At 37.9% G+C, this 144,179-nt stretch overlaps 3 protein-coding genes, 1 long non-coding RNA gene and 1 other non-coding gene across 5 annotated transcripts; 3 read left to right on the top strand and 2 right to left on the bottom strand.

The window, feature by feature from the left end:
- Positions 1 to 14,040: 14,040 nt before the first annotated feature.
- Positions 14,041 to 79,210, bottom strand: LOC142538686 (uncharacterized). The gene is made up of 10 exons (XM_075643988.1): positions 79,069 to 79,210; positions 77,466 to 77,720; positions 77,011 to 77,372; positions 76,413 to 76,766; positions 76,125 to 76,238; positions 75,870 to 75,959; positions 68,835 to 69,094; positions 68,211 to 68,264; positions 67,206 to 67,832; positions 14,041 to 14,209 (listed from the first exon to the last, which is right to left on the bottom strand). Exons 1-10 carry the CDS (start codon positions 79,208 to 79,210, stop codon positions 14,041 to 14,043), a joined length of 2,427 nt encoding a protein of 808 aa, XP_075500103.1.
- LOC142541219 (small nucleolar RNA R71) lies at positions 77,771 to 77,879 on the top strand. Its single transcript, XR_012819285.1, has one exon. It is a non-coding gene; the product is annotated as a small nucleolar RNA R71 (small nucleolar RNA).
- A 14,616-nt stretch (positions 79,211 to 93,826) lies between the features above and the next one.
- LOC142538687 (uncharacterized) lies at positions 93,827 to 104,835 on the bottom strand. Its single transcript, XM_075643990.1, has 4 exons — positions 104,743 to 104,835; positions 103,454 to 104,049; positions 94,461 to 94,846; positions 93,827 to 94,353 (listed from the first exon to the last, which is right to left on the bottom strand). Exons 1-4 carry the CDS (start codon positions 104,833 to 104,835, stop codon positions 93,827 to 93,829), a joined length of 1,602 nt encoding a protein of 533 aa, XP_075500105.1.
- Positions 104,836 to 129,273: 24,438 nt separating this feature from the next.
- LOC142541065 (uncharacterized) lies at positions 129,274 to 132,338 on the top strand. The gene is made up of 4 exons (XM_075647605.1): positions 129,274 to 129,399; positions 129,686 to 131,070; positions 131,165 to 131,335; positions 131,970 to 132,338. The coding sequence occupies exons 2-4, from the start codon at positions 129,700 to 129,702 to the stop codon at positions 132,132 to 132,134; spliced, it is 1,707 nt and encodes a 568-aa protein (XP_075503720.1). The 5' UTR covers positions 129,274 to 129,399; positions 129,686 to 129,699; the 3' UTR covers positions 132,135 to 132,338.
- Positions 132,339 to 133,257: 919 nt separating this feature from the next.
- On the top strand, positions 133,258 to 133,970 carry LOC142539123 (uncharacterized). Its single transcript, XR_012818825.1, has 2 exons — positions 133,258 to 133,323; positions 133,408 to 133,970. It is a non-coding gene; the product is annotated as an uncharacterized LOC142539123 (long non-coding RNA).
- The last annotated feature ends 10,209 nt before the right edge of the window (positions 133,971 to 144,179 follow it).

Genomic DNA, 144,179 nt, shown 5'->3' on the forward strand with positions numbered 1-144,179 from the left:
TTATAATCGAAGTCAGATTTAGAAACGGAATGATTATGGAATTGTTATGATTTTCTGAAGTTAATTGACTAAGATATGATATCAGATTGTATTGGTCTCGATTATTAGTTGATGGAATTATTATCTGGTGATGTTATGTTGACCGGGATATCGAGATTGTGCGGTTATACCGTTGATTTTGAATTATTGATCAGATTGGTATCGATTTAAACGGTATATTGATATGATATCATTGATATTGCCATTGCCAGATTGAAGAATTGACAGAGTTTGAATTCCTGAGCGAAACTACGAACGAAAGGTATAACTCAATGTGGAATTGGGACATCGACTCAAGTAGGATGTACTTGAGTTTCCCTAAATCACATACTTATTATTATGCTTTATTATTGTGATTATTGATTTGATTACATGCCTGTTCTATGGAGTTATAGGAGCATGCATTAGACGACTAATCTTGTGACAGAAGTACCCGATAGTGGCGGGATAGCCACGGGTACATTGCACGATGTCACAAGATAGTGTATTGGCGATAGGACCACAGTCCATGACGGTTAGGTCAGGACACTAGATGTTTGGTTATATCGACTTGGATAGAACTAGAGTCTTTTCTATTACTGTTGGTCGATATAGGAATACCGACATCTTTACATCTGGGTGCTTTGGTTATATCGACGTGGATAGAACTGGAGTCTTTTCTATTAATGTTGGTCGATATAGGAATACCACATCTAGAAACCGGGATCCCTAGGCTAGGATTGAGTCTAGTCTGAGTCGTGGAGTCACGAGCATTGTCGACAGTTTGATATTGATTATGTTTCAGCTTTTGATATATATTGTTGTTATCTATCCATGCTTTTATGTTTATCATATGTTTGCATGTTTCGTTGATTTATACTGGGATTATATTCTCACCGGAATTATCCGGCTGTTGTCTTGTTTGTATGTGTACATGACAACAGGTGGGACAGGATCAGGGTCCAGGAGATGAGAAGAGATCGTGATAGAGTGGAGACCTCGGACTTCGATGTATCTAGGGTTGTGACATTTGATAGATGTTGAACCTTAGTTTTATTTAGTTGTAGACGATACAGGACATGTACTATATTATATACTGTGTTGTATATTAGTTTGATTTCACTACATTCCGCACTAAAAAGAAAAAAAATAATTTATGACCCTAATTACTTGATTAGTAAATTGATCCTGATGACGATTGAGAATTGATTAGCGTCCGAGTCCCCACAACAGGTGGTATCAGAGCGATAGATCATTGAGACTGAGATAGGAGCTAGTGAGCGGGGTAGATTGAGGTTTTCTTTCCTGCTTTTGATTGCTAGCATGAATTCCTCTTTTAATACATGTTTGCCTGAATATCTGATTTCTATATGGTATTGTGTATTATTTGGAATGGATCAGCTGTAAGATGATCCGAGGAAGATTGAAACTGATATGTGGTAGTTGGAATTACTAACCTCTTTAATTATCAGATATGCCTCCGAGAAGAGTACCGGAACAGGGTAGTACATCGAATCCTCCAATGGATGTGACCGCGACACCCATGGAGACTTTACTAAAAAGATTCCAGTCTTTCCATCCACCGACCTTGAAGGTTACGGAGAATTCCGTGGATTGTGAGAATTGGCTGGATGATATTGAAATGTTGTTTGAGTCCTTGGAGTACACTGATGAGAGGAAGGTGAAACTGATAGGGCACCAGTTACATGACGTTGCAAAGAACTGGTGGATCACGACGAAGAGGGCATTGGAACACCGATGTACGATTATTACCTGGAATGTGTTTAGAACTGAATTCTATCAGAGGTTCTTTCCAGTGTCATATAGGAAGGACAAGGGAGCCGAATTCGCCAACTTGAGACAGGGCCAGCTAAACATTGAAGAATATGTGACCAAGTTCTCTTCACTGTTGCGCTTTGCTCTACATGTGGCGGAACATGACGAGGCCGTGGCGGATCAGTTCATTAACGGCTTGATCCCGGAAATATTTACATTAGTGAACACAGGGCGATCGAATAATTTTACTGATGCCCTTGAACAGAGCTAAGGGAGCCGAAGCCGGCCTGATGAGACAGCGAGGAGCTTCGTTTGTACCTTCAGCACCGGGACCACAACAACCACCTCCTCGATTCGAAGGTGGCAGCAGCAGTGGCGGAAAGAAGGATTTCTTGAAGGCTAGAGGGAAGCAGTTCAAGAATTTCGGAAGCAGTTCTTCTAGTTCTGGGAGTCCTCGACAGAGCCAGAGCTATACTGGGCCTATTTGCAATACTTGTGGAGGGAAGCATCCCACTGAACAGTGCCGAGGAGTGTTTGGCAGCTGCCGTATCTGCAAACAACAGGGACACTTTGCCCGAGTGTGTCCCCAGAGAGGTGCCCCGGAATCCCAGACAGCTGAGTCATCTGGATCAGCGGCTCAGACAGGTAGATGACCATCTGTTGTTCATTCATTTCAGCCAGCACCGTCTACTCAGTCACAGCAGAGGCCAGGAGGAAGCCAGACAGTGGGCCAGCCTCCTAGGCAGCAGGCCCGAGTTTTTGCTTTGACCGAGGAGCAGGCACATGATGCACCTGATGATGTTGTGGCAGGTAACTGTTTTATTTCTGGTTATCCTGCATACGTACTGATTGATACTGGTGCATCGCATACTTTTATTTCTGAAAGGTTTGCATTGAGTCATGCGTTACCTATTGAGTCATTGTCTGCGGTAGTGTCTGTCTCTTCTCCGTTAGGGACAGGTTTGATATCGGTGAAGTCTGTGAAATCTTGTACACTGCAGTACAATGGGAATACGATTGAGTTAGACTGTATTGTGCTTGGTTTATCTGATTTTGATTGTATTATCGGTATCGATATGTTGACCAAGTACCGAGCTACAGTTGATTGTTTCCACAAGATAGTGAGATTCAGACCTGAGATGGCTGAGGAGTGGAAATTTTACGGTAAGGTTTCTCGAGCTAGAATTCTTTTGATATCTGCGATAAATATGACTCGATTATTGCAGAAAGGAGCGGATGGATTCCTGGTATATTCAGTGGATTTACTGAAGTCGAGCCCATCATTGGCGGACTTGCCAGTGGTGTGTGAGTTTGCTGATGTCTTTCCAGATGAGATTCCTGGATTGCCTCCGATTCGAGAGATAGACTTCAGCATTGAGTTGATGCCGGAAACAGTTCCGATTTCGAGGGCTCCGTACCGGATGGCACCTATCGAGTTGAAAGAATTGAAAGAACAGCTGGAGGATTTACTGGCCAAGGGATATATCAGACCGAGTGTTTCTCCTTGGGGCGCTCCAGTACTGTTCGTGAGGAATAAGGATGGGTCGATGAGACTTTGTATCGACTACCGGCAACTGAACAAGGCAACGATAAAGAATAAATATCCATTGCCTCGTATTGATGATTTATTTGATCAGTTGCAGGGTTCTTCGGTGTATTCTAAGATCGATCTGAGATCTGGATACCATCAACTGAGAGTCAGGGATTCCGATATCTCAAAGACAGCATTCAAAACAAGGTATGGACACTATGAATTTATTGTCATGCCATTTGGTTTGACGAATGCACTAGCGGTATTCATGGGATTAATGAACCGTATCTTTCAGAAATATCTCGATGATTTCGTGATTATCTTCATCGATGATATTTTGATTTATTCAAAGAATGTGATGGAGCATGCTGAACATTTAAGAACTGTGTTGCGAATTTTGAGGGGGGAGAAATTGTATGCTAAACTGTCGAAATGCGAGTTCTGGTTGAAACAGGTGGTATTTCTGGGGCATTTATATCCGGAGACGGTATATCAGTTGATCCCAGTAAGGTTGAGGCAGTAATTTCTTGGCCGAGATCGACATCTGTACCAGAGATACGCAGCTTTATGGGTTTGGCAGGGTATTATCGCCGATTTATTAAAGATTTTTCGAGTATTGCCAAACCGATTACACAGTTGACTCAGAAGAATGCTCCATTTGTTTGGTCTGAGGAATGTGAGACCAGTTTTCTCGAATTGAAGAAAAGATTGACCAGTGCTCCTGTGCTGACGATTCCTTCAGGCACTGGTGGATTTGTTGTTTATTGTGATGCTTCTCACCGAGGATTGGGCTGTGTGTTGATGCAGCGAGGACATGTTATCGCTTATGCCTCGAGACAGCTGAAACCCCATGAATCTCGTTACCCAATTCATGATCTTGAATTGGCAGCCATAGTTTTTGCTTTGAAGATATGGCGACATTACCTCTACGGTAAGAAATTTGAAATCTATTCTGATCAAAAAGCTTGAAATATCTGTTTTCACAGTCAGAGTTGAATATGAGACAGCGAAGATGGCTTGATTTATTGAAAGATTTTGATTGTGAAATCAAATACTACCCAGGAAAATCCAATGCAGCAGCTGATGCACTGAGTTGAAAGGTATGTTCTCTATCCTTATCGACTATGGGTGTTTCAAATTTGATTGAAGACTGCTGTTTGTCTGGATTAGTATTTTAGACAGATCGGAGACCTATGAGATTATATACTATTCAAGCTGAACCAGAGCTGATTTTGAAAATTAAAGCAGCTCAGAAAGTTGATCAAAATATACAGAAGTCAATTGCTATGGTCAGTGCTGGACATCGATCAGAATATAAGGTTCAAAATGGTATTTTTTATGTGAATAATCGTCTTGTTGTGCCAAATTTTTCTGGAATTGAGACAGCAAATACTGACAGAAGCGCACAACAGTCGTTTTAGCATTCATCCTGGTGGCAGGAAAATGTATAATGATCTGAAGACACAGTATTGGTGGAAACAAATGAAATCTGATGTTACTGAGTTTGTAGCCAAGTGTCTGAACTGCCAACAGGTGAAAGCTGAGAGGAAGAAACCTGGAGGACTGTTACAGAGTTTGTCTATTCCTGAATGGAAATGGGATCACATTTCCATGGATTTTGTGACACAGTTGCCCCGTTCCTCCCGAGGTTGTGATGCGATTTGGGTCGTGATTGATCGATTGACCAAATCCGCATGCTTCATTCCATACAAGATGACGTACCGATATGATCAGATGACCGATATCTATGTCAAAGAAGTGGTTAGACTGCACGGAGTGCCGAAGTTGATTGTTTCAGATCGTGATCCTCGGTTCACTTCGCACTTCTGGCAGAGTTTGCAGCAAGCTCTCGGTACGAAGTTACATCTGAGTACCGCATATCATCCTCAGACTGACGGACAGTCAAAACGGATGATTCAGACATTGGAAGATATGCTGAGAGCTGTAGTGCTTGATTTTAGCACTAATTGGCAAGATGCATTGCCACTTTGCTAGTTTTCGTACAACAATAGCTATCAAACGAGTATTGAAACGGCTCCTTTTGAAGCGTTGTACGGAAAGAAGTGTCGATCCCCTCTGTATTGGGATGATATCTCTGAAGTTCCTGAGACTGGACCTGATATGATAAGAGATATGACAGAAAAAGTGAAGTTGATCCAGAAGAAAATGAAGGCAGCTTAGGACAGACAAGCCAAATATGCCAACCTTCGACGACGACCGTTGGTATTTGAGGCATGAGACTGAGTGTTCCTGAAGATTTCTCCTTTCAAGGGTGTTGTCCGATTTGGGAAGAAAGGGAAGTTGTCTCCACGATACGTCGGTCCTTATGAGATTCTTGAAAAGATATGAGATCGTGCCTATCGACTAGCATTGCCGCCTTCATTACCTGGAATACATGATGTCTTTCATGTATTAATGCTGCGGAAGTATCTCCCCGATGATTCACATGTTATTCAACCCGACGAGACCGAGCTGGATGAGACATTGAGTTATGTCGAGAAACCGATTCGGATTATCGATCGTAAGGAAAAACAGCTCAGAACGAAGATGATTCCGTTGGTGAAAGTACAATGGACTCGTCATGGCGTTGAAGAAGCCACTTGGGAGACTGAATCCGATATGAGACAAGAATTCCCAACATTATTTCATTGATGTAAATTTCTATTCAGTTTTATTACATACCTTCTTATTGATATGATGGATTGTCTGTGATTTCGGGGACGAAATCATATCTTAGGGGGGGAGAAATGTAATGCCCGAGAATTAATCACTGTAATTAACGATGATTTATTTATAATTTTATGTGATTATGAAAGGATTAATCGGGACACGATTTTAGGCGGCGTGAAACGAATGATGTGCGAGGACAGTACCTCTCGCGCACATGCGCGACATGAGATGCGCACATGCGCGAAATGGACAGAGGGACTCGCGCATATGCGCGGTGGGTGTGCGCGCATATGCGCGAGCTGTGCATGCCATGTCCAGAGAGCCTCGCGCATATGCGCGACGTGTATCCGCGCATATGCGCGAGACAACCCGAGAGTTGGCAAAACTGAATAATAGCCTCGCGCATATGAGCCGAGTAAGGGCGCGCATATGCGCGAGCTACCGTGAGATTGACGCGCTGAGACATTAGGTCTCGCGCATATGCGCTAGACGTGCAGCACAAAGACATGAGCCACGTTTTACGGAAGCATGAATGGTATATATATATATATATATATATATATATATATATACGAAGGAAATTCGAAATCAGAGAGAAAAGGAAAAAATCGAAGCCACTTTTCCATTTTGATTTTAGAATTCGATTCGTGAGAAATCCGTCCGTCTGATTTTGAATCTGACTTCGGTACTGTGTTCATATCAACGCAGGCTACAACTGGACGTAAGTTTTACTACGTTTTGACATGTTTTGAAATTATGATGTTGTTGGAATTGAATACACGTCATATATGATGTTCTTGGCATGTTAGACATCCTATAATCGAAGTCAGATTTAGAAACGGAATGATTATGAAATTGTTATGATTTTCTGAAGTTAATTGACTGAGATATGATATCAGATTGTATTGGTATCGATTATTAGTTGATGGAATTATTATCTGGTGATGTTATGTTGACCGGGATATCGGGATTGTGCGGTTATACCGTTGATTTTGAATTATTGATCAGATTGGTATCGATTTAAACGGTATATTGATATGATATCATTGATATTGCCATTGCCAGATTGAAGAATTGACAGAGTTTGAATGCCTGACCGAAACTACGAACGAAAGGTATAAGTCAATGTGGAATTGGGACATCGACTCAAGTAGGATGTACTTGAGTTTCCCTAAATCACATACTTATTATTATGCTTTATTATTGTGATTATTGATTTGATTACATGCCTGTTCTATGGAGTTATAGGAGCATGCATTAGACGAGTAATCTTGTGACAGAAGTACCCGATAGTGGCGGGATAGCCACGGGTACATTGCACGATGTCACAAGATAGTGTATTGGCGATAGGACCACAGTACATGACGGTTAGGTCAGGACACTAGATGTTTGATTATATCGACTTGGATAGAACTGGAGTCTTTTCTATTACTGTTGGTCGATATAGGAATACCGACATCTTTACATCTGGGTGTTTTGGTTTTATCGACGTGGATAGAACTGGAGTCTTTTCTATTACTGTTTGTCGATATAGGAATACCACATCTGGAAACCGGGATCCCTAGGCTAGGATTGAGTCTAGTCTGAGTCGTGGAGTCACGAGCATTGTCGACAGTTTGATATTGAATATGTTTCAGCTTTTGATATATATTGCTGTAATCTATCCATGCTTTTATGTTTATCATATGATTGCATGTTTCGTTGATTTATACTGGGATTATATTCTCACCGGAATTATCCGGCTGTTGTCTTGTTTGTATGTGTACATGACAACAGGTGGGACAGGATCAGGGTCCAGGAGATGAGAGAAGATCGTGATAGAGTGGAGACCTCGGACTTCGATGTATCTAGGGTTGTGACATTTGATAGATGTTGAACCTTAGTTTTATTTAGTTGTAGACGGTACAGGACATGTACTATATTATATACTGTGTTGTAGATTAGTTTGATTTCACTACATTCCGCACTAAAAAGAAAAAAAAAATTTATGACCCTAATTACTTGATTAGTAAATTGATCCTGATGACGATTGAGAATTGATTAGCGTCCGGGTTCCCACAAGCCCTGTCATGTAATAGCATATAATAATTTTCTGTTGAGAATATGTTATACGCAAGTGGCCCATAACGTGAAATGAATCGTCTGATCATGCTAAACCACAGTATACTTGGCGGTAGAGACCATCACAGCCCTTGGACTAGATATCCGTACCAATACATGAACATCAACCGGTCAGTGACCACCGGATGAGGTAACAATCCCATGATAAGCTGCAATCCCATGAACGTGAGGTGGCCACAAGCAATATCGCATATATCTCAAAAATGAACATTTTATATTTTTATGCACATAATATAATTAAATATCCTGATTTATTTTACCGAATTGCTTGGGTCGTACGCAGGCTCGCTGCGACCTAATTCTTACACAGTCATTGAACCCAAAAACGGGGCCAACTAGACCAACAACTAAATTTCTAACCATGACGCCATACCAACCGAACCGACATCGAACCATCATTTAGTCCTGATTAAAATATACCTAAAATGATGAAATAAAGCTCCTAAAATTGTGCAAGTCAAAATTTGGTGAATGGAGGCCAAAAACAAGAAACGCTCTTTCGAGAGTCCTTTTGGCACATTGCACCGTAAATTCTCGTACGACCTCTAAACTTAACCGAATCACAAACGGCCAAAAATATGACCTTTCTAACTCAATGAGATACTGTCCAGTCCAAGTCCATAGGCTAAAAGCCAACTAAGAACTCAGACGAGCCTCTGAACCGAAGCGCCAAGTTGCTGTCCAGAATTACAGCAGCAGCGCTTGCGCTTGCATCGCTTCGTTTGCGTGGCAATTGGCCATTGCGGCTTGAACCACTAACCAGAGCCTCTTACCAACATCATAAGGTATGGTTTGAACCATGGCTAAGGGCCCTAGGCAACCACAATTCCAGCCAACACCTACGACGATACAAGCTTCACCCGAGAACACACACATGGCACGCGTGGGGGTGTTGCTTGTTTTGCTGTCAAATGAAGGATCCAATGGATATGAGGTTAACCATGGTCCATGCTAGACATGCTAAGGTGTTGTATGAGTCATGGCTAAGGGCTAGAAGACAACCACAACCCACTTGACACCTCAAAACCGAAACTCAACACACTCAACAAAAACCAGAATTTTAAAACCGAAGGGGGCTGTTGCTGTCAAAACGTGTTGCAAGAGGGCAAAGGGGCTGCAACTAATGGAATACCACCTTCCTAGCACACCCTATAACATGACCATAAGCAGCCTTGAGCCCCTGGAAATCGATCCAACCGTGAAACCACAAAAACATCAAAACCGTGAAGAACAAGTGGGGACCGAAATTCTGTGCAGATTTTTCTTTGAAAGTTGCTGTCCAAATTCGGTTTTTCCATGGAAATCATGATCATGTAATGTTTTAAAATACTTATATAACTTGATTTAAGAGCACAGAAATAATATAAACATGCCTTGGATTTGTTTGAAACGAAAACAAATCGATTACGACGACACAGCGCGGAGGAGACGGAGTTGCTTTGCTTTTCTCCTTTTCTCTCTTGATTTTCCTTGGACTCTCACGATTTATCTCTACTGAAATGCTTTGAAATTTTCGAAATTATGGAGAGGGAAAATGGCTAGGAGAAATGAAGGGAAGTCTACTAATTAAATGGGGATAGAATGGCAAGGTCAAATCTTTCTATCCTAGAGTTTGAGAGATAAGGAATTGGTTTGATTTGAGGGAGATACGATGAGGTGGTGACCGATTTCTTGCTTACAAATATGGGTAGGAAAATTGCTTAATTAATAATTATTGAAGATTAAATGGTTAGAGAATTATCTCACAAGAAAAGATAAGGAAATGAATTAAAGATGGAGGATTGCCAAATATTTTAAATTCTATCCAAGGAGTGGCCGATTTCTACAAAAAAATGAAGGGGAAATATTACTTAAATCATTAATTATTGTTGATTAAAAATGAAGGGATTATCTACCAATGATGGATAAGGAAAGAATCAAAGTTTGTGAGTTGTCAACTAAATTTAAATCTTCTACAAAGGGGTGACCGAAAATCTTTTAAATAAATGAGGTGAAATATTACTTAAATCTTGTATTTAAAATATTTAAAGTTTTGTCTATCTATTAGGTATTTTAGCGTATTAATAAATTAGTTTAGGATGGTAATTATCTTGCATGCATGGCTAATTCTTTAAGTTAAATTACTAACATGTTAAGTTGAAATTCCTTAATTAAAATAAGCCTAGATTAACTTATCTCAATTGGTCACATATTTTAATTTAGGTTTTAAATTAAATTATTGGACATAAAGGAACTTATTTACTACTTATCTCAAATTTAATTAAATAAATCTTTAAACATTCTTTTATTTTAAAATGACTTACTATTTATCTTAAATTAATTTAGGAATGTTTTCTTGATATTAAATTTTATCTCAATACTCCAACTCCAGTCCGGCCTCGCTTATTTAACTGAAAATATAAAACTAAACTTATGCGATTTAAAATAAATAATCCTGACTAACAATTTTAAAAATGCTTTAAATAATAAAGAAATTATTTTTAATTTAAATACTAGAAATTATGCATGGCTTATACGTAGTCTGATTTAACGGGTTCTACAAGTTGTGTATCTAAAACAATGAAATCGAAAAGATATAAAAGTTATCAACTTGGACCAACACGTATTCTACCATACCTCTTTGCACTTTAACAGATCTATCGGCAAGTAAAAGTGTTACCGAAGTAGGTTATAACTCGCCTAGATTGAGTTCTTGATAAACTGAATATGAGAGTAAATTCACACTAGCTCCAAGATCAAGCAAGGATTTTTTAATTTTTCGTTCTCCAATTTTAGATGAAATAGTAGGACAACCAGGAACTTTGTATTTCAAAGTATTATTATCTTGAATGATTGCACTTACTTGTTCGGCTAAAAATGCTTTCTTTTTCACATTCAATTTTCTTTTAACAGTACACAAGTCTTTCAAAAATTTGGCATATGATGGTACCTGTTTTATTGCATCTAATAAAGGAATATTAACTTTTACTTGTTTAAAAATATCATATATATCAGAATTCAAATTTGATTTTTTTGTATTTTTCAATGCATGAGGGAATGGTGGTGGCACTGTCTGTTGATCCTCCTCTTCGCAAGTTATGGGTTCCACTTCCTTACCCTTTGGAGTTGATTTATCATCATCTTCACCAGGTTCAAGAATGGATTTTTCCACAATCTTACCACTGCGAAGGGTAATAACATATTTTACCTGATCCATTGGTTGAATTCCAGAAGTTCCAGTTTATAAATGATGATCCTTGTGATTAGGCTGTGGTTGTGAAGAAAATTCACCTTTTTCATGAACATTAAGTGCAGATGCTGTGGGACCCTCAACTCTCAATGGTAATTATCATTCATTAGTTAATTTAATTACAGTTTTAACTCTACAGCGAAAATGTTTTTTTTTTTATATACACATGACAACGCGAGCTCAAATAAAATTTCGTTTCCAAAGATACTCAGTATTATATTATAAAATATAATTATTAGTCGAGACACCACAATTAACACATTGTTTACTAACTTCATTTATGTGGGGACCCGGACGCTAATTCAATTCTTAATCATCATTAGGATCAATTTATTAATTCAAGTAATTTGGGTCATAAAAAAAAATTTTCTTTAATTGCGGAACGTAATGGAATCTAACTAATATACAGATTTGTATAATTAAAGTACAAGTCCTGTACAATCTACATTCAATAAAAACTAAGGTTTAACAACTAATTATCAAGTGTTCAACCCTATCTTTAATCCAAGTCCGTAGTCTCTACTCTAATCATGATCTCTCTCTCTTCTTGTCTTGACCCTGATCCTGCCCCACTTGTTGTCATGCACACATACAAACAAGACAACAGCCGGATAACTCCGGTGAGAATTATATTCCCACTATAAATCATGTATATATGCCTTTCATATAAATAATATAAAAGCATGAATTAAACATTCATAACATATATCAAAATCAGAACATGAATCAAATATTCATCACATGTATTATAATCCTAAACATGAATCAATATCAAGAATAAATTATATTCTAAACATATACCATCATCAGGAACATAATTCCATATCAAGCAATGAATCACTCTCCGTGATTCTCAGACTCAGACTCGACTCAGTCCTAATTTAGGGATCTCGATCGGAATAAAAACATACACCCACCTACACTCCCGATCGGGGTGGTGGTATGTTCTTATTCACGGACTTTGGCTCTTTCCATATCGAACACCAGTAATAGAAGAAACTCCAATTCTATCCACTTCGATATAGCTAAACGTCCGATGTCTTGACCTAACTGTCACAAACTTTGGCATTTTCACCAATATCCTATCCTGTGACAATGTGCAATGTGCCGGTGACGATTCCATAACTATCCGGCACTACTGTCACAAGATTAATCATTCACAATTAAGCGTATCCGCTTAATGACTCAGTACATAAATCAATAAATCAAAGGTATCAACCTCATACAATTGCAAATATCGATGCAATAAAGTAAAGTATGTGATTTTGGGAAACTCAAGCCAATCGGACTCGAGTTGTGCGATCCCACATCAACATAAATTTATACCTTTGTCTTCGCGGTCTGACGAAGTCGAAGTCTCGAAGTCAAATCTGTCCATATCAATCTGAAATACAATATCGCATAGGCACAATCTCAATATGCAACTCAATTCAAAATCTATTCTGATCAATACTCAAATCAAACATAATCTGATCAATATCGAATCAAGATACAATCTAATCCATATCGACGATATCACGATATAATCGAAGTCACTACTGAATCTGATCAATATCAATCCACTGGTGTTTCGACGGTATAACAATACAGTCTCGATATCCCCGTCAATCTCAACATCACAGATATAATACCAGAACTCATCATCAGTATCAGTACAACTTATAATCTGAATAACAATACAACTCTGATATTGAATCTCAATCAAATCAACTCTGAAAATCATAACAATTACATAAAGAGTCTGTTCTTCAATCTGACTTCAAATATACGATGTCCACTGTATCAGAAATACCATATATGATTCCTATTCAATTATGACAATATCATAATTTCAAATCATATTTAAACGTAACAAAACTTACGTTCAGTTGTAGCTGTCGTCGCTAGGAACTCGGTGCTGTACTCGAATTCAAATTCTGATAAACGAATTGTACCAAATCACAAGTTTACCGTACGAAGAAGCTTGAGGAATTTCTTCAGAGGATTTCTCGATTTCTTCTTGTTAAAAACGTCGGGGAAGACAAAGTGTATATATATATATACCTACACGTTGCATGTTGAGGACAAGTGGCGCATCTCTTCACAACACACGTCTCGCGCATATGCGCGACATCATTCGGCGCATATGCGTGAGACACAATTTTTCAGGGCGTAACATCACGACAGCTCGCGCATATGCGCGACTTCACCCCGCGCATGTGCGCCCAACTCTCTGCCTACCTCGCGCACACGTCGCGCATGTGCGTGCAACTCTCTGCCTACCTCGCGCATGTGCGCGGCTCACGTCGCGCATGTGCGCGCATTGTTCTGTTCCAGCCCCTTGGCTACTGGACACCTCGCGCATATGCGCGCCCTCACGCCGCGCATATGCGCGGGGTCTTCTGCCAAATCCGCGCATGGCTCGCGCATCACGTCGCGCATGTGCGCGAATGGCACACCTTCGCACATAATTTTGCATCTTTTCACGTCTTTCTCGGTCTAATCCGTTTCGTCTATAATCACATCAATTAATCACTAACTCATTTCAGATTAGCTTCAGATTACGGTAATAAAATCTCGGGCATTACATTTCTCCCCCTCTAAGATACGATTTCGTCCCCGAAATCATAGGCAATCAAATCAGATAAAGAAAGAAATGTATAATAGAGGTTAATCAGAAAACTCATTGTAATGCAACAATTCTGAAATTTCAGTCTCATACCAGATTTTGTTTCCCAAATAGTTTCTTCAGTATCATAACGCCTCCATTGAACTTTAACAAACGGAATAGTCTTCTTAGATACCCTGATGACTTTACTGTATATTCAATAGCAGAATAGTCTTTATTCTGGATTATTCTTCTTTCCTGAATCTCTAACTCCAATCTGGAATATTAATGCAAGAAGTATAATTTCGTAATACAACCTGAAGTAATTTTGATAGAATCGATCTCAGAACATTGGCTATATAACATCCGTATATACCAATTACCGACTCATAACAAATCAATATTATCCTCGATTATCAAATCCGGTATTCCCAGTCAAGGTTACATTCAATTTTCCAGTTTTAAATATCAATAGTCATCATCCGACGTTGACATATTCAGTCTATTTATTCTGAGCTGTCTTCATTTTCTTCTGAATCAGTTTCAATTTCTTTTTCATATCTCTGATTCTATCCGATCCAATCTCAGGTATCTCGGAGATCTAATCCCCATACGAAGACAATCTGCAGTTTTCACTGTACAATGCCTCGAATAATGCTATCTCCATACTCATTCGATAACTATCGTTATACAATAATATACAAGTGACAATAAATCATGTCAACCAGTGCTAGCATCTAGCACTATAGTTCCTGGATATTCTCCAGTATCAGGATAGTTCGCTCCGACTATCTGTTGATCTATAAATGATAGGTGAAAGATCTTGTTGTATATTCAGTCAAAAGTACAAAATAATCAGAAAATCGGGGATATGATAAAATCAACTTTGGCATTCAGTGCAATTTGTCTACTTTTCTGACATACAACTCAGTCTTCTGATCATGTCTGTACATCTTCCTGTACTGAATAACATATACAGGTTTGAGTAATCTGTCAATCACAATCATATCACATCAAAATCTTGGAAATATTGCGATAATTCCATCACAAAATCCATAGAAATGTACTCCTTCTCTATTCAGGAATCAATAATTTATATAACCAATCTCCTGGTTCCTCTCCTATTGATGGACAATATAGATATTTCAGTAAATTCTGTCACAATTGATCTCATTTGTTTTCTCTAACATCAATCACTTCAAGTCATTATACCTTTTTCTATCATCAGAATAAATGGTGAATCAAAGATGGCGTACTTCTGATCATACCTGTTGTTTCCAAATCCAACACATCTGACACCACAAATCAGTTATTCATATGCCATACAGTATCACATACCTGATATTCTGATCGACCATCTACTCTGATCATTGAAATCAAGGTCTAAACATTCTGATCAAACTTCTGGACTGCTTTAATTTTCAAAATCAGCTCTGATTCGGCTGGAACTGTATATACTCTCAACGGTTCCCAATAATCTGTATCACATCTTCGACTTTGTTTAAATCAACTGCTATATCATCTTCGGATGTAATGTCCCCCAAACAATATAATCTGTCTTAAATACTGTTTTAGAACAATAACAATTCGCAAGCAATTTCAAAACAACAGTCATATACAATAATCTGTTAAAATCAGGCAAGAAAATAAAGAAGTTTCTGACATCGGCATCATTCTCAGCCACTGATCACTGCCTCAGCTGTGCTAATATCAATCGGTATACCATATTCGGATATCACATACTCGGAATACAATCTGTTTCAATCAAGATTCATATCTGAACAATTTCTGTATACAACAATTTCAGTTCTCAGATCCTTCAATACAAGATATTCGATTTAGTCAGTCATATGCCACGAGTATATCACAAAATATCATAGATAAACGGCATAAAATCATCAGAATACCTCTGAATACCGGATTCATCAACCCATAATCAGAACTGAAGTATTTTACAGAGAAACACACAATCAGATGTAACCTTCGGTCACTAAATCTTCTAACTGATATTTCAATCCTTTCAAATCAATCAGTATCATTCTGTACGGACTTCTAAAATAAAACCAGTACCTGGTATCAAATCAAGGCGGAAATCACTCTCCCTGATATAAGGCAAATCTGGAATTTCATCTAGAAAGACTTTAGCATTTCTCCTGCTACTCACAAATCAGCTCATGGTATGTAATGCCCGAGATTTTATATCGTGTTAAATTACAATTATTGATTTTAATCGAGACGATTATGAAAGGGCAAATCGAGACACGAATTGAAATTTTGCATGTAAAATTGTTGATGCGAGAGCCGAAGGTCTCGCGCATATGCGCGAAGAGTAAGCGCGCATATGCGCGAGTAGTGCGGAAGCCCATGATGCGGGACAAAACACTAGGCGCACATGCGCGACTTGTATACGCGCACATGCGCGAGAGGTCCAGAGAGTTGGGCGCACATGCGCGACTTGGATTCGCGCACATGCGCGAGGGTACCCGAGAGTTGTGAAGAATTCCTCGTGCATATGCGCGGAAGAGGTGCGCGCATATGCGCGAGCTGCCGTGCTGACACGCGCTGAGACTTAGGGTCTCGCGCATATGCGCCGGTTGATGTCGCGCATATGCGCGAGACGTGCAGTATGCACATTGAGCCACTCGTCCGTTTGCATGTGCGTGGGTGTATATATATATATATACTTTGCAATTCTTCAAAAACAAGGAAACGAAGAAAAAGAATCTTAAAGAAAGATTCAGAGAAGCTCCGAAAATCCCTACGCCTTTCGTAAGAAATCCGCTCGTCCGATTTTGAATCCGACTTCGGTATTGAGTTCCTATCGACGTAGGCTACAACTGGACGTAAGTTTTACTACTGTTTTGATATGATTGGAAATTATGGTATTGTCAAAATCTGATATGATTCATATATGATGTTCTCGTCATGTTAGACATTGTATAAGCGAAATCGGACTGGAGAACAAATACCATATGAAATTGTTATGATTTTCGGAGTAGTTTTGGAGTCGATTTGATATCAGAATTGAATTTTTATCGATTATGAGGTGTTGGAATTTATATCTGACTGATATGGTAGTGCTGGATATATTGAAATTATGACATTATATTGTTGAAACAGAATTTGATTGAATTCTGATTATATCCAGTATTGATTGAGTGGTGTATTGATGTCGTACCCTCAATATTGTTATTGTCAGATTGAGTATTGACAGGCTTTGAGTTCGAGACTTCGACAGAGTCAGAGTATCAGAAAGAAAGGTATAAATTAATGTTGAGTTGGGATTGCACAACTCGAGTGAGGTTTGACTCGAGTTTCCCTAAATCACATACTTAGTTTATTGCATTGATAGTTGTAATTGATGACATTGATGTTTGTAGTCTATTGATTTATAGCCACTGCATGTATTGACTACTGATTGTTTAGTCATTGGCTGATTCGCCTAGTCACCGACTGATTCGTCTGGTTATTGACTGATTCGTCTAGTTATCGACTGATTCGTCTAAACTTTGGCTGATTCGCTTAATTACTGGCTGATTCGTCTAGTTATTGGCTGATTCGCTTAATTTTTGACTGATTCGTCAATTCTGCGGCTGTTTCGCCCAGACACTTGATATATGAATTATATCGATGCCAGTTTAGGGTTGATTCATTCCTATCGACTGAGATTCGATATAATTATCAATATCCAGACATTGGGATCCCTAGGTTAGAGTTGAGTCGAGTCTGAGACGACGCGTTGTTTGAGTCGAGTCTGTGATGACTAGTTGATTTACAGTTTTATATCATTCATGTTTGTTGATTTGCTACATGTCAATGATAACTGTTATATGCTTTTGTATATGTTTTTATATGATTGCATGTTTACATTGTTTATACTGGGATTTATTCTCACCGGAGTTATCCGGTTGTTGTCTTGTTTTGTATGTGTGCATGACAACAGGTGGGGATGGATCAGGGTCAAGAAGAGGATGAGAGAAGACAGTTAGCGTGGAGATCCGGACTTAGGAGTATATCTGTTATATCACCTAAGATGTAGTGAAGAAACAGTAGTTATTATGATTTATGATTGTACAGGACTTGTACTTAGATCTGAATAGTGATCTTGTAAATGAGATAGGACTTATTTCATATGCTGCGTACTCTCAGTATTTTAATAAAAATTTTAGACCCTGTTTATTTTAATTGATTAATTATTCCCAGAAAGTGATTAATAACTGAATTAAGTTCGGATCCCCACAACAGGTGGTATCAGAGCGATAGATCCTTTAGACTGAGATAGAAGCTAGTGAGCGGGGTGGATTGAGTTTTCCTTCTTTGCTTTTGATTGCTAGCATGCTTTACTGTTTTATATAATACATGTTACTTGACTTATCTGATTTGATTGTGTAATATGTATTATTGGGAACAAATTTGAACCGATTCTCGATCAGCAGTAAGATGATCGGATGAGGGAACTGAAGTGAAACAGGTTGATTGGATTGGGGTACTAATCCATTTGATTATCAGATATGCCTCCTCGAAGAATACCAGAACAGGGTAGCACATCGAATCCTCCAATGGATGTGACATCAACTCCGATGGAAACGTTATTGAAAAGGTTTCAATTATTCAAACCACCGACTCTGAAGGGTACTGAGACATCAGTTGAATGTGAGAGTTGGTTAGATAACATTGAGATGCTGTTTGATTCACTGGATTACAGTGATGAGCGCCGAATTAAATTGATTGGGCACCAGTTGCTTGATGTTGCAAAGAACTGGTGGATTACGATGAAGAGGGCCTTGGAGCATCGAGGTACGACTATTACTTGGGATGTATTTAAAACTGAGTTTTATCAAATATTTTTCCCAGTATCGTACAGGAAAGACAAGGGGGCGGAGTTTGCCAATTTGAGACAGGGTCGGCTGAACATTGAAGAATATGTGACCAAGTTCTCTACCTTGTTGAAGTTTGCTCCCCATGTGGCTGGAAATGACGAAGCCGTTGCTGATCAGTTCATCAATGGCTTGAATCCCGATATATTTACATTGGTGAACACAGGACGACCGAATAACTTTGCTGATGCTATGAATAGAGCAAAGGGCACTGAAGCGGGCCTGATAAGGCAGAGAGGAGCTGCAGATGTTCCTCCCTGCACCGAGACCACAGCAACCATCTCCCTGATTCGAGAGTGATAGTAGCAGTGGTGGAAAGAAAGATTTTCTGAAGGCTAGAGGAAAGCAGTTTAAGAAGTTTGGCGGCAGTTCTTCTAGCTCCAGTGGTTCCAAACTGAGTTACACCGGAGCTTACTGCGGAAATTGTGGAGGGAGACATTCCACTGAGCAATGCCAAGGAGTACTTGGTAGTTGCCACCTTCTGCAAACAACAGGGACATTTTGCCAGAGTGTGTCCACAGAAGGGTTCTCAAATATCCCAGGGAGCCGAATCATCTGGATCAGCGGCACAGTGTAGTAGACGATCAGCTGCTGTTCATTCATTTTAGCCAGCACCATCTCAGTCACAGCAGAGGCCAGGAGGAAGTCAGACAGTTGGCCAACCTCCTAGACAGCAGGCCAGAGTATTTGCTTTGACTGAGGAGCAGGCTCAGGAAGCACCAGATGATGATGTGCAGGTAACTGTTCTTGATGTAGTTATCCTGCTTTTGTATTGATGAATAGGGATGCTTCCCATACGTTATTTTGAACGATTTGCATTGAGTCATGCATTACCTGTTGAGTTTTTATCTACTGTAGTATATCTCCTTACTGGTTGGGGAGAGTTTTTATAGCAGTGAATTCTGTAAAATATCGTATACTACAATAGGATGAGAATGAGATTGAGTTAGATCGTCTGGTAGCTGGTATTGTACTAGTGTTGCCTGATTTTGGGACTGCATTACTGATATTGATATGCTGATCAAGTACAGAGCTACCCTAGATTAGTTCCAGAAGATAGTGAGAATCGGACCTGAGATGGCCAAAGGATGAATATTATACGATAAGGATTCTAGATTGAGAATTCCTTTGATAATTCGTACTATCTATGATTTGATTATTACAGAAAAAGAGCAGAGAGACTCCTTATGTATTCAGTAGATTTACTGAAATTTAGTCTATCATTGGCTGATTTACCAATGATATGAAAGTTATTGATGTTTTCCCCAGATAAGACTTTAAATTTTATTTCAGTCAGAGAAATTGATTTTAACCTTGACTTGATATCAGAAATTGTGAAATGGTGAATCCTGGTGGAGACAGATTTCATTCAGGATGTGTTATATCTAAGATGATGTATATGTTGATTTTAGCAGAATTAAACCGTAATTAGTTGGCCGAGGTGGATATTAATGTCAGATATTTGCGGTTTTATGAGTTTAGCAAATCAGTACTGATGAGTGATGTGTTGAATCGGGTTGAATATTGCTGAATTTGTAGCCAAATGTCGGAATTGCCAACAGGTGAAGGCTAAGATAAAGAAACCCGGAGGACTATTACAGAGTTTGTCCATTCCTGAAGGGAAATGGGATCACATTCCCATGGATTTTATAATGAAGTTACCAAGATCCTCCCGAGATTGTGATGCGATTTGGGTTGTGATTGACAGATTGACCAAATCTGCATGCTTTATTCTGTACAAGATGACGTACAGACATGACTAGATGGCTGAGATTTATGTCAGAGAGGTAAGTAGACTGCATAGCGTGCCGAAGTCGATTGTAGCAGACCATGATCCTCAGTTTACATCGTACTTATTGCAGAATTTACAGCAGATTTTGGATAGGAAGTTATATTTTAGTACTGCATATCATCCATAGACCGATGGATAATCTGAGCAGACGATCCAAACATTGGAAGATATGCTGAGAGCAGCAGTGCTTGATTTTAGCACTAGCTGGCAAGATATATTGCCACTTGGTGAGTTTCGTACAACAATAGCTATCAAACGAGTATTGAGATGGCTCCTTTCGAAGCGTTGTACGGAAAAAGGTGTTGATCCCCTCTTTATTTGAATGATATCTCTGAGGTTCCTGAGATCGGACGTAGCATGACTAGAGATATGATTGAAAAAGTGAAGCTAATTCAAAAGAGAATGAAGGCAGCCCAAGACAGACAAGCCAATTATGCCAATGTCCGACGACGACCGTTGGTATTTGAGGCTGGTGACCGAGTATTTCTGAAAATTTCACCTTTCAGAGGAATTATTTACCTTTCAGAGGAGTTGTCAGATTTGGCAAGAAAGGGAAACTATCTCCATGATATATTGGGCCGTACGAGATTTTTGAGAAGATAGGAGATTGTGCCTATCGACTCGCTTTAATCTCCTTCATTATATGGGATACATGACGTTTTTCATGTTTGTTCTTGCGAAAATACCTGTCTGATGCTTCACATGTCATCCAACCAAATGAGGCCGAGTTGGATGAGACATTGAGTTATTGCGAAAAGCCGATTCAGATTCTTGATCGGAAGGAAAAGTAGCTCAGAACGAAGATTATTCCACTTGTGAAAGTTCAGTTGGGTCATCGTGGCGTTGAAAAAGCTACTTGGGAAACTGAGTCTGATATGAAACAGAGGTTCCCAGTTTTATTTCACTAAGGTGAGTTGTTTACTTAGCTTCTTCCATATACCTCCTTATTGACATGATTTAACTGCCTGTGATTTCGGGGACGAAATCGTATCTTAGGGGGGGAGAAATGTAATGCCCGAGATTTTATATCGTGTTAAATTACGATTATTGATTTTAATCGAGACGATTATGAAAGGGCTAATCAAGACACGAATTGAAATTTTGCATGTAAGATTGTTGATGCGAGAGCCGAAGGTCTCGCGCATATGCGCGAAGAGTAAGCACGTATATGCGCGAGTTGTGCGGAAGCCCATGATGCGGGACAGAACACTGGGCGCACATGCGCGACTTGTATACGCGCACATGCGCGAGAGGTCGAGAGAGTTGGACGCACATGCGCGACTTGTATACGCGCACATGCGCGAGAGGTCCAGAGAGTTGGGCGCACATGCGCGACTTGGATTCGCGCACATGCGCGAGGGTACCCGAGAGTTGTGAAGAATTCCTCGCGCATATGCGCGGAAGAGGTGCGCGCATATGCGCAAGCTGCCGTGCTGACACGCGCCGAGACTTAGGGTCTCGCGCATATGCGCCGGTTGATGTCGCGCATATGCGCGAGACGTGCAGTATGCACATTGAGTCACTCGTCCGTTTGCATGTGCATGGGTGTATATATATATATATACTTTGCAATTCTTCAAAAACAAGGAAACGAAGAAAAAGAATCTAGAAGAAAGATTCAGAGAAGCTCTGAAAATCCCTACGCCTTTCGTAAGAAATCCGCTCGTCCGATTTTGAATCCGACTTCGGTATTGAGTTCCCATCGACGTAGGCTACAACTGGACGTAAGTTTTGCTACGTTTTGATATGATTGGAAATTATGGTATTGTCAAAATCTGATATGATTCATATATGATGTTCTCGTCATGTTAGACATCGTATAATTGAAATCGGACTGGAGAACAAATACCATATGAAATTGTTATGATTTTCGGAGTAGTTTTGGAGTCGATTTGATATCAGAATTGAATTGTTATCGATTATGAGGTCTTGGAATTGATATCTGACTTATATGGTAGTGCTGGATATATTGAAATTATGACATTATATTGTTGAAACAGAATTTGATTGAATTCTGATTATATCCAGTATTGAATGAGTGGTGTATTGATGCCGTACTCTCAATATTTTTATTGTCAGATTGAGTATTGACAGGCTTTGAGTTCGAGACTTCGACAGAGTCAGAGTATCAGAAAAAAAGGTATAAATTAATGTTGAGTTGGGATTGCACAACTCGAGTGAGGTTTGACTCGAGTTTCCCTAAATCACATACTTAGTTTATTGCATTGATAGTTGTAATTGATGACATTGATGTTTGTAGTCTATTGATTTATAGCCACTGCATGTATTGACTACTGATTGTTTAGTCATTGGCTGATTCGCCTAGTCACTGGCTGATTCGTCTCGTTATCGACTGATTCGTCTAGTTAACGACTGATTCGTCCTAAACTTTGGCTGATTCGCTTAATTACTGGCTGATTCGTCTAGTTATTGGCTGATTCGCTTAATTCTTGACTGATTCGCTTAATTCTTGACTGATTCGTCAATTCTGCGGCTGTTTCGCCCAGACACTTGATATATGAATTATATCGATGTCGTTTAGGGTTGATTCATTCCTATCGACTGAGATTCGATATAATTATCAATATCCAGACATTGGGATCCCTAGGTTAGAGTTGAGTCGAGTCTGAGACGACGCGTTGTTTGAGTCAAGTCTGTGATGACTAGTTGATTTACAGTTTTATATCATTCATGTTTGTTGATTTGCTACATGTCAATGATAACTGTTATATGCTTTTGTATATGTTTTTATATGATTGCATGTTTACATTGTTTATACTGGGATTTATTCTCACCGGAGTTATCCGTCTGTTGTCTTGTTTTGTATGTGTGCATGACAACAGGTGGGGCTGGATCAGGGTCAAGAAGAGGATGAGAGAAGACAGTTAGTGTGGAGATCCGGACTTAGGAGTATATCTGTTATATCACCTGAGATGTAATGAAGAAACAGTAGTTATTATGATTTATGATTGTACAGGACTTGTACTTAGATCTGAATAATGATCTTGTAAATGAGATAGGACTTATTTCATATGCTGCGTACTCTCGTATTTTAAAAAAAAAATTTAGACCCTATTTATTTTAATTGATTAATTATTCCCAGAAAGTGATTAAGAACTGAATTAAGTTCGGGTCCCCACATGGTATATTCATTTTCAGTAATCAACTGAATGCATAAGGAATAACTTCATTCCTTTCGATAATCATCGAATCATAATTAATACGGAAATCAAAGGAATTCAAAATTGAAAATCCTTACCGTACATTATACATTCTTCGGCCATTTCAAGTCCGAATCTTACCATCTCCTGGTAAGAATCTACAATAGTTCTGTACTTGTCAACACATCAATATCAATAATGCAGTCAAAATCAGACCACACAGGTACAACACAGTATAACTAAATCTCATTCTCACTTCACTGCAGTATATGATATTTACAGAATTCACTAGTATCAATCTTTCCCCCAAAAGATAAAGAAATAAATACTACAGTACATACAGACCCAACAGAATAAAGCATATGTCAATGCAATTCATACAGAATCATGTATAAGATGTACGAGAATCTCCCAATACATATGGGACAAAATCATAAAAGAACAGATACCTGTCACTACATCATCAAGTGCATCATGGATCTGTTCCTCGGTCACTACCACCAGACGCCTCTGCTCCCTGGAATCTTCGGGAACCTCTCTGTGGACATACTCTAGCAAAATGTCCTAACTGTCGGCAGATACGGCAACTACCAAATACTCCTTGGCATTGCTCAGTGGGATGTCTTCCTCCGCAAGTCCTGCAATAAACTCCAGTATAACTCGGGCTAGAACCACTGGAGCTAGATGAACCGCTCGGTCCGCTCCCTAATTTCTTAAACTGTTTCTTTCGAGCTTTCAACAAATCTGGCTTCCCACTTGTACTGCCACCATCAAATCAGAGAGGGGATTGCTGTGTCTGGGGTCGGATCACATCCAACCTCCCTCGTTATCGACTCAAACTTGCCTCAGCTCTCTTTGCTTTATTCAAAGCATCACCAAAATGCTGGGGTCGCTCTACCTTTACCAAGGAAGATATCTCAGCATTCAATCCGTTGATGAACTGATCCGCTACAGCTTCATCATTCCCAGCTATAAGAGGAGCAAAACGTAATAAAGTAGAGAATTTAGCAACATATTCTTCAATATTCAGTTGGCTCTGTTTCAAATTCTCAAACTCTGCTTTCTTGTCCTCTAGGTACGAAACTGAGAAAAATCTTCGATAGAATTCCGTTCTAAAGATTTTCCACGTAATTACCGTACCACGCTGTTCTAATACTCTTAGGGTTGTAATCCACCAACTCCTTGCGATGTCGTGTAACTGGTTGGGCACTAGTTTAATTCTCCGTTCGTCTGAATACTCAAGTGAATCAAACAATATCTCTATATCATCTAACCAATTCTCACTATCATCAGATGTCTCAGTATCTCTCAGAATTGGCGGTTGAAATGACTGAAACTGTTTCAACTTGTATTTCCATCGGAGTTTCTAACACATCTATCTGATCAGTCGAAGTACTACCTCTTTCTGGAATTCTTATCTGATTACCACAAGAGTTAGTATCACATGAGATAAATCAATCTCAGTCCCTTTCTGATCAGCTTACCTTCTGATCAAGAATTGGTTCTGATTCATTTTCAAATCAGACATATTACCAAATCAACTCAGATATTCAGGTAACATGTATCTTCCAAAACAGTAAAACATACTGCAATATTAACATATACAATGTAATTCAACATTATAATAAATCACATGCTAGCAATCACATGCAAGGAAATAAAACACATTATACCACGTCACTAGCTTATATCTCAGTCTCAAGAACCTACAGTTCTAGAACCTACTGTTCTGGAACCTAAAGCTCTGATACCACCTGTTGTGGGGACACGGACGCTAATTCAATTTTTAATCATCATTAGGATCAATTTATTAATTCAAGTAATTTGGGTCATAAAAAAAATTTCTTTAATTGCGGAACGTAATGGAATCTAACTAATATACAGATTTGTATAATTAAAGTACAAGTCCTGTACAATCTACATTCAATAAAAACTAAGGTTTAACAACTAATTATCAAGTGTTCAACCATATCTTTAATCCAAGTCCGTAGTCTTCACTCTAATCATGATCTCTCTCTCTTCTTGTCTTGACCCTGATCCTGTCCCACCTGTTGTCATGCACACATACAAACAAGACAACAGCCGGATAACTTCGGTGAGAATTATATTCCCAGTATAAATCATGTATACATGCCTTTCATATAAATAATATAAAAGCATGAATTAAACATTCATAACATGTATCAAAATCAGAACATGAATCAAATATTCATCACATGTATTATAATCCTAAACATGAATCGATATCAAGAATAAATTATATTCTAAACATATACCATCATCAGGAACATAATTCCATATCAAGCAATGAATCACTCTCCGTGATTCTCAGACTCAGACTCGACTCAGTCCTAATCTAGGGATCCCGATCGGAATAAAAACATACACCCACCTACACTCCCGATCGGGGTGGTGGTATGTTCTTATTCACGGACTTTGGCTCTTTCCATATCGAACACCAGTAATAGAAGAAACTCCAATTCTATCCACTCCGATATAGCCAAACGTACGGTGTCTTGACCTAACTGTCACAAACTTTGGCATTTTCACCAATATCCTATCCTGTGACAATGTGCAATGTGCCGGTGACGATTCCATCACTATCCGGCACTACTGTCACAAGATTACTCATTCACAATTAAGCGTATCCACTTAATGACTCAGTACATAAATCAATAAATCAAAGGTATCAACCTCATACAATTGCAAATATCGATGCAATAAAGTAAAGTATGTGATTTTGGGAAACTCAAGTCAATCGAACTCGAGTTGTGCAATCCCACATCAACATAAATTTATACCTTTGTCTTCGCAGTCTGACGAAGTCGAAGTCTCGAAGTCAAATCTGTCCATATCAATCTGAAATACAATATCGCATAGGCACAATCTCAATATGCAACTCAATTCAAAATCTATTCTGATCAATACTCAAATCAAACATAATCTGATCAATATCGAATCAAGATACAATCTAATCCATATTGACGATATCACGATATAATCGAAGTCACCACTGAATCTTATCAATATCAATCCACTGGTGTTTCGACGGTATAACAATACAGTCTCGATATCCCTGTCAATCTCAACATCACAGATATAATACCAGAACTCATCATCAGTATCAGTACAACTTATAATCTGAATAACAATACAACTCTGATATTGAATCTCAATCAAATCAACTCTGAAAATCATAACAATTACATAAAGAGTCTGTTCTTCAATCTGACTTCAAATATACGATGTCCACTATATCAGAAATATCATATATGATTCCTATTCAATTCTGACAATATCATAATTTCAAATCATATTTAAACGTAACAAAACTTACGTTCAGTTGTAGCTGTCGTCGCTAGGAACTCGGTGCTGTACTCGAATTCAAATTCTGATAAACGAATTGTACCAAATCACAAGTTTACCGTACGAAGAAGCTTGAGGAATTTCTTCAAAGGATTTCTCGATTTCTTCTTGTTAAAAACGTCGGGGAAGACAAAGTGTATATATATATATACCTACACGTTGCATGTTGAGGACAAGTGGCGCATCTCTTCACAACACACGTCTCGCGCATATGCGCGAGACACTATTTTTCAACGCGTAACATCACGGCAGCTCGCGCATATGCGCGACTTCACCCCGCGTATGTGCGCCCAACTCTCTGCCTACCTCGCGCATGTGCGCGGCTGTGCGCGACGCAACTCGCTGCCTACCTCGCGCATGTGCGCGGCTCACGTCGCGCATGTGCGCGCAATGTTCTGTTCCAGCCCCTTGGCTACTGGACACCTCGCGCATATGCGCGCCCTCACGCCGCGCATATGCGCGGGGTATTCTGCCAAATCCGCGAATGGCTCGCGCATCACGTCGCGCATGTGCGCGAATGGCACACCTTCGCACATAATTTTGCGTCTTTTCTTGTCTTTCTCGGTCTAATCCGTTCCGTCTATAATCACATCAATTAATCACTAACTCATTTCAGGCTCTGTCCCCAACTCAACTAGTAAACCAGGACAGTCATAAAATACTTCCTCTACCAATGTCAACAATCCATCTACGAGCATCACTCCATACGAGCTCTCCTGAGACCAGTCATCTCCCAATAGAACTATGTATGACATCTTTCCCTGATTACCAACCACACATAGAAGATAACCGCCCCCGAGGGGGTGAGTAATAACCCAGTATATTAAAACCGAAATAAAAACAACATGCACTGTAATAAATGATATGTGGATGCAATGCGTGATCAGGGAAAATCCACATGCAGGGTAAACAGAATAACGGAAACTGCACAATTGGTAAATGCAGCGTAACAATAGCTCGAGCAACAGGCAAGGCTCGGCTACACTGCCGTAGTGACCACTCCTCCGCCAGTCTACTACCCTGTGCCGGTCAGCTCGCCATGGAATACAGACATACTGCACCTTATCAGCCTACAACATCTCTCGGGCTAGTTGCAGCTCCGTATCATCCCAAATATATCTCCTCGATCATACACACAAAATATCAAAAAGGACATCAATAGGATCGAGGTTCAAAATGAAATGCAATGTCGTGTCATGCATCGATGCTACATATATATACATAAAATACATGTGTGTAAACTATATTTTATTTTCGCACATCGATGTTTATGTAATACACAAATAATTCATGTAGACAAATAATTGAAATTCAAAAAAAATATCAAATTTTACGGGTACCTGTTGTATATTACCCGGTAGTAATATACCTTGTTATGAATTTATTTCAACGCGTGAAATTTAGCTTCGTAAAATCCTTGATCTATTATATAGAAAATAATAGATAAATTTTTAACTCCATCTACTTGGTTAACTCTAGACACGTTAAATAATTTGATACAATTTCAATTCAAACAACTTTAACCATAACTCTTTTGATTCATCTAATTAAACTTGAGATTCAGTAAATTTTTGTAATTCATAATTCCAAATTGTATTTACTATATACTTTTATAGCCTTGCAAAATAGTCATGAAATTCAATTTATTAAATCACATAAATTAAATAAATGTTCATGATTATTATTATTCATTCTCAACTCAATTGAAATCTATTCGTATTTATTATAGACTTACTATTTTCAATCCTCAATATAGAGATCTTTTAACATGTTATATTATATCTATTTTACCATTGTACTTTTGGGGATTTCTTACTTACGGCATATATATAAGTAACATTCTAAACTTTAATGGAATGAAAACAATACTAATATATTTGCGACGTAGAGTTTAGAAATAAATTTTTTCTTAATTACTTCATATAAAAAAATTGATCTTGTGCTACTACTTAAATAATAATTCACATAAGTGTAGGTTGTCTGCAAGTAATATATTTCGTAAGTACGAGATCGATCCTTAGAGAGGTTATTTTGAGTTTAAATTTATTAATTTATAGATTATCAAATGCAAGAATGAAGTTTACAAATTATAAATTTTGTCAAGGCTTGAGGATTTATTCTTGGTTTATGTAATATTGTTTAACTAAAAGTAAAACAAAAGCAACCACCATAAATAATAGTTCCAAGAAAATTAAACACACACATAATATAATATAGTTCCCACTATAGAAAATACCAAATTAACCGATATTTTATATATGGTACCTATGATTATAATTATAACTATATAAATAAATAATTGCATAAAGTAAATGTTAAATTAAATCATTATATTTCATTTAGAACAACCGGCAGAGCCACGCTATTGCCTAAATGAAATATATTGATTTAATAAGTTAGTTGCAGAAAAGTAAAAGTTAGTTGCGAGAAAGTAAAAGTTAGATGCGAAAAATAAAAGTTAGTTGCGATAAAGTAAATGTTAGATTGTTAGATGTTAGTATTAAATCATAATATTTCATTTAGAACAACCGGCATAGCCACGCTATCGTCTAATAAAATATTATGATATTATTATATAAATATATATATATATATATATATATCTATATATATATAATAATAAGTGATGAAATATTTATTGTATCAAAATTAAACAACAAATCAAGATAACCACTTTAATGGTATCAAGCATTTGATGTAAATTGATAATAACAAATAATTCATTTTTATACCTACAATAAAATAAGTTAGCTAAATGAAAAGAAATAAAGAAAGAATATACAAAATATAAACAATCTTACTTTACCAAGAATGCATCCTCTTCACCTTAACATAATAGATTTAGCTTGCCATAAGCTTACTTTTGATCAACACTAAAATATCACTCATAGTTGAGAACATGAAAGAAAATATATTGGAACTTAGAATTTTGATACACACTCACACTATATTTTACAATGAGATAGAATGATTCTCAAGCTAGCACAAGGCCTCTATTTATAGGCCAAATGAGAGAAAGGGTCAAAATTTTTATTAATGCCATGTAGTTGCAATAGTATTCTTTATCTCCTCCAAGTTCAATTCCATGTCCCTTCTTTCAATGCTTTGTTCCACAACTTTAATCACCGAATTTGACTCTGCTCATCATGGCAAACATGTGGGGAATTGTCTGTAGATGAATTTGGTCACTTGGTTCACCTCATTTGGTTAAATATTAAAATAATTATGATTTTTTTACTATATGCTGGTCATAGTAAAAGTAAATTTGTCCTCCTTTCGATATTTGCACAATTTGATCATCTTAATGAACTTTTTAGGAAATCATGTCTTCTGCAAAGTTGTAGATAATTTCTCAAGGATTTTCAAACATGTCTGAGTCACCTCCATTTGAATTTTCTAGCTTGAGTTATCATTATTTTACCAACACGTAGAAAACCTGTAAATAAAACATATTTAGTAAGACAATTAAATATAAACAAACAATACTAAAATAACATAATTTTATAATTTTAATGAAACTTAAATTTTAAAATACAGGTTTTAACATATATTAAATTATTAATTTTAAGTTTCATCACACCCCCACACTATCTTAGTACTAGTCCCTTAGTAATAAAATTTATCGGAAAATCACAACCTAGATTTTTTATTCCTTTTATATATTCAAATACAAACATATTCATTAAAAACAAAATCATATATCGATTTATATATATATATATATTTTCGTTTAATATAATAATATATAATTAGATGTGTTTTTATTATTATTCTTATTTTCACATAATATATAAAGTAACAATATATATATATATATATATTTTTTTTAATTTATAAATTTTTTATAATAATATAGTCAAAAAGATAATTCACACCACCCATCATAACATGTATAATATCAAGAATATTATTGTAAAAGCCTCAACTCCATATATTCTTTCAGGTCAAAATGTTTAAGGAATAGCTAGTTTTCACTCATGGAGTTGGAATGAATATTAACTCTCATTGAAAAAGGCTAAGTATTAAAGCAGACAATTAATTAAACTAATATTGAAAACAAAATAGGAAAATTTACAAAGAATAAAATCCCCTTTTTTTCTTTTTTTTTCTTTTTTTATTGTTTTTTTTAAATAACGTGACTGCAAAATTTTACAATAACATAAAATTTTTTATCCAAACATTCTACCATAAATATATAAATATATTTATATATATATATATATATAAACATTTATATAACGGATACATCCGACTATCTTTGAAACTTATCTAGCACAAACAAATCTTTTTGTTTGTTTGTTTGTTTGTTTTTTGTTTTTTTGTTTTTTTGTTTTTTTTTACACAATATTTATGTTTTTAGAACACATTGATAGTACATCAATCAAATCTAAATAAAAATTACGAATGAATAAAGTATTTTGCAGTCCGTTATATATTTACTTCTTTTTTTTTTCTTTTTTCAATAAATATTTTTTTTAGGGGAGTTATATTCTTGTAATTAACCATTTTTTAATAATCAATAAAAGTTTATTAATTGTTTTCTCATTTCTCACCACTCACTTAAAAAGATGTGTGAGTGTATATTATACTTTTACAAAAGAATTCTTTCAATTATACATGTTAACAACCATACAAACCATATCTTTTAACTATATTCTCATAAAAATTTTAGAAATAATTTATTTGAAAACACATACAATTATATATATATATATAAATATATATGAACACATCTATTATATATTTTATATTAATTGATCAAAAAATATATATAAATTGGTACATATGAAAAAGTAATTTTTCTTTTAGTCTGTATTTTGAGTATAATGAATATTAAAATCTAGTGTATTGTGATTTTCCAATAATTATTAACTAATGCTCTCAGGTGCATTCTACTGACACCTTGCTCGACATTGAACTAAAAATTATTATTACTATTACTATATATAAGTATATATTTTAATTTTTATATAAAAAAAACTAAGAGGAGAAGAAGAAGAAATTATTCATACCTTAAAGAAAAACATTAAAACATACCGTTGAATCACAAGTTTAGCATCACATGAATTTTCTTTTCTTACTTTTGGATGTTGGCCAATTAAGTTGAGATAAGGATGGATCTGGTTCATGACTAAATCCTGGCAGTAAATCAATAAGTTCACCTTCACTTGTAGCAGAAACTAACATCCTTCGCGAAGCTAATGAAATAAATCCTTGTTCCACAACATCATCAAGAAACGATAACACTTTATCATAATAATTGTTAACATTTAACAAACCAATTGGCTTATTGTGGATATTTAATTGTGCCCAACAAACAGTATGAAATATTTCTTCCAAAGTAGCGGAACCTCCTGGCAAAGCAATGAAAGCATCTGAATGTTCAATCATTTGAGTAATTCGTTCATACATGTTGTCCACTTTCATTTCTTCTCCTATTGTTGGTCCTGTAAGATTGGCTAAGGTAATCGGAATAATGCCTAAAACTTCACTTCCACCTGCATGCGTAGCTTTTGCAACTTTTCCCATGAGGCCAACTTCACCACCACCATATACCAAATGAATCTTTTTTTTAGCAAGTGTTATTCCAAGATTTTCTGCTACTTCTTCATAAATTGAATCTTTTCCTGCACTAGATCCATAAAATACACAAATATTTTTTATTTTACTTACCGTGGACGTTGACATGTTGAGAAATATTTTTTTTTTAATTGTTAGATCACAGCATATGAATTTATAAGTGTAACATGCCAAAAGTCAATATTTGAACAGGAAATTATTATTATTAAAAGAAAATAAAAATGACAAAATTAAAACAAATATATACAGCGTAGTTGTGATTGTGGCTCACATCTTCCTCTGATTTAACGTTATTTTCTTATAAATTGGCAAACATGATCTTTTAACGTCAGATTCCCAAGACGAAACTGTGTATATATATTTACTTATCTAAATAGATATGCGTTACTACAGTAGGATCTTTGTAAGGCTGATTCCACCGTCCATATTGATATTCCTCCTGTTGAAATTACCACCATAGTTTAAGAAGTTCATTTTGCACGTACCCACTAGCATGTGTATCAAGAACCTCTAGAAAATTATCCAAAGGCTCTTTACTCAGATCATTCTTAATGAATAAAATTTTATCTTCTCTATTCATTGATGTCATTCCAACATTTTTGCATTTTCCCTTACAAGTCCACTGTAAAGGCCCGTATTTCGTATTCATAATTTTGCGGAATTATTAAAATTTTTTTCTAAATAAATAAATAACTTGCCTCATTTATAAAATAAACATGTAAATAATTTAAACTTTAAAAATAACAGCGGAAGTCAACGTAATATTTCAAACAACAATTTAAAAATAATCCAACATATTAAATCGAGTTTGAAAGATAACAGGTGCATAAACTGAAACATGAGGTCCTCGGGTTTACTACTGCTGCCACAAGATTGCTCACTTGTCTAGGCCCTCCGTCTCGACCTCATCAGTACCTACAACAATCAAGTCTAGTGAGTCTAAAGACTCAACATGTATATATCGTAAATAACAAATAAATATATCATAAAATCGCATGCAACTTAAAAATAAAGTATCGTAAAGCATATGGTGAAAATCGTATCATGAATAATTATATCTACGTGCATATCTGAAAATCATACGTAAAAGCTTTGCTCAATAGAGCTATGTCATGTCATATCAAAATTTTCTGGTAGAGATAATGTTTCCAAGCAAGTGGCCCATAACATAACGTAAGCGCCTGATCAGACTAAACCACAGTATACTGGGCGGTAGAGATCACCACAGCCCTTGGACTGGGTGTCCGTACCCATACATAATCATAAACCGGTCGTAAGTCACCGAGCGGAGAGGTCCTCGGTTGTTCCTACCGACTTCCAAACCCATAAGCATAAGATGGCCACAAGACATATCGCATATATCTCAAAAATAAACATTTTATATTTTTATACACGTAATATAATTATAACCTTATTTTTTTATTTTTTTTTTCGGATGAGTTGGATCGTTCCCAGGCTTGCTGCGACTTACTACTAATGTGTGACACATGAAATAAATCTTAACTTGACAAAAGCTTAACCATAGAACCAAAAACGAGACGATTCGGACCAACAACTTGATTTTTAACCATGGCTTCGTACCAATCCGAACCAACATTAAATCGACGTTTAACCATGATTAAAAATACCCCAAACATACTGAAAAATATGCATAATAACTGTAAAACACGAAAATAGGTGAAAGGAATCCAAAAACATAAAACACTCTTTTGAGAGTCATTTTGGCACCTTTCGCCGTAAATTCTCGTATGACCTCTAAACTTAACCAAATCACAAACGGCCAAAAACATGACCTTACTAACTCATTAAGGTACTGTCCAGTCCAAGGCCATGGGCTAAAAGCCAACCAAGAACTCAAACAAGCACCAAAACCGAAGCTCAAAGCTGCTGGAAAAGTGCAGCAGTAACAGTTTACTTGTTTGTGGTGAAAATCCTGAAATAAATGACTATGGGCTTGAACCACCGCCCAAGGACTCTTACCAACATCCTAAGGCATGGCTTGGACCATGGCTAAGGGCTAAAAGCCAGGCATAAACCGAGCTAACACCTTGGACAATCACAGCTCAAAACCGAGGGAGCCAATTTCTGTATAGTGTGATGTATTGCATTGTTTTGTTGTCTTGTATCGTTCTGATGGTCATTTGAGCAACCATGACTCGATTTAGACATGATGGAGAGTTGTATGAACCATGGCCACAGGCTAGGAGCCAACCATAATTCATCCAACACACAAAAACCGAAATCACACTCACACAGAATCTGAAAAGGGAAAAACCGAATGACTCTTGCATTGTTGATGTAAAAATCTGATGGCTCCTTGAACCAAGCTTGTAAACACCGATTTGGTCACACCCTAGACATGTTAAGGGAGGGTTCTAACCATGGCTACAGTCCCTAGGACAGCCAAGGTTCGAACACTCCACTTAAACATCTCAATGGCAGAAACTGTGTCTCATTCTGCACTCAAATAAAAAGTTGCTGTCATTTCTGCATTTGTGTGTGTATGGATGGAAACCAATGACCCAATAACTTCCTAAGACACTCTAAATCACGCCTAGAAGCAGCCCTGTGTGCCTGGACCGAAGCAACCACCTAGATTCATGAAAACAACTCACCCGTAAGGCAGAACACCAAGGGCCGAGAAGGCTGTGTTAAATTTTCAGAATGTTTGCTGTCAAATTTCGAATTGCTGCTTATATCATGAATATATAATGGTTTCAAATATCTAATATAGCTTGATTGAAGAGCAAATAAATAATATATACATGTCTGGAATTTGTTTTGAAGAAAACAAATCAAAACGACTAATACTGAGCGGCGGAACGGAGTTGAGTTTTCTTCTTGTGTTACTGCTGCTGTGCACGATTCCTAGCTGCTGTTTTGCTGATGTATTTTGAAGGTAAGGGGGTATAGGAAGTGTAGATGATGAAGGTGAATGTTAAATGAGATGTTAAAGGTGCTATAATATGCATTTAGTTTGGGAGTTACAAGTCAAGGAGTGAAATGGATTTTGAAATGCTTTTGATTCCCCTTGCTAGCGATTACTTGTTCTTATTCTTGTTGTTATTCACGTTTATTTGTTAGCATAAAGGGGTTGAAGAGCTTCAAAGAGAATTATGATGCATGTATTACCCCTAATTATGGAGTTTAAAAGTGGGAAATGAATGCACTATAAAAAAACATTTAGTGGTAAATTTGAATGGGTTTGAATTGCTTCTCCTTCACTCCTTATTGCCGTTGGTTTTTCTCATTTCTTTGCTGCATGGTCTCATTCACTTGCTAGGTAATTAGTTGGGGAGAAATGAGGTGCTTTATTGCATTTAAATTTCCTACTAATTAGAGAATTAGAATAGGACATGAATACACCATGAAGTGTAATTAGAGATAGTTTGAATGGAGAGTTATCAACCTTTGAAATATTTTAAATGTTGGTCATTATTATTAATTTGCATTGTATATTTTAATTTAAACCTTGCATTTTAATTGTTTAAGATTTTAAACCTTCATTATATTTATTTTAATGCATTAACAAATTAATTTAGTTTAGCATCTTGCTTAGAACTTTTGCATGGCATACATGACCTCAATTTAAATGTTTAAATGCTATGTTTAATTTCTTGAATATATTTACCCTATATTAGTTCATCCCCAATTGTTTACACATTTTACTTAAACTTTAATTAAATATTGAACCTAATAGAATTTATTTACTACTTTGACTCCCATTAATTTAATAAATCCTAAACATTCTTTTTCTTCAAATTAATTTATTTCTTGACTTAAATTAAATTTAGGAATATTTGTCTTATTATTAATCTAATCTCAAATCTCCAAACTCCGGTCCGGCTTCGCGTATTTATCCTGATAAGATGAAACTAAACGTCTACCTTTTAAAATAAATAAAACACTTCATATTTTCATAAAAATTCATTTTTTATTTAAATAATATAAATTATGCATGGCTTATACGTAATCTGATTTTCGGGTTCTACAACTCTACCTCCCTTAGAGGAATTTCGTCCCCGAAATTAAAACTTACCGAATAACTCGGGATAACGACTCCTCATTTCTGGCTCAGGTTCCCACGTAGCTTCTTTCCTCCGAATGATTGAGCCATTTGACTTTCACTAGCTTGACCATTTTGTTCCGAAGCTTTTTCTCCTGCCTGTCTAAAATTTGCACTGGTGTTTCCTCATAAGACAAGTTCGGAGTGAGCTGCAACGGCTTAAAATTCAAGATATGCGATGGATTCGCCATATACTTTCTCAACATAGAGACGAGGAACACGTTGTGTACTCCGGCCAGATTCGGCGGAAGAGCAACACGATATGCTAATGTCCCAACTCTGTCGAGGATCTCAAATGGTCCAATGAATCTCGGATTGAGCTTTCCTTTCTTTCCGAACCGCATGACGCCTTTCATCGGTGCTATCTTCACGAAAACATGGTCACCAACAGCAAATTCTAGATCTCTCCTCCTCTGATCCGCATAACTCTTCTGTCTGCTCTGAGCAGTCCTCATCTTGTCACGGATCTTGACTACTACATCGGCGGCCTGCTGCACAATCTCCGGACCCAACTCTGATCTCTCCCCTACTTCATCCCATTGAATAGGATATCTATACTTACGACCGTACAGTGCTTCGTATGGAGCCATCCGTATAGACGATTGAAAACTGTTGTTATAGGTAAACTCCAACAATGGTGTGGGGACCCGGACGCTAATTCATTCCTTAATCGTCTTTAGGAATAATTCAAATAATTATAATAAACAGGGTCTAAATTTTTTTTTTTTAAATACAAAGCGGAAACGTAATGTAATTCAATTCAAATTACATATTAAACATAAACATACAAATCTTGTATTATCTACAAGAATTCAACTAGGTTCAACTATATATCAGTGCTGAATCCTAAGTTGCTTCGAAGCCCGGATCTCCACGCTATCTAGTCCAGCCTCGTTCTTTCCTTGACTCTGATCCTATCTCACCTGTTGCCATGCACACATACAAACAAGACAACAGCCGGATAACTCCGGTGAGAATTACATTCTCAGTATAAATCATGTATACATGCAATCATAAAAACAATATAAAAAGCATATAACAGATATGTCTAACATGTATTCAAATCAGAATATAAATTCACATCAAGAATAAATCCTATTCTAAACATGTACCATCATCAGGAACATAAATCAATGTGTGCCATATTCAGGAACATAATCAGCATGAATCAATATAACTGTCAATTAGACTTATGACCTGACATTTAAGACTAGACTCAATCCTAGCCTAGGGATCCCGGTTTCCAGAAGTTAGCATTCCCATATCGACCAACAGTAATAGAAAAGACTCCAGTTCTATCCACATCGATAGCGTATCGATCACCAGTAATAGAAGAAATACCAATTCTATCCACATCGATATGGTATCAATCACCAGTAATAGAAGAAGCTCGTATTCTATCCACATCGGTATAGTATCGATCACCAGTAATAGAAAGAACTCCGATTCTATCCACATCGATATAATATCGGTCACCAGTAATAGAAGAAGTTATGATTCAATCCACATCGATACGGTACCGATCACCAGTAATAGAAGAAGAAGCTCCAATTCTATCCACATCGATATAATATCGACCATCAGTAATAGAAGAAGTTATAATTCTATCCACATCGATAGCCAAACATCCGGTGACAGACTTTGGCACTATCGCCAATACACTATCTTGTGACATCGTGCAATGTGCCCGTGGCGATCCCACCACTATCGGGCACTTCTGTCACAAGATTACTCGTCTAATACCTGCTGTCTATAAATCAAGAGAATAAGTACATCAATCAAATCAATACAATAAGGTAAAGTACGTGATTTAGGGAAACTCGAGCCAAACCTCACTCGAGTTGTGCAATCCCAACTCAACATTAATTTATACCTTTATCTTCTCGGTCCGACGAAGACGAAGTCCTGCATTCAATCCTGTCCATTCTCAATCTGGTAATAACAATACCGAACAGACTCAATATCAGTATATAACTCAATTCAACTACCTGTTCTAATCAATACTCAAATCAAAACATAATCTGATCAATGCAAATCGACATATGGTATCACAATACCATCTCAATCAATACCGAATCTGATCAATAGCAATTTACTGATGTTTTGACGGCATAAAAATACAGTCTCAATAACCCCGTCAATTCCAACACCACAGAAATAATACCCGAACTCATAATCAATATCGGTGCAATTCATAATTTCACTAACGACACCAATCTGATATCGAATCTTAATCAAATCACCTCCGAAAATCATAATAATTCCATAATCAGTCCGTTTCTTAATCTGACTTCGATTCTATGATGTCTAACATGTCAAGAACATCATATATGAATCCCATTCAATTCTGACAACATCATAATTTCAAAACATATCAAAACATAGTAAAACTTACGTCCAGTTGTAGCCTACGTCGATAGGAACACAGTACTATACTCGGATTCGAAGACAGACGGACGAATTGCTCGTAACTTGAATTTCTCCCGAAGCTTCCCTCGTCTTTCCTTTTTCAATTCTGATAATTCACATTTGAATGTATATACATATATATATATATATATATATATCTCGCGCATGCATCAGGGCAAGTGGCCCGCTCCTTTGCAATCCACGTCTCACGCATATGCGCGACATCACTCGGCGCATATGCGCGAGACACTAAGTCTCCGCGCGTGTCTTCACAGTGGCTCTCGCGCATATGCGCGTACTATCTCGGCGAATATGCGCCCAACATTCTGGACACCCCGCGCATGTGCGCGCCTTCAAGTCGCGCATGTGCGCGCAATGTTCTGCCTACCTCGCGCATATGCGCCCATCCACGTCGCGCATATGCGCCGAACTCTCTGGAGTTCTCCCTCGGCTTCTCACATGACTCGCGCATGTGCGCCGAACTCTCTGCCCTGCTCGCGCATATGCGCCCGTTCACGTCGCGCATATGCGCTGAGCATTTCCTTGGCTACTGGACACCTCGCGCATATGCGCGCCCTCACGCCGCGCATATGCGCGGAGTCTTCTGTCAAAACCGCGCATGTGTGCGTACCAACTCGCGCATGTGCGCGCATGACATTTCCTTCGCACATATTTCGCGTCTGTTCTCGTATTTCCCGGTCCACTCCATTCCGTCTATAATCACTTCAATTAATCAAGAAATCATCTCAGATTAATATCAGATTACAGTAAATACGCCCAAATCAGTTCAGATTACGGTAATCAAATTCACGGGCAATCAATTCAGATAAGGAAGAAATGTATACTAAAGGTTACTTCAGAAAATTCATTCTATCAAACCATTCTGATAAAATTACTTGCAAATATTGGCTATACAACACTCGTATATATCAATTAAGAGCTCATACCAAATCAATATCATCAGCTGTTATCAAATGCAATCTCAAATATCACCGTAATATCATTCCCATTCAGAGGAAATCCGCGGTACTCATTGTCCAATACCTCGACTAGAGCTATCTCGATACTCATCTAATAGCTATTAGTGTACAATAATTCATAAAGTGACAAGACATCAGGTCACTAGTGCTAAAATCCAGCACTACAGTTCCTGGATATCCTCCAGTATCTAGATAGTTTACTCCAACTATCCGTCAATCTATAATCCATAGATAAAACATCATGCTATACATTCTGCCAAAAGTTTAAAATCAATCAAAAATCACGGTATAATATAATTAACTTTGGCATTCAATACTATTTGACCCCTTTTCTGACATACCTCTCAGTCGTCTTGTCATATCTGTACGTCATCCAGTACGATATACATATACAGATTTGAACAATCGTTCAATCATAACCACATCCTGGTACTTTTTTGGCACGATTTCGGTAAGTCTATCACCAGATCCATATAATTATACTCCTATTTTTATTCAGGGATCTATAATCTGTATAACCAATCTCCTGGTTTCTATCTTCCTGTCTTCATCTGTCACCGATTTAGACATTTCAATACAAATTCTGACAAAACTGATTTCATTTGTTTACATCAAAACTGTCCGTTCGAATTATCACACATCACGTGTTATCAGAATAGTACTGACTCTACTACTGTGTGCTTCTGACAATACCTGTAGAACCCGTAAATCAGTAGACGTATAAGCCATGCATAATTCTAGATTTTTAAATTTAATTGACTTCATTGCATGATTATTTTAAATGCATTTATTTGAAGTTAATTATTCATTATTTCAGTTCAGTAGTTTGATTTTAGCGTTTCAGTTATTTCAATGAGGCCGGACCGGAGTTGGAGTTTTGAGATAGAATTTAAGATCCAGAAAATATTTCCAGAAGTTAATTTAGCTAGCAAGTAAGTTCATTTAAGTTAGTGAGGGAGGTTTGAGGATTTAATTTAATTATTTGAGGTGATTAAGAAATGAACTCATTTAAGTTATTTAATTAAGGGGTTAGCTCACTAAATTATTTAAGGGATTAGTGAGGCTTTTAAGAGTTATTAATTTAGTAAATAAACAACATTTCCCCTTTATTTTATCATGCATTTTCGGCCACCCTTAGTTGCTAGAAGACTCATTTTCCAACTCATCAACTTTGACCAATTCTTTGCATGTAATTAGTAGGATAATTCTAGGATTTTTGGGGAGCACAATTTAATTAATTAATGGGCATATCCTAGACTAGAAAACAAGCAAAAATCGGCTACTACCTCCTAGAAGCATCCACCAACTCATTTGATATCAAACCATAATTCAAAATTAAAAATGAGAAGACTTGGTCTTGATTCTTTCCTTATATCTTGCACCCACTTCCCTCACCCTCCTAACCATTTTTTCCCCCCTCTCCTTTTCGAAAATTCAGAGTGAAATCAGACCCCTTTTCAGTAGAAAAATCGTGAGCCATAACTAGGGAGAAAGGCAAGAAATATCGAGAGTAAAGAAAACAAGAGAAGCGCTCCATCTCCTCCGTGCCGCGTCGTCGTCGTTTCGTTCGTTTTCTTTCAAAACGAAACCAGGCATGTCTAGATTCTTTCAAAACCTCAATCAAGTCATATTATCATTTATTTTTCAGTACATGATCATGTTTATTCAAGCAAAAATCGAGATCCATGTCAAAACTTTTGAAAACAACACATACCGAAATTTTCAGTAGACAAGAAACGAAAATTCTGCACAGATTTTTATCGACTTCCATGCTTCACGATTGGTATGTTTTGTTTCGATCTCAGGGATGGATCGTTCCAGGGGCTCGAGGCTGCATATGGACATGTACTAGGACATGTTAGGGCCATGTTAGAATGTTTATTTCAGTCCCATGCTTGCTGGAAAAACAGAAATGACAGCAACACCATTTGTGTCCCTTTTTGAGTTCGAAAAATTTCAGTTTTTATGTCAAGGGGTTGGATCTGATCTTGGCTGCCCTAAGGGCTCTTAGCCATGGTTGGATCACTCCCCTAGCATGTCTAAGACGTGACTAAGTTGCCCTTTTGGAGACTTGGTCCATGGCTCATCGGTTTTTAATAAAAACATCACAACAGCCCCTATACCCCTTCGGCTACTTCAGTTGGACAGCTTTTGGTTCGTTTCTTTTGGTTGCTTGGTATGGATCTTGGTTGGCCTATGGCCCTTAGCCATGGTTCATATCATGCTCCTAGATGTCTAGATTGTGCCATGGTCAATCAAATGGCCACTGGAACGACGCAAGACATCGATCTTAGCAAAACACTACACACGCATGCACGTTGGCTCTCGGTTAGACCCTTCGGTTGAGTTTTGGTATGATGCGGATTGTGGCTGGCCTAGGGCCCTTATCCATGGTTCAAATCATTCCTTGGGATGTTGGTAAGAGTCTCTGGTTGGTGGTTCACGCCCCAATGGCCGGTAGTCTCGAAAACAACACAAGTTACACGGGTGTGCAGCTGCTGGAAATTTACAGCAAGTTGCTGTGTCGTTTAGAAGGCTCGTTTGAGTTCTTGGTTGGCTTTTAGCCCATGGCCTTGGACTGGACAGTGCCACATTGAGTTGGGAAGGTCATGTTTTTGACCGTTCGTGATTCGGATTATTTTTGAGGTCGTACGAGAATTTACGGTGCAATATGCCAAATTGACTCTCGAAAGAGCGTTTCGTGTTTTGGCCTCCATTCCACCTAGATTTCGACCCTATCATTTTAGGAGAATTATTTTATGATTTTTCAGCGTATTTTAATTATGACTATACGTCGGTTTGGTGTCGGTTCAGGTTGGTTCGGAGTCATGATTAAATGCGAAGTCATTAGGCGTCATAGTCGCATCTTTTGAACTAAATTGCATAGTTGGTCAAGTTTAAGCTATTGCATATTTTTCATGGCACAGTTAGGTTGCAGCGAGCCTGGGGACGATCCAATCCAATCCAGTTGGTAAAATTACAGGATTTTTCATTACGTCAGTTAATTATATTACGTGCATGAAAACAGAAAATGATTATTTTTGAGATTTATGCGATATGGCTTGTAGTTCATTCACTATGTGGGAGTGTTATTTTATACGGTCGCCATTGACCGATCAGTTCAGTATGGTACCACCCGGTCGCAAGTGACCGGCCAGCTCAGTTCAGTTTCAGCATCCCCGGTAGCCAGTTACAGATCAGTTCAGCTTAGTGCAGTGGCCACAGGCGTAAAACATAATCTCAACAGAAAATTTTACCAGTTATTTCAGTACAGGCTCCAAGGAGCAAACATTTTTTCTCTGTGATTATCAGTTCAGTTATGCACGTATTATAATTGCTAAGTACAAATTATTTTTAGCATGCCTCAGGACAGAATATGTTAACTCATGCATATTTTAATTCAGATTTTTACTCGTTACCTGCGATATATGCATGCTGAGTCTTTAGGCTCACTAGACTTGATTGTTGTAGGTACTGATGAGGCCAGGGCCGAGGGCGGGGACCAGTGAGCCAGCTTGGGTCGGCAGTAGTGGCACCCGAGGACCTCAGAGCAGCAGTTGTTATTTTATTCCGCAAACATTTTATCAGTCGTTGGATATTTTTAAATTGTGATTTTTGGCAAACTTTATTTTCTTCCGCTGCAATATTTTGAAATATTGAACTTGTTTCACCAGTGATTTTATGTATGAGGCCACTTAAGTTCTTTTAAAAAGAAAATTTTAAATTTTCCGCAAATTTTCAAGCAAGGAGTTTTTGGCCCTTTACGGTTGGTATCAGAGCGGTGGTTCTGTATAGGGTTTCACTACTACTGACCGCGAGAAGCTGCACGAAGCCACGTCTTCGGTCTGTAAGTTTTTCAGTTCAGCATTTTGTTCAGCATTTCAGTTTAAGCATGAATTATTTTGTCAGCATGCTTCCAGATTTTCAGTATTTCAGTGTTCATTTAAAATAAACTATGGAATTATGCATGTTAGTTACGTATGAGTTATGTTGGAACAGTATGCCCCCTAGACGCATTTTAGAGCGCAACAGAGAGGAGGAGCCTCGCCGAGAAGACAAGGAGGAGCGTAGACCTGAGGGAGACCTACCATCTCCTCCACCGCCCCCACCGGACACGAGTGCCCAGATGTTAGCTGGGATGGCACAGTTTGCGGGGGGCAATGCCGCAGCCATAGCCGCAGCCGCAGCCAGGTCGACAGAGCCCGAGGCTGTTTATGAGCGAATTCATGAAGATGCGCCCGAAGGAATTCTCTGGGACATCTGACCCCATGGTTGCCGAGGGATGGATCAAATCCCTCGAGGTCATCTTCGATTTTATGGAGCTGGGAGACGCAGACCGAGTCCGATGTGCCACCTACCTGTTCACTGGAGACGCCCGCTTAATGGTGGGAAGGAGCTTCGGTAGCTCTGACCTTGGCTACACTTTCTTGGACCCGCTTTACGGAGGTTTTCTACTCCAAGTATTTTTCTGAGGAGGTTCGCACCAAGCTGACCACCGAGTTCATGAGCCTGAGACAGGGGGATATGACGGTTACGGAGTTTATCCGTAAGTTCGAGAGGGGCTATCACTTTGTGCCCCTGATAGCGAATGATGCCAGAGCTAAGTTGATGCACTTCCTGGTGGGTTTACGGCCGATCTTGCGCCGGGATGTTAACGTATCTGACCCTGCTACTTATGAGATTGCCGTCTCCAAGGCCTTAGCCGCAGAGCAGGATCTGCGGGATATCGAGAGGGATCGCTAGGGCAAGCGCCCAGTCCAGGCACCGCACCGCCCTCCTCCTCATCAGCCTCAGCAGCAGAATAAGAGGCCTTTTCATGGACCGCCCAGGAACCGAGGCCAGCAGCAGCAGCAGCAGCAGCGGGGACACGCCCAGCCTCGAGGACTCAGGAGCACCCAGTCTGTCCCAGGTGCTCACGTCGCCATCCTGGAGCATGTATGGCTGGCTCAGGAAAGTGTTTTAAGTGTGGCAGTCCAGACCACATGTTGCTGCAGTGCCCTCAGAGGAATCTGCCTACTCAGGGCAGGGTTTTTGCTCTCCATGCCACAGAAACCAACCCGGAGACTATGTTGTTGACAGGTACCTTTAAGCATTGAGTTATTATTCGAATTTCAGCATGTTGGGAATCAGGATTTAGATTTTTGAACTTAGAACTGTTATAGGATTGCATGCTCTACTCAGATTTATTTTGGGGGAAATTAAGCTAGAAGAACCTTGACCTTTGCATGTCTATAAGTTTAGATCTTGTAGTGGGATTCAACTTAGAGTTCCGATCTTTCAGGGAGAATTTTTATATCTGGTTCCGCTACAAAGGCCTTGATAGATTCAGGGGCCACTCACTCGTTTATTTCGGAGGTCTTTGCAAATTTTCTCCAGATCAAGACCATTGGGCTAGATACAGCCTTTTCAGTAGTGTTGCCGTCAGGCGAGGAGATGGCAGCCACTAATGTTATCCGAGATATAGACCTTGAGCTTCACGGTAATCTTGTTTGTGCGGATCTGATTGTGCTACCGATGCCGGAATTTGACATCATCCTAGGGATGGACTGGCTATTGAGGAACAGAGTGTTGATAGACTTCCAGCGGAGATCCGTTCTTGTCCGACCGCCTGGAATGGAGCAGTTCTTATTTGAACCGGACAGGTACTTTCCTTTCCCGCGCATTATTCCGTATGTTCAGGCTAGGAAACTCATGCATAGAGGGTGTCGGGCATTTCTAGCGACCTTTTTATCTGTCCCCGAGGAACCCAGCCAGTCAGCCTCAGATGTTCCGATTGTCAGAGATTTCTTAGACGTTTTTCTCGAAGATGTCTCTGGTATGCCACCCGAGAGAGAGGTGGAGTTTTCCATCGAGCTTATGCCAGGTACGGCTCGGATATCCAAAGCGCCGTACCGACTAGCACCGACAGAGATGGCAGAGCTTAAGAAGCAGATTCAGGAACTTCTCGACAAGGAGTTCATTCGCCCGAGCTTTTCACCCTGGGGCACGCCAGTCTTATTTGTGAAAAAGAAGGATGGCACGATGAGGCTTTGCATTGACTATCGGGAGTTGAACAGGGTTACAGTGAAAAATAAATACCCAGTGCCGAGGATTGAGGATCTGTTTGACCAGTTGCAGGGAGCTTCGATTTTCTCCAAGATAGATCTGCGTTCTGGTTATCACCAGTTGTGGGTGAGAGATGCTGATGTTTCGAAGACAGCTTTCAGGACTCGTTATGGTCACTACAAGTTCCTTGTGATGCCGTTCGGTCTGACGAATGCGCCAGCGATCTTCATGGATCTCATGAATCGCGTATTTCATCCGTACCTCGACCAGTTTGTAATAGTGTTCATAGATGACATTCTCGTCTACTCCAAGAGTCGGGAAGAGCACAGCAGACATCTGACCACAGTGTTGCAGACATTGTAGAAGCACAAATTATTCGCAAAGTTCAGTAAGTGCGAATTCTGGTTAGAGAAGGTGGCGTTCTTGGGCCACATTGTTTCTAGCAGTGGTATTGAGGTAGACCCCGCAAAAGTTGCAGCAGTCAGAGATTGGGTTGTGCCTCAGAATGCATCCGAGATCCGCAGTTTCCTTGGGCTAGCAGGATATTACAGAAAATTCATCCAAGGATTCTCCTCTATCGCCGTTCCACTCACAGCACTGACAAAGAAAAATGTGAAGTTTGTGTGGAGCGAGGAGTGTCAGAAGAGCTTCGATACTTTGAAGCAAGCTCTTATCTCAGCACCCGTTTTGGCTGTACCGTCAGGATCCGGCGAGTTTGTCCTTTATACCGATGCTTCGAAGCTTGGTTTAGGTGCAGTTTTGATGCAGCATGGGAGAGTGATAGCGTATGCTTCTCGACAGCTGAAAATCCACGAGAAGAACTACCCCACACATGATCTGGAGTTAGCGGCCGTAGTTTTTGCTTTGAAGATTTGGAGGCACTATCTGTATGGAGAGAAGTGTCAGATCTTTACCGACCATAAGAGCCTCAAGTATTTCTTTACGCAGAAGGAGCTGAACGTGCGTCAGAGGCGTTGGTTGGAGCTTGTGAAAGATTACGATTGTGACATTAGCTTCCACCTTGGTAAAGCTAATGTAGTTGCGGATGCTTTGAGCAGGAAATTCGCAGTGATGGCTCACTTGACGATTCAGAAACCTCTTCAGATTGAGATGCAGAAGTTCGATCTTGAGACTTATCCGCGAGGTAGAGTTCCTCGTTTATCTACCTTGACTATCCAGTCCTCTCTTATTGACCTGTATTCGCAGCGGTCAGGCAGCAGATGAGCAGTTGGCACAGTGGAAGAAGAGAGATGAAGCCAAGGGCAGTGTTTTGTATACAGTCAGCGACGGTATTGTGAGATACCGAGATAGGATATGGGTTCCTACCAGTGATTCTATCCAAGCAGACATCTTATCAGAGGCCCATACGTCCCCGTACTCCATTCACCCTGGGAGTACGAAGATGTACAAAGATCTGCAGCTATTGTATTGGTGGCCAGAGATGAAGAAGGACATCAGACGTTTTGTATCCGAGTGCCTGACTTGCCAGTTAGTGAAGGCCGAGCATCAGAGACCAGCAGGTTTGCTCAAGCCTCTTCCTATTCCCGAGTGGAAGTGGGAGAACATTACCATGGACTTTGTGACCGGATTGCCGAGGTCAGCCAGAGGATCGAATGCCATTTGGGTGATTGTAGATCGTCTTACCAAATCAGCGCACTTCTTGCCTATTAAGACGACTTTCACCATGGTTCAGTATGCAGAGTTGTATATCCGAGAGATAGTCCGACTTCATGGTATTCCAGTTTCGATCGTATCCGACAGAGATCCCAGATTCACTTCCTCATTTTGGAAGAGCTTGCATTCGACTTTGGGTACGAAGTTGCAGTTTAGCACAGCTTTCCATCCGCAGACAGATGGGCAGTCGGAGCGAGTTATTCAGATTTTGGAGGATCTTCTTCGCGCTTGCATCATTGATTTCTCAGGAGTTGGGAGTCGAACTTGCCACTGGTTGAGTTCACCTACAACAACAGCTTCCAGTCTTCTATTGGTATGGCTCCGTATGAAGCACTGTATGGCCGCAAGTGTAGATCTCCTGTTCATTGGGATGAAGTAGGAGAGAGAGCAGAGTTGGGTCCAGAGATTGTTCAGCAGGCAGCAGATGTAGTAGTCAAGATCCGTGATAGGATGAGGACTGCTCAGAGCCGACAGAAGAGTTATGCCAACCAGCGGAGGAGAGACTTAGAGTTTGCAGTGGGCGATCATGTCTTCGTGAAAGTGGCACCTATGAAGGGTGTCATGAGATTTAGGAAGAAAGGGAAGCTTAGTCTGAGATTCATTGGACCGTTTGAGATCCTTGACAGAGTTGGGATGCTTGCTTATCGTGTGGCTCTTCCGCCGAATCTGGCCGGAGTACACAATGTCTTTCACGTCTCCATGCTGAGAAAGTACATGGCGAACCCTTCGCGTGTGCTGAATTTCGAGCCGTTGCAGCTTACTCCGAACTTATCTTATGAGGAGAGACCCGTGCAGATCCTAGACAGACAGGAGAAGAAACTTCGGAACAAGCTTGTTAAGCGAGTCAAAGTCAAATGGCTCAACCATTCTGAGGAGGAAGCTACGTGGGAGTCTGAGCCGGAGATGAAAAGTCGATACCCCGAGTTATTCGGTGAGTTCTAATTTCGAGGACGAAATTTATTTTAAGGGGAGAAGGATTGTAGAACCCATAAATCAGTAGACGTATAAGCCATGCATAATTCTAGATTTTTAAATTTAATTGACTTCATTGCATGATTATTTTAAATGCATTTATTTGAAGTTAATTATTCATTATTTCAGTTCAGTAGTTTGATTTTAGCGTTTCAGTTATTTCAGTGAGGCCGGACCGGAGTTGGAGTTTTGAGATAGAATTTAAGATCCAGAAAATATTTCCAGAAGTTAATTTAGCTAGCAAGTAAGTTCATTTAAGTTAGTGAGGGAGGTTTGAGGATTTAATTTAATTATTTGAGGTGATTAAGAAATGAACTCATTTAAGTTATTTAATTAAGGGGTTAGCTCACTAAATTATTTAAGGGATTAGTGAGGCTTTTAAGAGTTATTAATTTAGTAAATAAACAACATTTCCCCTTTATTTTATCATGCATTTTCGGCCACCCTTAGTTGCTAGAAGACTCGTTTTCCAACTCATCAACTTTGACCAATTCTTTGCATGTAATTAGTAGGATAATTCTAGGATTTTTGGGGAGCACAATTTAATTAATTAATGGACATATCCTAGACTAGAAAACAAGCAAAAATCGGCCACTACCTTCTAGAAGCATCCACCAACCCATTTGATATCAAACCATAATTCAAAATTCAAAATGAGAAGACTTGGTCTTGATTCTTTCCTTATATCTTGCACCCACTTCCCTCACCCTCCAAACCATTTTTCCCCCCTTTTCCTTTTCGAAAATTCAGAGTGAAATCAGACCCCTTTTCAGTAGAAAAATCGTGAGCCATAGCTAGGGAGAAAGGCAAGAAAAATCGAGAGTAAAGAAAACAAGAGAAGCGCTCCATCTCCTCCGTGCCGCGTCGTCGTCGTTTCGTTCGTTTTCTTTCGAAACGAAACCAGGCATGTCTAGATTCTTTCAAAACCTCAATCAAGTCATATTATAATTTATTTTTCAGTACATGATCAAGATTTATCATTTCAAAAACCGAAATTTTAAGTAGACAAGAAACGAAAATTCTGCACAGATTTTTATCGACTTCCATGCTTCACGATTGGTATGTTTTGTTTTGATTTCAGGGATGGATCATTCCAGGGGCTTGAGGCTGCATATGGACACGTACTAGGACATGTTAGGGCCATGTTAGAACGTTTATTTCAGTCCCATGCTTGCTGGAAAAACAGAAATGACATCAACACAATTTGTGTCCCTTTTTGAGTTCGAAAAATTTCAGTTTTTATGTCAAGGGGTTGGATCTGATCTTGGCTGCCCTAAGGGCTCTTAGCCATGGTTGTATCACTCCCCTAGCATGTCTAAGACGTGACTAAGTTGCCTTTTTGGTGGCTTGGTCCATGGCTCATCGGTTTTTAATAAAAACATCACAACAGCCCCTATACCCCTTCGGCTACTTCGGTTGGACAGCTTTTGGTTCGTTTCTTTTGGTTGCTTGGTATGGATCTTGGTTTGCCTATGGCCCTTAGCCACGGTTCATATCATGCTCCTAGATGTCTAGATTGTGCCATGGTCAATCAAATGGCCACTGGAACGACGCAAGACATCGATCTAAGCAAAACACTACACACGCATGCACGTTGGCTCTCGGTTAGACCCTTCGGTTGAGTTTTGGTATGATGCGGATTGTGGCTGGCCTAGGGCCCTTAGCCATGGTTCAAATCATTCCTTGGGATGTTGTTAAGAGTCTCTGGTCGGTGGTTCTTGCCCCAATGGCCGGTAGTCTCGAAAACAACACAAGTTACACGGGTCTGCAGCTGCTGGAAATTTACAGCAAGTTGCTGTGTCGTTTAGAAGGCTCGTTTGAGTACTTGGTTGGCTTTTAGCCCATGTTCTTGGACTGGACAGTGCCTCATTGAGTTGGGAAGGTCATGTTTTTGACCGTTTGTGATTCGGATTATTTTTGAGGTCGTACGAGAATTTACGGTGCAATGTGCCAAATTGACTCTCGAAAGAGCGTTTCGTGTTTTGGCCTCCATTCTACCTAGATTTCGACCGTATCATTTTAGGAGCATTATTTTATGATTTTTCAGCGTATTTTAATCATGACTATACGTCGGTTCGGTGTCGGTTCAGGTTGGCTCGGAGTCATGATTAAATGCGAAGTCATTAGGCGTCATAGTGGCATCTTTTGAACTAAATTGCATAGTTGGTCATGTTTAACCTATTGCATATTTTTCTGGCACAGTTAGGTTGCAGCGAGCCTGGGGACGATCCAATCCAATCCAGTTGGTAAAATTACAGGATTTTTCATTACGTCAGTTAATTATATTACGTGCATGAAAACAGAAAATGATTATTTTGGAGCTTTATGCGATATGGCTTGTGGTTCATTCACTATGTGGGAGTGTTATTTTATACGGTCGCCAGTGACCGATCAGTTCAGTATGGTACCACCCTGTCGCCAGTGACCGGCCAGCTCAGTTCAGTTTCAGCCTCCCCGGTAGCCAGTTACCGATCAGTTCAGCTTAGTGCAGTGGCCACAGGCGTAAAACATAATCTCAACAGAAAATTTTACCAGTTATTTCAGTACAGGCTCCAAGGAGCAAACATTTTTTTTTCTGTGATTATCAGTTCAGTTATGCACGTATTATAATTGCTCAGTACAGATTATTTTCAGTATGCCTCAGGACAGGATATGTTAACTCATGCATATTTTAATTCAGATTTTTACTCGTTACCTGCGATATATGCATGCTGAGTCTTTAGGCTCACTAGACTTGATTGTTGTAGGTACTGATGAGGCCAGGGCCGAGGGCGGGGACCAGTGAGCCAGCTTGGGTCGGCAGTAGTGGCACCCGAGGACCTCAGAGCAGCAGTTGTTATTTTATTCCGCAAACATTTTATCAGTCGTTGGATATTTTTAAATTGTGATTTTTGGCAAACTTTATTTTCTTCCGCTGCAATATTTTGAAATATTGAACTTGTTTTACCAGTGATTTTATGAATGAGGCCACTTAAGTTCTTTTAAAAAGAAAATTTTAAATTTTTCCGCAACTTTTCAAGCAAGGAGTTTTTGGCCCTTTACAATACCTGTCATTTCGAATTCGAAATATCCGGCACAAACAAATCAGCTAATTATATAAAATAAAGCATTACCTACCTGGTATTCTGATTGACACACTGTTCTGACTATCGAAATCAAGTTCTGAACAATCGGATCACTGTCTCAACTGTGCTACTATCAATCAGTATGCTATCTTCAGATATCACAGATTCTGAATACAATCTGTTGCAATCTGGATTCATAGCCGCATAATTCTGTATACAACAATCTCAGTTCCCAGAATATTCAATACAAATTTCAACTGTTCGATTCAACCAATCATACGCTGCGAATATATCAAAATATCGTAGATAATACGAGCATAAAATCATCAGAACACTTCGGAACACAGGATTTATCAACCCATGCACAGAACTGAAGTATTTCCCCAGAGAAACACATAATCAGATGTAACTCTAACTCTTCAGGCAGTAAATCTTCTAACTGACATTTCAGTTCTTTTAATTCACTCAATATCATTCTGTACAGAAATCTAAAATGAAATTCATACCTGATATCAAATTAAGGCTGAAATCGCTCTCCCTGATATAAGACAAACCCGGAATTTCATCTGGAACGACTATAGCAACTCTCCTGCTACTGACAAATCATTCCCAGATAGGCTCAACTTCAGTAATCAACTGAATACATAAGGAATTATTCCATTCTTTTTGATAATCATCGAATCATACATAATACGGATATCAAGGAATTCAAAATCGAGAATCCTTACCGTATATCATTCATTCATCGGCTATTTCAGGTCCGAATCTTACCATCTCCTGGCAAGAATATATAATAGTTCTGTACTTGTTAGCATATTAATATCAATAATGTAATCAGAATCAGATAACACAAGTACAATACCATCTAATTCGATCTCATTCTCTTTTTACTGCAGTACACAATATATCACAGAATTCACTAATATCAATTCCTTTCCCCAAAAGGTACAAGGATCAATACTACAGTAATACAGACCCAGCAGGTACAACATATATCAATATAACTCAGTCAAAGATAATCGTAGGGAATGCATTAGTATATATCAATACATATGCAACATAATCATAAAAGATTATTACCTGCCACTATATCATCACGTGTGTCATGGGTCTGTTCCTCGATCACCACACCCAGATGATCCAGCTCCCTGAAATCTGCGGGAAACTCTCTGTGGACAGACTCTTGCAAAATGTCCAGACTGTCGACAGATATGGCAACTACCAGTCACTCCCTGGCATTGCTCCGTGGGATGTCTTCCTCCGCACATTCTGCAGTAAACTCCAGTAAAACTCGGGCTAGAACCACTGGAGCTAGATTAACCGCTCCCTAACTTCTTGAACTGTTTCTTTCGAGCTTTCAGCAAATCTTGCTTTCCACTCGTGCTGCCGCGATCATGTCGGAGAGGGGATTACTGTGTCTGGGGTTGCATCGCACACACCCTTCCTAATTGTCTAATTAGACTCGCCTCCGCTCTCTTCGCTCTACTCAAGGCATCAGCAAAATGGTAAGGTCGCTGCATATTCATCAATGCAACTATCTCCGAGTTCAATCCTCTGATGAACTGATCCGCTAGAGCTTCATCATTCCCAGCTATCTGAGGAACAAAACGCAGTAAGGTAGAGAATTTAGCAACATATTCTTCAATATTCAGTTGGCCTTGTCTCAAATTCTCAAACTCTGCTCTCTTGTCCTCTCGGTACGAAACTGAGAAAAATCTTCGATAAAATTCAGTTCTGAATGTTTCCCACGAAATCACTGTACCTCTCTGTTCTAACATTCTTTTACTTGTAATCCACCAACTCCTGGCGGCTTCTCGTAACTGGTTAGGCACCATTTTAACTCTCTATTCATCCGTACAATCAAGTAAATCAAACAGTATTTCCATGTCATCAAACCAGTTCTCACAATCTTCAGACGTTTCGATACCACTCAGAATCGGCGGCTGAAATAACTGAAACTCCTTCAACTTTATTTCCATCTGAGTTTCTGACACATCTATCAGATCAGTCGAAGTACTACCTCGTTCTGGAACTTTTCTAGGAGGAATATCTGATAATCACAGATGTTAGTAATAACAGGAGACAATTCCGTCTCAATCCCAATCCTGATCAGCTTACCCCTGATCAAGAATTGGTTCTGATTTATTTTCAAATCAGACATATTACCAAATCAACTCAGGTATTCAGGTAACATGTATTTAAAAACAGTAAACATAATATCATGCTAGCATACACAATGTAATTCCACATTATAAGTAATAACATGCTAGCAATCAAAAGCAGGAAAGAAAACCTCAGTCTACCCCGCTCACTCTCTTCTATCTCAATCTCAAGAACCTACAGTTCTAGAACCTACTGTTCTGGAGCCTAATGCTCTGATACCACCTGTTGTGGGGACCCGACGCTAATTCATTCCTTAATCGTCTTTAGGAATAATTCAAATAATTATAATAAACAGGGTCTAAATTTTTTTTTTTTTAAATACAAAGCGGAAACGTAATGTAATTCAATTCAAATTACATATTAAACATAAACATACAAATCTTGTATTATCTACAAGAATTCAACTAGGTTCAACTATATATCAGTGCTGAATCCTAAGTTGCTTCGAAGCCCGGATCTCCACGCTATCTAGTCCAGCCTCGTTCTTTCCTTGACCCTGATCCTATCCCACCTGTTGCCATGCACACATACAAACAAGACAACAGCCGGATAACTACGGTGAGAATTACATTCTCAGTATAAATCATGTATACATGCAATCATAAAAATAATATAAAAAGCATATAACAGATATGTCTAACATGTATTCAAATCAGAATATAAATTCACATCAAGAATAAATCCTATTCTAAACATGTACCATCATCAGGAACATAAATCAATGTGTACCATATTCAGGAAACATAATTAGCATGAATCAATATAACTGTCAATTAGACTCATGACCTCACATTTAAGACTAGACTCAATCCTAGCCTAGGGATCCCGGTTTCCAGAAGTTAGCATTCCCATATCGACCAACAGTAATAGAAATGACTCCAGTTCTATCCACGTCGATAGGGTATCGATCACCAGTAATAGAAGAAATACCAATTCTATCCACATCGATATGGTATCGATCACCAGTAATAGAAGAAGCTCGTATTCTATCCACATCGGTATAGTATCGATCACCAGTAATAGAAAGAACTCCGATTCCATCCACATCGATATAATATCGATCACTAGTAATAGAAGAAGTTATGATTCTATCCACATTGATACGGTACCGATCACCAGTAATAGAAGAAGAAGCTCCAATTCTATCCACATCGATATAATATAGATCATCAGTAATAGAAGAAGTTATAATTCTATCCACATCGATAGCCAAACATCCGGTGACAGACTTTGGCACTATCGCCAATACACTATCTTGTGACATCGTGCAATGTGCCAGTGACGATCCCACCACTATCGGGCACTTCTGTCACAAGATTACTCGTCTAATACCTGCTCTCTATAAATCAAGAGAACAAGCACATCAATCAAATCAATACAATAAGTTAAGTATGGATTTAGGGAAACTCGAGCCAAACCTCACTCGAGTTGTGCAATCCCAACTCAACATTAATTTATACCTTTATCTTCTCGGTCCGACGAAGACGAAGTCCTGCATTCAATCCTGTCCATTCTCAATCTGGTAATAACAATACCGAACAGACTCAATATCAGTATATAACTCAATTCAACACCTGTTCTGATCAATACTCAAATCAAAACATAATCTGATCAATGCAAATCGACATATGGTATCACAATACCATCTCAATCAATACCGAATCTGATCAATATCAATTTACTGATGTTTTGACGGCATAAAAATACAGTCTCAATAACCCCGTCAATTCCAACACCACAGAAATAATACCCGAACTCATAATCAATATCGGTGCAATTCATAATTTCACTAACAACACCAATCTGATATCGAATCTTAATCAAATCACCTCCGAAAATCATAATAATTCCATAATCAGTCCGTTTCTTAATCTGACTTCGATTCTATGATGTCTAACGTGTCAAGAACATCATATATGAATCCCATTCAATTCTGACAACATCATAATTTCAAAACATATCAAAACATAGTAAAACTTACGTCCAGTTTTAGCCTACGTCGATAGGAACACAGTACTATACTCGGATTCGAAGACAGACGGACGGATTGCTCGTAACTTGAATTTCTCCCGAAGCTTCCCTCGGCTTTCCTTTTTCAATTCTGATAATTCACATTTGAATGTATATACATATATATATATATATATATATCTCGCGCATGCATCAGGGCAAGTGGCCCGCTCCTTTGCAATCCACGTCTCGCGCATATGCGCGACATCACTCGGCGCATATGCGCGAGACACTAAGTCTCCGCGCGTGTCTTCACAGTGGCTCTCGCGCATATGCGCATATGCGCGTACTATCTCGGCGCATATGCGCCCAACGTTCTGGACACCCCGCGCATGTACGCGCCTTCAAGTCGCGCATGTGCGCGCAATGTTCTGCCTACCTCGCGCATATGCGCCCATCCACGTCGCGCATATGCGCCGAACTCTCTGGAGTTCTCCCTCGGCTTCTCACATGACTCGCGTATATGCGCGCCTTCCGCCGCGCATGTGCGCCGAACTCTCTGCCCTGCTCGCGCATATGCGCCCCTTCACGTCGCGCATATGCGCCGAGCATTTCCTTGGCTACTGGACACCTCGCGGAGTCTTCTGTCAAAACCGCGCGTGTGTGCGCACCAACTCGCGCATGTGCGCGCATGACATTTCCTTCGCACATATTTCGCGTCTGTTCTCGTCTTTCCTGGTCCACTCCATTCCGTCTATAATCACTTCAATTAATCAAAAAATCATCTCAGATTAATATCAGATTACAGTAAATACGCCCAAATCAGTTCAGATTACGGTAATCAAATTCTCGGGCCTTACAAATGGCAACTTTGATTCCCAACTCCCGGAGAAATCAAGAACACATGCACGGAGAAGATCCTCCAAAATCTGGATAACTCTCTCGGACTGACCATCTGTCTGTGGGTGAAAATCCGTGCTAAACAACAACTTCGTACCCATAGCTGAATGCAAACTCTTCCAAAATGGTGAAGTAAATCTAGGATCTCGGTCAGACACTATAGAAACGGGAATACCATGAAGTCTGACGATCTCCCGGATATATAACTCTGCATACTGGGTCATGGAGAAAGTCGTCTTAATATGCAAGAAATGGGCTGATTTCGTAAGACGATCAACAATCACCCATATAGCATTCGACCCTCTGACTGACTTCGGCAAGCCGACAACGAAGTCCATCGTAACATTCTCCCACTTCCACTCAGGAATAGGAAGAGGCTTAAGAATGCCTGCTGGTCTCTGATGCTCCGCTTTCACTAGTTGACATGTCAGACACTCGGATACAAAACGTCTGATATCCATCCCTCTTCATTCTTGCCACCAATATAATAGCTGCAGATCTTTGTACATCTTCGTACTCCCTGGATGAATAGAGTACGATGACATATGGGCCTCAGATAAAATATCTGCTCGAATAGAATCGCTGTTAGGAACCCATATTCTGTCTCGATATCTGACAATACCGTCTCTAACTGTGAACAAGATACTGCCCTTGGCTTTATCTCTCTGTCTCCACTTAGCTAACTGCTCGTCTGCTAACTGCCCACTGCGAATACGGTCTAGGAGAGAAGACTGGATCGTCAAAGTAGATAGACGAAGAACTCTACCTCGAGGTTATGTCTCTAAATCAAACCTCTGCATCTCAAACTGAAGAGGTCTCGAAACCACCAAATGAGCCATCCCTGCGACTTTCCTGCTCAACGCATCCGCAACTACATTAGCTTTGCCAGGATGATAGCTAATGTCACAGTCATAGTCCTTCACTAGCTCTAACCAACGCCTCTGACGCATATTCAACTCTTTTTGTGTAAAGAAGTATTTGAGACTTTTGTGGTCGGTAAAGATCTGGCACTTCTCTCCGTACAAATAATGCCTCCAAATCTTCAATGCAAATACTACGGCTGCCAACTCTAGATCATGGGTAGAATAATTCTTCTCATGAATCTTCAACTGACGAGAAGCATATGCTATCACCTTCCCATGCTGCATCAATACTGCGCCTAACCCGAAATTCGAAGCATCGGTATACAGAACAAAATCTCCGGGTCCTGAAGGCATGGCCAACACTGATGCTGAAATAAGAGCTTGCTTCAATGTATCGAAGCTCTTCTGACATTCCTCGCTCCACACATACTTAACATTCTTCTTCGTCAATGATGTGAGTGGAACTGCGATGGAAGAGAATCCCCGAATAAACTTCCGATAGTATCCTGCTAACCCAAGGAAACTACGGATCTCTGATGCATTTTGCGGCACAACCCAATCTCTGACTGCTGCAACTTTCGCCGGGTCTACCTCAATACCACTGCTAGAAACGACGTGGCCTAAGAACGCCACTTTCTCTAGCCAGAACTCGCATTTGCTGAACTTCACGAATAGCTTATGCTTTTGTAAAGTCTGCAGTACTGTTGTTAGATGTTGGCTGTGATCCTCTTGATTCTTTGAGTAGATGAGAATATCATCTATGAATACTATCACGAACTGATCAAGATATGGCTGAAATACACGATTCATGATATCCATGAAAATTGCTGGCGCATTCGTCAAACCGAATGGCATCACAAGAAACTCGAAGTGGCCATACCAAGTCCTAAAAGCAGTCTTGAGAACATCGGCGTCTTTCACTCTCAGCTGATGATAATCAGAACGCAGATCAATCTTGGAGAATACGGAATCTCCCTGCAACTGATCAAATAAATCTTCAATGCTCGGGAGTGGGTATTTGTTCTTCACTGTAACTCTGTTCAACTCCCGGTAATCAATGCAGAGCCTCATCGAACCATCCTTTTTCTTCACAAACAAGATCGGTGCGCCCCATGGCGAAAAGCTCGGGCGAATGAACTCCTTGTCCAGAAGTTCCTGAATCTGTTTCTTGAGTTCTTCCATCTCTGTCGGTGCTAATCGGTATGGTGCTTTCGATATCGGTGTGGTACCTGGCATAAGCTCAATAGAAAATTCCACCTCTCGCACCGGTGGTAAACCAGAGACGTCATCAGGAAAAACGTCTAGAAAGTCCCGGACAATAGGAACATCGGATGCTGACTGTTTGGGCTTCTCGGGAACAGATACAAGAGTAGCTAAAAATGCTCGGCACCCTCGATGAATGAGCTTCCTAGCCTGGACACAAGATATCATACGCGGTAAATTAAAATACCTGTCTGGCTCGAATAAGAATTGAATCCATCCCAGGCGGTCGGACTAGAACAGATCTCTGTTGGAAGTCAATCAAAACTCGGTTCTTCAATAGCCAGTCCATCCCCAGAATTATATCAAATTCCGGCATCGGCATAACTATCAGATCCGCATACACAAGATTATCATGAAGTTCAAGGTCTATATCTCGGATCACTTTAGTAGCTGTCATCTCCTCTCCAGAACGCAATGCTCCTGAATACGCTATGTCTAGCCCAATTGATTTGATCTTTAGAGAATTTGCAAAGGGTTTCTGAAATGAATGAATGAGTAGCCCCTGTATCTATCAAGGCTTTCGTAGCTGAACCGGCTATAAAAATTCTCCCTGAAAGATTGGAATATTATGCTAAACCCAATAGTTTTACAAGAACTATGCTTATAGACATGCAAAGGTCAAAGTTCTTCTAACCTAAATTCCCGTAGCTAACACTGATTAGAACATGCACTCCTATCATAAATTCTAAGTTCGAAATCTTAACCCAAAACATTAAACTTCAAATACAACTTAAGGATTTAGGATACTTGTCATGAGCATCGTCTCCGGATTAGTCTCCGCAGCATGTAGAGCAAAAACTCTGCCTTGGATAGGCAGATTCTTCTGAGGGCAATTCTTCAATATGTGGTCAGTACTATCACATTTGTAACACTTTCCCGAATCATACATACAAGTCCCAGCATGACGACGTGAGCACTTGGCATAGACTGGATACTCCACTGTCCTCGGGACTGCTCATCCCTGCTATTGCTGCTGCGGCCCTCTGTTCTTGGGTGGACCATGGAAAGTTCTCTTATTCAGATGCTGCTGATGAGGAGGACGGTGTGGTGCCTGAAATGGTCGTTTACCCTGGCGATCGCGCTCAATATCATTCTGGTCTTGCTCTGCCGCTAGCGCTCTGGAAACAGCAACATCGTAGGTAGTAGGGCCAGCCACCCTAACATCACGGCGTAAGATCGGCCGCAGGCCATTCAGAAAATGCCTCAATTTAGCTCCAGCATCATTAGCAATGAGGGGTACAAAATGACATCCCCTCTCGAACTTACGGATGAACTCCGTAACAGTCAAGTCTCCCTGCCTCAGGGTCATGAACTCCGTGGTCAACCTCGAACGCACCTCCTCAGTAAAATATTTAGAATAGAATACCTCTGTGAAGCGCGCCCAGCTCAAAGTAGTCAAATCCAAAGCCACAGATGCTCCTTCCCACCACATGCGAGCGTCTCCTCCCAACAGATAAGTCGCACAACGAACCATGTCTCCATCTTCGAGCCCCATGAACTCAAAAATAACCTCAAGGGACTTAATCCATCCCTCCGCAGCCATAGGATTGGACGTCCCTAAGAACTCCTTTGGTCGCATCTTCATGAACCGCTCATAGATAGCCTCCGGTCCCGTCTGTCTGGCTCCCACTGCATTGTTCCCCGCGAAATGTGCAAAGAACTGAGTCATCCCAGCTAGCATCTGGGAATTCATGTCTGGTGGAGGGGGTGGTGGTAAATCTCTCTCCTCGTTCTCCCCTTGTCTCTGATTCTCACCGTCCTTATGAAGGCGCTCATCATCACCTCTCGGGCGTCCAACACGGTGTCTTGGAGGCATGCTGTTCCATCATTATAACCCATACGTAACCAACATGCATGATTCCACTATTTTCTTTAAATTTAAGTAAATATTGCATAATCATAATATTGACATAAAATATTTCATGCAATCATGATGTAAAAATATTTCATGCTTTAAACGAAATGCGTAATCGTAAAACTTACAGACCGAAGACGTGACTTCATGAGCTTCTCGAGAGCAGTAGTAGTACAACCCTTTACAAGAACATAGACTCTGATACCAAATGTAAAGGCCCGTATTTCGTATTCATAATTTTGCGGAATTATTAAAAAAATTTCTAAATAAATAAATAACTTGCCTCATTTATAAAATAAACATGTAAATAATTTAAACTTTAAAAATAACAGCGGAAGTCAACGTAATATTTCAAACAACAATTTAAAAATAATCCAACATATTAAATCGAGTTTGAAAGATAACAGGTGCATAAACTAAAACATGAGGTCATCGGGTTTACTACTACTGCCACAAGATTGCTCACTGGTCTACGCCCTCTGTCTCGACCTCATCAGTACCTACAACAATCAAGTCTAGTGAGTCTAAAGACTCAACATGTACATATCGTGAATAACAAGTAAATATATCATAAAATCGCATGCAACTTAAAAATAAAATATCGTAAAGCGTATGGTGAAATTCGTATCATGAATAATTATATCTACGTGCATATCTGAAAATCATACGTAAAAGCTTTGCTCAATAGAGCTATGTCATGTCATATCAAAATTTTCTGGTAGAGATAATGTTTCCAAGCAAGTGGCCCATAACATAACGTAAGCGCCTAATCAGACTAAACCACAGTATACTGGGCGGTAGAGATCACCACAGCCCTTGGACTGGGTGTCCGTACCCATACATAATCATAAACCGGTCGTAAATCACCGGGCGGAGAGGTCCTCGGTTGTTCCTACCGACTTCCAAACCCATAAGCATAAGGTGGCCACAAGACATATCGCATATATCTCAAAAATAAACATTTTATATTTTTATGCACGTAATATAATTATAACCTTATTATTTTTTTTTTTCGGATGAGTTGGATCGTTCATAGGCTTGCTGCGACTTACTACTAATATGTGACACATGAAATAAATCTTAACTTGACAAAAGCTTAACCATAGAACCAAAAACGAGACGATTCGGACCAACAACTTGATTTTTAACCATGGCTTCGTACCAACCCGAACCAACATTAAATCTACGTTTAACCATGATTAAAAATACCCCAAACATACTGAAAAATATGCATAATAACTGTAAAACACGAAAATAGGCGAAAGGAATCCAAAAACATAAAACACTCTTTCGAGAGTCATTTTGGCACCTTTCGCCGTAAATTCTCGTATGACCTCTAAACTCGACCAAATCACGAACGGCCAAAAACATGACCTTCCTAACTCATTAAGGTACTGTTCAATCCAAGTCCATGGGCTAAAAGCAAAACAAGAACTCAAACAAGCACCAAAACCGAATCTCAAAGCTGCTGGAAAAGTGCAGCAGTAGATGTTTACTTGTTTGTGGTGAAAATCCTGAAATAAATGACTATGGGCTTGAACCACAGCCCAAGGACTCTTACCAACATCCTAAGGCATGGCTTGGACCATGGCTAAGGGCTAAAAGCCAGGCACAAACCGAGCTAACACCTAGGACAATCACAGCTCAAAACCGAGAGAGCCAATTTCTGTATAGTGTGATGTATTGCATTGTTTTGTTGTCTTGTATCGTTCCGATGGTCATTTGAGCGACCATGACTCGATTTAGACATGATGGAGAGTTGTATGAACCATGGCCACAGGCTAGGAGCCAACCATAATTCATCCAACACACAAAAACCGAAATCACACTCACACAGAATCTGAAAAGGGAAAAATCGAATGACTCTTGCATTGTTGATGTAAAAATCTGATGGCTCCTTGAACCAAGCTTGTAAATACCAATTTAGTCACACCCTAGACATGTTAAGGGAGAGTTCTAACCATGGCTACAGTCCCTAGGACAGCCAAGGTTTGAACACTCCACTTAAACAACTCAATGGCAGAAACCATGTCTCATTCTGCACTCAAATAAAAAGTTGATGTCATTTCTGCATTTGTGTGTGTATGGATGGAAACCAATGACCCAATAACTTCCTAAGACACTCTAAATCACGCCTAGAAGTATCCCTGTGTGCCTGGACCGAACCAACCACCTAGATTCATCAAAACAACTCACCCGTAAGGCAGAACACCAAGGGCTGAGAAGGCTGTGTTAAATTTTCATAATGTTTGCTGTCAAATTTCGAATTGCTGCTTATATCATGAATATATAATGGTTTCAAATATCTAATATGGCTTGATTGAAGAGCAAATAAATAATATATACATGCCTGGAATTTGTTTTGAAGAAAACAAATCAAAACGACTAATACGAGCGGCGGAACGGAGTTGAGTTTTCTTCCTTGTGTTACTGCTGCTGTGCACGATTCCTAGCTGCTGTTTTGCTGATGTATTTTGAAGGTAAGGGGGTATAGGAAGTGTAGATGATGAAGGTGAATGATAAATGAGATGTTAAAGGTGCTATAATATGCATTTAATTTGGGAGTTACAAGTCAAGAAGTGGAATGGGTTTTGAAATGCTTTTGATTCCCCTTGCTGCCGATTAATTGTTCTTATTCTTGTTGTTATCCACGTTTATTTGCTAGCATAAAGGGGTTGAAGAGCTTCAAAGAGAATTATGATGCATGTATTACCCCTAATTATGGAGTTTAAAAGTGGAAAATGAATGCACTATAAAAAAACATTTAGTGGTAAATTTGAATGGGTTTGAATTGCTTCTCCTTCACTCATTATTGCCGTTGGTTTTTCTCATTTCTTTGCTGCATGGTCTCATTCATTTGCTAGGTAATTAGTTGGGGAGAAATGAGGTGCTTTATTACATTTAAATTTCCTACTAATTAGAGAATTAGAATAGGACATGAATACACCATGAAGTGTAATTAGAGATAGTTTGAATGGAGAGTTATCAACCTTTGAAATATTTTAAATGTTGGTCATTTTTATTAATTTGCATTGTATATTTTTATTTAAACCTTGCATTTTAATTGTTTAAGATTTTAAACCTTCATTATATTTATTTTAATGCATTAACAAATTAATTTAGTTTAGCATCTTGCTTAGAACTTTTGCATGGCATACATGACCTTAATTTAAATGTTTAAATGCTATGTTTAATTTCTTGAATATATTTACCCTATATTAATTCATCCCCAATTGTTTACACATTTTACTTAAACTTTAATTAGATATTGAACCTAATAGAATTTATTTACTAATTTGACTCCCATTAATTTAATAAATCCTAAAACATTCTTTTTCTTCAAATTAAATTATTTCTTGACTTAAATTAAATTTAGGAATATTTGTCTTATTATTAATCTTATCTCAAATCTCCAAACTCCGGTCCGATCTCGCATATTTATCCTGAAAAGGTGAAACTAAACATTTGCTTTTTAAAATAAATAAACACTTCATATTTTCATAAAAATTCATTTTTTATTTAAATAATATAAATTATGCATGGCTTATACGTAATCTGATTTTCGGGTTCTACATCCACCTTGCACATTTATGACATCCACCTATATGTTTAGCTCTTCGCTTTTTGGCATATGTGCTTTTACCAAATCCTGGAATATGTCTTAAGTAAGGCCCGAGAATTGGATTATCATAATCAGACTTGTTTTGTTGATAATTAAGGGAATTGTAGACGCATTGTATCGGACCGGAAGAGACGGAAAAGTAGATGCAATTTTTGGTGTGAGATGAGGTCGGCGCATATGCGCCACCAGTCCGGCGCATATGCGCGACATTTCCAGAAACATTGGCGCACATGCGCGAGTAGATACGCGCATATGCGCGACACGTCCAGAATCTTTGGCGCATATGCACGAGATGAAGCGCGCATATGCGCGAGGAGTTAAGATTGACATTACCGAGACCAGTAGGTCTCGCGCATATGCGCGGGTGATGTCGCGCATATGCCCGAGACCAGTAGGTCTCGCGCATATGCGCGGGTGATGTCGCGCATATGCGCGAGACGTGTACTCCAAAGAATAAGCCATTTGTCCTAGGCCATGCATATATGTTGAGTTGGCTTCTTCCCTTCCTTGCAGCAGCTGAGAACCGAGAGAGAGCAAATTCCATAGAAGCTCAAGATTCCATTATAGCTTACGAATTGATTTTTGCAAGAATTATTCACCCAAACTTTGATCCAAGTAGAGATTCTTGTTCCTTGCATCAAGGGCTTCAAAAGGGTATATGTTTTATTAAATTCCAACATGTTTTGATATATATGTGTTGGGAGAATAATAAATTGAGCTCCATAATATGTTCTTGAGATTATAATCAACGTATATTCGCAACCAGATCGAAGAAATGGTACCGTATGCATTTGTTATGAATTTCAGCATATATTGATTGAGAATATGCAGATTTTGAGAGTATGATGTATATATGAGGTTGATTATTCATTGTTGAGAGTTGATATGGATTCTTGTTGAGATTTGAATTGATCGGTATCGAGAAATTATGCCGTTATGCCGTCGAAATGTACCGAGATTGAATATTGCTCCGTATGTGTATCCTTTTGAGTTAGAAGTTGATATGGTGCATTGTATATATGTCATTTCAGATTTGGTTTGACAGATTCGATATCAAGAATACGAGACTTCGACTTCTACGAACGACAAGAAGGTATAATTCATTGTTTGTTTGGGGAAGATACAACTCAAATGAGATTCAATTTGAGTTTTCCCAACAAAATCACATACTTGTTCTAATTGTACTTTATATTGATTTATATATATGTACTGAGATAGGAGTGTCATTGGTAGATACGCCAATTTTCTAAACGTTCGGTGATATCGATGCTTCGGATCAGATTCACTCCGATTGTAGATTTCGATACAGACCAGACCGAAGTTTAGGAATAAGATGTAACGCCATCACGATTGGGAGAGTAGGTGGGAGACCTGTTACATCTTATTCACACCGGGATCCCTAGACTTAGATACGAGTCGAGTTAAAGAGTAAGAGTCAGATTGTTTTATCTGTAATCACTAATGTGTCATAATTACTGATTATGTGTTATGATTGGTATTAAACTGCATGACATGCATGTATACATGTTTTATACTGGTATTTATTCTCACCGGAGTTTCCGGCTGTTGTTGTGTCTGTATGTGTGCATACCAACAGGTAGGGCAGGATCTGGGGCGCAGCAGAGATGAGAGATGGATATAGCGTGGTGATCACGGGCATAGCAGATGTACGAGTAGTTGTACTTTTGTCATGTACTGTATTTGAATACTGGTTTGTTGAATATGTACTGGACAAGACATGCATATTATGTTTGTAGAAATAAAATAAATGAAGACCTTGTGCCTGTTTATATACATTTGAATTAATGTTAAAAGGAAAAAATTTGACCCACATTTTCTAGCAAAGATCCATCTAATCCCAAAAAGAATCGAGTTAGAGCCCGGGTCCCCACAATTTATTAATTCACTTGCTTCCCCAACCAATCGGACTTTTGCTTCAATTATCAAACGGACATCATTCGGTATGCCATATGACATCATCAACCTTAGCCGCTCACATCTAGCTTTATAAATTTTTTTCAACGCATTATCAGGTAAACAAGCAAAATATTTACGAAGATTCATAATACACGCATCCATATTATTATTTTTATATATATTTCAATTATTTTGGGAAAACTGAAGAAACCGACTTAAACAGTCACAGAGTACCGTTATCCGCCACTTAACCGGGAAATGAACTAGAATCTGCAAAACAAAATGAAAATATCAAACAACTATTGTGGATCATATAAAGGCATAAACTCATTATTAAGAATTTCATTTTCTATAAAAGGCTTAAGTCTTTGCCCATTAACCTTAAACACGTCATTATTTTTAGGATTTTCAATATCAACAGCACCATGAGGATAAACAAATTTGACTATAAATGGTCCTGACCACCTCGATCTTAGTTTACCTAGAAATAAATGCAAACGAGAATTATAAAGCAAAACTTTTTGTCCAATTTCAAATGACTTTCTCATAATATTTTTATCATGAAAGGCTTTAGTTTTATCTTTATAAATCTTTGAATTTTCATATGCATCATTTCTTAATTCTTCAAGTTTATTTATTTGCAATTTTCTTAATTTAGATGCATCATCTAAATTAATATTAAATGCTTTAATTGCCCAATAAGCTTTATGTTCAAGTTCAACCGGTAAATGACAATACTTACCAAAAACTAACCTATATGGTGACATCCCTAATGATGTTTTAAATGCAGTTCTATATGCCCATAATGCATCAGTTAATCTTAAAGACCAATCTTTTCGATTTGGATTAACTGTTTTCTCTAAAATTTGTTTTATTTCTCTATTTGCAAGTTCAACTTGACCATTACTTTGAGGATGATATGGGTTAGAAACTTTATGTGTAATGTCATATTTTCTTAACAAAGAAGAAAATGATTTATTTATAAAATGACTTCCCTCATCACTAATTATTGCTCTAGATATTCCAAATCGGCTAAAAATATTTTCTTTTAAAAATTTTATAACAACTTTATGATCATTAGTTCTACATGCAATTGCTTCAATCCATTTTGAAACATAATCAACAGCGACTAAAATGTACGTATATCCAAAAGATAATGGAAATGGACCCATAAAATCTATCCCCCAACTATCAAATATTTCAATAATTATGATTGGATTTAAAGGCATCATGTTTCGTTTTGAAATTGATCCCATCTTCTGACAGTTTTCACAAGATTTGCAAAATAAATGCGTATCTTTGAATAAAGACGGCCAATAAAATCCACATTGTAAGATTTTTGTAGCTGTTTTATTGGATGAAAAATGACCTCCACATGCTTCAGAATGACAAAATTTAATAACATTACTTACTTCATTGTCGGTTATGCATCATCGAAAAATTTGGTCATGACAATACTTAAATAAGTAAGGATCATCCCAATAAAATTTTTTAACTTCTATCAAGAATTTATTCTTATCCTGTGAATTCCAATGAGAAGGCATTTTATTTGTCACAAGAAAATTTACAATGTTAGCAAACCAGGGCATAATAGTAGCATAAAACAACTGATCATCTGAAAAATTTTCATTTATTAGTATTTCATTATGAGATGATTCAGTCATTATTCTAGATAAATGATCGGCTACAACATTTTCTTTTCCTTTTTCATCTTTAATTATAATATCAAATTCTTGTAACAATAAAATCCACCGTATTAATCTTGGCTTAGCATCTTGTTTATTTGATAAATATTTTATGGCAGAATGATCGGTGTAAACAATAGTAGTAGAACCAATTAAATAAGATCGAAACTTATCTAATGCAAATACTACTGAAAGTAATTCTTTTTCAGTAGTTGAATAATTTATTTGGGCACTATTTAAGGTTCTACTAGAATAATAGATTGCATAAGGTTTTCCTTCTTTTCTTTGTCCTAACACAGCTCCTATAGCATAATCACTTGCATCACACATTAATTCAAATGGTAAAGACCAATCTGGAGGTTGTAAAATAGGTGATGTAACTAAAAGATTAATAATTTTTTCAAAAGCATTTTCACATTTCTGAGTCCATTCAAATTGTGTATCTTTTATTAAAAGATTTGAAATTGGTTTAGATATTATGCTGAAATTTTTTATAAACCTTCTATAAAATCCTGCATGACCCAAGAATGATCAAACTTCTTTGACCGTTTTTGGTGATGTTAAATTAGCAATAACATCAGCTTTGGTTTTATCATTTTCAATTCCTTTTTCAGATATCACATGTCCTTAAACAATCCCAGATTTAACCATATAATGACATTTTTCCCAATTTAAAACAAGATTTTTTTCTTCACATCTTTTTAATAATTCTTCTAGATTTTTAAGACAATTTTCAAATGTGTTTCCAAAAACAGTTATATCATCCATAAAAACTTCTACATATTCTTCAATCATATCACTGAAAATACTTAACATGCATCTTTGAAAAGTAGCCGGAGCATTACATAAACCAAATGGCATTCTTTTAAATGCAAAAGTTCCGAAAGGACAAGTAAAAGTAGTTTTTTCTTGATCTTCTAATGATATAGGTATTTGATAATACCCCGAATACCCATCAAGAAAACAGTAATAAGAATTTCCTGCTACTTTTTCTATAATTTGATCTAAAAATGGTAGTGGGAAATGATCTTTTCTAATTACATCATTTAATTTTCTATAATCAATACACATACGCCAACTAGATGGAATCCTAGCTTGTAATAACTCCCCCTTTTCATTTTTTATAACAGTGATGCCGGACTTTTAAGGTACTACTTGTCGAGGCCTAGAAATCCTTACTTGGAAAATTGCGAAAAATTAAGGTACTACTTGTCGAGGCCTAGAAATCCTTACAATAGTGCCTCCAAATCTTCAGTGCAAAAACTACGGCGGCCAACTCTAGATCATGGGTAGGGTAGTTCTTCTCATGGATTTTCAACTGTCTAGAAGCATAAGCTATCACCCTCCCATGCTACATCAATACGGCGCCAAGACCGAGCTTCGAAGCATCGGTATACAGAACAAACTCACCGGACCCTGATGGCACAGCCAAAACTGGTGATGAGATAAGAGCTTGCTTCAAAGTATCGAAACTCTTCTGACACTCCTCGCTCCAAACAAATTTCACATTCTTCTTTGTCAGTGCTGTGAGTGGAACTGCAATCGAGGAGAATCCCTTGATGAACTTCCGATAATATCCTGCTTTCCAAGAAAACTGCGGATTTCTGATGCATTCTGCGGCACAACCCAATCTATGACTGCTGCAACTTTCGCTGGGTCTACATCGATGCCACTGCTGGAAACAATGTGGCCTAAGAATGCCACTTTCTCTAACCAGAATTCGCATTTACTGAACTTTGCGAATAATTTGTGCTTCTGCAATGTCTGCAACACTGTGGTCAGATGCCTGCTATGATCCTCCCGATTCTTGGAGTAGACGAGAATGTCGTCTATGAACACTATCACAAACTGGTCGAGGTACGGCTGAAACACGCGATTCATGAGATCCATGAAGATCTCTGGCTCATTGGTCAAACCGAACGGCATCACAAGGAACTCGTAGTGGCCATAACGAGTCCTGAAATCTGTCTTCGAAACATCAGCATCTCTCATCCTCAACTAGTGATAATCGGAACGTAGATCTATCTTGGAGAAAATCGAAGCTCCCTGCAACTGGTCAAACAAATCCTCAATCCTCGGAAGTGGGTATTTATTCTTCACTGTAACCCTGTTCAACTCCCGATAGTCAATAAAAAGTCTCATAGAGCCATCCTTCTTCTTAACAAACAAGACTGGCGCGCCCCAAGGTGAGAAACTAGGGCGAATGAACTCCTTGTCAAGAAGTTCCTGAATCTGCTTCTTAAGCTCTTCCATCTCTGTCGGTGCAAGTTGGTACGGTGCTTTGGAGATCGGAACCGTACCTGGCATAAGCTCGATAGAAAACTCCACCTCTCTCTCAGTTGGCAATACCAGAGACGTCCTCCGGAAAAACGTCTAAGAAGTCTCTAACAATCGGAACATCTGAAGCTGACCTGACTGAGTGCCTCGGGGACAGATACAAAGGTTGCTAGAAACGCCCGACACTCTCTATGCATGAGCTTCCTAGTCTGGACATATGGAATAATGCGCGGTAAGGGAAAGTACCTGTCTGGCTCAAATAAGAACTGCGTCATTCCAGGCGGTCGGACTAGAACAGATCCCCGCTGGAAGTCAATCAAAACTCTGTTCAGCAATAGCCAGTCCATCCCTAGGATGATGTCAAACTCTGGCATCGGCAACACGATCAGATCCGCATAAACGAGGTTGCCATGGTGCTCAAGATCTATGTCTCGGATCACATTGGTGGCTGCCATCTCCTCGCCTGAAGGCAACACTACTGAATAGGCTATATCTAGCCCGATGGTCTTGACTTTGAGGAAATTGGCAAAGACCTCCGAAATAAATGAGTGGGTAGCCCCTGAATCTATCAAGGCCTTGGTAGCTGAGCCAGCTATGAAAATTCTCCCTGAAACTTCGGAACACTAAGCGGAACCCAATAATCACAAGAGTTAAGCTTATAGACATGCAAAGGTCACAGTTCTTCTAACTAAATCCCGGAAATAAATACTGAGTAGAGCATGCAATCCTATCACAAATCTAAGTTCAAAATCTTAATCCCGATTCCCAAAACATTGGAATGCAAATGTAAACTTAAAGCTGTAAGTTACCTGTAATCAACATGGTATCGGGGTTTGTCTCCGCAGCATGGAGAGCAAAAACCCTGCCGTGGGTAGGCAGATTCTTCCGGGGGCACTGCTGCAGTACATGGTCTGTGCTGCCACACTTGTAACATTTCCCTGAGCCATACATGCATGCTCCGGGATGACGGCATGAGCATTTAGGGCAAGCCGGATGCTCAAAGGTCCTCGGGACGGCACGTCCCTACTGCTGTTGTTGCTGCTGCTGAGGTCCTCCTATGTTTCTGGGCGGCCCGTGAAAAGGCCTCTTGTGCTGATGCTGATACTGCTGAGGAGGAGGGCGGTGTGGTACCTGGATTGGGCGCTTGCCCTGACGGTCTCTCTCGATGTCCCGCTGATCCTGCTCTGCGGCTAAGGCTTTGGAGACAGCGACCTCATAAGAAGTAGGGTCAGACTCCCTAACATCACGGCGCAAGATCGGCCGTAGACCCACTAAGAAATGCATCAACTTGGCTCTAGCATCATTCGCGATCAGGGGCACAAAATGACAACCCCTCTCAAACTTACGGATGAAATCCGTAACAGTCGAATCTCCCTGTCTCAGGCTCATGAACTCAGTGGTCAACCTGGTGCGTACTTCCTCAGTAAAATATTTGGAGTAGAATACCTCCGTGAAGCGTGCCCAAGTCAGGGTAGCCAAGTTAAGGGCTACTGAAGCTCCTTCCCACCATAAGCGAGCATCTTCTCCGAACAGATAAGAGGCACAACGAACTCGATCTGAATCTCCAAGCTCCATAAACTCGAAGATAACCTCGAGGGACTTGATCCAGCCCTCGGCAATCATGGGATCCGACGTCCCTGAAAACTCCTTCGGACGCATCTTCATAAATCTCTCGTAAACAGCCTCGGGCCCTGTCGGCCTGGTCGCCACCGCATTGTTCCCCGTAAACTGTGCAAAGAACTGAGTCATTCCAGCCAGCATCTGGGCATTCATGTCCGGTGGAGGCGGTGGTGGAGGTGGTAGGTCTCTCTCCTGTCTCTGCTCCTCCCTGTCCTCTCGGCGAGGCTCCTCATCTCTATTACGCTCGAGGATGCGCCTAGGGGGCATACTGTTCCATACATAACCCATACGTAACTAACATGCATAATTCCATCATTAATTTAAATTTAAATACTGAGCAATAAAAATCTGGGCGTAAAATATCTCATGAAATCATGCTGTTGAAAATAATTCATGTTTTAAATGAAATGCGTAAATGTAAAACTTACAGACTGAAGACGTGACTTCGTGAGCTTCTCGAGATCTGTAGTAGTACAACCCTATACAGAATCATTGCTTCTGATACCAGCTGTAGAGGCCTAGAAATCCTTACTTGGAAAATTGCGGAAAATTTAAAATTTTTCTTTTCAAATAATTAAAATTGCCTCAATCATAAATGAACTGATACATAAAGTTTGATGTTTAAAATGGCAGCGGAAGAATTAACATTTTTCCAAATAAAAATAAAATGTTTTTCCAACGATAATTAAAATGTTTGAGCAATCAAATAATAATAAATGCTGAACTGAGGTCTTCGGGTCCTACTACTGCCGACTCGAGCTGGCTCACTGGTCCCCGCCCTCGGTCCCGACATCATCAGTACCTACAACAATCAAGTCTAGTGAGTCTAAAGACTCAACATGCATATATCGTAAATAACAAGTAAATAAATAGTAAGCTTGCATGCAAGTGAAAAATATCATGTCATGAGGCATATCGTAAAAATGTCGTGTCATGATTAATTATAATACGTGCATAACTGAACTGAAAATCATTGTGAAAATGTTTGCTCCTTGGAGCCCTGTACTGAAATAGCCTGTAGTAATTTTTCTGGTGAGATTATGGTCTACGCATGTGGTCCCTGAACTGAACTGACCGGTAACTGGAGATCGGGCCGGTAACTGGCGACCGGACTTAATAATGTACGTCTGATCAGACTACTGCCACAGTATTGGGTGAAACAACTGAACTGACCGGTAACTGGCGACCGGGCCGGTAACTGGCGACCGGACTTAGTAATGCTCTCGTAATCGGTAACTGACGACCGGACCGATAACTGGCGACCGGATTTAATCATGATAGTAAAGTGACCACAAGCTATTCGCATAAATCTCAAAATTTGTATTTTTGCACGTAATATAATTAAATAACTGAATTAAATATCCTGTAACAATTTTACTGAATGGATTGGATCACTCCCAGGCTCGCTGCCACCTAAATATGCCATGAAAAATATGCAATAGTTTTTACTTGACCAAACCATGCAATTAAAAACCAAAAACTGAGACAAATGCGCCTAATGACTTCGTATTTAATCATGACTCTGAACCAACCCGAACCAACACTGAAACATCATATAGTCATGATTAAAATACGCTTAAAATGATGAATTAATGCTCCTCAAATGATGCATGTCAAATCTTAGGTGAATGGAGGCCAAAACATGAAACGCTCTCTCGAGAGTCAATTTGGCACATCGCACCGTAAATTCTCGTACGACCTCAAAAATGATCCGAATGACGAACGGCCAAAAACATGACCTTACTAACTCGATAAGGCACTGTCTAGTCCAATGCCATGGGCTAAAAGCCAACCAAGAACTCAAACGACGCCTGAGAACAACAGCACACTTGCTGTCAAAATTACAGCAGCTGCGCACTTGCTTTCCTTGTGTCGTTTTCGAGACTACCGGCCATTGGGCTTGTACTACCAACCAGAGACTCTTACCAACATCCCAAGAAATGATTTGAACCATGGCTATGGGCCCTAGACCAGCCACAATTCGCACCATTCAGCAAACACCCGAAAACTCCAACCGAGAACACCTTGCATGCGTGTGTGGTGTTGTGTTTCATTTGCTGTCTCGTGTCGTTCCAGTGGCCATTTGATTGACCATGGCACAATCTAGACATCTTGGGGTATGGTATGAACCGTGGCTATGGGCCATAGGCCAAACAAGATCCACACCAATCCACCAAAATTCGAAACACACATGTTGTACAAAGGAAGAGCCTAAATGGGGAAGGGGCTGTTCTTGTTGTTTTATTTGAAAACCGATTCACCATGGACCAAGCCACCAAAAGGGCGACTTATTCACGTCATAGACCTGCTAGGGAAGTGATCTAACCATGGCTATAGGCCTTGTGGCAGCCATGATCAGATTCATTTCCTATATGACAGCAACACAGAATTTCGAAAGGTTCAAATGGACAACATGTGGAGTTGCTGTCATTTTCGTGTCTTCCAGCATGCATGGGGTTGAATGAGTGGACCAACATGGTTCTAATGCATCCTATTACATGTCTAGATGTCGCCTTGGGAGCCTGGAATCGAACCAATACCTGCAACTCACAAAACAAATGAAACCGTGAAGCTTGAATTGGAAGGGCCGAAAATCTGCATGTTGTTTTCTGAAAAATCTTGCTATGTTTCGGTTTTTTCCATAGAAATAATGATCATGCATTGAAAATAAATGATAATAGGACTTTATTGAAGAGTCAAGGGAGAATATATGCATGCCTGATTTCGTTTTGAAAGAAAAACGAATGAATAAGACGATCCGGCGCGGAGGAGGTGGAGCGCTTTCTTTTCTACCTTTCTTGCTCTCGATTTTTCCACTCTTTCTAGCTATGATGTACGGTTTTTCCCACTTTAAACTCTCTGAATTCGGTCATGGGGGAGGAGAATGATGGTTGGAAAGGTGAGGGGGAAGATACACTAATAAAGGGATTAAAATGCAAGACCAAGTCTACCTCTCATTTAAATTTTAAATTTGTTTGAACAAGTCTTCTTGGGAGGGAGCATAGCCGATATTTGTTTCATCTAGACTAGGTGAGGAATAAGGTTGATCATTAATTAAATGGTGCTAGAAAAATGAAGGGATTATCCTACTAATTAAATACAAAGAAAGGGTCAAAGGTGGTGGGGTGGCAAGTCATGCTAAGTCATCCAAGGGGCCGAAAATCATCAATACAAATAAAGGGAAATGTTGTCTAGTTATTAAATTTATAACCCTTAAAAGCCTCACCTATCCTTTAAATAATTTAGTGAACTAACCCCTTAATTAAGGAACTTAAATGAATTTATTTTTCTACTCACCTCAAGTAACTAAAATAATTCCTTAAACTTCCTTATTAACTTAAATGGACTTACTTGCTAGCTAAAATAAATTCTGGAAATGTTTTCCTAAATCTTAAATTTTATCTCTAAACTCCAACTCCAGTCTGGCCTCACTGAATTAACTGAAATGATAAAAATCAAAATACTGCATAAAATAATTAACTTAAGGAGAAGCATTTAAATACTCATGCAATAAAATCATTTTAAAATTTAAATACTAGAATTATGCATGGCTTATACGTAGTCTAAGTTACGGGTTCTACACTACTTGTGTTGGACTTACCCATTTACTATCTGAAATTGGATAGATAATTCCAGTGTCTAATAGTTTTAATACTTCATTCTTAACAACTTCCTTCATATGTGGATTTAATCTTCTTTGTGGTTGTTGATATGTTTTAGCATTTTCTTCCAAGTGAATTTTATGTGTACAAATTAAAGGATTCATACATTTTATATCTTTCAAAGTCCATCCAATTGCATTTTTATATTTTTTAAGTAATTTAATCAAATTTTCTTCTTGATTTGGCAAAAGAGTGGAAGAAATTACATCAAGAAATGTTTTATTTTCACCAAGAAATACATATTTCAATTCTAATGGTAAAACTTTTAATTCAAGTTTTGTATTATCATCTTTTTTAAAATTATTTTTAGACTCAAAACTTTCTATTGAAAAAACTTCAGATTGTTGATTTAAGTTTTCTTCTTGTATGTTTTCTTCCACAATTGTTTCAATTTCATTATCATATTCATTTTCATTAATACTTGGTTGTTTACATAAATGGAACACATTAAGTTCTAGAGTCATATTTCCAAAAGACAATTTCATTATTCCATTTCGACAATTAATTAAAGCATTTGAAGTTGCTAGAAATGGTCGTCCCAATATTACTGGAATTTTATTATGTACTTCTATTGGTTGTGTATCCAAAACAATAAAATCTACAGGATATATGAATTTATCAACTTGAACCAACATATCTTCTACAATACCTCTAGGTATTTTGATTGACCTATCCGTCAGTAAGAGAGTAACAGAAGTGGGTTTTAATTCTCCTAAATTAGGTTTTTCATAAACTGAATAAGGAAGTAAATTCACACTTGCTCCCAAATCCAACAAAGCTTTTTTAATTTTATTTTCTCCAATAATACATGAAATTGTTGGACAACCAGGATCTTTATATTTTAAACTAAAATTATTTTGAAGAATAGAACTTACTTGTTCAGCCAAGAATGCTTTTTTCTTCACATGCAATTTTCTCTTTACAGTACATAAGTCTTTTAAAAATTTTGCATAAGAAGGTACTTGTTTAATAGCATCTAATAATAGAATATTTATCTTCACTTGTTTAAAAACTTCATAGATATCAGAATCATTTTTTTGTTTTTTATGATTTGTTAATGCATGAGGAAGTGGTAGAGGTTTATTTGACTTATTTACTATTTCAGATGATTTATCATTCACCATATTATTCTTAAAATTTAAGGTATCATCATTCTCAAAAGTATCAGGATTATCATCATTACTCTTTGATTTTAAATGATCCTTGTTTTCATTACTATATGGATCATTAACTATTTTACCACTTCTAAGGGTAATAACATATTTTATTTGATGAATTTTTTTCATTTTTTAATTCTTGATTTTGATTTTTAGGATTAGGTTGAGGTTGAAATGGAAATTTTCCTTTTTCATGAATATTAAGTGCATATGCAAATTTTGCAAGAGTTTCTTTCAAATCACTCATAGATTGACTGTTTTGAATATTGATAGACTCTTGCTTTTGGATAAATGCATGAATTACATCTTCAAAGTTTTTTCTTGGAGGTGTAACATAAGGAATATAACCTTGATGATTTTGGTTATTTTGAAAATATTGTTGTGACGGTTGTGCATTATTATCATTCCTCAAACTAAAATTAGGATGATTTTTCCATCCAGGATTATATGATGGTGAAAAAGGATCTAGTATTGATTTTTTATAATTGTTAACATGATTTGCTTGTTCATGGAGACATTCTTTAAATGAAGGTAATGTTGGACAGTCTTTTGTAGCATGATCATGTGTATCACATATATGACAAACAATTTCTTGAATACTTTTTAATTGACCACTCTTTTTCATTTCTAATGACTCAATTTTTCTTGCTAAAGATGCAAGTTTAGCTTGAATATCTATATCATCTTTAAGATTATAGATACCTACTCCATTTGTTGAATTATTGTTTTTAGTTGTTGGTGGTTCTATCGTGCCTATATTATCCCAATTTTGAGCATTTTCTGCTAATGAATCCAAATATTCAACAGCTTCATTTGGGTTTTTATCTTCAAAAGTTCCATTACACATGAATTCTATCATTTGCCTATCTTTAGGTATTAGACCTTCATAAAAGTGAGAAACTATTCTCCATGTTTCAAAACCATGATGTGCGCATGTATTAAGTAATTCTTTATATCTATCCCAACATTGATAAAACGTTTCTCCTTGTTTTTGAGAAAAAGTTGTAATTTGTCTTTTGAAAGAGTTTGTTCTATGGGATGGGAAAAACTTTTTGAGAAATTGTTGTTGCATTTCTTCCCATGATCTTATTGAACTTGATCTTAAATTTTGTAGCCATGCTTTAGCTTTATCTTTTAAAGAAAAAGGGAAAAGCTTTAATCGAACTATATCCATTGTGAGGCCCGGGGCCGAAGAGGGCGGGGGGTGATCGCCGGTGCCATCAGTTGCACGGACAATGAGCGGCTCCTGGCAGGCTTCTAGGTGGAGGGAACATGAATGAACCGATCCCACACGGGAATGAGAGGGATTCCGAGACTGTTCAATGTAATGGACTGTACAATTGAAGAGGGCTTAAAAGATTTGATTGGTACTACTCATATCACGAAGGTGCATCTTCTTTTCGGTAGCTCATCACATAAGAACTCCAAAGTTAAGCGTGCTTGACTTGGGGCAATTTTGGGATGGGTGACCTCCTGGGAAGTTTTCCAGGGTGCGTGTGAGTGAGTACATAAGCACCCTGGAAAGACTCGTCTTGCTACAGTGAGGACAGTCGTCGAATCTGGGGCGTTACAGCTGGTATCAGAGCCGACCTCTCTTAGTACGGTGTGGTTCGTGGACGAACCAAGCGGAAGCTGGTGGGCATGTGAGGCCCGGGGCCGAAGAGGGCGAGGGGGTGATCGCCGGTGCCATCAGTTGCATGGACAATGAGCGGCTCCTGGCAGGCTTCTAGGTGGAGGGAAAATGAATGAACCGACCCACACGGGAATGGGAGGGATTCTGAGACTGTTCAATGTAATGGACTGTACAGTTGAAGAGGGCTTAAAAGATTTGATTTGTACTACTCATATCACGAAGGAGGTGCATCTTCTTTTCGGTTGCTCATCACATAAGAACTCCAAAGTTAAGCGTGCTTGACTTGGGGCAATTTTGGGATGAGTGACCTCCTGGGAAGTTTCTCAGGGTCCGTGTGAGTGAGGACATAAGCACGCTGGAAAGACTCGTCTTGGTACAGTGAGGACAGTCGTCGAATCTGGGGCGTTACATACATGCTACAATTTTGATCATTATAAGTGTTACAAACTTCCTCAAATTCTCTTAGATGCAAATATGGATTTTCAGAATCTAAGCCATTAAAATTTGATAAAAGTTGAATAATTTGAGGTTTGAAGTTGAAATTAGATGCATCAGGTGGAAAAACTAAACAAGATGGGGCACTAGTTCTAATAGGGTTCATATGGTGCCTAAGTGTTCTTAATTGATCATGTTCTTGATTATTATTATTATTATTATTATTATTATTATTATTATTATTATTATTATTATTATCATTATCTTGATTATTTGAATTATCATTCATGTTTAAATTATTTTCAGATACTCGAATAAGTCTACCACTTTTTTTTCGACTCCAAATACTCATACAAAAAAACAACACAATACTTATAAATAAAACATAATTAACAAATATAAACTTAATTTATACCTCCCGGCAACGGCGCCAAAAACTTGCTACTACTTAAATAATAATTCACCCAAGTGTAGGTTGTCTGCAAGTAATATATTTCGTAAGTACGAGATCGATCATTAGAGACGTTATTTTGAGTTTAAATTTATTAATTTATAGATTACCAAATGCAAGAATGAAGTTTAAAAATTATAAATTTTGTCAAGACTTGAGGATTTATTCTTGGTTTATGTAATATTGTTTAACTAAAAGTAAAACAAAAGCAACCACCATAAATAATGGTTCCAAGAAAATTAAACACACACATAATATAATATAGTTCCCACTATAGAAAATACTGAATTAACCGATATTTTATATATGGTACCTATGATTATAATTATAACTATATAAATAAATAATTGCATAAAGTAAATGTTAAATTAAATCATTATATTTCATTTAGAACAACCGGCAGAGCCACGCGATTGCCTAAATGAAATATATTGATTTAATAAGTTAGTTGCGGAAAAGTAAAAGTTAGTTGCGAGAAAGTAAAAGCTAGATGCGAAAAATAAAAGTTAGTTGCGATAAAGTAAATGTTAGATTGTTAGATGTTAGTATTAAATCATAATATTTCATTTAGAACAACCGGCAGAGCCACGCTATCGTCTAAATGAAATATTATGATATTATTATATAAATATATATATATATATATATATATATATCTATATATATATATAATAATAAGTGATGAAATATTTATTGTATCAAAATTAAACAACAAATCAAGATAACCAATTTAATGGTATCAAGCATTTGATGTAAATTGATAACAACAAATAATTCATTTTTATACCTACAATAAAAATAAGTTAGCTAAATGAAAAGAAATAAAGAAATAATATAGAAAATATAAACAATCTTACTTCACCAAGAATGCATCCTCTTCACCTTGACATAATAGATTTAGCTTGCCATAAGCTTACTTTTGATCAACACTAAAATATCACTCATAGTTGAGAACATGAAAGAAAATATATTGGAACTTAGAACTTCGATACACACTCGCACTATATTTTACAATGAGATAGAATGATTCTCAAGCTAGCACAAGGTCTCTATTTATAGGCCAAATGAGAGAAAGGGTCAAAATTTTTATTAATGTCATGTAGTTGCAATAGTATTCTTTGTCTCCTCCAAGTTCAATTCCATGTCCCTTCTTTCAATGCTTTGTTCCACAACTTTAATCACCGAATTTGACTCTGCTCAAAACGGCAAACATGTGGGGAATTGTCTGTAGATGAATTTGGCCACTTGGTTCACCTCATTTGGTTAAATATTAAAATAGTTATGATTTTTTTACTATATGCTGGTCATAGTAAAAGTAAATTTGTCCTCCTTTTGATATTTGCACAATTTGATCATCTTAATGAACTTTTTAGGCAATCATGTCTTCTGCAAAGTTGTAGATAATTTCTCAAGGATTCCAAATATGTTTGAGTCACCTCCATTTGAATTTTCTAGCTTGAGTTATCATTATTTTACCAACACGTAGAAAACCTGAAAATAAAACATATTTAGTAAGACAATTAAATATAAACAAACAATACTAAAATAACATAATTTTATAATTTTAATGAAACTTAAATTTTAAAATACAGGTTTTTTAACATATAATAAATTATTAATTTTAAGTTTCATCATCTTGTAAGCATTAAGACTCCATTTTAGTCCTCAAATTCGAAATCAACAAAAATTAAGACCCCATATTTTAGTAGTAAATATTCTTAAAATCTTCAAATCATCTTTTATGTATGTGTATATATATATAATACTATGTTTTAGGCACCTACATGAAACAAAAGTTTATAGTTATTATACATATTAGAATGTACTTTTGGCTCATTCACGCAATATCTAGATATATTATATCTTTAAAGTAGATAAAATACTTGTAATGAAATGATTCACACATTCTCCGAGAGCTTCCAATAATGTTGGAGAGTTGTTTCACTTTGTTATTATTTTATTATTATTATTATTATTATTACTATTATTTGAAGGGTTCGGTTCTATATTAGAAAATCCTTTCTTCCCTTCTTTTTATAGAGGCTTCTTCCTTCCTTAGTAAGGTTATCCATATAATGATTGAAATGGCAAGTTGTTTTCATTTCACATCTACAGGGAAATTTTTTTTCACTATGTCACCTCTCTTAATATAATATTATATATCATTTGTCCCCTTGAGTTTTGTAGGGACGTGTATTATAATAATAATAATTATTATTTTAATATTTTTTTATATAAAAATTCATTTTTTTAGTTATTGGCTATGTGTATCCACTTCATCCATACATAATATGCCATATATGTGTATACACGTATATATATATATATTCTAGTTTCCTTAATTTATATTTACTGATTTTCTTGATGTGATTAATAATAAATTTTAGGCCTTACACTCATCTTCCCTTTAAATAGATTTCGTCCCGAAATCGAAATGGTAATAATGCTACGACCATATATAATACTAATGAAATTCATACCTAGCTGAACAACTTAGGATATAACTGGCGTATTTGACTCTCTAATTCCCAAGTAGACTCTTCTACTCCATGACGAGACCATTGAACACGTACAAGAGGAATTTTTTTGTTACGCAAAACTTTTTCTTTCTGATCCAAAATACAAATTGGTTGCTCGACATATGCTAGTGTCGGGTCTAATTCAACTTCATCTGGCGGCAAAACATGATTTGGATCGGGTTCATATTTTCGTAGCATGGAAACGTGAAACACGTTATGAATTTTTGATAATGCAGGTGGTAATGCCAACCGATATGCCAAACTTCCCACAAGTTCTAGAATTTTTTATGGACCAATGTAGCGCAGTGATAATTTTCCTTTCTTGCCGAATCGAACTGTTCCTCTGAATGGTGAAATTTTTAGGAATACTCGATCTCCTTTATTGAATTCAAGCGGCCTCCGTCGTCGATCCGCGTAACAAGCTTGTCGGTCTTGAGCAGATTTTATTCGTTTTCTGATCAAATGGATTTTATCGTTCATTTCTTGTATTAGTTCTGGCCCAGTCAATTGCTTTTCACCTATCTCATCCCAAAATAATAGGTGATCTGCATTTTCTTCCATATAAGGCTTCAAATGGTGCCATTCCAATACTACGTTGGATACAGTTATTGTATGAGAATTCTACAAGTGATAAAGCATCTTGCCATCCAACATGGAAATCCATAATAACAGCGTGTGGGGACCCGGACGCTAATCATCTTCTTAATCATATTTGGGATTTAATTATCAATTTTCTTTTTAAAAATGTAAGTGCGGAACGTAATGGAATTTAACTAATATACATCTCAGTATAAAAGTACAATAATGTACAACACTTATTCAAACTAGTCTAAGGTTCAACTACTAAATTTCAAGTATTAAACAAAGTCTACAATAAGTCCGGAATCACCACTCTAACTCATCTTATCTCATCATCTTCTTGACCCCGATCCTGCCCCACCTGTTGTCATGCACACATACAAAACAAGACAACAGCCGGATACTCCGGTGAGAATAAATCCCAGTATAAAACATGGTAGACATGCATGTACACAATATAAATCATAAAGCATACTATCATGCATAAAATCAATAGCAATAGGTTTCATAGTCTATGAAACTAAATCAAAATAAGCATGCAGTAACAATTGGTTCCATAATATCTGAAACCAATATAAAATAAGCATGCAACTCAATTCAATTCATATCTTGACTCAACTCAACTCTAACTCTAGGGATCCCGGTGTGAATAAGACGTCACTGTCTGTCACCTACCCTCCCAATCGGGGTGATTGTACGTCTTATTCCTAGACTTCGGCCATGTCTGTATCGAATATCTACTAGTCGGAGTGACTCTGATCCGAAGCGTCGATACCACCGAACATCTAGTAATTTGGAGAATCTACCAAATGACTTTCTTATCTCAAATGCTTGAATATAAATCTATAAACAAAGCATAATCATATAAAAAGATAAACAACAATTCTAGTATGTGATTTGGTTGGGAAACTCAAATTGAATCTCATTTTAATTGTGTCTTCCCCAAACAAAACATGAATTATACCTTTGTCTTCCCGGTCTGACGAAGTCTTGTATTCCAATTTGTCCATACCCAGTCTGGCAATGACAATCGCATAAATACAATATCAGTATATAATTCGATTCAAAACCTGTTCTGATCAATACTCAAATCAGTATATAATCTGATCCATATCTGAACAAGGTACAATCTAATTCATATCAACGATATCATCGAAATCATTACTGAATCTAATCACTCTAAATCAACTGATGTTTTGACGGCATAACAATACAGTTTCGATATCCCCGTCAATCTCAACATCATAGATATCATATCAGAATTCATAATCAGTATCAGTACAATTCATAATCTCAATATCTGTACACTTAAGATCAGTAACAACACAACTCTGATATCAAATCCCAATCAATATCTTTCGAAAATCATAACAATTGTATAAACAGTCTATTCTTTAATCTGACTTCAATTATACAATGTCTACTGTAGAAGAAACACTATATCTGATTCATATTCAATTCTGACAATATCATAATTTCAAATCATGTCCAAACGTAACAAAACTTACGTGCAGTTGTAGCTGTCGTCGTGAGGAACTCGGTGCCGTACTCAGATTACGAATCGGACGTACGAATTTTGCGTAACACTCAAATTTCACACGTAAGGAACTTGGAGCTTCTTCCCTCGTTTTCCTTCTTTCCTTTTGCTTCAGAGGAGACTAAGTTTGTTCCTTATATATGCATATATATACACGTTGCATTCAAGAGACCAAGTGGCATTTTTTCATTCTGCATGCCGCGCGCATATGCGCGCACAAAGCCGCGCATATGCGCCGGAGGTTCTGCCCGGCACCTTCCGCATTTATCTTCTCGCGCATATGCGCGACATATCTCGCGCATATGCCCGAGATGTTCTGTCTCGCACATCCCTTCACTCGCGCATATGCGCGCCTCCAGCCGCGCATATGCGCCCAAGGTTCTGGACGTTCCGCGCATGTGCGCGCATTCAAGCCGCGAATGTGCGCGCATGGTTCTGTCTTCCTCGCGCATGTGCGCCCATACATGTCGCGCATGTGCACGGGGACTCTTCTTGCACCTCATGTCAAATCTTCTTTCGGCTCTCTCGGTCTGATCCGTTTCGTCTATAATCATCTCAATTAATAAATAAATCATTTCAGATTAATCTCAGATTACAGTAATAAAAATCTCGGGCCTTACATTTCTCCCCCTCTTAGATCTGAGTTCGTCCTCGAACTCACAAGTAATCAATTCAGACATATATCATAATTTCAAATCATGTCCAAACGTAACAAAACTTACGTGCAGTTGTAGCTGTCGTCGTGAGGAACTCGGTGCCGTACTCAGATTACGAATCGGACGTACGAATTTTGCGTAACACTCAAATTTCACACGTAAGGAACTTGGAGCTTCTTCCCTCGTTTTCCTTCTTTCTTTTTGCTTCAGAGGAGACTAAGTTTGTTCCTTATATATGCATATATATACACGTTGCATTCAAGAGACCAAGTGGCATTTTTCCATTCTACATGCCGCGTGCATATGCGCGCACAAAGCCGCGCATATGCGTCGGAGGTTCTGCCCGGCACCTTCCGCATTTATCTTCTCACCCATATGCGCGACATATCTCGCACATATGCGCGAGATGTTTTGTCTCACACATCCCTTCACTCGCGCATATGCGCGCCTCCAACCGCGCATATGCGCCCAAGGTTCTGGACGTTCTGCGCATGTTCGCGCATTCAAGCCGCGCATGTGCGCGCATGGTTCTGTCTTCCTCGCGCATGTGCGCCCATACATGTCGCGCATGTGCACGGGGACTCTTCTTGCACCTCATGTCAAATCTTCTTTCGGCTCTCCCGGTCTGATCCGTTTCGTCTATAATCATCTCAATTAATAAATAAATCATTTCAGATTAATCTCAGATTACAGTAATAAAAATCTCGGGCCTTACATTTCTCCCCCTCTTAGATCTGAGTTCGTCCTCGAACTCACAAGTAATCAATTCAGACATATCAGAAGAAATGTATACAGAGTTTAAATCAGAAACTCATCTCAATAAAATCATTCTGAAATCTCAGTCTCATGACAAATTCTGTCTTTCAGATAGTCTCTTTGATGCCCTGTCAACTTACTGTATTTTCAATAATAGAATAGTCTTCATTCTGGAATATCTTTCTTGTACGGATCTGTGATTCTAAATTGGAATAATAATTCAAGAAGTATAATATCATAATACCCTCAAAATAATTCTGACAGAATCAATCTCGCAATATTGGCTATACAACATCTGTATATACCAACTATCAACAACTCATAACGAGTCAACATCATCAGCTGTTATCAAATCTGTTTATCCCAGTCAAGGATTTACTCAATCTTCTGCTTTAAATACCAACAGTCATCGTCCGAATTTGGCATATTTAGTCTGTTCATTCGAAGCTGGTTTTCATTCTTTTCTGAATCAGCTTCATTTTCTTTATCAGATTTTTGCTTTTATCAAATTCAATCTCAGATATCACCGTAATATCATTCCCATTCAGAGGAAATCCGCAGTACTCACTGTACAATGTCTCATCTGTAGCTATCTCAATACTCGTTTGATAGCTATCATTATACAATAATTCATATAGTGACAATATGTCATGTCATCTAGTGCTAACATCCAGCACTACAACTCTCTGGATATCTCTCAATATCCGGATAGTTCACTCTGGCTATCTGTCAGTCGGTGGATAATATATAAATAAGTTCATGGTATGTTCTGCCACAATTACAAACTCAATCAAAATTCACAATCTGATATAATCTATTTCAACATTCTGATCAATCTGACCATTTCTTTGACATCGATCTTTGTCATCTGGTCATGTTTGTACGTCATCTTGTACAAACTAATAGATATAGATTGAACAATCTGTCAATCACAATCATATTATATCACAATCTGGAAAGTATTATAGTGATCTCACTACGAAGTTCATCGAATTATACTCCCCATGTCTAGTCAGAAATATACCAATTCTGTAATAACTCTTCTGATTTCTATCTTTCTATCTTCATTTATTGGCGATTCAGACATTTCAGTACAAATTCTACCAACATTTCAGTACAAATTCTGTCACAACTGATTTAATCTGTCTATGTCAAAACTATCTGTTTGAATATCATACATTCTCAGTCACCAAAATGAAAACTGAATCCACTACGGTGCGTTTTTGACACTATCTGTCATTTCAGATTCGAACTATTTGGTACAAACAGATCAGTTAATAATATAAATTAAAAAAAAATACCTACCTGGTATTCGGTTCTGACTATCGATATAAAATTCTGTCGTGCAATTCTGAAACATTTGATATCACAAGATAATCATTCTCATACAGTAAAAATCACATATCTGCCACTCTGATCGATGTTCTGCTCTGATTATCGAATTTAAGTTCTGAACATTCTGGTTAAATCTCTGAACTGCCGTAATTCTCGAATTCAGCTCTGATTCGGTTTGAATAAGCTGTATCAAACACTGACTCAGAATAACAGTACTATCAAATCAGATTCACAATATTACTAATCTATACTGATCTAGTGAGTTCAGTAAACTCATAAAACTGGCAATTTCTGGCAATATTGTCAATTCTGACTAATCAATCACGTCTTCATGTCGTTCTGATCAACTGCTATATATTATCTGCAAATATAATATGCCCTCAAACAATATAAGCTGTCTCAAATATTGTTTTAGAACAATAACAATACTCAAGCAGATACAAAACAACAATCGTATAAGATAATCTGCCAACTCAGACCAAAAATAAATTTCTGACATTTCTGAAATTTCTGATCTTTCTGATATCGGTATCATTCTCAGTCACTGATCACAATCTCAACTGTGTCAAAGTCAATCGGTATATTAACTTCAGATATCGCTTATTCTGAATACAATATGTTTCAAGCAAGATTCTTATCTGAATAATTTTTGTATACAATAATCTCAATTCTCAGAGTATTCAATACAATCTTCAATTGTTTGATTCAATCGATCAGACACTGCGAATATATCCACATATCATAGATATAATAAGCATAAATCATTAGAATACCTCTGAACACAGGATTTATCAATCTATAGATAGTACTGAATATTTCCAAGAGAAGCACTAAATCAGATGTAACTCTTGGTCAGTATTCTTCTACCGATATTTCAATTCTTTCAATTCATTCAGTGACATTCTGTACATTCAATATCATTCTGTACTGAATTCTAAAACATAAACAGTACCTGGTATCAATTCAATTCTGAAATCTATCTTCCTGATATAAAGCAAATCCAAAATCTTATCTAGGAAGACGTCAACCAACTCGTACATCACTTGGCAAATCTGCCAATACTAGGCTCGATTTCAGCATGTCTACTGAATACATAAGGATACCATCTGCTCTTTTCTGTATCAATCGAGTCATAAACAATACAGATATCAAAGGAATTCTAGATCTAGAATCATTACAGTGGAATTTCTACTCATCAGCCCTATCTGGTCTGAATCTTATATTTTTCTGGAAGGAATCTACAATAGTTCTGTACTTGTTCATCATATTAATATCGATAATGCGGTCAAATAAAAAACACAAGTACATCATAATCTAACTCGACCTCATTCTCATCTTACTGTAGTATACAATATTTCACAGAAATCTCTGATATCAATCTTTCTTTCCCAAAATGTAAGGGAATCAATACTACAGTACAAACAGACTCAACAGATACAGCATATCTCAATGCAACTCAGTCAAAGATCATCGTAGGGAATGCAATAGTATATATCAATACCTATGCAATATAATCATAAAAGAACAGTACCTGCCACTATATCATCAGGTGTGTCCTGTGTTTCTTCCTCGGTCTTCTGCTCCCTAAAATCTTCGGGAACTTCTCTGAGGACAAACTCTAGAAAAGTGTCCCGGCTGTCTACAAATATGGCAACTACCAGTCACTCTCTGGCATTGCTCTATGGGATGTCTCCCTCCGCAAGTTCTGCAATATACTCCAGTATAACTCGGGCTGGAACCACTGGAGCTAGACGAACCACTCAGTCCGCTCCCTAACTTCTTAAACTGTTTCTTTCGAGCTTTCAGCAAATCTTGCTTTCCACTCGTACTGCCTTTATCAAGTCTAAGAGGGAGTTGCTGTGTCGGGAGTTGAATCACATCTAACCTTTCTCGTTGTCGAATCAGACTCACCTCAGCTCTCTTTGCCCTACTCAAAGTATCAGCAAAATGGTAAGGTCGCTGCATATTTATCAATGCAACTATCTCTGAATTCAATCCTTTGATGAACTGCTCAGCTACAGCTTCATCATTCCCAACTATCTGAAGAACAAAACGCAGTAGAGTAGAGAATTTAGCAACATATTCTTCAATATTCAGTTGGCCTTGTTTCAAATTCTCAAACTCTACTCTTTTGTCTTCTCGGTATGAAATTGAGAAAAATCTTTGATAGAATTCGTCTTTAAAGACTTTCCACGTGATCACAGTACCACGTTGTTCTAATATCCCTTGATTGTAATCCACCAACTTTTGGCGGCATCTCGTAACTGGTTGGGCACCAATTTAATTCTTTGTTCATCTGAATACTTAAGCAAATCAAACAACAGTTCTATGTCATCTAACCAATTCTGACACTCTTCAGACATCTCAGTACCCCTCAAAATCGGCGGTTGAAACGACTGAAATTTTTTCAACTGTATTTCCATCGGAGTTTCTGATATATCTATCTGTTCAACCGAAGTACTGCCCCGTTCTGGAATTCTTCTAGGAGGTATATCTGATTACCAAAACCATTAGTAACCCAAATAATACAAACCTGTTCCATTCTTTCTCGGATCATCTTACTGCTGATCATGAATCAGATTTGATTGATACTCAATAATACATAATACCAACTCAAATCGGATAATCAGGTAAACATGTATTTCAAAGCAGTAAATCATAGTATCATGCTAGCATACACAATGTAAGTCAACATATAATAAATCCCATGCTAGCAATCACATGCAAGGAAAGAAAACTCAATCTACCCCGCTCATTCTCTTCTATCTCAGTCTAAAGGATCTATGGCTCTGATACCACCTGTTGTGGAGACCCGGACGCTAATCATCTTCTTAATCATCTTTGGGATTTAATTATCAATTAAGATAAACAGGGTCTAAAAATTTTTCTTTTTAAAAATGTAAGTGTGGAACGTAATGGAATTTAACTAATATACATCTCAGTATAAAAGTACAATAATGTACAACACTTATTCAAACTAGTCTAAGGTTCAACTACTAAATTTCAAGTATTAAACCAAGTCTACAATAAGTCCGGAATCACCACTCTAACTCATCTTATCTCATCATCTTCTTGACCCCGATCCTGCCCCACCTGTTGTCATGCACACATACAAAACAAGACAACAGCCGGATACTCCGGTGAGAATAAATCCCAGTATAAAACATGGTAGACATGCATGTACACAATATAAATCATAAAGCATACTATCATGCATAAAATCAATAGCAATAGGTTTCATAGTCTATGAAACTAAATCAAAATAAGCATGCAGTAACAATTGGTTCCATAATATCTAAAACCAAAATAAAATAAGCATGCAACTCAATTCAATTCATATCTTGACTCAACTCAACTCTAACTCTAGGGATCCCGGTTTGAATAAGACGTCAGTGTCTGTCACCTACCCTCCCAATCGGGGTGATTGTACGTCTTATTCCTAGACTTCGGCCATGTCTGTATCGAATATCTACAGTCGGAGTGACTCTAATCCGAAGCGTCGATACCACCGAACATCTAGTAATTTGGCGAATCTACCAAATGACTTTCTTATCTCAAATGCTTGAATATAAATCTATAAACAAAGCATAATCATATAAAAAGATAAACAACAATTCTAGTATGTGATTTGGTTGGGAAACTCAAATTGAATCTCATTTTAGTTGTGTCTTCCCCAAACAAAACATGAATTATACCTTTGTCTTCCCGGTCTGACGAAGTCTTGTATTCCAATCTGTCCATACCCAGTCTGGCAATGACAATCTCATAAATACAATATCAGTATATAATTCGATTCAAAACCTGTTCTGATCAATACTCAAATCAGTATATAATCTGATCCATATCTGAACAAGGTGTACAATCTAATTCATATCAAAGATATCATCGAAATCATTACTGAATCTGATCATTCTAAATCAACTGATGTTTTGACGGCATAACAATACAGTTTCGATATCCCCGTCAATCTCAACATCATAGATATCATATCAGAATTCATAATCAGTATCAGTACAATTCATAATCTCAATATCTGTACACTTAAGATCAGTAACAACACAACTCTGATATCAAATCCCAATCAATATCTTTCGAAAATCATAACAATTGTATAAACAGTCTATTCTTTAATCTGACTTCAATTATACAATGTCTACTGTAGAAGAAACACTATATCTGATTCATATTCAATTCTGACAATATCATAATTTCAAATCATGTCCAAACGTAACAAAACTTACGTGCAGTTGTAGCTGTCGTCGTGAGGAACTCGGTGCCGTACTCAGATTACGAATCGGACGTACGAATTTTGCGTAACACTCAAATTTCACACGTAAGGAACTTGGAGCTTCTTCCCTCGTTTTCCTTCTTTCCTTTTGCTTCAGAGGAGACTAAGTTTGTTCCTTATATATGCATATATATACACGTTGCATTCAAGAGACCAAGTGGCATTTTTTCATTCTGCATGCCGCGCGCATATGCGCGCACAAAGCCGCGCATATGCGCCGGTGGTTCTGCCCGGCACCTTCCGCATTTATCTTCTCGCGCATATGCGCGACATATCTCGCGCATATGCCCGAGATGTTCTGTCTCGCACATCCCTTCACTCGCGCATATGCGCGCCTCCAGCCGCGCATATGCGCCCAAGGTTCTGGACGTTCCGCGCATGTGCGCGCATTCAAGCCGCGAATGTGCGCGCATGGTTCTGTCTTCCTCGCGCATGTGTGCCCATACATGTCGCGCATGTGCACGGGGACTCTTCTTGCACCTCATGTCAAATCTTCTTTCGGCTCTCTCGGTCTGATCCGTTTCGTCTATAATCATCTCAATTAATAAATAAATCATTTCAGATTAATCTCAGATTACAGTAATAAAAATCTCGGGACTTACACAGCGCGAAGCATATCTTCCAGAGTTTGAATAGTTCGTTCAGACTGACCGTCAGTCTGTGGGTGATATGCAGTACTCATAGCAAATCTTGAACCTAATGCTTCTTGAAAACTTCCCCAAAATTTTGAAGTAAATCTTGGGTCTCTATTAGAAACAATGGTGACAGGAATTCCATGAAGTCTCATTATATTGTCAATATAGAGACGATCCATTTTGCTATAAGTGTTTGTTCGCTCGTACGGAATAAAATGTGCAGATTTTGATATGCGATCCACTACAACCCATATAGAATCGCATCCTCTTGATGAACGAGGTAAATGAGTAACAAAATCCATTGTAATATGCTCCCAATTCCATTTGGGAATTTCAAGACTTCGTAGGAGTCCTCCGGGTTTCTTCCTCTCAGCTTTGACTTGTTGACATGTGAGACATCTAGACACGAATTCGGATATGTCTTTCTTCATTCTCTTCCACCAAAAATGGAGTCTCAAACATGCATACATTTTCTTTCCTCCTGGATGGATACTGTAACGGCTGCAATGGGCCTCCTCCAAAAGTTCTAGTCGCAAATCTGATTTTTCTGGAACAACTAGACGACCATTTAATCGTAGGGAATCATCGGCAACTATATCGAATCCTGATTTGTGGCCATCGAGGACCAATTGTCTGGATTTCAGAATTTGTGTATCAGTCTTTTGTGCCTCCTTAATCCGAGAAATTAATTCGGGCTCAATCTGTACCGCAGCAACATTGACGTGCTCATCATTAATAATGAAATTCCATCCCGATGTATAAATATCTTCATGCAGTTGTGAAATTTGGATTGAATTCATAATGACATCTTGAACTTTTCGACTGAGTGCATCAGCTGTGACGTTCACTTTTCCAGGCTGATACTGAATCTCACAATCATAATCTTTAAGAAGGTCCATCCATCTGCGTTGTCTCATATTCAGGTCCGACTGAGAGAATAAATACTTCAGGGTTTTATGATCGGATAGGATCACAAACTTCTCTCCATATAAATAGTGACGCCAAATTTTTAGGGCAAACACAAAGGCGGCTAATTCTAAATCATGAACTGGATACTTGCTCTCATGGGGTTTTAGTTGCCGAGAAGCGTAGGCAATCACTTTTCCGTGTTGCATCAAAACACAACCTAAGCCCTTTAATGATGCATCCGTGCAAACAGTGAAACCACCCGAACCAGATGGAAGAGTAAGAACTGGTGCAGTGGTCAATCTCTTTTTCAACTCGAGAAAACTCGATTCACATTCATCAGACCAAATGAATTTCACATTTTTCTGTGTTAGGCGGGTAATTGGTTTAGCGATTTTTGAAAATCCTTCGATGAATCGACGGTAATAACCAGCTAAGCCCATGAAACTTCGAATTTCAGGAACGTTTGTTGGTCTAGACCAATTAATCATAGCTTCTACTTAGCTTGGATCAACTGAGATGCCAAAGCGTGATATGACATGACCTAAGAACACCACACGATCTAGCCAAAACTCACATTTTGACAATTTAGCATAAAGTTGTTCCTTGCGAAGTATTTGTAGGACAATCCTCAAGTGTTCAGCGTGTTCCTCTTCAGATTTTGAATATACCAAAATATCATCAATAAAAACGATAACAAATTGGTCAAGAACTTCCTTGAATATGCGATTCATTAAATCCATGAATACTGCTGGAGCATTTGTAACACCAAACGGCATTACCAAAAATTCAAAATGACCGTATCTTGTTCGGAATGCTGTCTTTGGTATATCTACGGCTCAAATTCGCAATTGATGATAACCGGAATGCAAATCGATCTTTGAATAAATAGCAGTACCCTGAAGTTGATCAAATAAGTCATCAATTCGAGGCAATGGGTACTTGTTCTTTATAGTAGCTTGATTCAGTTGTCTATAATCAATGCACAACCGCATCGAACCATCTTTCTTGCGCACAAACAACACTGGGGCTCCCCATGGTGATATACTGGGTCTAATGTAGCCTTTATCTAGTAATTCTTGCAGTTGTTCCTTCAATTCTTTTAATTCTAATGGGGCCATTTGGTATGGTGCTTTAGAAATAGGAATTGTTCCATAAATTAATTCTATCGAGAATTCTATTTCTCTGGGTGGAGGAAATCCAGGTATTTCATCTGGAAAAATATCTCGAAATTCATTCACCACTAGATTTCAGACAATGTTGATTCTGATTTCTCGGTGTCGACAGCATACACAAGGTATCCTTCATTCCCTTGGAATAATAAACGCGAAATTTCCAAGGCTGGTATCAGGGGAATTTTGGCACGTGATCCCTTACCATAGAAATTCCATTTTGTCCCAGAGTTAGGACGAAAACGGACTATCCCATGGAAACAATCAATGGTGGCACTGTATATTTTCAGTGTATCCATTCCCACTATACAATCAAAATCTTGCATCGGTAGAACAATAAGGTTCAAATGCAGTTCATTATCTTGACAATTCAACACGCAATCCAGTATCATTCGAGTAGACATGATGATCTTACCCATTGGAGTAGCAACAGAAATTGATGTAGGTAGTACAATAGAAGTCCAAGAATGCGATGTAATGAATGATTCAGAAATGAATGAATGGGATGCACCAGTGTCAAATAATACTCGTGCAGGATAACCAGATATAGAACAATTTCCTGCTATGACACTTCCTGGTTCTTCCTGAGCTTGATCTTCTGTGAGTGCAAAAACACGAGCCTGGGTTGGTTTGAAAAATTACGACTTCCCGAGGCTTGCTGCGGTGGTCCATATGACTGCTGAAAAGATTTAGCAGGTACAGTACCTCTACCAATACTAGATCTTCCACGAAATCCTCCTCGAACAGGTTGTGGAACATTTTTCTTGGATGGGCAAACCCTTGCATAATGACCTTCCTGACCACATTCTCGACAAGAGCCATAAACACCAACACATTGTTCACTAAAATGCCTACCTCCACAACGGTTACAGTAGAGACCAGAATAAGTAGTTATTTGCGATTCACCCTGTTGACGATAACCACCAGAAGAAATTGATCCAGATTTTTTAAACATCTTCCTTTTAGCTTTCAAATTTTGTTGGGTGGTTAATCTGTTACCTGTAGGAACAAACGAAGTGCTTCCCCTCTTAAGCCCAGCTTCTGCATTTTTTGCTCTTTCGACAGCCTCCGCAAATCCAGTATGTAATGCCCTAGATTGTATGTGGATAAAATGAAAAGATGAAGTGTTGCTTGAAGAAAGAGACCGCACCCGCGCCCCTTTTGATACCGCACCCGCGGTGCATGGACAGAAAGTTGGCAAATTTTACAGTAGGGTCACCGCGCCCGCGGTCTAGAAGGAGTGCACCCGCGGTTAATGTCCAGTAGAGTAGGAAATTTTATTCGAAGCAAGACCGCACCCGCGGTCAAGGAGGGACCGCACCCGCGGTCGTCGAATTTCAGAAAATGAAAGGCATGCCGTGGGCACAGCGCACCCGCGGTGAAGAGTGACCGCACCCGCGGTGCTGCATGCAAGAAATCCACCTTTGTTCCTTGTTGTGACACATGGCATATATATATATAGATATTGGACTAATTTAGTCTTTCTCATTTCAGAACTCAGAACCGAGAGCATCTTCAACAATTCCTCAAGTTCTTCCAAATTTATAATTGTGATTGTGTGAGATTTATACATTAAAACTTGAATCTAAATATAGATTTGGATTCCTCTCTTTGAAGGCTACAAGGGAATGTACGTATTGTTTCCTTTCAGCATGTTTTGAAGTTGAGTTGTATGAGAAAATCAGATATGAGTTATATTATATGTTCTTATGATTATGGTGAGTATGGAAATACAATCGGATCGATTTTCGGATACCGTTTCAGATGGTGTCGATTTTTCAGCATGTATATTGAGTTAAGATAATGAAGAGTTCAGTATGATACATTATATTTTAATGAGGAGTATGAGTTGATTGTGATTTATTATGATGTTATTGAGTGATCGGTATCGCAGGATTATGCCATTGTACCGTCGATTTGTATTGAGATTGATTATCAATTCATATATGTGTTGAATTGAGTAGAAGTTTGATAGAATACACATTGATTATGCCATTTCAGATTTGTATTGGTAAATTTGGGAACAAGACTTCGACTACGACGACGATTATACTACTGACGAAAGGTATAATGCATGTTTTGTTTGGGGAAGACACAACTCAAATAAAATTCAATTTGAGTTTCCCAACAAAATCACATACTAGATTAGTTGCTTGTCTTTTGATATGATTATGATTTGTTTATAGATTATATTCAAATCTTTTTATATGATTATGCATTTATAGATTTATATTCATGCATTTGAGATATGAGAGTCATTGGCAGATTTGCCAAACTTCTAGACGTTCGGTGTATCGACGCATAGGAGCAGACATCCTCCGATTGTAGACATTCGATACAGACATGACCAAAGTCTAGGAATAAGACGTATAGTTACCCCGATTGGGAGGGTAGGTGACAGACAGTGACGTCTTATTCACACCGGGATCCCTAGAGTAGAGTCGAGTCGAGTCAAGACATGATTTGATTTGAATTGCATGTTTATATAGATTGGTTTCATAGACTATGGAGCCCATTATTATTGCTTTGATTCATGATTTATGATTATGTATCAGCATGTATACATGTTTTATACTAAGATTTGTTCTCACCGGAGTTTCCGGCTGTTGTTATGTCTGTATGTGTGCATAACAACAGGTGGGCACAGGATCAGGGTCGCGACAGAGATGAGAGATGGACATAGCGTGGTGATCACGGGCGTAGCAGATGAACTAGTAGTTGTACTTTTGATATGTACTGTATTTAATTACTGGTTTGTAGAATATGAATAAAACGAGGCATGTATATTATGTTTGTTGTAATGAAATGAATATAGAATTATCTTGTGCTTGAGTTATAAACATTTGATTTAATGTTAAAAGCAAAATTTTGACCCGTATTTTTGAACAATGATCCGATTAATCCTGAAAAGAACTGAGTTAGAGCCCGGGTCCCCACAACAGGTGGTATCAGAGCAGTAGGTTCTGTAGACTGAGATAGAATAGAATGAGCGGGGTAGATCGAGTCTTCTTCCTTGCTTTTGATGTGCTAGCATGATTTAATGCTTTCCCTATTATATGTTGTATTGTATCTGAGTTGATTTACAGCATATACTTGTAAAGACTGAATCAGAACCGATTCTGTATCAGAGGTATATGATCAGAGGAGGGCTGAGACAGATTGTATAGATTGTATACTAATCTGTTTGATAATCAGATATGCCGCCTAGAAGAATACTACAACCAGCTGCAGGTCAAGTGCCAGAACAGGGTAGTACGTCGGGTACTCAGATGGATGTGACTGCGACACCGATGGAGACTTTGTTGAAGAGATTTCAATCATTCCATCCACCCACCTTGAAGGGCACAGAAAATGCAGTGGATTGTGAGAGCTGGTTAGACGATATAGAGATGTTGTTTGAATCTCTGGCTTATACAGACGAACGAAGAGTGAAACTAATCGGGCATCAGTTGCAAGAGGTTACGAAAAGCTGGTGGTTGACCACAAAAAGAGCTTTAGAACATCGAGGTATTGATATTACTTGGAAAGTCTTTAAAGATGAATTTTATCAACGTTTCTTTCCAGTGTCGTATCGAAAAGACAAAGGGGCCGAATTTGCCAACTTGAGACAAGGGCAGTGGAACATAGAAGAGTATGTTGCCAAGTTTTCTTCCTTGCTCCGATTTGCGCCACACGTGGCAGGAAATGATGAAGCGGTCGCGGATCAGTTCATCAATGGTTTGAACCCGGATATTTTTACTTTGGTGAACACGGGACGACCCAATACCTTTTCTGATGCACTGAACCGAGCAAAGAGAGCAGAGGCTGGCTTGATCAGGCAGCGAGGAGCTTCTTATAGTGCTCAGAGCCAGAGACCGCCGCAGCCTACCACCCAGTTTCCACCACCTCCTCCTCGATTTGATAGTGGAAGCAGTAGTAGTGGCAAGAAGGATTCTTTGAAAGTTAAGGGTAAGCAGTTTAAGAGATCAGGGAGCAGTTCGTCGAGCTCCAGTGGGTCACGACAGAGAATTCCTGGCCAGAGTGCAGAGTATACTGGTGTTTATTGCAGTTCTTGTGGTGGCAGGCATGCCACTGAGAAGTGTCAGGGAGTTATGGGCCGATGCAATATTTGTAAACAGCGGGGACACTTTGCCAGAGTCTGTCCACAGAGAGGTGCACAGCAAGCTCAGAGTATTGGGGCGTCTGGTTCAGTATCTCAGCCGGAGCAGCAAGTATCATCTGTTCATTCCTTCCAGCCGCCACCTGCACCGTCCCAGTCCCGAGCCAGAGGTGGCCAGACAGTGAGCCAACCTCCCAGACAGCAGGCTCGAGTGTTCGCACTGACAGAGGAGCAGGCCCAGGATGTGCCAGATGATGTGATTGCAGGTAACTGTTTTCTTTGCGGGTATCCTGAATATGTATTGATAGATACAGGTGCATCACATACATTCATATCAGAACGTTTTGCATTGACACATACATTGCCTGTCGAGTCATTGTCTACTATAGTATCTATTTTTTCTCCATTGGGAAGTTGTCTGATATCTGTGACTTCAGTTAGACATTGTATACTACAGTTTGAGGGACATGAGATTGATTTAGACTGTGTTGTACTTGGCTTATCTGATTTTGATTGTATTGTCGGGATTGACACGTTGACCAAGTACAGAGCTACCGTAAATTGTTTTCACAAGATTGTCAGATTCAAACCTAAAATGACAGAGGAGTGGAAATTCTACGGTAAGGGTTCCAGATCTCGGATTCCCTTAGTATCTGCTCTGACTATGAGTAGATTGTTACAAAAAAGAGCAGAGGGGTTCCTTATTTATTCTGTAGATCTCCAGAAATCGAGCCAGGCATTGGCAGATTTGCCAGTAGTACGGGAGTTTGCAGATATATTTCCAGATGAGATTCCCGGGGTTACCTCCAGCCCGAGAGGTAGATTTTAGCATTGATCTTATTCCAAGTACCGTTCCTATTTCGAGAGCTCCATATAGGATGGCGCTAATAGAATTGAAAGAATTGAAAGCACAATTAGAAGATCTTCTAGCCAAGAGATATATCAGACCTAGTGTATCTCCTTGGGGTGCTCTAGTGCTATTCGTGCGCAAGAAAGACGGTTCTATGAGATTATGCATCGATTACCGACAACTGAATAAAACAACGGTGAAGAATAAATATCCATTGCCGCGTATTGACGATTTATTTGATCAGTTACAGGGATCATCTGTCTATTCCAAGATTGATTTGCCATCGGGATATCGCCAATTGAGAGTTAGAGATGTTGACATACCGAAGACAGCATTCCGAACCAGGTATGGACATTATGAGTTTGTTGTCATGCCTTTTGGTTTAACGAATGCTCCAGCGGTGTTCATTGGATTAATGAACCGTGTCTTTCAGAGGTATTTAGATGAGTTTGTGATTGTTTTTATCGATGATATTTTGATGTACTCTAAGAATCTGAATGAGCATGCCAATCATTTGAGAATTGTGTTGCAAACATTGAGAAATGAAAGATTATATGTGAAACTGTCAAAGTGTGAGTTTTGGCTGAGACAGGTTGTCTTCTTGGATCATATCATATCTGGAGATGGTATTTCTGTGGATCCGAGTAAAGTGGAAGCTGTGATCAGTTGGCCTAGACCGACTTCTGTGCCTGAGATACGCAGTTTCATGGGTCTGGCAGGATATTATCGACTATTCATAAAAGATTTCTCCAGCATTGCGAAGCCAATTACCCAGTTGACACAGAAGAATACTCCATTTGTGTGGTCTGAGGATTGTGAGTTTAGCTTCTTAGAATTGAAGAAGAGGCTGACCAGTGCACCTGTCTTGATGATTCCTTCAGGTACTGATGATTTCGTTGTATATTGTGATGCATCTCACAGAGGGCTGGGGTGTGTTCTTATGCAGCGAGGTCATGTGATTGCTTATGCCTCGAGACAGGTGAAGCCACACGAGATTCGATACCCCATTCATGATCTTGAATTGGCGGCTATTGTTTTTGCATTAAAGATTTGGCGTCATTATCTTTATGGTGAGAAATTTGAGATTTACTCTGACCATAAAAGCATGAGGTATCTGTTTTCTCAATCAGAGTTGAACATGAGGCAGCGTAGATGGCTTGATCTACTGAAAGATTTTGATTGCGAGATCAAGTACTATCCAGGGAAGTCAAATGCAGCAGCAGATGCCTTGAGTCGAAAGGTATGTGCCTTATCCTTATCGACGATAGGTGTTTCGAATTTAGTTGAAGATTGTTGTTTGTCTGGTTTAGCATTTGACACAGGTAGTAGACCATTAAGACTTGCCACGATTCAAGTTGAGCCAGATTTGATTATGAAAATCAAAGAAGCTCAAAGAACAGATCAGAAAATACAGCAGTCAATTCAGATGGTCAGATCAGGACATCAGTCTGAATATCAGGTGCATGATTTTGTCCTGTATGTGAATAATCGTATTGTAGTGCCAGATGTTTCAGAGTTGAAACAACAGATATTGTCAGCAGCGCACTGTAGTCGGTTCAGCATTCACCCTGGTGGCAGAAAGATGTGCAACGACTTGAAGACACAGTTCTGGTGGAAAAAGATGAAATCAGATATTGCCGAATATGTGTCTAAGTGCTTAAATTGCCAACAGGTGAAGGCCGAAAGAAAGAAGCCCGGAGGTTTACTTCAGAGTTTGTCTATTCCTGAATGGAAATGTGATCAAATTTCCATGGATTTCGTGACGAAGTTACCTCGATCATCCCGGGGTTGTGATGCGATTTGGGTTGTGATAGACAGATTAACCAAATCAGCGTGTTTTATTCCGTACAGAATGACGTACAGACATGATCAGATGGCTGAGATATATGTCCGAGAGGTAGTCAGATTACATGGTGTGGCGAAGTCTATCGTATCAGATCGTGATCCACGATTCACTTCTCACTTTTGGCACAGTCTGCAGCAGGCTTTAGGTACGACATTGAACCTGAGCACTGCTTATCATCCCCAGACATATGGACAATCAGAGCGGACTATCCAGACTTTAGAGGATATGCTGAGAGCTGTAGTGCTAGACTTTGGCACTAGTTGGCAAGATTCACTACCGTTGTGTGAATTCTCGTACAACAACAGCTATCAAACGAGCATAGAGATGGCACCGTTTGAAGCATTGTATGGCAAGAAGTGCAGATCTCCGTTGTACTGGGATGATATATCTAAAGTACCAGAACTTGGGCCTGATATGATTCGGGAAATGACTGAGAAGGTGAAGATCATTCAGCAGCGAATGAAGACGGCACAGGATAGGCAAGCCAAATATGCCAATATCAGACGTAGACCGCTTGTATTTGAAAAATGGGACATAGTATTCTTGAAGATTTCTCCCTTCAGAGGCATTGTAAGATTTGGCAAGCGTGGGAAATTGTCTCCTAGATACATCGGTCCATACGAGATTCTTGAGAAGATTGGCGATCGAGCATATCGACTGGCTCTTCCTCCTTCTCTATCCGGGATACATGACGTTTTTCATGTATCGATGCTGCGTAGATACATGCCAGATTATTCTCATGTCATTCGGCCTGACGAAGCTGAGCTGGATTAGACGTTGAGTTATGTTGAACAACCGATACAGATTCTTGATCGGAAAGAGAAACAGCTCAGAACGAAGACTATTCCACTAGTGAAAGTCCAGTGGAGTCGTCGTGGCACCGAGGAAGCGACTTGGGAGACAGAAGCAGATATGAGACAGAGATATCCCGAGTTATTCTCATGATGTGAGTATTTATTCAGCTTTTGATTTTACTGCTGTTTTTACATACTTTGATTAATTGATTTCACGTTCGAGGACGAACTAATATCTAAGAGGGGGAGAAATGTAATGCCCTAGATTGTATGTGGATAAAATGAAAAGATGAAGTGTTGCTTGAAGAAAGAGACCGCACCCGCGCCCCTTTTGATACCGCACCCGCGGTGCATGGACAGAAAGTTGGCGAATTTTATAGTAGGGTCACCGCACCCGCGGTCTAGAAGGAGTGCACCCAGCGGTTAATGTCCTAGTAGGGTAGGAAATTTTATTCGAAGCAAGACCGCACCCGCGGTCAAGGAGGGTCCGCACCCGCAGTCGCCGAATTTCAGAAAATGAAAGGCATGTCCGTGGGCACAGCGCACCCGCGGTGAAGAGTGACCGCACCCGCGATGCTGCATGCGAAAAATCCACCTTTATTCCTTGTTGTGACACATGGCATATATATATATAGATATTGGACTGATTTAGTCTTTCTCATTTCAGAACTCAAAACCGAGAGGATCTTCAACAATTCCTCAAGTTCTTCCAAATTTATAATTGTGATTGTGTGAGATTTATACATTAAAACTTGAATCTAAATATAGATTTGGATTCCTCTCTTTGAAGGCTACAAGGGAATGTACGTATTGTTTCCTTTCAGCATGTTTTGAAGTTGAGTTGTATGAGAAAATCAGATATGAGTTATATTATATGTTCTTATGATTATGGTGAGTATGGAAATACAATCGGATCGATTTTCGGATACCGTTTGAGATGGTGTCGAATTTCCAGCATGTATATTGAGTTAAGATAGTGAAGAGTTCAGTATGATACATTATATTTTAATGAGGAGTATGAGTTGATTGTGATTGATTATGATGTTATTGAGTGATCGGTATCGCAGGATTATGCCGTTGTACCGTCGATTTGTATTGAGATTGATTATCAATTCATATATGTGTTGAATTGAGTAGAAGTTTGATAGAATACACATTTATTATGCCATTTCAGATTTGTATTGGTAAATTTGGGAACAAGACTTCGACTACGACGACGATTATACTACGACGAAAGGTATAATGCATGTTTTGTTTGGGGAAGACACAACTCAAATAAGATTCAATTTGAGTTTCCCAACAAAATCACATACTAGATTAGTTGCTTGTCTTTTGATATGATTATGATTTGTTTATAGATTATATTCAAATCTTTTGATAAGATTATGCATTTATAGATTTATATTCATGCATTTGAGATAAGAGAGTCATTGGCAGATTTGCCAAACTTCTAGGCGTTCGGTGTATCGACGCATAGGAGCAGACATCCTCCGATTGTAGACATTCGATACAGACATGACCGAAGTCTAGGAATAAGACGTACAGTTACCCCGATTGGGAGGGTAGGTGACAGACAGTGACGTCTTATTCACACCTGGATCCCTAGAGTAGAGTCGAGTCGAGTCAAGACATGATTTGATTTGAATTGCATGTTTATATAGATTGGTTTGATAGACTATGGAGCCCATTATTATTGCTTTGATTCATGATTGATTTATGATTATGTATCAGCATGTATACATGTTTTATACTGGGATTTGTTCTCACCGAAGTTTCCGGCTGTTGTTATGTCTGTATGTGTGCATAACAGGTGGGACAGGATCAGGGTCGCGACAGAGATGAGAGATGGACATAGCGTGGTGATCACGGGCGTAGCAGATGAACTAGTAGTTGTACTTTTGATATGTACTGTATTTAATTACTGGTTTGTAGAATATGAATAAAACGAGGCATGTATATTATGTTTGTTGTAATGAAATGAATATAGAATTATCTTGTGCTTGAGTTATAAACATTTGATTTAATGTTAAAAGCAAAATTTTGACCCGTATTTTTGAACAATGATCCGATTAATCCTGAAAAGAACTGAGTTAGAGCCCGGGTCCCCACACAGTAGGTAGTCCAGACACCACATAAGTATAAATGTTGTTGTTTAGTCCATTCACGAAACGATTATATTTTGCCTTTGGGCTTGCTGCTACATGTGGTGCGTATTTTAGCATTGCAGTAAAAGTAGAGGCATATTCAGCTACGGACATATTCCCTTGTCGTAGGCTGTTGAACTCATTCTCTTTTTCGGTATAGTAAGATGGTGGAGAAAATTGTTCAGTGAATTGAGTTTTGAAGACAATCCAACTTACTTCGATTCCTTGTTCATCAAGTCCCATCTTGGTGGCTTCCCACCAATCTCTCGCACGATCCTTCAGTTGGTATAATGCAAGCTTATACTTTTGATTATCGGTATACTCCATTAAACTGAACAGGTACTCAATATCTTTAAGCCATGATTCGGATTTTTCAGCATCCTGAGTACCAAAGAATCTTGTGGGACGCAATTTTTGGAATCTTGAAACAATATCATCCATTGTGATTTGTACAAATTGATCAACAACCTGCTCCACTGGATTTTTTTCTGTCATAGGAGTTTCTATATGTATCCTAGGACGACCACGACCGCGTCCACTTCCTCGTCCTCTTGTAGCCATCTATAAAGGCCAAATAACAAATATAACACAAAGAAATATTATAGATGTACCATATAAATACACACATAAAAATATAGGAGCACATAGGCAATTAATTAAGTTTCGAGTAACTCTCGTGTGACCATAATCCTATGGAAGCATCTCTAGCTATACTCCGAAACTTCGAGAAATTTCCCAATTTATTGCTCTGATACCACTAGGTGTGGGACCCTCAACTCTCAACGGTAATTATCATTCATTAGTTAATTTAATTATAATTTTAACTCTACAGCGAAAATGTTTTTTTTTATATACACGACGACGCGAGCTCAAATAAAATTTCGTTTCCAAATATACTCAGTATTATATTATAAAATATAATTATTAGTCGAGACACCACAATTAACACATTGTTTACTAACTTCATATATATATATATATATATATATATTGTAAATTTCTGTCATAGAAAAATACATTATCATATATTAGTTTAGATGCCTATCATATTACAGAATAGTGCTCGAATAATATTACATAACAAAATACTTCGAGCCTATCTATAGTTCGACGATAATATTCTTAGTTCAATATATATCTCCTCCCATAAGGCAGATGGGAACATATGCAGTCCAGGTGACTCTCACTGCGATAGACTGGTATCACAGGCTCTGTCCCCAACTCCACTAGTAAACCAGGACAGTCATAACATACTTCCTCTACCAATGTCAATAATCCATCTACGAGCATCACTCCATACGAGCTCTCCTGAGACCAGCCATCTCCCAATAGAACTATGTATGCCATCTTTCCCTGATTACCAACCACACATAGAAGATAACCGCCCCCGAGGGGGTGAGTAATAACCCAGTATATTAAAACCGAAATAAAAACAACATGCACTGTAATAAATGATATGTGGATGCAATGCGTGATCAGGGAAAATCCACATGCAGGGTAAACAGAATAACGGAAACTGCACAATCGGTAAATGCAGCGTAACAATAGCTCGAGCAACAGGCAAGGCTCGGCTACACTGCCGTAGTGACCACTCCTCCGCCAGTCTACTACCGTGTGCCGGTCAGCTCGCCAGGGACTACAGACATACAGCACCTTATCAGCCTACAACATCTCTCGGGCTAGTTGCAGCTCCGTATCATCCCAAATATATCTCCTCGATCATACACACAAAATATCAAAAAGGACATCAATAGGATCGAGGTTCAAAATGAAATGCAATGTCGTGTCATGCATCGATGCTACATATATATACATAAAATACATGTGTGTAAACTATATTTTATTTTCGCGCATCGATGTTTATGTAATACACAAATAATTCATGTAGACAAATAATTGAAATTCAAAAAAAATATCAAATTTTACGGGTACCTGTTGTATATTACCCAGTAGTAATATACCTTGTTATGAATTTATTTCAACGAGTGAAATTTAGCTCCGTAAAATCCTTGATCTATTATATAGAAAATAATAGATAAATTTTTAACTCCATCTACTTGGTTTACTCTAGACACGTTAAATAATTTGATACAATTTCAATTTAAACAACTTTAACCATAACTCTTTTGATTCATCTAATTAAACTTGAGATTCAGTAAATTTTTGTAATTCATAATTCCAAATTGTATTTACTATATACTTTTATAGCCTTGCAAAATAGTCATGAAATTCAATTTATTAAATCACATAAATTAAATAAATGTTCATGATTATTATTATTCATTCTCAACTCAATTGAAATCTATTCGTATTTATTATAGACTTACTATTTTCAATCCTCAATATAGAGATCTATTTAACATGTTATATTATATCTATTTTACCATTGTACTTTTCGGGATTTCTTACTTACGGCATATATATAAGTAACATTCTAAACTTTATTGGAATGAAGACAATACTAATATATTTGCAACGTAGAGTTTAGAAATAATTTTTTCTTAACTACTTCATATAAAAACATTATAAAAAAATTGATCTTGTAAGCATTAAGACTCCATTTTAGTCCTCAAATTCGAAATCAACAAAAATTAAGACCCCATATTTTAGTAGTAAATATTCTTAAAATCTTCAAATCATCTTTTATATATGTATATATATATATATGTATGTATGTATGTATGTATGTATATAATACTATGTTTTAGGCACCTACATGAAACAAAAGTTTATAGTTATTATACATATTAGATTGTACTTTTGGCTCATTCACGCAATATCTAGATATATTATATCTTTAAAGTTGATAAAATACTAGTAATGAAATAATTCATACCTTCTCCGAGAGCTCCCAATAATGTTGGAGAGTTGTTTCACTTTGTTATTATTTTATTATTATTGTTATTATTATTTGAAGGGTTCGGTTCTATATTAGAAAATCCTTTCTTCCCTTCTTTTTATAGAGGCTTCTTCCTTCCTTAAGGCATCCGCATCCGTCGGAATTAATCCATGTTAATAACTCTCCATCTCATCAAAAATGATGGGGTCCACGAGCCACATATTCATTACATTAACACTTCCCCATTATTAACACACACCCACATTCATTTAATTTCAACTTTCATTATTTATGGGTCTCACTGTCCACTTACTCATTTTCTTTTATTTTTAATATTTCAATATCTTTCTAATATTTTTAAAATTTTACAACAAATATTACTAAAAATAAATAGTATTATTATTTTAAAAATAACTTAATTCCAATATTCATTAAAATATTATTAAGAAATGAAAAAAAAGTTGGACTCTTTTATTTAAAATATTATTCAACACAATCTTTTTAAAAAAAACACAAAATACAAAGAAAACGAATTACGATAATCGAATATAGTCGTTGGTGCATAATTTTGCCGTTTAAAAATAGCCGTTGGTGATAATTAGCGACGGTTTTTGAAAAACCGTCGCACATAGCGACGGGTGTTAAAAAACCGTCGCAAATAGCGACCTTTTTTTAAAAAAAACAGACGCTTTTCACTTTGCGACGGTTTACGAAAAACCGTCGCAAAGTTGCGATGGTTTACGAAAAACCGTCGCAAATTTCGAAATAACGCCGTTCATTCTGATGAATTTCTTGGCTACCATGTCAGCCAAGATTATTAATTCTTGCGCCCACATTGGTGGGCGAAAATTAATGGGTGTTATTAACACCCATTAACCAACCAATGTGGTTGCCCTTAGTAAGGTTATCCATATAATGATTGAAATGGCAAGTTGTTTTCATTTCACATCTACGGGGAAATTTTTTTTCACTATTTCACCTCTCTTAATATAACATTATATATCATTTGTCGCCTTGAGTTTTGTAGGACGTCTATTGTAATGCCCGAGATTTTGATTCTGTTAATATGAGATTATTGATTATGAATTGATATAATTATAGACGGGCTATTACGAGACCAGATTGATCAAAACATATGAAGGGTGCAATTTTTAGACAGAACTATTGACGCCCGAGCGGTAGAAAATAACCGCCCGAGCGCCAATGTTCAACAGGAGCATGTTTTGGGCAGAGGATGCGGCGCCCGAGCGGTAGTTTGTGACCGCCCGAGCGCCAATGCATCGCAAGATTGGAGTTTGGGCAGAAAGTCTGGCGCCCGAGCGGCAATCTTTAACCGCCCGAGCGCCAGTGTTTAACAAAAATATGTATCGGGCAGAAGGCTCCGCTGCCCGAGCGGTAACTTGCGACCGCCCGAGCGCCGACTGAAAATCATAAAGAATGATGACATGTATCATTAACCGAGCAACTTGATATATATATACATATACACTTTACTTTCCCAGCGGAAAACGAAGAGAAGAATGGAGGAAAGGTTCTTGTATATGTGTTGAAAATCTTTACGCCTTTTGTGAGAAATTCGTCCGTCTGATTTTAAATCCGACTTCAGTACTTTGTTCCTATCGACGTAGGCTACAACTGGACGTAAGTTTTACTACGTTTTGACATTCTTTGAAATTATGTCATTGTCAGAATTGAATAGGATTCATATATGATGTTCTTGACATGTTATACATCATAGAATCGAAGTCAGATTAAGAAACGCACTGGTTATGTAATTGTTATGAATTTTGGAGTCGATTTGACTGAGTTTTGATATTAGATTTGTATTATCATTGAAATTATGAGTTATACCGGTATTGATTATGAGTTCTGGTATTATTTCTGAGATGTTGGGATTTACGGGGTTATCGAGACTGTATTGTTATGTCGTCGAAACCTCAGTAGATTGATATTGACCAGATTTACGATTGACAGAAATTGTATTGTTGTACTATATGTCGATTGACATTGATCAGATAGTATGTTGATTTGAGTATTGATCAGAACATGTTCTGAATTGAGTTACATATTGATATTGTGTCTGTTCGGTATTGTTATTACCAGATTGAGAATGGACAGAGTTGAATTCAGGACTTCGTCTTCGTCAGACCGAGAAGATAAAGGTATAAGTCAATGTGGTATTGGGACATCGACTCAAGTAGGATGTACTTGAGTTTTCCTAAATCACATACTTTACTTTATTGCATTGATATTTGCATTGATTTGATTGATATACTTGTTCTCTTGAATTATAGATAGCAGGTATTAGACGAGTAATCTTGTGACAGAAGTGCCTGATAATGGTGGGATCGCCACGGGCACATTGCACCCACGGGCACATTGCACGATGTCACAAGATAGGATAGTGGCGATAGAGCTACAGTCCATGACGGATAGGTCAGGACACCGGATGTTGGTTATATCGAGTAATAGGATTGGAATTCTTCTATTACGGAATTCGATATAGGAACACCATATTTGGTTATATCGAGTAATAGGAACAGAGTTCCTTCTATTACGGAATTCGATATAGGAATACCATATTTGGAAACCGAGATCCCTAGACTAGGATTGAGTCTAGTCTTAAATGTGACGTCATGAGTCTAATTGACAGTTATATTGATTCATGTTGATTATGTGCCTGAATATGGTACATATTGATTTATGTTCCTGATGATGGTACATGTTTAGAATAGGATTTATTCTTGATATGGATTTATATTCTGATTTGAATACACGTTAGACATATCTGTTATATGCTTTTATATTGTTTTGATGATTGCATGTATACATGATTTATACTGAGAATGTAATTCTCACCGGAGTTATCCGGCTGTTGTCTTGTCTGTATGTGTGCATGGCAACAGGTGGGATAGGATCAGGGTCAAGAAGAGAAAAAGGCTGGATTAGATAGCGTGGAGGTTCGGGCTTCGAAACAACTTAGGATTCAACACTGAGATATAGTTGAACCTAGTTGAATTCTTGTAGATAATACAGATTTGTATATTTATGTTTCATATATAATTTGAATTGAATTACATTACGTTTCCGATTTGTATTTTAAAAAAATATTTAGACCCTGTTTATACTAATTGATTAATTAGTCCCAATGATGAGTAAGAACATGATTAGCGTCTGGGTCCTCACATCTATTATAATAATATATTAATATTTTAATTTTTTTATATAAAAATTCATTTTTTTAGTTATTGGCTATGTGTATCCACTTCATCCATACATAATATGCCATATATGTGTATACACGTATAGATAATATATATATATATATATATATATTCTAGTTTCCTTAATTTATATTTACTGATTTTCTTGATGTGGTTAATAATAAATTTTAGGGCCTTATAGATGCAAATTTAGCAAAAGTATCTTTCAAATCTCTCATGGCTTGAGCAGTTTGAGTATTGATAGACTCTTGCTTTGCAATGAAAGAATTCAAGTTATCTTCCAAATTTTTTTTAGGTGGAGGAACATATGGTGCATAATTTTAAAAATTTTGTTGATTTTTGAAATGTGGTTGTGAAAATGGTGCAGTATTATCATTCCTCCAACTAAAATTTAGATGAGTTCGCCAACCTGGATTGTAACTTTGAGAAAATAGTTCAAAATTTGACCTTTTGAAATTGTTCAAAACATTGGCTTGTTCATGGAGACATTCTTTAAAAGAGGGCAAAGTGGGACAATTTTTTGTAGAATGATCACTTGTATCACAGATGTGACACACAATTTCTTGAACATATTTTAATTGATCATTCTTTTTCAATTCAAGTGCCTCAACTTTTCTTGCCAAAGAGGTAAATCTAGCTTGGAGATCATGTTCATCTTTGAGGGTGTACATACCTACACCAGATGTGGGAGATTGAATCTTGTTTGATGGTTCGATTGTACCTATATTGTCCCAATTTTGAGCATTTTCAGTTAATGAATTGAGATACTCAATTGCCTCGTTTAGATATTTATCTTCAAATGTTCCAATACACATAAATTCAACCATTTGCCTATCTTTAATTGTTAGGCCTTCATAAAATTGAGAAACAACTCTCTAAATTTCAAAACCATGATGTGGACAAAGATTAAGCAATTCTTTGTATCTATCCCAACACTGATAAAAAGTTTCTCCTTGTTTTTGAGTGAAATAGATTTTTTGCCTTTTGAAAGAATTTGTTATATGAGATGGAAAAAACTTTTTCAAAAATTGTTGTTGCAATTCATCCCAAGTTCGAATGGATCCCGATCTAAGATTTTGTAGCCAAGTTTTAGCTTTATCTTTTAAAGAAAAAGGAAAAAGCTTAAGTCGAATGGTGTTCATGCTACAATTTAAATCATTATATGTGTTGCATACTTCTTCAAACTCTCGTAAATGCATGTATGGATTTTCAGAAACTAAGCCATGAAAGTTGGGTAAAAGTTGGATAATACCAGGCTTAAAATTGAAATGAGATGCATTAGGGGGGAAAACTAGACATGAAGGTGCACTAGCACGTGTAGGATTCATGTGATCTCTAAGTGTTCTTCGTCTATCATGATCATGTTGAGATTGAATTTCATCTTCATTTTCTTGGATGGGTTCTTCCGCCATGTTTTGTGAAAATAAAGGGTTATTTCGAATGATTCGACCACTAAGTGTTCGTGACCAAACGCTCATGTAAATGCAAAAGAAAAACAAACAAAAGCAATAAAAATTCAAAGAAAGGAAAACAAACTATAAAAAAAATTAAATAGACTTGAAATTAAATTATATTTCCCCGGCAACGGCGCCTGTAATGCCCGAGAATTTAATCCTAGTAATCTGTAATTATTGATTTATAATTTGATATAATTATGAGAGGATTAATTAGGACACGATTTGATTCAGCATGAAAGATGTAAGTGCGAGGACAGTGCCTTTCGCGCACATGCGCGACATGAGACGCGCACATGCGCGAAACGGGCAGAGGGTCTCGCGCATATGCGCGGTGGGTGTGCGCGCATATGCGCGAGCTGTGCGAGGGTTTAAAGTCAACTCCAGAGAAGTGTGCGCACATGCGTGACGGGGAGCGCGCACATGCGCGAGATGTCCAGAGAACCTCGCGCATATGCGCGACGTGTATCCGCGCACATGCGTGAGGGTACCCGAGAGTTGGGTAAAATGAACAAAGGCCTCGCGCATATGCGCTGAGTAAGGGCGCGCATATGCGCGAGGTGCTGTGCAGAGGACGCGCCGAGACATATGGTATCGCGCATATGCGCCACGTGATGTCATGCATATGCGCGAGACGTGTTTTACAAAAGGGCGAGCCACCTAACCTTTACATGCAACGTGTGAATATATATATACATACAAGCCTTCGTTCAAAGAAAAGGAAAGAGGGAAGAACCGAAAACCGAGGCCAACTTCAAGCTCTTGATTTTAGATTTTGATTTGCGATAAATCCGTCCGTCCGAATTAGAATCCGACTTCAGTACTGTATTCCTATCAACGCAGGCTACCACTGGACGTAAGTTTTGTTACGTTTTGATATGTCTTTAAATTATGACATTGTCAGAATCAAATAGGATTCATATATGATGTTCTTGACATGTTAGACATCGTAGAATCGAAGTCAGATTGAGAAACAGACTGATTATGGAATTGTTATGATTTTCTGATTATATTGATTTGAAATCGGACATATTTGGATTATGAATGAATTACAGATTGTATCAGATATGAGTTATGATTTGTAATTGATGTCTGTTGATTTGGTATTGACGGGGATACTGAGATTGTGCCGTTATGCCTTTGATTTGACTTAAATCCAGATTAAACAGATTCAGTGTTGAATTGAAAATCAGATTTACAAAGGCAGTCTTGAATTCAGAATTGATATTGCTTCAGACCAAGACTACAGATGAAATGTATAAGTCAATGTGGTACCGGGAGATCGACTCGAGTATAGTTTGATATACTTGAGTTTCCCTAAATAACATACTTATTATTATGATTGTGTTTATTGATCTGATTTGATATGCTTGCTCTATTGATTTATAGGAAGCATATATCGACGAGTATTAGACGAGTGATCTTGTAACAAAAGCGCCTGATAGTGGTGGGATCGCCACGGGCACATTGCACGATGTCATAAGATAGGAAATTGGTGAAAACGCCAAAGTCTGTGACAGTTAGGTCAAGACACTGGATGTTTGGTTATATCGACGTGGATAGAATCGGAGTTTCTTCTATTACTGTTGGTCGATATAGGAATACCACATCTGGAAACCGGGATCCCTAGACTAGGATTGAGTCTAGTCTGAGTCGTGGAGTCACGAGTTCGATTGACAGTTTTATATTGATTATGTTTTCAGACTTGATATATATTACTGTTATATGTTACATGCTTTTTTTATTGATTATATGATTGCATGTTCGTTGATTTATACTGGGATGTATTTCTCACCGTAATTCTCCGGCTGTTGTCTTGTTTGTATGTGTACATGACAACAGGTGGGACAGGATCAGGGTCCAGGAGATGAGGAGAGATCGTGATAGAGTGGAGACTGCGGACTTTGATGTATATTGGGTTTTGACACTTAATAATTAGATGTTGAACCTTAGTTTTTACTAATTTGTAGACGGTACAGGACTTGTACTTCATTTTATACTGAGATGTATATAAGTTTTATTCCATTACGTTCCGCAATTAAAAAAAAAATTTAGACACTGTTTATTGTAATTGATTAAATAGTCCCAATGACGATTAAGAACATGATTAGCGTCCGAGTCCCCACAACAGGTGGTATCAGAGCGATAGATCCTTTAGATTGAGATAGGAACTAGGGAGCGGGGTAGAAGGTGTGTTCTTTCCTGCTTTTGATTGCTAGCATGATTTACTGCCTTATAATGCATGTTTATCTGTTTATCTGACTTGATTTGAAAACATGTGTTATTGAGAATGAATCAGCACCAATTCTAGATCAGCAGTAAGATGATCGGAGGAGGACTGAAACATATTTGTGTATTTGGTTGCTAACCCTTTTTATAATGAGATATGCCTCCTCGAAGAGTACCAGAGCAGGGCAGCACTTCGAATCCTCCCATGGATGTTACAGCCACTCCTATGGAGACACTATTGAAAATATTTCAGTCATTTCATCCACCAACTCTGAAGGGTACTCGAGAATTTAGTGGATTGTGAGAGTTGGCTAGATGATATAGAGATGCTGTTTGAGTCCTCGGACTGTACTGATGAGAAGAGAGTGAAACTAATTGTGACACCTCGACCCGTTTACAATAACAGTAGCAGCGGAATTTAAAATTTTCTTATAAAATGAATGAAGGTTTCAAAATACATCACCATAAAATGTTTAAAAGTAAATAAATGATCATTCAAATGATATAACAAAATACAAAATATCATTCCTATGATAATGATCCAAAAAAATACTTGCAAAATAACATCTTCCTTCCAACTTCGTATGCATATGACTCCGGGCCACAATCAACGTCCTGGTCCGTCGCTCTTATCTGCATCACATGAAATAACTGAAATGAGTATAAAACTCAGCAAGTGGAACTCTTACATAGCATTGATACATAGTATATTCTGTAAAACATGGCTTTGAAAACATAAAATACCATCAACTCTGAAACATGTATATCGTAGCAATAGCATAACAATGAGATGGTATTTCTCTTTACTATGGTGGATTGATATCAATAGTAACTCTGTCTGTGGTGCTCTTATCCCATCGATATAAATCGACAACTCTGAGGGATATAAGCCTATGGTCGTTGATCAACTAATTGCATGCAATCTCTGACTATGTATCTATCAATCCATAAATCATTTAAACTCTTTCTTTCGGACATTTTATCAAACACCTTGAATACTATATCTTTGTATTCCCTTTCAATACAATTGAGGCATACAATGCCTCCAATAGATATAACAAAGCTATCAATACATAATAGTGAATCAAATGAAGGGAATAACACAATAAAACCTTTGAAACACAATACATATATAATCATGTGAGCACAAGAATGAAATTCCACTTACAAACCACAAGAACACCTTGAATCTATAATCTTGGTACAAAACCTACAACAATAAACCAAGTATTGAACCATCAACAACTCAATAATCATAAACCCATATCAATTAATCCATAAAATCAACACATCACCAAACCCATAATTTCTCCCCAACACCAAAATCCAAGAAATAACCAAACCAAAAGCTTACCTTAGCTTCCTTGATCCCAAAATAATCTTGCTCTCAACACAAATAACTAACAAGAAGCTTGGATCAAAGGAAATGAAGAAGGAATGAGAACCCTAGCTCTCCCTTGAAGTGAAGAACCGAGAAGAATGAAAGAAATGAGAGAAATGAGGGCAAACACTTGTATTTAAACACTAAAAATACCAAAACACGATTTTTAAACATTGCTGGCCGCCCGGGCGAACATCTTTTTCCGCCCGAGCGCAGAACTCACGGCCAGAAATCCAAAATTTTCGAAGTAGGCTCGCCCGGGCGGAAATTTATTCCCGCTCAGGCGCACACTCTACGCACTGCCACTCCAAAGATTCGCTTCTGAAACGCCTCTTCCCTTCATAGTTTGGAAACGTGGTAAACTACAAAGTTGTAGCTCTATGTCTTATCTTGAATCCCTCAAAATTTCAAATCAATTGGACGTCTGAGTAAAATGTTATGCCCATTCTCCCAACATGTGTCACTGGAGGAACGTCGAAACACACGAAACACTTCGGGGCACTTTTGGCTAACCTTCCACAATGATTTGAACAAAACTCAAAATAAGAAAGTTACACCTCTATGTCTTATCTTTCTAATGGAAAAGGCCTCACCTCATTTGAATCAATATACAATTTATCATGAATTTAATCGTAACGCCGCTACAAAAGCACTACACATCATCTATAACCAACCATACTATAAATCATAAATCGAAACTCTTAACATCCAAACTATACCTAAACTTGACCAAGTAGTCAATAAACTTATGAAAACTTAAACCGTACCTGTACACCAGGCTTGGCTATTACACTAATAGGGCACCAGTTGCATGATGTGGCAAAGAACTGGTGGATTACCACAAAGCGGGCCTTGGAGCATCGAGGTACGACTATTACCTGGAATGTCTTTAGAACTGAATTCTATCAGAGATTCTTTCCAGTGTCGTACAGGAAGGATAAGGGAGCGGAGTTTGCAAACTTGAGACAGGGCCAGCTAAATATTGACGAATATGTGACTAAGTTCTCTACCTTGCTGCGATTTGCTCCACATGTGGCCGAGAATGAAGAAGCTATTGCGGATCAGTTTATCAATGGTTTGAATCCCAAGATTTTTACATTGGTGAACACAGGGCGACCGAATAATTTTACTGATGCCCTGAACCGAGCCAAGGGAGCCGAAGTCGATCTGATAAGACAGAGAGGAGCTTCGTTTGTGCCACCAGCACCGAGACCACAGCAACCACCTCCTCGATTTGAAAGTGGCAGCAGTAGTGGCGGAAATAAAGATTTCTTGAAAGCTAGAAGGAAGCAATTCAAGAAGTCAGGAAGTAGTTCTTCTAGCTCTGGAGTCCTCGACAGAGCCAAAGTTATACAGGACCATATTGCAGCACTTGTGGAGGGAAGCATTCCCCATATCAGTGCCGAGGAGTGTTTGGCTCTTGTCGTATATGTCGACAGCAGGGACATTTTGCCCGAGTATGTCCCCAGAGAGGTGCACAGGGATCCCAGGCAGCAGAGTCATCTGGATCAGTGGCTCAGACCGGGAGACGACCATCTGCTATTCATTCTTTTCAACCAGCACCGTCTACTCAGTCACAGCAGAGGCCAGGAGGAAGCCAGACAGTGAGCCAGCCTCCGAGACAGCAGGCCAGAGTATTCGCTTTGACTGAGGAGCAAGCACATGAGGCACTTGACGATGTTGTTGCAGGTAACTATTTTATTTCTGGTTATCCTGCATATGTATTGATAGATACTGGTGCATCACATACATTTATATCTGAGCGATTTGCTTTGATGCATTCTTTGCCTATTGAGTCATTGTCCGCGGTAGTGTCTGTCTCTTCTCCGTTGGGGACAGGTTTGATATCAGTGAAGTCTGTTAAACATTGTATATTGCAGTATGATGGGCATGAAATTGAGTTAGACTGTATTGTACTTGGGTTGTCTGAGTTTGACTATATTATCGGTATCGATATGTTGACCAAGTACAGAGCTACTGTCGATTGTTTCCACAAGATTGTGAGATTCAGACCTGAGATGGCTGATGAGTGGAAATTCTACGGTAAGGGTTCTCGATCTAGAATTCTTTTGATATCCGTATTGTCTATGACTCGATTGTTACATAAAGGAGCGGAAGGATTCCTTATTTATTCAGTTGATTTACTGAAATCGAGTCCATCATTGGCGGATTTGCCAGTGGTGTGTGAGTTTGCTGATGTCTTTCCAGATGAGATTCCTGGTTTGCCTCCGATTCGAGAGATAGACTTCAGAATTGAGTTGATGCCAGGTACAGTTCCGATTTCGAGGGCTCCATACAGAATGGCACCGATTGAGTTGAAAGAATTGAAAGAACTGTTGGAGGATTTACTAGTCAAGGGGTATATAAGATCGAGTGTGTCTCCTTGGGGTGCTCCAGTACTGTTTGTTCGAAAGAAAGACGGTTCAATGAGACTCTGTATCCATTACCGGCAACTGAACAAAGCAACGGTAAAGAATAAATATCCCTTGCCTCGCATTGATGATTTGTTTGATCAGTTGCAGGGTTCATCCGTATATTCCAAGATCGATCTGAGATCTGGATACCATCAACTGAGAGTCAGGGATTCTGATATCTCGAAGACTGCATTCAGAACCAGGTATGGACACTATGAATTTATTGTCATGCCATTTGGTTTGACGAATGCACCAGCGGTATTTATGTGGTTGATGAACCGCATATTTCAGAGATATCTGGATGATTTTGTTATCATATTCATTGATGATATCTTGATTTATTCAAAGAATATGAATTGAGCATGCTAATCATCTGAGAACTGTGTTGAAAATTTTGAGGGCTGAGAAGTTATATGCTAAACTGTCGAAATGTGAGTTTTGGTTGAGACATGTAGTATTTCTGGGGCATATTATATCCGAAGACGGTATATCAGTTGATCCCAGTAAGGTTGAGGCAGTGATTTCTTGGCCGAGACCGACATCAGTGCCAGAGATTCGCAATTTTATGGGTTTGGCAGGATATTACCGTCGGTTTATTAAAGATTTCTCGAGCATTGCCAAACCGATTACACAGTTGACTCAGAAGAATGCTCCATTCGTTTGGTCTGAGGAATGTGAGACCAGTTTTCTTGAATTAATAAAAAGACTGACCAGTGCACCGATATTGACTATTCCCTCAGGTACTGGTGATTTTGTGGTTTATTGTGATGCATCTCATCGAGGATTATGTTGTATTCTGATGCAACGAGTGCATGTTATGGCCTATGCCTCGAGACTAGCTGAAACCACACGAGACTCGTTACCCAATTCATGATCTTGAATTGGCGGCCATTGTCTTTGCTTTGAAGATATGGCGACATTATCTGTACGGTGAAAAGTTTGAGATCTTTTCTGCTCACAAGAGCCTAAAGTATCTGTTTTCACAGTCCGAGCTGAATATGAGACAGCGAAGATGGCTGGATTTACTGAAAGACTTTGATTGTGAAATCAAATACTATCCGGGGAAGTCCAATGCAACAGCTGATGCATTGAGTCGAAAGGTATGTGCTTTATCCTTATCGACAATAGGTGTTTCGAATTTGATTGAAGACTGCTGTTTGTCTGGATTGGTATTTGAGACAGATTGTAGACCGTTGAGATTGTATGCTATACAAGCTGAACCAGAGCTGATTTTGAAGATTAAAGCGGCTCAGAAAGTTGATTAGAAAGTTCAGAAATCGATTGAGATGGTCAGATCAGGTCATCAATCAGAGTTTCAGGTACGTGAGGATGTACTGTATGTGAATAATCGTATTGTTGTGCCAAATGTTTCAGAAATGAGACAACGAATACTGACTAAAGCGCACAGCAGTCGATTCAGTATCCATCCTGGTGGCAGAAAGATGTATAATGACTTGAAGACACAGTTCTGGTGGAAGCAAATGAAATCTGATGTCACAGAATTTGTGTCAAAATGTCTGAATTGCCAACAGGTAAAGGCCATGGATTTTGTGACGCAATTACCGAGATCCTCCAGAGGTTGTGATGCGATTTGGGTCGTGATTGATCGATTGACCAAATCTGCATGTTTTATTCCATACAAAATGACATACAGATATGACCAGATGGCCGATATTTATGTCCGAGAAGTGGTTAGATTGCACGGAGTGCCGAAGTCGATTGTTTCAGACCGTGATCCTCGATTTACTTCGCACTTCTGGCAGAGTTTGCAGCAGGCTCTAGGTACGAAGTTACATCTGAGTACCGCATATCATCCACAAACTGACGGACAATCAGAACGAACGATTCAGACATTGGAGGATATTCTGAGAGTGGTAGTGCTTGACTATAGCACTAATTGGCAGATGCATTGCCACTTTGCGAGTTTTCGTACAACAATAGCTATCAAACGAGTATTGAGATGGCTCCATTTGAAGCGTTGTACGGAAAGAAATGTCGATCCCCTCTATTTTGGGATGATATCTCTGAAGTTCCCGAGACTGGACCTGATATGATCAGAGATATGACTGAAAAAGTGAAACTGATTCAAAAAAAAATGAAGGCAGCTCAGGACCGACAAGCCAAATATGCCAACATCAGACGACGACCGTTGGTATTTGAGACTGGAGATCGAGTATTTTTAAAGATTTCACCTTTCCGAGGAGTGGTCAGATTTGGCAAGAAAGGAAAGTTGTCTCCACGATACGTTGGTCCAAATGAAATTCTCGAAAAGATAGGAGATCGTGCCTATCGACTCGCATTACCGCCTTCATTATCAGGGATACATAACGTCTTCTATGTATCTATGCTGCGGAAGTATCTCCCCGATGAATCTCATATTATGCAGCCAGACGAGACCGAGCTGGATGAGACATTGAGTTATGTCGAGAAACCAATTCGGATTATCAATCGTAAAGAAAAACAGCTCAGAACAAAGACAATTCCGCTTGTAAAAGTTCAATGGACTCGTCATGGCATTGAAGAAGCCACCTGGGAAACTGAATCAGACATGAACAGGAATTCCCAGCATTGTTTCACTGATGTAAGTTTCTATTCCGTTTCTATTACATTCCTTCTTATTGATATGATTGATTGCCTGTGATTTCGGGGACGAAATCATATCTTAGGAGGGGAGAAATGTAATGCCCGAGAATTTAATCCTAGTAATCTGTAATTATTGATTTATAATTCGATATAATTATGAGAGGATTAATCGGGACACGATTTGATTCAGCATGAAAAGATGTAAGTGCGAGGACAGTGCCTTTCGCGCACATGCGCGACATGAGACGCGCACATGCGCGAAACGGGCAGAGGGTCTCGCGCATATGCGCGGTGGGTGTGCGTGCATATGCGCGAGCTGTGCGAGGGTTTAAAGTCAACTCCAGAGAAGTGGGCGCACATGCGCGACGGGGAGCGCGCACATGCGCGAGATGTCCAGAGAACCTCGCGCATATGCGCGACGTGTATCCGCGCACATGCGCGAGGGTACCCGACAGTTGGGTAAAATGAACAAAGGCCTCGCGCATATGCGTCGAGTAAGGGCACGCATATGCGCGAGGTGATGTGCAGAGGACGCGCCGAGACATATGGCCTCGCGCATATGCGCCACGTGATGTCGCGCATATGCGCGAGACGTGTTTTACAAAGGGCGAGCCACCTAACCCTTACATGCAACGTGTGAATATATATACATACAAGCCTTCATTCAAAGAAAAGGAAAGAGGGAAAAACGGAAAACCGAGGGCAACTTCAAGTTCTTGATTTTAGATTTTGATTTGCGATAAATCCGTCCGTCCGAATTAGAATCCGACTTCAGTACTGTATTCCTATCAACGCAGGCTACCACTGGACGTAAGTTTTGTTACGTTTTGATATGTCTTGAAATTATGACATTGTCAGAATCAAATAAGATTCATATATGATGTTCTTGACATGTTAGACATCGTAGAATCGAAGTCAGATTGAGAAACAGACTGATTATGGAATTGTTATGATTTTCTGATTATATTGATTTGAAATCGAACAGATTTGGATTATGAATGAATTACAGATTGCATCGGATATGAATTATGATTTGTAATTGATGTCTGTCGATTTGGTATTGACGGGGATACTAAGATTGTGCCGTTATGTCGTTGATTTGACTTAAATCCAGATTAAACAGATTCAGTGTTGAATTGAGAATGAAATATTGATATTATGATTCTCGATATGTCGTTTCAGATTTACAAAGACAGTCTTGAATTCAGAACTGATATTGCTTCAGACCAAGATTACAGACGAAAGGTATAAGTCAATGTGGTACAGGGAGATCGACTCGAGTATAGTTTGATATACTTGAGTTTCCCTAAATCACATACTTATTATTATGATTGTGTTTATTGATCTGATTTGATATGCTTGTTCTACTGATTTATAGGAAGCATGTATTCGACGAGTATTAGACGTGTGATCTTGTGACAGAAGCGCCTGGTAGTGGTGGGATCGCCACGGGCACATTGCACGATGTCACAAGATAGGAAATTGGTGAAAACGCCAAAGTCTGTGACGGTTAGGTCAAGACACTGGATGTTTGGTTATATCGACGTGGATAGAATCGGAGTTTCTTCTATTACTGTTGGTCGATATAGGAATACCACATCTGGAAACCGGGATCCCTAGACTAGGATTGAGTCTAGTCTGAGTCGTGGAGTCACGAGTACGATTGACAGTTTTATATTGATTATGTTTTCAGACTTGATATATATTACTATTATCTATTACATACTTTTTTATTGATTATATGATTGCATGTTCGTTGATTTATACTGGGATGTATTTCTCACCGGAATTCTCCGGCTGTTGTCTTGTTTGTATATGTACATGACAACAGGTGGGACATGATCAGGGTCTAGGAGATGAGGAGAGATCGTGATAGAGTGGAGACTGCGGACTTTGATGTATATAGGGTTTTGACACTTAATAATTAGATGTCGAACCTTAATTTTTACTGATTTGTAGACGGTACAGGACTTGTACTTCATTTTATACTGAGATGTATATAAGTTTTATTCCATTACGTTCCGCAATTAAAAAAAAAATTTAGACCCTGTTTATTATAATTGATTAAATAGTCCCAATGACGATTAAGAACATGATTAGCGTCCGGGTCCCCACAGCGCCAAAAACTTGATGCGACTTTGATTGTTGCACTCTCAAGAGCAGATTGTCCACAAGTAGTATAATTCGGTGAGTCCGATATCGTATCCATAGGGAAGCTAAGGTAATTACAAGTCCATTACAATGTCTTATTGTTTTTGTTTTTTTTTTTTTGTTTTCGTTTAATTGTTTGAATCTTTAATTGGTAATTTTTAATTGTTCAAATTTTAATTTAAGTAGTTGAGATTAAAGTATCCACTCTTGATATTTTAATAAAGTTAACATTAATGAACATTATTGAAATCCACTTAATAAAATGGTTCAATATATTAAATAATCATATTTATATTATGTTATAAATTATTATCTTATAAGTATATAATATATATCAAAACTTATAAATGTTGTCAAATATTTATTGTGCTATATGTATTTGTAAACACTAAATTAAGGTACTCACTTTAAATGGTATGTAAAACCAAACTAAAATTTAAATGGTACCAAGAAATTAATATTATGATATATACATATATAATAAATCAATGCATCCACTTTAAATTGTTGGTAAAACAATACAAACATTTAAATGGTACCAAGAAATTAATATTATGATATATTCATATATAATAAATCAAGGCATCCATTTTAAATGGTTGGTAATACCAAACTAACATTTAAATGGTTCCAAGAATTTAGTGTAATATATAGCAATACTAAATCAAAACTCTCATTTATAAGTAGGGTATAATAATGCTTAAAAAAATGAATATAACATAAACAATAAATAATGATTAAATAATATAAAACATAGATTCTTACTTTTTAATAACCTTATTATCATGCCAAGAGTTTCACCTTTTCATCTAAACTTTGGGAAGTTAGCTACTCATTATTCAAAGTGTAAAACTTTGAATATGAAATTAATATGCTAATTATATTTAATTGAAGAAATAAAGGAAAAATAAAGAGAGAAATATTATGAACTCAAATGTTTGTTCATAAAATGAGGGATATCTCAATTCATTACAATGCACCCCTATTTATAGCCAAATTTGGGGAGACAACCACAAATAAAATATTATTTTTTTACACATAAGTCTTTATTGGTGTTCCAATAAATTATATTTTAATACACATCACTTTTGAAAATCTTCCCATCCAAATTTTCTTTTCCACATAAAATAAAACATGTAGATAATTGAGTTATTTGAATTGTGATATTTTTCTTAACCATTTGACCAAGTAATTTGAGAGATATGGTCAAAATGCTAGAGCATGGTAAAACTGTCACTTCTTTGGTAACTTTATTTGTTGCTTAATTTGATCCCACTTGTGAGAAGATTTTTATCTTATGCTTGCCACCAATATTGTAGATATTAACATCAACTTTTTACATGTCCAAGAATCATAAAAAGATGATTTGCAATGCCAAAGTTATTCTTGTTTTATCGAACCTGTAAAAATAGTAAAAAATTATAATTACACAACAACTTATTTTTTATACACTTTATTATAAAACATATAATATTTAAACATTTAATAAAACAAAAACTGTAAATTTATATTATAAAACATTTAATTAATGTACAATTTTTATGTTTAACAGGAGACCGAGACCGAGATGAGGAGTCGCTACCTAGAGTTATTCGGTACGTTCTAAATTTTGAGGACGAAATTTTATTTAAGAGGAGGAGAGTTTTAAGGTCTAGGAATTTAATTGACGTAACCTGAATGCTTGCAATCTATGATTTTTATTTAAAATTATGGATTTAATTATTCTTGTGCATTTTATGCATAATTATTGCATGGTAGAATTTATTTCATGATATTTTTAAAGTTCTTGCATTAGGATTTCTTGATGCATTTCTCGCCTGAACGAGGAACAGAGACCAGATAATTTTCAGGAAAATTATTCTATTACATGATTAATTTTTATTAATTATTATAAAATGTTTTAAAGGTATTTTTCAAGAAATAGGCTTTGTTGGGTATTTTTATCCGCTAGACCATAAATTTTAACGGTACGTAAATTTTATCGAATCAGGGGATTTTTTGAGGGTTCGGCTAATATTTACAAAAACTTTATAACACGAAATATTTTTTGGGAGTGTGTTTGAATTTAATGAGCCTAATTTTAATCTTATTGGGCTTAAAACTCTTTTTAAAATTTTAATTAGCAATTTAGGGCCCATTAGTTTATTTGTTAACCATTTAAAAAATATATAATTAACCCTAAACCTAAAGTAATCTCCTACCAGCCGACACCCCAATTCAGACACCCAGTCTCTCGATTTCAGCAGCCTCCCCCAGCTGCAAGTCTCGGCCTCTCCATTCCTTGCAAAATAAATTCATCAGGCATTCTCTCCGACGTCCGTTCTTCATCGTTCTTGCGTAGGAATAATCAAAGGCATGCATTGTATCATTTATTTTGCATCACACTCATTTTATATACTGCTGAATGGGTTTTTGCATGAAATTTTTTGATCCAATCTTGTGCATAAGAGATTTTGGGTTTTACGTGTTTTCTTTGCAATCCATGTTGGTTGTTCACGTTTTTACTGTATTTTCGTACAACGGCTGCTAATTCTCCAGGCTAAAGGCTGTAAATGGTGTCAAGGAGTTGTCTTGGGGTTTAGAACCGTTGGCGGATCGTTGCAGGGTGAGGGGCCGAGAGTAGGGTTTTGATGGGGTGGCTCGGTTCTTGGGATAATTTGAGTGCAAGGGTTAGCTAGCCAACCTAGCTAAGCCTTAGACCAGACCCTGGTGGGTATGAGACAAGGCTTGGAAGGACTCGACGCCTGCTGGAACCACCGGTTTAGCAGATCCAACGCTTTGAGGATTTGGAGCTCGGGTGGTGTAGTGTGGGGGTTTTAGTGATCATGGCTCAGTGGAGGATGCATGGGGCTGTGACCGTGACTAATGTAGGTCCAGTAGGGGCTGGAATAAGTCTAAGGTAGGCTGGTTCATGGTTGGTACCGTCGGGGTTAGGCTAGTGGCGTGATTCTTGGGAAGGTGAGGGTATTAGGGTGCAAATTAGGAAGGGCCGTGAAACGTCTGCTATTCGTTTTCTTAAAACGTGCTAGAATTTTTTTTTTTAAACCTACCTAGCATTGGTCGAATCACCAAAAATTACATAAAATATTTTGGACATCATTTTAAAATAAAACAACCAACTATATATTTGAGAAATACAGCCCATACTATAATCTCTCAAAAACCTCTCAAAACATAAATAAAAAAAGTCATAAAATATCTTTAACATTACTTAAAATCATAAATCATAACTAGTGCGGAAAACTAGCATGGGTCCTCGGGTTATGTGCACCTTCAGTCCAGCAAAGTCAACCATCAAGACCTCCATTATCATATTCATAATCAATATAACCTGCATCAATCACACCCAGTGAGTCTAAAGACTCAACACGTCATATTCTTGATAACGAGTAATATGTAATACAGTTAACATATAACAGTGAAAAATATTTGTACTTAAAATATCGTTTTCATGAAGATGCATAAACATAAATATTTTCGTAAACATTTTCATGATGCATAAAACCTTTAAATAAAAACATTTTCATAATCTTATGCGTAAACAATTTTATATAATCATAAACATATTCATATTCGTATCCATATTCATATCAACATATTCATATCATCATATTCATACTCATGTTCATATTCGTGTTTGTTGAATTCAGATCGTGATTGTGACTCGTATTCTTAAACGTATTGGGCGATGGATCCATCTAAAGAAACCACAGTACTGGGCGGCGGGGACACCAGCAACACTCTCACTGGTCAACTGGGCCTTGGCCTACGTATTAACATATCATGTCATTGGAAATACGATCGTCGGGGCTCCCTCTGGGGCCTTTTCCCAAAAATGGGCTCCCTCTGGGGCCTTCTCCCCTCACGACATCTCCAATCATATCATCATATTCGTATTCGTATCAACGGAAACACGATCGTCGGGCTCCCACTGGGACCATAACCCTCACGATATTTCCAACATATTGTAGTCACAATCCCTTCACATCCTTCAACATGTCGTGTTTCCATCACTTAATAAAAACATGCATATAATATCATTTTATTTTGAAACCAAGCATGCAACATATCTTTTAAATGTCCAATTTAAATCATAAAATTCATAAACATTTAAAAATCATAATTTAACATATTAAAATCATAAATATCCATAAATATTTTAAAATAAACATTTTTAACAGATTAAAATCCGTAAACATTTAAAATAAAATTTTTAACGTATAAAAATCATAGAAAGCCATAAAAGTTTCAAAATAAATATTTTAACATCATAACCGTTTAAAATAAATATTTAAATCATAAACATTTAAAATAAACGTTTTAACATATTAAATTATGAAACATTTAAAATTGGCATGTTAACGTATAAAAATTCCATAAACATCCATAACCATTGAAAATAATCATATTAGCACATAAAACAGCATTCAGGACACTGCCATGACGTTTACTAATTTCTAGGTGTAAAATGACCGTTTTACCCCTGGACATAAAATTTTCCGTTTTTGACAGTTTCTTAATTTCATTGACTATCACATGTCCCAAATAATTATTTAAGCTTACACGAATTTTTTTATATTTTTATTTGGCTTAAATCGATGACTTTTAATTTAATCTTTAAATGTGACGTATTAATGCGTTTTAATCCCGAATTAAACCAAACCTTAATATAAAATTTCCAAATTAAAAACTTAGACTTCTAATAATTATTTAAGCTTAAACCTAATTTTTCATAATTTTATAAAGCCTAAAACTAGGCGTTTCCCCATTCGTTTTTAAACTGAGACGTACTTCCTAGTTTTGACTCGTATGGACTCAAAACTTAACCAAACTTTACCAAACTTGAACCAAAGCTTAATAACACCTAACTAACCCATATACAACCAAATTCCAGCCCATTAAGTCCCTTGGATATGCCTAGGAAGCTACTGAATTTTTCTGCACAAGAGTCCTAGTCCTAATATGATTCGAACCTAGGCTAGCTTCCCTTAACCACCATGTCCAGCCTCTACCCATCCCTCCTATGCAGCCCAATTAAGTCTAGTGGACCCTCCCTAACCGCATCTAGCAGCCGTGACCCTCAAAGACTCCTAGTCAAAGAGTCCTTTCCCTTAAGGAGTTTATTTTCGTTTTTATTTCTTCCCTATTTTTTTCAGCCTTTAAACATACACCTAGGGACCCTTAAACATGTGGAAAAACATTCCTTTCAAGTACCCCTACCATGGCAGCCTCTTTGTGCATCATTATGAAGAGTTTTAAAAAAGAAAAACTCTTGTTTTGTGCATGTATAACCATAAAAACGAAAATATAAAAGTTGTATCACGTTTTTCATGCAATCATGTATCAAACACATAATATGGTGTGAAAGATGAGTAAAAGGAGAATATGGCGTGCCTAACGCACGATTATACATTGACGATTGAAGAACGACGACACGAAGACGATGGCTTGATTTTTCCTTGCAAAATTTTGATCCTCCTTGACGAATATGATGTGTGTGCCGTGAGTTTAAGGTGCAAAGGATTCCTTGAATTTGTTGGGGTGAGGGAGGCGTGGGTGTTTGTGGGGTTATGGGGGTGATTAACATATTTTATAGTTAATAATTCTTTAATTAAGCTTAGGCCCATTAAGCATACAAATTAGGCCCAGTAATGCTTAATTAGAATTTAATTAAAATATTAAAATAGTTTTGTTTAAATAAGTTTGTGAATTTATTAGCCGGGTTGTCAAAACGTTCGTATTTTTGTTGAAAAATCAACACCGATAAAATTTACGTCCCGGCGTATAAAATCACCTCAAAACCCCGTATTTTTTTAAAAAAAAAATAAGAAAAAGCATCACTCATATTTTAAATAATTAAAAACAACTATTTAATAGAAACATTTTCTATTTTCAGCCCTCGGTCTCCGTTCCTCGATCGCAACTCGAATAACCTTTAAAAATACATTTTAATGCAACAATGTAGAAAAGTATATTTTAAACATGTCAATATGCACAACATAATTAATTAATGCAATTAAAACATATAATTAAAATACAAAGGAGTTTAATAATTTGTGCATATGGTTCACGTGGACCTTTAAATTTTCTGGGCGTTACAGGCCGAGATTTATGGTATTTTTTGGAATATCAACAGAGGGATTATGGGCCTGATGTTAATGTTTTAGAATCATTATAGTGTTTTTAAGGTGAGATAAAAAGTTGAGAATAATTTGGTTAAGTTTCGAGTCGATTGGGGTTAAAACTAGGAGCTCGGTCCAAGTTTTAAAACGAATCGGTTAAGTTATGAAATGTGCTCGAGTTTACGTCTAGGAATGCTTCTAAATATGTTTTGGGTTATTTTAAGGAGTTTGGTAAGCTTCAGGTAAATTTTAGCGGTCCAGGGGAAAAACGGTATTTTTTGGGTTTCTAGGGGCAAAATGATCATTTTGCACCAGAGGTGAGATTTTGGTAATGACAGCACCTTGAGCACATTTTATCATGTTTTAAATGTTTATGCATCACGTTTATGATTTTTACGAAATTATGATAAATACGGTGCATGCTTGGTTTTAAGGAAAAAGTTACGTATATGCATGTTTTTATTAAATGGTGAATATGATGATATTTTTTGAAGGACGAGAATTGATTGTGAGTGACGATGTATATGTATACGATGACATGAGATATGATGAGCTGAGGCCAAGGCTCAGTGGACGGGTAATGCCGTCACTGATGTCCTCGTCGTCTGGTACCGTGGTTATACGTAGATGGATCCATCGATAGAGTTGATACGAAAGTCACAACTAATGAACTGAATTCAATTAAAAGAAAATATATACGTATTTGATGACATGAGGTGACATGATTTGACACGTTATGATTTTACACGATACGTTTATGTTTTGTTTTTAAGTTCATGAAAGATATGTTGTGTATGATATTTTTCACTACTGTGTGTCATGTATATGTACTTGTTATTTCTGGTGCTGGTGTGTTGATTCTTTAGACTCACTAGGCGTGTATGATGTATGTGAGCTTGATGCTGAGGAGATTGGAAGGCGCTGAACTCTGAGCTGGCAGCCCTGGTGCGGTGACATGACCCGAGAAACGCATGTTTTTCCGCGTTTGATTTATGAGTTTTTTAGAGGAGTTAAATATTTTTATACGTTGATGATATTACGATTTATACTCGTATATGTTTACGTTTGGTGTTGGATGATGTTGGTTATTTTAAACGGCGCTATTTTTATTGTCAAATAAATATGATTATTTTAAATGTTATTTTGTAAATGCGATCCTTTGAAAAAAAATATTTCCGTACTTTTAAAATGAATAGACGTTACAATATCTATTACTCTTTTATGAAAAAAAACAATCCCGAGAGTGACGGAATTAGAAATTTTCTTTCCTATAATATCTTTTTTTCCCAAAAAACAAAATAATATATTATTATTTTTATAATTTAAAATAAAAATTGAAACACAAAATTAACTAATATATTAATTTTAAAAATTGAATCGGTTCAATTGTCGGATAGGATCCGACCCAGTTGACAACAAACTCGCTTCTAAAAGCCGTTCACTGCACAGACTTGCTTCTCAAGAACCCTAATTTTTCATGAGTTCAAATTCTCTCCCCGAATTGTCTTCGAAAGGCACGCCGGTTTATTTGTTTGTTTTTTTTTAACATATTGTCGTTGTTATTTCATCGTATATTTTGTTTTTAAGCAAAATCTCATTTTTTTTAAATCATTTATGGGAATTGCATCGTTTCCTCGATTAGATTTTCGTTTTTTTATTTCATGTATGGGGATATTGCAATTTTCTTTAGTTTTGTGAGAATGATTTCGCATGTTAGTTATGGGTTATTGGAAAGCGTTTAATTCGTAATAAGTTTGTGTTCTTATTGACTAATTGCATGGATTGATTTGTGGGGAATAGGGTTTGATTGAACAATGTTTTGGAAGAAAATTGCTTTGCAAAAGCTTCTCAAGAGTGATCATTCTACTAAGAAACCAAGAATTATTGGTCCAAATTTGAAGTTAAAGCAGTGGGTAGGGAAGCGAAAATTAGATTGCAGGAGTGTTGAATCGAACAACGACAGAACTAGGAAGAAACAGAGGATGTGTGAAAATAATGGGCATGATGATATATCTCCTGAAGTTGATCGGCTTTCAGAATTACCTGAACCTATTGTTCATCACATTTTTGCGCACCTGCGTTGCCCGAAAGATGTGGTGCGCACATGCATTTGGTCAAAGAAATGGAAAAGCATGTTCAATTCATACTTGACATTTGATTTTGATGAGAAGTGCTTTGGTTCACGAGTTGGGAAAAGGAATCATAGTAGGCTCAGATCCCGTGAAGTACAGAAAAGGAAGTTCAACAGTTATGTTGAAAAATCGATTGTGTCAAGACTTGCACCTGCTCCTTGCATAGATAAGTTCAGACTGTATATTAGTAATCTTAATCATCCGCTGGAATTTAGTATGAAAAAATGGATACATCTTGCTGTGCAGAAAAATGTGAAGGTGCTTGAGATTCATGTAAATTCAAAGGAGCGACTTTATAATTTGCCTTGTGATGTGCTGGCATGCAAGGCAATAACTTCCTTGAAGTTGTCAGGGTCGGTTATACCCAGTTTAAGTTCGCTAGAGCTATGTAATTTGAGAGAACTGTCGTTGAAAGGCACTACTGTTGTTGAAAATTTGATCAAGAAAGTTGGACAAAGCTGCCCATTTCTCGAGGATTTGAGGCTGGTTGGCTGCACTGGATTGGTCTCTTTGAATATTCCTTCACTAGCCAAGCTCAGGAGGGTGGAGGTGCATGAGTGTGCTAGCCTCACTCGTATTGAAATCATGGCGCCAAATCTTGAAACCTTTTGGTATCATGCAAGGAAGCATCAGTATTGTGGTATCATCTTTAAAGGGTGTGGGACTCTGAAGAATTTGACATTGAGGGACTGCAGAATGACAGATACTGTGTTTCAGAATTATATCTCCAAGTGTCCATTGATCGAGAATTTGGTGCTCCAAGAATGTAGCAGAGTTAAAAGACTCACAATTTTGAGTGCAAAATTGAAGAGTTTAGCCTTATTGATGTGCACGAAAATTCAGGAAGTCAACATCGATGCCCCAAATCTTTATGCCTTCCAGTTTAGCAGCCATCGAATGCCTTTTTCTTCCATGAACGTTTCAGGTCTCTGTGAAGTAAAGTTTTCCTTTGGTCATACCGTGAGAACACCGCAGATTATCGATGAGTGTAAAAAGATTTTTGGTAACATGGATCGATCCAAAGGTTTCAAATTAGTAGTACATACCAAGCAGGTGCCGTATGTTCTTGATTCATATTCAATGCCACAGCTTGTAACCTCTGGCTATCGTATTAATTTGCATCTTTCCTTTCTATTCCTTTTTCTAGACTATGAAGATTTATGAAGATCTGAAAGAAGTTGATCTAGTTCAAGATAGCTTTAGCAAGCTGGATTTGACTCTATCATCATTAACTGTGGTGAATCTTGTTGATAAGTGGTTAAGTGAATCACATGGAAGGATTCTTACTCTAATATCTCCTGGCAGCGAATTGGTGAAGGTAAGATTCTGCCTGTATATTTAAGTTTGCCATGCTAAGTTTTGAAGCTCTAACTAAGGGAAACATATAGTTAGTTTTCTTTTTTTTTTAACTTTTATTAAACACCTTATTGAATGTTTATTACTGAAGCTTAATTCTTGCAACATGTTATGCACAACTGCTCAATGAAATTGATGTGTATAGGACTTCAAAGTCGTACAAGCATTATGTCATGGATTCAGGAATTCAATAGATGGAGCGAGACTATGTATTGGCAAAAAGAAAATTTTAATAATTTTATGAAAGCTGCATAGTAAATTGAATTTTTTTCTTTCCATTTGAGACAAATGCCCTATCCACTCTCTTCGCATTAGTACTGTTATATAACGGTCCCTACAGTTGCACTTGAACATCCAAAAAAATTGACCATCTTGTGCTTAACAGATTTCCTTTGTACTTCTGTTTTTGTAGATTTAGATTGTTTAGCATTCCTGAAGGGGTGGGCACAAGGTGAATTGGCAAATAGGCTCTTCGAATGAAAACGGAAATTCAATTTTTTTTACTTTTGATCCAACAAATAAAATACTACCCTCAAAACCTAAAAGTATTCCCCTTTTCTTTTCGTCGGACTAAATTTAATTCAAATTGAATGCAGTTAATTCGCATGATGATCGTGAATCGAGAAGATGATCCAAACTGCTGCAGTTTCTATTCGAAAAAATGTTGGCAACACTACCTAGCCGATGTTCAAATGATGGTCTCGAAGTCGGCAAGAAAGACATTTTATGTCTTCAAATGGAAAGGACCTAGACTCATGTGAATTGCATGAAAGCTGATTTTTTTTTTAATTCTCGAGTTCTTGTCAATTAGGTAACTAATCAACTCAAGTAGTATGCTGCTTCTTTCGATATCCAGTAGTTATAGCCATAAACTCCTAATGATGAATATGACTTTTTGGAATGATACAGATATACCATTATGGTTATCTAAGTATTCTCAAATATATATACTATATATTATTTTATTAAGGTTGAGACACCTAGAGTAACTAACTTTGGTGTTATGGTCTGTTTTAATAATTATATATATTAATAAAATGTTAAAATTTTAATACAAGTTATATATAATTCAGTGGATAGAGTAATTGTTTCTTGGTGTTTAGGTTATAGGTTCAATTCTCATTGGGGTCATTTTTTTATTCATTTATTTTTCAATTTATTTTTTAATTTATATATCAAAATTACAGTGTAGTCTCTCGTTATTTCTTATAATTATATTGTATCCTCATTTAAATATAAATCAAATGAATTATAAAAAATATTATACAAGCACGCAACGCGTGCGTCGGTGTACTAGTTTCTATTATTAAGCTTGATATTAGAGAGTATATATGTAATTTTACCGTACCATTTGATTACGAAATTTTATGCAGAATTCATATACATTCATGTAGGTGCCATATTTGTTCCACATTATCAACTTCTTATTAGCATAAAATGTCAGTTGTTATATTGCCAAGGTATAAATGTAACAAATTGCTATGCAAATCAATTCGTTTTAGGATTTATTCGATGTTGCAGTGGGAGTCATTCGAACTAATTTTCATTTTAGAAACTAAACAAAAATGTCGGTGTGATGATGGTTGACCGTTGAAACCTCCACGTTCTAGGTTGGATTTATCTGTCTTGGACGGGCAAAAGATGTATGCGTACAAAATGGATGGATGTAGGTAATGGCATGATACACTTTCCCTTTTGAATTCTTTGTGGTGCATTAGATGCTTCCCAATCCTGTAAGAACAAGACTCAAAGCATATTGGCACTTTCGCCAGCAAATTTTGATACCAGAATGAAAAAGTAAAGCAAAATTTTTAATTGAGGTAGTGCCATAAAGGGAATCAGATACCATAGCTGATATATAACTTTCTTGTTATATAATAAGGTAACTTCCACCTCCAGAAAATAATCGTTAGTCGCAGCTACTATATCCTCTATTCCCAGGATAAAATGGTATGTAAATCTACTATCTCTGCCAAAATTTGTACATATTTTAGTTCTAACCTATCACCCGTAAAGACAAATTCTGGTTTGTAGGAAGGGGACAAGGACCGGCTGGACAAGTGAGAAGAAGGCGATGGTTGTTGGGCCGTGGGGGTAACGGAGGGACAGATTGGAATGATGGAAGTTACAACGGAGTCGGGAAACCACTGTCATTTAAAGTCGATGCATCGACTCGTAACCATAGTGTATGACAAGAATGGTAAGCCTGTTTCGGCAGAAAAGCATGGAGTTGGTGGGGGCAATAACTCTGCTTAGGTAAACTTGGTTAATTTGTTTCTTTTAGCTTTTTTGGATGCTATTAACCTCCCTAGGTTAATTCGATTTAATTTCACAAACTCCTTGTTTGTATTATCATGCATCTTTTTTTCTTGTAATAAAATCTTGTACAACCTTGGCACTTATCCTTCATTTATTGGGGCCAAGATCAAGTTGCAGTTTCCTCAGGTATTCTTGACATCCGTGAGTGGCCGTTATTGTCCTGTAGCTCGAGGTGGTTGTTAGAGTAGATGTCCAGCAAGTCAACTTGTGACTCGAGGTTTTATTGATTCTAATGTAAAATAATATTTATTTTAATAATATTTTACGATTTTATTCAATTATGACATTATATTTTATCTGTATATCTATGGAAGTTACATAGATAAAGTTCTTGAATATACAATAGGTACTGTAGTACCCGAAAAACCAATATGCGTAGATATGTTCATAATTTCTATTATTTAATTTTAAATGGTTATTAATTTAAGAAATTGTTGATTTAATTGCATTTAAATAATTTACGTTATTTTTAAGGATTTTAAATCGCGTATTTCAAATTTTAGCTTTTTAGATATATACGCTAGACCGGACCGGAGATAGGAAATCGGAAATGAATTTTATGATCCAAAAATATTCCTAAATTTATTCCGAGTTAAGAAATTATTTATTTTAATGAAATCAAGTGGATTTAAGTCTACTTTAATTAATTAATCACTAATTTAATTGTAGGCTTCTTAATTCAACAAGATTATGCTTAATTAATCTTTTAATCAAGCTTATCTAACCTAGGACTCTACTTAGCAAAACTTAAACAAATCCTACACCAATTGGAAAGACAACTCTCGGTCAATTCCACTCCACACAATCCCAACTTGACACCATTTAACTCCCCCAACAACAAAACAAAGGCCACCCATTCATCATGCATGTTCCCCCCAACTTGACATCATTTACTCCTCCATGCACCACCTTATTTGACCACAAGCCTTCACCACCTTCTTCACTTCACCTAGCACGAAATGATAGAGATTTAGCAGCTCCCATTCTTGGCCAAGACAACAAAAATAACAAGGTTTCTTCATTTCCGTTGCCGTGTCTCCCGGTCCGACGTATCGTGTTGTTTATTGTAAAAACAACTTAAGGCATGTATATATGGTTTCTTTGCTCTTCAATCAAGTCATATCTCATTTTTTTAAACCATTACACATCCTTGATTCATGATAAAACCGAAATATGACAGCAACATGAACAAAAAAATTCTGCACAGATTTTGGCTCTCATTTGTGCCTCATGGTTTTGATGTTTTTGTGGTTCCAGGAGGTTGGTTCGATTCCAGGCACCCAAGACTGCATCTAGGCATGTACTAGGGTGAATTAGGATCATGTTGGTCCATTAGTTTAAGCCCCCAACTCGCTGGATTCAAGATTTGACAGCAACTCCTCCATAGTTGCAAGTTGAGTCGAAATTCTGGTTTTTGGTTGTTCAAGGAGGTTCGAATCTTGGTTGGATTTTGGACCTGTTACCACGGTTAGGACCCTTCCTTAGCATGTCTAGGACATGACCAAGATGACCTTTCATGGCTCCATCGGTTTTTAAAGCAAAACAACACAAGTGTCCCTCGGTTTCTATTTCTGATTTTTTGTGAGTGAGTTTCGGCTCTTTAAGTTTTGGATGGATCTTGGTTGGCTTTTAGCCCTCAACCTTGGTTCATACAACACTTCATCATGTCTAGATCAAGCCATGGTCGATCATATGACCACTGGAACGATACATGACAGCAAGCGATCCAAACAATCGCATGGTACATAATTTTTCTTTGTGTTCTCGGTTTGAGCTTTGTGTTGTCCTAGGTGTTTGGGTGGATTGTGGTTGGCCTAGTGCCCTTAGCCATGGTTCAAGCCACTCCTTAGGATGTTGGTAAGAGGCTCTGGTTGGTGGTTCAAGCCCCAATGGCCGATAGCCTCATTAATGAAGCGATGCAAGCACAAGTGCTGCTGCTGCATTTTTTTACAACAACTTGAGCTTCGGTTCAGGAGGCTTGTTTGAGTTCTTGGTTGGCTTCTAGCCCTTAGCCATGGTTCAAGCCACACCTTAGAATGTTGGTAAGAGGTTTTGGTCGGTGGTTCAAGCCCCAATGACCATTAGCCTTGTAATCAAAGCGAAGCAAGCACAGCTGTTGCCGTTGGAATTTTACAGCAGCTTTGCTGCGGTTCAGAGGTCACGTACGAGTTCTTGGTTGGCTTTTAGCCTATGGCCTTGGACTGGACAGTACCTCAATGAGTTAGGAAGGTCATGGCCGTTCGTGAATTGGTTAAGTTTAGAGGTCGTACGAGAATTTACGGTACAATGTGCCAAAGTGACTCTCGAAAGAGCGTTTCATGATTTTGGCCTCCATGCACAATTTTCGTGTATTACAGCCCTTGGTATTTATTTTCCAGTATTTTAGGTGTATTTTAATCATGACTAAACGATGGTTCGATGTTGGTTCGGGTTGGTACGGAGTCATGGTTAGATACTAAGTTTGTTGGGCGTAATTGTCTCGTTTTTGGTTCGGTTATGACATGTTGGTCAAGTTAAGATTATTTTCAGGTTTCTCATGTTAGAATTAGGTCGCAGCGAGCCTGGGAACGATCCAAATCAATTGGTAAAATAACACATGAATTTAATTATATTACGTGCATAAAAAAATAGAAAAAGTTTATTTTTGATATATATACGATACGTCTTGTGGTCACTTTACGCTTATGGGGTTGCTTTACCCGTTGACTTACGACCGGTTTATGATTATGTATGGGTACAGATATCCAGTCCAAGGGCTGTGATGATCACTACCGCCCAGTATACTGTAGTTTAGTCTGATCAGACAATTCATGTTATGTTATGTTACGTTATGGGCCACTTGCGTAGAACATTATCTCAACAGAAAATTATGATATGCTATTTTATGACATGGGCTCTATCGAGCAAACCTTTTACGTACGATTATCAATTATGCACGTATTTATAATTATTCAGGGCACTGATTTTCACGTTACGCTTTACGATATGATATCTTTACATGGCATGAAATTTTATGATATAATTTAGTTGTTATTCACGATATATTCATGCTGAGTCTTTAGACTCACTAGACTTGATTGTTGTAGGTATTGACGATGCAGAGGCTGAGGGCGGGGACCAGTGAGTTAGCTCGGATCGGCGGTAGTACGAACCCGAGGACCTCACAGTTTAGTTATTCATTTTTATGTTCAAACTCTTGTTATAACTTTTATATATTTTAAGTTATTGTTTAAAACATTATTCAGTTTCCGCTGCTATATTTATGTTAAAAAGTTGGGTTATTTTACGAAAGTTTTTATACGTTGCAAGTTTATTTATCTAAAGAGAAAATTTTTAATAATTCCGCAAAATTATGAATACGAAATTAGGGCCCTCACAGGTACCACAAGGTCTGCCCCTCAATGTAAGATCACAAAACTTATTAAGAAGTGTATCGTTATTCTAAACAGGTTATTAGTCGAATCAGCCGCCTAAAATAAGGATAAAGGTCGCTTGAGTTTGAGACTAACATCAGTGATATAAACGTCATGTTTCATTGGTAAGAGCATGAAGATGTCCATTCATACAGATGAGGTTCTCACTTATTGAGTGAAATAATCCGCGATTATGGTTGTACACCATTAGTCCTTTGACCCCGGACAATGTAGGGGCTATACGTATTAGCATTTACTTTGATCCGTTTACCGACTCCATTGAGGGTCATCGGGTGGCGAGGTTGGGTGTACTTTCGAAATACGTAGGAGCAAATGCATTGTAGTCGGGGATTCACCATTTACCTACGGATGAACATATTCTATGTGATCTGATGATTTAATAAGTGTAAGGAGTCTCTGGCCAGAGCAAGAAATGTGATTTAGAGAAAGGTGTTTTCCTAGTTGCATATATCATGGCACTATTAGTATTCAAAGATAAATCACATCGTTATCGAATTCATATACAACTCTCGATATCCATGGTTGCAGATTCGATCGGGATAGATGTGTTGAATAGACCGTACAATATGCTAACCATAACTTAAGGTTCTTCCAGACACTATCAGTGATACCTAGGGGATCGTGAGACGATGCTACTAGAAGCACTTATCATGATCCGATGGATGCAATCAGAAATGGGTTCTGACATTATTGATCAAATTCTTGATCAATGAGTTGATGAAAAGAATGAGACTAATTAGGGTAATCCGGAATAAGAATAAATAAATATTATTTTGAATCACATTGAGATATGAACCCACAGTTAGTTGTATTTCTAAACCATTGAAGATCACACAGGTATCGGACTCTGTGTTTCCGTTGAGAAAGTCAAAATTCAAAGAGTTGAATTTGGCGGCTATGGTTTGATGTAGATCAAACAGAAAGCTTATAAATGAGTTTATGGTGACATAGAATATGTGTATATATGATATTAATATATCATGTATTTTCAAAAATTGATAAATATATTATATATTACTAATATGAAAATTTATTATAATGAAATATAGATTCCTAGTACCACAGAGACTACCACAAGGACTAGGAAGAGGAATCACACATGAAACTCTTGCACACAAAATTGACAAGAAATTCCTTCCTTCCTCTCCTTGAAGCTCTCGGCCACGAAGAAATTTAACATAAAATTTATTACCACTTGGTTTTTTCCACTGCCACGTCGTCGTTGCTGCATTGTATCCGGATTTTGGAAATTCGGAGGTCATAGTCTCAATGCACAAATCGCTTGCGATTTCTAGTGCAACAAGCGAGGAACGCAGTCTTCGATTGTGGACCTGATTAGACGATCAAAGCCGGTGAATGATTCGTAGGTATATACAATAAGGGCTATCTCCACTTAAAAAAACCAAAATAATTTGGAGTCAAGCGTTTTATACGTGCACGTATAAAATTCATATACCCTATGAATGTATTTTAAACATGCGACACCCAAGGATTATTCTGAATCTCAAAACATAAAAAATTTAAACTTCCAATGCGCCTTGGGTGCGAGAAAAACGATGCCCCAACAGTGGTATACCCGAATGGTTAAGGCAGTGCACAGTACGCTGCCCGAACTGTTTGGGTAGCGGAGGGACAGTTCGGGCAGCCTGCCCGACAAGGACTCTTTAAAGACGTCCCCGGGGTGTTTTTCAGCTTTTCAAAATTTACGGGTCAAAATTGATATTTTATGAAATTTGATTAAATTGTTAGCGAAAATAAATTTTGAACAAAACACAGAATTTTCTTATGAAATAAATAATTGAAATTAGATTTTAATTATTTATGGAAAAATTTTTTACAAGAAATTTATTTATTTGAAGTTAAATAAAAGTTTTTATTTAACTTGATAATTATGACGGTTAGGGATAATTTACGAAATACATGATTTGTAGATAATATGTGATATTTTTATATTAATATAATATTTGATATTATATGGTAAAAGGATGATCGAGAGCCATGATAAATTTCTTAGGTGTATGTTAAATATTTTACGTGTTATATATTTAATGTTGGGGATCGAGGAAGAGTTTAGAGGGGGGGAGGAGTGAATGAACTCTTCTCCAATTTCTTTTTTTCTTTCTAGGATAAAGAAGGTGCTAAAATCCTGTTAGGGATAGTAGCTTATCTTTTCGTGAATACTTGCCAACAGATTAAAATATTAAGTGCGGAAAACAATCTGATGGAGTGAATGAAAATAGTAATATCAGTAGACAGCAGTTGTTTATGGAAGTTCGAAGATAAAGTCTTCTACGTCTTCCCTTCTTCTGTTTCCAGAAGGTATCACTAAAAGACTTTGGATTTTACAGTACAAATCTTGTACACACCCACTTCAGCAGGGCTTACCCTTTGCCTACTGAAACTCTTAGTTACTCAACACAGTGAAAATACGATACAACAAAGTTCTGAAAAGACTCTTTTCAGATTACAAACTTTTCTTAATAAAATATGAGTGCAGTGAATAATTGTGAAGAGTGTAAGAAACACTAGCACACAATGATCTCAATAGATCAGATATCTGCTATGAAGTGTGTGCTACTTTTCTTTATGTTGAACTCGAAGATATCAAGGATTCGTGGTTTTTCTCGTTTCGTGAAATACATATTGATTTTTAGAGATATTTCGCACTGTCTTCTATATGGGTTTGTTCCATATATATAGGTGACTGAGTTCAATGTCTTTAATCAGAAACTGTCTTCTGACTTCTGATAGAATCAGCTTTATTACCGAAATAGGTTCATGCAGAAAAGCTATAAAACAATCAGTCCTATTTTATACTAAAATCGGCAAAGTGAATTAAATGACTTCGTACAGTGATTAATGCTGCAATTAATACTTGTACTAGAAAAAGGTAACGGTAACATTTAAAGCTGATAACGTTAAGATGTCGAGTCTAATAAAGTCCTTTCTTCTGCTTCTGATTCTATATCCGTTTAGGTACTTCTTCTGCTTTTCTACGCTACCGATTCTGCTTTTTAGTTATCTACTGTTTTAACGAGTGATCTACTGGTTTTGATTTTCATCGCCACAATAAATTTAGATCTAACAATTTTCCCCTTTGTGGTGATGCCAAAACCTAGATAATGTTAGAACGACAATAAAGATAAGATAAATGCAAAACATAAATATAAGAAATCAGTTAGAGTTTTAACACGAATTTTAATTATTGGTTTCAATATCCCTTGTAAATGATTTCTTCATTCTGGTCATCTTGGTCTCTTTGTCTGACTGAGAATTCTGCGTTATCTCTGTTTTTCCTTTGTTCTTCTTCTGTTAGAACTATTTCTCTTTGTTCTTCTTCCCCCTTTTTGGCATCATTGGCAATGACCCGAGCAATTAAGTCATCCATGCGTCCAGACAAGTTTTGAAGCCCATTTGTATCCATTTCCAGATAAGGAGCCTGAGTAGAAACTCGGTCATGAAGAGTAGTGAGAGATTGAGATTGGGACTCAATCTTGGTATCCAAAGATTCCATGGTGTTAGAGAACGAACGGATAAGTGCATCATGATCAATGAGGCGTTGCAAAATATCATTCTGACCAAGCACTAAGGTACCGTATCCTTTGGAAATTGTTTGTCTGAAGGCAATGGTTTCAGCATGCATCCTGCTCATAGATTCTGCCGTGTTGAAGATTTCCCTTGTAATGCGGTCTTGAAAGAACTTAGAACCACTGACTTCTGCAGCATGTTCATGAGATAGCTTCCGAACTATATCGGAGAGATTGTTGAGATTTTTCTGTAAAATATCTATCTCATGTTCGATATCGAATGGTTCTGGTGACAGAGTTCTTTCACGCATACGACGCCTCATTTCTTCAATTCGATCATCACGAGCAGTTTGGGCAATTGTGGATAAAGCCAAAGCAGTTAGAGGGTTGAGCTTCTGCTTGAGCAGAAAAAGTGGGAACGAGAGCAGTAGAAAATGCAGTAGTGAGTCCTTCCTGACCAGCAGATTGTTCAACAGCCACGGGTTCAACAGCAGCAGGTTCAAAAACAGTAGAAGGTGTAGGAAGTGTGCTTTCGGCTGGTTGAACTACTACCATGGCGTTCAATTGTTGATCGGGTTGAATCGAATCATTCAAAATCAGGACCATCTCCTCTTGATGTTCAGTAGAGAAAATCGCCAAATTCGGCAAAGAAGGAGACTGGCCAGCATGCGATTCTCCCTGAGTTGGTTCTGCTGGTTGGACTGTTGGGTGACCGGAATCATCAGCTGGAACGGTATCCGATACCGCAGGGGAGTCCCGAGTGATAGATTTAATGACTTACTCTACTGAAGCCAATTCACGAACAGATACAAGTGAAGAGGACGGAATAAGCATATTGGAAAATGCAGGAATACTGGAAATTATAGCTTCTGGAATAGCTATAGATTGTATAATGGCCCGAAAATTCGTGTTTGAAATTTTGCGGAAAAATTTAAAATTTTCTTTTTAAAGTAATTAAAATGCCTCATTCATAAAATAAACTGATAAATCAAGTTTAATGTTCAAAATAGCAGCGGAAGAAATTATTGTTCGCAAAATAACAAGTTAAAGTAATCCAACAACTAATAAAAATGTTTGAGCATAAAAATGGTAAATGCTGTAAATGAGGTCCTCGGGTTCCACTACTGCCGACCCAAGCCAGCTCACTGGTCCCCGCCTTCGGTCCCGACCTCATGAGTACCTAAAACAATCAAGTCTAGTGAGTCTAAAGACTCACCATGCATATATCGTAAATAACGAGTAAATAATATAATAAAGTTGCATGGGAGTAAAAATATCATGTAATGAGGCATAACGTGAAAATAACTTATCATGAGCAATTATAATACGTGCATAACTGAACTGAGAATAATAGTGAAAATGTTTGCTCCTTGGAGCCCTGTAATGAAATAGAATGTAACAATCTTCTGCTGAGATTATGGTCTACGCAAGTGGCCCCTGCACTGAACTGAATTGAACTGACCGGTAAGTGACCACCGGGTGAAGTAATGTTCGTCTGATCAGACTAATGCCACAGTATACTGGGTGGAACTGAACTGAACAGGTAAGTGACCACCGGATGATACAATAATCCCATGATAGTGAAATGGCCACAAGCAATATCGCTATAAATCTCAAAAATGAATATTTTATATTTTTATTCACGTAATATAATTAAATGGCGTAATTAAATATCCTGTATTATTTAACCACATAGATTGGATCGTTCCCAGGCTCACTGCGACCTAAATTTAACATGAAAAATATGCAAATGATTTTCTTGACCAAACTTTGTAATTGAATCCAAAAACGAGACAATTACGCCCAACGACTTTATATTTAATCATGACTCCGTGCCAACCCGAACCAACACCGAACCAACATTTAGTCATGATTAAAATACACTTAAAATGATGAAATAATGTTCCTAAAATGATAAGGGCCGAAATTTTGGTGAATGGAGGCCAAAACATGAAATGCTCTTTCTAGAGTCAATTTGGCACATAGCACCGTAATTTCTCGTACGACCTCTAAAATGATCCGAATCACAAACGGCCAAAAATGACCTTCCTAACCCGATGAGGCACTGTCCAGTCCAAGGACATAGGCTAAAAGCCAACCAAGAACCCGGAACACACCTCTGAACCGTGACGTCACTTGCTGTCAAAATACAGCAGCAGCGCCTTTGATTACTTGCGTCGTTTTCGAGACTACCGGCCATTGGGGCTTGAACCACCAACCAGAACCTCTTATCAACGTCCTAAGGAATGATTTGAACCATGGTAAAGGGCCCTGGGCCAGCCACAATTCGAACCACACCATGAAACCAGCCGAGAAGTCCCACCCGAGAGCACCCTTGCGTGCGTGAGGTTTATTGCTTCGCTTGCTGTCTCGTGTCGTTCCAGTGGTCATTTGATTGACCATGACACGATCTAGACATCAAGAGGTATGGTATGAAACATGGCTGAGGGCCAGAGGCCAACCAAGATCCACACCACTCCACAAAACCGAAACATTACATGCAATAAGGGGAAAGGGGCCGAGGGGCTGTTCTTGTTTGTTTTGGTTAAAAACCGATTCCACCATGGACCAAGCCTAAAAAGGGCGACTTGGTCACGTCTTAGACATGGCCAGGAGACTGTTTTAACCATGGCTATATATCTTAGGGCAGCCAAGATCAGATCCATCAATCTTTAACAGCAATCAAGAAAATCGAATGCAAATGGGACATGTTTGGGGAGTTACTGTCATTTATGGTTTCCAGCGGTTATGGGGCTTGAACGAATGGACCAATATGATCCTAACATGTCCTAGTACATGTCTAGATGCAGCCTTGGGAGCTTGGACATGAGCCAACCACCTGTACTCAAAGAAACAAGCAAACCGTGAAGAACAAGAGGGCCGAAGAAATCTGCACTTCATGTTTCGAAAATAGCATGGAAAAATTTCGGTTTTTGCTTGAATAAAATCATGAGTATGTTGTTTAAAATACTAATATGGCTTGATTGAAGAGCAAATAAAAACATATACATGCCTTGGTTTCGTTTTGAAAAGAAAACGAACAATATGACGACGCGGCGCGGAGGAGACGGAGTGTTCTTCTTGTTCTTGCTTCTAATCGATTTCTCTCTTGTTCTTGCTATGAGGCTCACGATTTTAGCTCTGAATCCTCTCTGAATTTTGGTGGTGAGGAGGGGGAATGATGGTTAGAAGAGATGGAGGGGAGTTGCAATATAAAAGGGATTCAAATGGCATGACCAAGTCTTGCTCCCTTTTGAATTTGAAATGGTTAGATATCAAATATTCTTGGAGGGATATAGGAGGTGCAATGACCGATTCATCATGTCATCTCAAGGCTAGGATAATTATTTATTATTAATAATTAATGGTGATTAAAAGTTAAAGGATTATTATGCCAAGAAATAATAAGGAAAGGGTCAAAGGTGGTGAGTTGTCAAAGAATTGCTAAGTCATCTATGAGGTGGCCGAATCATGCTATTAAGTGGAGGGGAAATATTGCTTAGTTAGTGTATTTTAAACCTTTAGA

This window comes from Primulina tabacum, chromosome 3 (genome assembly GCF_025594145.1).
Source record: "Primulina tabacum isolate GXHZ01 chromosome 3, ASM2559414v2, whole genome shotgun sequence".
NCBI classification, from domain to species: Eukaryota; Viridiplantae; Streptophyta; class Magnoliopsida; order Lamiales; family Gesneriaceae; genus Primulina; species Primulina tabacum.

Excerpts from the sequence above, each read along its gene's own strand:
- LOC142538686 (XM_075643988.1), bottom strand. The coding sequence starts at position 79,210 with ATGAATGATAATTCAAATAATCAAGATAATGATAATAATAATAATAAT. Across the intron at positions 76,767-77,010 it reads CATTTCAACCTCAACCTAAT|CTTCCTCATGCATTAACAAA; the intron begins CCTAAAAATCAA and ends AAACCTCTACCA. Across the intron at positions 69,095-75,869 it reads CTCTTTTGCCAAATCAAGAA|GATGGGTATTCGGGGTATTA; the intron begins GAAAATTTGATT and ends TACTGTTTTCTT.
- LOC142538687 (XM_075643990.1), bottom strand. The coding sequence starts at position 104,835 with ATGGCATACATAGTTCTATTGGGAGATGGCTGGTCTCAGGAGAGCTCG. Across the intron at positions 104,050-104,742 it reads TATTGACATTGGTAGAGGAA|ATGGCTACAAGAGGACGAGG; the intron begins GTATGTTATGAC and ends TGGCCTTTATAG. Across the intron at positions 94,847-103,453 it reads GTGTCTGGACTACCTACTGT|GGCATTACATACTGGATTTG; the intron begins GTGGGGACCCGG and ends CATACAATCTAG.
- LOC142541065 (XM_075647605.1), top strand. The coding sequence starts at position 129,700 with ATGTTTTGGAAGAAAATTGCTTTGCAAAAGCTTCTCAAGAGTGATCAT. Across the intron at positions 131,071-131,164 it reads TAGTAGTACATACCAAGCAG|ACTATGAAGATTTATGAAGA; the intron begins GTGCCGTATGTT and ends TCCTTTTTCTAG. Across the intron at positions 131,336-131,969 it reads CTGGCAGCGAATTGGTGAAG|TTAATTCGCATGATGATCGT; the intron begins GTAAGATTCTGC and ends AATTGAATGCAG.